General features: G+C 44.3%; 4 protein-coding genes and 1 long non-coding RNA gene across 8 annotated transcripts in view; 3 read left to right on the forward strand and 2 right to left on the reverse strand.

Moving 5' to 3' along the window:
• Window positions 1-14,446, forward strand: part of mamdc2a (MAM domain containing 2a) — a 107,716-nt gene extending 93,270 nt beyond the window's left edge. The window contains exons 8-14 of the mRNA XM_065026853.1: window positions 1,473-1,619; window positions 2,269-2,534; window positions 2,630-2,726; window positions 5,751-5,906; window positions 6,070-6,329; window positions 7,234-7,321; window positions 13,602-14,446. Of these exons, the coding sequence (XP_064882925.1) occupies window positions 1,473-1,619; window positions 2,269-2,534; window positions 2,630-2,726; window positions 5,751-5,906; window positions 6,070-6,329; window positions 7,234-7,321; window positions 13,602-13,663 (1,076 nt within the window). The 3' untranslated portion in view covers window positions 13,664-14,446. The remainder of the gene's footprint in view (window positions 1-1,472; window positions 1,620-2,268; window positions 2,535-2,629; window positions 2,727-5,750; window positions 5,907-6,069; window positions 6,330-7,233; window positions 7,322-13,601) is intronic.
• A 2,304-nt stretch (window positions 14,447-16,750) lies between these two features.
• Window positions 16,751-17,926, reverse strand: LOC115140616 (uncharacterized). Its single transcript, XR_003865264.2, has 2 exons — window positions 17,827-17,926; window positions 16,751-17,177 (listed from the first exon to the last, which is right to left on the reverse strand). It is a non-coding gene; the product is annotated as an uncharacterized LOC115140616 (long non-coding RNA).
• Window positions 17,927-20,510: 2,584 nt separating this feature from the next.
• Window positions 20,511-68,208, forward strand: slc39a14 (solute carrier family 39 member 14). 3 transcript variants are annotated; one of them, XM_029678689.2, is made up of 10 exons: window positions 20,511-20,712; window positions 43,169-43,300; window positions 43,991-44,303; window positions 45,308-45,485; window positions 53,034-53,203; window positions 54,489-54,611; window positions 60,261-60,410; window positions 63,188-63,410; window positions 65,088-65,272; window positions 65,473-68,208. In XM_029678689.2, exons 3-10 carry the CDS (start codon window positions 44,028-44,030, stop codon window positions 65,623-65,625), a joined length of 1,458 nt encoding a protein of 485 aa, XP_029534549.1. In that variant the 5' UTR covers window positions 20,511-20,712; window positions 43,169-43,300; window positions 43,991-44,027; the 3' UTR covers window positions 65,626-68,208. The 3 variants fall into 3 exon arrangements, with proteins under 3 accessions (XP_029534549.1, XP_029534550.1, XP_029534548.1); XM_029678690.2 differs by lacking the exon at window positions 53,034-53,203 and adding an exon at window positions 50,651-50,820 and having other exon boundaries at window positions 20,511-20,708; XM_029678688.2 differs by having other exon boundaries at window positions 20,511-20,708.
• Window positions 68,209-87,617: 19,409 nt separating this feature from the next.
• On the reverse strand, window positions 87,618-97,838 carry LOC135574747 (uncharacterized). Its single transcript, XM_065026854.1, has one exon. It carries the CDS (start codon window positions 90,018-90,020, stop codon window positions 87,618-87,620), a length of 2,403 nt encoding a protein of 800 aa, XP_064882926.1. The 5' UTR covers window positions 90,021-97,838.
• Window positions 97,839-108,247: 10,409 nt separating this feature from the next.
• On the forward strand, window positions 108,248-133,148 carry LOC115140348 (SEC14-like protein 2). Of its 2 annotated transcripts, XM_029678691.2 has the most exons (12): window positions 108,248-108,434; window positions 111,019-111,094; window positions 118,048-118,091; window positions 119,322-119,384; window positions 120,100-120,288; window positions 121,260-121,355; window positions 121,465-121,525; window positions 123,380-123,463; window positions 123,734-123,840; window positions 127,640-127,779; window positions 128,941-129,110; window positions 129,511-133,148. In XM_029678691.2, the coding sequence occupies exons 1-12, from the start codon at window positions 108,381-108,383 to the stop codon at window positions 129,801-129,803; spliced, it is 1,377 nt and encodes a 458-aa protein (XP_029534551.1). In that variant the 5' UTR covers window positions 108,248-108,380; the 3' UTR covers window positions 129,804-133,148. The 2 variants fall into 2 exon arrangements, with proteins under 2 accessions (XP_029534551.1, XP_029534552.1); XM_029678692.2 differs by lacking the exon at window positions 111,019-111,094.
• Window positions 133,149-144,179: the final 11,031 nt, after the last annotated feature.

A 144,179-nucleotide genomic window follows, 5' to 3' on the forward strand; every position in this document is an offset into this window, starting at 1 on the left:
TGGGCAGAACTGAAAATGTGTGTGCGAGCAAGGAGGCCTACAAACCTAATTCAATTACACCAGCTCTGTCAGGAGGAATGGGCCAAAGCTTGTGGAAGGCTACCCGAAACGTTTGACCCAAGTGAAACAATTTTAAGGCAATGCTACCAAATACTAATTGAGTGAATGTAAACTTCTGACCCACTGGTAATGTGATGAAAGAAATAAAAGCTGAAATAAATTATTCTCTCTACTATTATTCTGACATTTCACATTCTTTGTCACAATCGTCGTATTGCGAATGCATGATTTAATGAAAAGACTGAAAAAACAGAGTACACTAAAACAAACTAACTAACTAACTAACTAACTAACTAACTAACTAACTAACTAACTAACTAACTAACTAACTAACTAACTAACTAACAAGACGGCCGTGACTGCTAAAGAAACACTGTGCTAACAAGCAACATAACATAGACAATAACCCACGAACCACAATATAAAACAGGCTACCTAAATATGGTTCTCAATCAGAGACAACAACAAACACCTGCCACTGATTGAGAACCATATCAGGCCAAAACACAGAAATAGACAAACTAGACATACAACATAGAATGCCCACTCATATCACACCCTGACCAAGCAAAACATAGAAACAAACAACGCAAATAATGGTCAGAGTGTGACATTCTTAAAATAAAGTGGTGATCCTAACTTACCTAAGACAGGGAATTTTTGTGAAAAACTGTTTTTAAATGTATTTGGCTAAGGTGTATGTAAACTTCCGACTTCAACTGTATAGTATCATTTTCCAAAGCTCCCTAAGGTATAATTTTCTAAAGCTCCCTAAGGTATCGTTTCTAAAGCTTCCTAAGGTATCATTTCTAAAGCTCCCTAAGGTATAATTTCTAAAGCTTCCTAAGGTATCGTTTCTAAAGCTCCCTAAGGTATCGTTTCTAAAGCTCCCTAAGGTATCGTTTCTAAAGCTCCCTAAGGTATCGTTTCTAAAGCTCCCTAAGGTATCGTTTCCAAAGCTCCCTAAGGTGTCGTTTCTAAAGCTCCCTAAGGTATCATTTCTAAAGCTTCCTAAGGTGTAGTATCATTTTCTAAAGCGCCCTAAGGTATCGTTTCTAAAGCTCCCTAAGGTATTGTTTCTAAAGCTCCCTAAGGTATCGTTTCTAAAGCTCCCTAAGGTATTGTTTCTAAAGCTCCCTAAGGTATCGTTTCTAAAGCTCCCTAAGGTATCATTTCTAAAGCTCCCTCAGGTATCGTTTCTAAAGCTCCCTAAGGTATCGTTTCCAAAGCTCCCTAAGGTGTAGTATCATTTGCTAAAGTGACCGTAGCTGGCAACATTTATTCAATGGCCTGTTTTTGTCCTTGGTCTAGATCATTTGGAATGCTTCAAACCCATGGAATTACGTGGTACCATTGTTCACTTCAACCCTCATGGAATGACTACAGTGTGATAGCTGCTTGCTTTGTTTCAGAGCCTGTGGTTGACCCGTCCATAGCTAACTGTGACTTTGAGGAGGGTCTGTGTCAGTACTACCAGGAAAGAGTGGAGAGCAAGGTGTGGAACAGAGTATCAGTGAAGCCCAACGCCTACAGAATAGGAGATCACACCACAGGGACTGGTGAGTTATACAACTCTTATGGACGCGTCCCAAATTACACCCTATTCCCCATTATAGTAGACTACTTTTGACCAGTGTCCATAGGGCCTTGGCCAAAAGTTGTGCACTCTATAGGGAAAAGGTTGCTATTTGGGATGCATCCGATAACGCCTAACATAAAGCCTGTAAGACTTGTCACAAGCATTCATGAGCCCTTTATGTTTTATCGTAGGGCTGAATCCTAACATCCGCTGAAGTCGTATTTGAACTTAGGTTTCCCATTAACATCGATACATAACTAAGTTAAAAATGTACTTGGAAGTTATGTTTCGCCCCATAATGATTGTGACTAAATAACAGGTATTTAGAGTCAGTTGGAAATCAAATCTAATTTATTAATCGCATGCGCTGAATACAACAGGTGTAGACTTTACCATGAAATGCTTACAAACGAGACTGACTGAGTTAACAAGTAAGAAATTAGCAAATAAAAAAATTAAATAGTAACACAATAAAATAACAATATGGAGGCTATATACAAGGAGTAGCAGTACCGAGTCATTGTGTGGGGTTATGAGGTAGTTGAGATAATATGAACATGTAAGTAGGGGTTAAAGTGATGTCCTGTATCGAGAGACGTAACATATCAAATCCTAAATCTCCCCTCCAGGCTCGTTCCTCCTGGCGAACACACGATTCACGTCGCGGCCGGGTTACGTGGGTCGTCTCCACGGTCCTTTCCTCCCCGGCAACCATAAGTACTGTCTGCGTTTCCACTACGCCCTTCACGGCTTCAGGAAAGTGGAAAACGCTCTGGTTCTCTACATCTACGACCAGCACAACGTGGCTCAGGAGAAGGTCTGGAGCCTGGCTGATACCACCAGAGATGTCTGGACAGGGGTGGACATCACATATATGAAGCCCATGGTTACCAAGGTAACAACGCATGCGTACACAGAAGGGAGGGAGGGATAATAGTTGAGTTTTTTTCTCTCTACGATAGCCTGGTAATATCTGTGTCTTTCTCCCAGGTAGTGTTCGTCAGCATCTGTAAAAACTTCTGGGACTGTGGTCAAGTGGCTCTCGATGACATCACAGTGACCATTGGGGACTGTAGAATCACAGCAGGTAAGACAGCAGGGCCTGGGCGTGTATACGTCAGGTCTTTGATCTTGCCATTATGTCAAGGAGACTGCACATGGGATTGAATCCTGCCTTGTGGTATCCACTGCACATGGGATTGAATCCTGCCTTGTGATATCCACTGCACATGGGATTGAATGCTGCCTTGTGGTATCCACTGCACATAGGATTGAATCATGCCTTGTGATATCCACTGCACATGGGATTGAATCCTGCCTTGTGATATCCACTGCACATAGGATTGAATCCTGCCTTGTGATATCCACTGCACATAGGATTGAATCCTGCCTTGTGGTATTCACTGCACATGGGATTGAATCCTGCCTTGTGGTATCCACTGCACATGGGATTGAATCCTGCCTTGTGGTATCCACTGCACATGGGATTGAATCCTGCCTTGTGATATCCACTGCACATGGGATTGAATCATGCCTTGTGATATCCACTGCACATGGGATTGAATCCTGCCTTGTGATATCCACTGCACATGGGATTGAATCCTGCCTTGTGATATCCACTGCACATGCAACTGTGAACTATTTCTCCCATTGACATCAATACTTCTAAACAGAACTGAAACAGAGAGATACCCAGTGTCTAGGGTCATCTGATTAACAGATCTGGATGTTCTCCATTGTTGAGTTTTGTAGAAGTAAACAGTCTATTTCTAAGTTTAAGTTGGTGTTTTTCTCTAGCCGTGCTTGCCAAGCCCAAAGCTCTTTAGTTTCCATCCAAAGTGAAGTGTTTATTAAAACACTTGACTATTTGTGTTAGCTCCGCTGGCTCAGAGAGCTAGTTTGGCTAGGTTACATATCAAAAACATAGTTCTATTTATTTAACCTTTATTTACCTAGGCAAGTCAGTTAAGAACAAATTCTTATTTACAATGACGGCCTACCCCGGCCAAACTCTAACCTGGACGACGTTGGGTCCAATTGTGCGCCGCACTATGGGATTCCTAATCACGACCGGTTGTGATACAGCCTGGAATCGAACTGGGGTCTGTAGTGACGCCTTTAGCACTGAGATGTAATGCCTTAGACCGCTGCGCCACTCGGGAGCCACTCTAGGAGTGTGCTACTTAACAGTGGCATCCTGGTAGCAGTCCAGGACTTGATGTTGTAGTTTAGCCAGGTATCCCTCACTACATAACCTGATCTGAAGAAGTGTCACAGGCTGGATGTGATCGTGGGTCCCCCACTGGAGAAAACAACATCTTAACTTAAGGAAATCCTTAACTTAAGGAAATTCCCTCTTGGGCCAAGGGCTGACACTGATTATAAAGTCGCAGGCAGGTCTACCTTGCAAGCAGGGTTATCCTGGCCCTGGCCTTGCTCAAGCCAGAGTAGCTAGTAGCATGAGAAAATATTTCAAGCTGAAATAAAATCAACTACAACTCTCCTCTTTTCCTCCTACACAGGCCTCGGCTGTGGATATGTGGTTTTTGATGCCAGCTGCTGGGAGACTGGGCTGGGTCCTTCAGTTAAACTCTTACTATTTATAAGCTCTTAGGCTGCGTTTACACAGGCAGCCCAATTCGGATCTTTTACCACTAATTGGTCTTTTGACCAATCAGATCAGGTCCTTTGCCCATAACAGTAAACGCAGCCTTAGACGATCAGCCATTGTGGAAAACATCTGGTCTCGCCGTCTATGGTGGTATATGGTAATTACATGGGCAGTGACGACTTCTTTGCTTTGACAGCAGTTCCTCTGTGCCATTTGGGCTTTGTTCTCATGCCGTTGTGGTGAAAACTATGAGCCCTTCGGAACGGTTTAGATGGGATATGATAATATTACTGCCAACCTTTCAAAGACTATCACAAATCAATTGTCTTTGATTGTAATTCTAATTTATTTCACATATGCATAACAGAAATACATTTCAAAGCACTTGTAAAGGTTTTGTTGTAACGTTGTCATTCTTAAAACTATTAAGACAACAGTTATCTTCAAAGCGGCAATGTATTTAAACTCTTTTAGTCCCAAAGTAAACTGCCATTCAGCAGGGCTGCGATTATGTTGCTAATGACTTTCATAAAACTGCTGCCGCTGATTCTGCTGCTGATGACCCTGGTAGTGAAGAGCAATGGAGAAATACAGCCAACCCACTCAGACATCATTTCAACATCTAGTTTTGATTTACATTTGGTTGTGTAACGGTTTTCGTCGTCGGATGAGGAGGAGGAGTCGGACCAAAGCGCAGCGTGGGAAGTGTTCCTGTTTTTTTTTATTGAACTGAAATGAACACTAATACAAATAACAAGAGACTAAATGAAACCGAAACAGTCCTGTAAGGTGCAAACACTAAACAGAAAATAACTACCCACAAAAACCCATGTGGGGAAAAGCTACCTAAGTATGGTTCCCAATCAGAGACAACGATAGACAGCTGTCCCTGATTGAGAACCGCACCCGGACAAAACATAGAAATACAAAAACATAGAACATAGAATGCCCACCCCAAATCACACCGTGACCAAACCAAAATAGAGACATAAAAAGCTCTAAGGTCAGGGCAGGTTGAGATGTCGACTCACATGAATTCAACGTGAAATATATATATTTTTTACCATGTCATTGGATTTAGGTTAAAAGTTGGGTGAAAAAAATACTAAATTCCTTTACCTTGATGACTTTTTGCAAATCCAATTAGTTTTCCACGTTGATTCAATGTCATCAGATATAATTGTTGTTGTTGAAATTACGTGGAGACAATGTTGATGCAACCGGTTCTTGCCCAGTGGGAAAGGAGTTATTCTTTATCTCGTTATGAAATCACGTGTCATCATTCAAACATCACTGCCAACTGCCAACCTCCAGGGAGTCCGAACACTGTATCTACATTTAATCAAGCTTTGCTGTCAGATTCCTTAAAACAGCTGTGTGTGTGTGTGTGTGTGTGTGTGTGTGTGTGTGTGTGTGTGTGTGTGTGTGTGTGTGTGTGTGTGTGTGTGTGTGTGTGTGTGTGTGTGTGTGTGTGTGTGTGTGTGTGTGTGTGTGTTCCAGGGCCGCTGAGACCCCTGCCTGGCCAGTGTAACTTTGAGACAGGGGACTGCGGCTATAGCCAGGAGAAGGAGACAGACAAAGGGGATTGGCTCCGGGTGCGAGGGCAAACCCCCACCTCCTACACCGGGCCCCGAGGAGACCACACTACAGGGGTGGGTGAGTCACCAGTTTGTTCATTCATCCATTCACCCAGCATCAGTTATACACACACACGTAATGCTGATGATATGCTGTACTGTATGTCAGCAACGTGTTTGTATGACCCCTGATATCTTCCTCCTCCTGACACTAACCTGTCATATCTCATATCTCTCTTCAGGGTACTTCATGTATGTCGAGGCTTCTCTGATGCGTCCTGGTCACACAGCCCGTCTACTGTCTTCTGACCTGAGGGGCTCCGCGGGGCCACAGTGTCTGGTCTTCTACTACCACATGTACGGCTCTGGCACCGGCTTGCTGAGCGTACTCCTGCGCCGTGGCGATAGCGAGCAGGACACGTTGCTATGGAGACGTCGCGGCGAGCAGAGCATCTCCTGGATGAGGGCAACGGTGGACTATGAGTGTGACCGCAGACACCAGGTAGAGAGACACACAGAGACAGAGACACACACAGAGACAGAGACACACACAGAGACAGAGAGACGCACACAGAGAGACAGAGACAGAGACACACACAGAGACAGAGAGACACACAGAAACAGAGAGACACACAGAGACAGAGACACACACACAGAGAGACAGAGAGACACACAGAGACAGAGACACACAGAGACAGAGAGACACACAGAGACAGAGAGACACACAGAGACAGAGAGACACACAGAGACAGAGACACAGAGACAGAGACACACAGAGACAGAGACACACAGAGACAGAGACACACAGAGACAGAGACACACAGAGACAGAGACACACAGAGACAGAGAGACACACAGAGACAGAGAGACACACAGAGACAGAGAGACACACAGAGACAGAGAGACACACAGAGACAGAGAGACACACAGAGACAGAGAGACACACAGAGACAGAGAGACACACAGAGACAGAGAGACACACAGAGACAGAGAGACACACAGAGACAGAGAGACACACAGAGACAGAGAGACACACAGAGACAGAGAGACACACAGAGACAGAGAGACACACAGAGACAGAGAGACAGTGGATGGAAACGAGGTTTAAACTGGATGGAAACTGGGTTTAAACTGGATGGAAACAGGTTTTAAACTGTGGACAAAACAGGGTTTAAACTGGATGGAAACTGGGTTTAAACTGGATGGAAACTGGGTTTAAACTGGATGGAAACTGGGTTTAAACTGGATGGAAACTGGGTTTAAACTGGATGGAAACGAGGTTTAAACTGGATGGAAACGGGGTTTAAACTGGATGGAAACGGGGTTTAAACTGTGGACAAAACAGGGTTTAAACTGTGGATGGAAACAGGGTTTGTGATGATGATTTTCTTTGCCTTTCTTTCCAGATTATATTCGAAGCGATCCGAGGACCATCAATAAGAAGTGATATCGCTATTGATGACATTGTGTTTAAAAAAGGACCGTGCACAGCAGGTAGGTTCTCTGGCCAGGCCGTCATTGTAAATAAGAATTTGTTCTTAATGGACTCGCCTGAATAGATAAAGGGGGGAATCAGAACTTGAGAACACACATTACACAGTTAACACATTATACTCTATCTGGGGAAACTTCAACCAGTTTAGTATGACATCATAATGACAGGCTAAATCAGCAGCAAAGTTGTACTCTGATACTGTAATCACTGAGCTATTTCTGTTTTGTGATAGAATAGCTTAATGCTGTGTAGACAGGGGCTGGTGTGGTCAGTACAGCACGTGATAGAATAGCTTAATGCTGTGTAGACAGGGGCTGGTGTGGTCAGTACAGTACAGCACGTGATAGAATAGCTTAATGCTGTGTAGACAGGGGCTGGTGTGGTCAGTACAGTACAGCACGTGATAGAATAGCTTAATGCTGTGTAGACAGGGGCTGGTGTGGTCAGTACAGCACGTGATAGAATAGCTTAATGCTGTGTAGACAGGGGCTGGTGTGGTCAGTACAGTACAGCACGTGATAGAATAGCTTAATGGTGTGTAGACAGGGGCTGGTGTGGTCAGTACAGTACGTGATAGAATAGCTTAATGCTGTGTAGACAGGGGCTGGTGTGGTCAGTACAGCACGTGATAGAATAGCTTAATGCTGTGTAGACAGGGGCTGGTGTGGTCAGTACAGCACGTGATAGAATAGCTTAATGCTGTGTAGACAGGGGCTGGTGTGGTCAGTACAGCACGTGATAGAATAGCTTAATGCTGTGTAGACAGGGGCTGGTGTGGTCAGTACAGTACAGCACGTGATAGAATAGCTTAATGCTGTGTAGACAGGGGCTGGTGTGGTCTGTACAGCACGTGATAGAATAGCTTAATGCTGTGTAGACAGGGGCTGGTGTGGTCAGTACAGCACGTGATATAATAGCTTAATGCTGTGTAGACAGGGGCTGGTGTGGTCAGTACAGTACAGCACGTGATAGAATAGCTTAATGCTGTGTAGACAGGGGCTGGTGTGGTCAGTACAGTACAGTACGTGATAGAATAGCTTAATGCTGTGTAGACAGGGGCTGGTGTGGTCAGTACAGCACGTGATAGAATAGCTTAATGCTGTGTAGACAGGGGCTGGTGTGGTCAGTACAGTACAGCACGTGATAGAATAGCTTAATGCTGTGTAGACAGGGGCTGGTGTGGTCAGTACAGTACAGCACGTGATAGAATAGCTTAATGCTGTGTAGACAGGGGCTGGTGTGGTCAGTACAGCACGTGATAGAATAGCTTAATGCTGTGTAGACAGGGGCTGGTGTGGTCTGTACAGTACAGCACGTGATAGAATAGCTTAATGCTGTGTAGACAGGGGCTGGTGTGGTCAGTACAGTACAGCACGTGATAGAATAGCTTAATGCTGTGTAGACAGGGGCTGGTGTGGTCTGTACAGTACAGCACGTGATAGAATAGCTTAATGCTGTGTAGACAGGGGCTGGTGTGGTCTGTACAGTACAGCACGTGATAGAATAGCTTAATGCTGTGTAGACAGGGGCTGGTGTGGTCAGTACAGCACGTGATAGAATAGCTTAATGCTGTGTAGACAGGGGCTGGTGTGGTCAGTACAGTACAGCACGTGATAGAATAGCTTAATGCTGTGTAGACAGGGGCTGGTGTGGTCTGTACAGTACAGCACGTGATAGAATAGCTTAATGCTGTGTAGACAGGGGCTGGTGTGGTCAGTACAGTACAGCACGTGATAGAATAGCTTAATGCTGTGTAGACAGGGGCTGGTGTGGTCAGTACAGTACAGCACGTGATAGAATAGCTTAATGCTGTGTAGACAGGGGCTGGTGTGGTCAGTACAGTACAGCACGTGATAGAATAGCTTAATGCTGTGTAGACAGGGGCTGGTGTGGTCTGTACAGTACAGCACGTGATAGAATAGCTTAATGCTGTGTAGACAGGGGGCTGGTGTGGTCAGTACAGCACGTGATAGAATAGCTTAATGCTGTGTAGACAGGGGCTGGTGTGGTCAGTACAGTACAGCGTGATAGAATAGCTTAATGCTGTGTAGACAGGGGCTGGTGTGGTCAGTACAGTACACGTGATAGAATAGCTTAATGCTGTGTAGACAGGGGCTGGTGTGGTCAGTACAGCACGTGATAGAATAGCTTAATGCTGTGTAGACAGGGGCTGGTGTGGTCAGTACAGCACGTGATAGAATAGCTTAATGCTGTGTAGACAGGGGCTGGTGTGGTCAGTACAGTACAGCACGTGATAGAATAGCTTAATGCTGTGTAGACAGGGGCTGGTGTGGTCAGTACAGTACAGCACGTGATAGAATAGCTTAATGCTGTGTAGACAGGGGCTGGTGTGGTCAGTACAGTACGTGATAGAATAGCTTAATGCTGTGTAGACAGGGGCTGGTGTGGTCAGTACAGCACGTGATAGAATAGCTTAATGCTGTGTAGACAGGGGCTGGTGTGGTCAGTACAGTACAGCACGTGATAGAATAGCTTAATGCTGTGTAGACAGGGGCTGGTGTGGTCAGTACAGCACGTGATAGAATAGCTTAATGCTGTGTAGACAGGGGCTGGTGTGGTCAGTACAGTACAGCACGTGATAGAATAGCTTAATGCTGTGTAGACAGGGGCTGGTGTGGTCAGTACAGTACAGCACGTGATAGAATAGCTTAATGCTGTGTAGACAGGGGCTGGTGTGGTCAGTACAGCACGTGATAGAATAGCTTAATGCTGTGTAGACAGGGGCTGGTGTGGTCAGTACAGCACGTGATAGAATAGCTTAATGCTGTGTAGACAGGGGCTGGTGTGGTCAGTACAGTACGTGATAGAATAGCTTAATGCTGTGTAGACAGGGGCTGGTGTGGTCAGTACAGTACAGTGATAGAATAGCTTAATGCTGTGTAGACAGGGGCTGGTGTGGTCAGTACAGCACGTGATAGAATAGCTTAATGCTGTGTAGACAGGGGCTGGTGAGTACAGAATGATAGAATAGCTTAATGCTGTGTAGACAGGGGCTGGTGTGGTCAGTACAGTACAGCACGTGATAGAATAGCTTAATGCTGTGTAGACAGGGGCTGGTGTGGTCAGTACAGTACAGCACGTGATAGAATAGCTTAATGCTGTGTAGACAGGGGCTGGTGTGGTCAGTACAGTACAGCACGTGATAGAATAGCTTAATGCTGTGTAGACAGGGGCTGGTGTGGTCAGTACAGCACGTGATAGAATAGCTTAATGCTGTGTAGACAGGGGCTGGTGTGGTCAGTACAGCACGTGATAGAATAGCTTAATGCTGTGTAGACAGGGGCTGGTGTGGTCAGTACAGAATAGAATAGCTTAATGCTGTGTAGACAGGGGCTGGTGTGGTCAGTACAGTACAGCACGTGATAGAATAGCTTAATGCTGTGTAGACAGGGGCTGGTGTGGTCAGTACAGTACGTGATAGAATAGCTTAATGCTGTGTAGACAGGGGCTGGTGTGGTCAGTACAGCACGTGATAGAATAGCTTAATGCTGTGTAGACAGGGGCTGGTGTGGTCAGTACAGCACGTGATAGAATAGCTTAATGCTGTGTAGACAGGGGCTGGTGTGGTCAGTACAGTACAGCACGTGATAGAATAGCTTAATGCTGTGTAGACAGGGGCTGGTGTGGTCAGTACAGTACAGCACGTGATAGAATAGCTTAATGCTGTGTAGACAGGGGCTGGTGTGGTCAGTACAGCACGTGATAGAATAGCTTAATGCTGTGTAGACAGGGGCTGGTGTGGTCAGTACAGTACAGCACGTGATAGAATAGCTTAATGCTGTGTAGACAGGGGCTGGTGTGGTCTGTACAGTACAGCACGTGATAGAATAGCTTAATGCTGTGTAGACAGGGGCTGGTGTGGTCTGTACAGTACAGCACGTGATAGAATAGCTTAATGCTGTGTAGACAGGGGCTGGTGTGGTCAGTACAGCACACGTGATAGAATAGCTTAATGCTGTGTAGACAGGGGCTGGTGTGGTCTGTACAGTACAGCACGTGATAGAATAGCTTAATGCTGTGTAGACAGGGGCTGGTGTGGTCAGTACAGTACAGCACGTGATAGAATAGCTTAATGCTGTGTAGACAGGGGCTGGTGTGGTCTGTACAGTACAGCACGTGATAGAATAGCTTAATGCTGTGTAGACAGGGGCTGGTGTGGTCAGTACAGTACAGCACAGAATAGCTTAATGCTGTGTAGACAGGGGCTGGTGTGGTCAGTACAGTACAGCACGTGATAGAATAGCTTAATGCTGTGTAGACAGGGGCTGGTGTGGTACAGTACAGTACAATGCTGTGTAGACGGGGCTGGTGTGGTCATAGAATAGCTTAATGCTGTGTAGACAGGGGCTGGTGTGGTCAGTACAGCACGTGATAGAATAGCTTAATGCTGTGTAGACAGGGGCTGGTGTGGTCAGTACAGTACAGCACGTGATAGAATAGCTTAATGCTGTGTAGACAGGGGCTGGTGTGGTCAGTACAGCACGTGATAGAATAGCTTAATGCTGTGTAGACAGGGGCTGGTGTGGTCTGTACAGCACGTGATAGAATAGCTTAATGCTGTGTAGACAGGGGCTGGTGTGGTCAGTACAGCACGTGATAGAATAGCTTAATGCTGTGTAGACAGGGGCTGGTGTGGTCTGTACAGCACGTGATAGAATAGCTTAATGCTGTGTAGACAGGGGCTGGTGTGGTCTGTACAGTACAGCACGTGATAGAATAGCTTAATGCTGTGTAGACAGGGGCTGGTGTGGTACAGCACGTGATAGAATAGCTTAATGCTGTGTAGACAGGGGCTGGTGTGGTCATACAGCACGTGATAGAATAGCTTAATGCTGTGTAGACAGGGGCTGGTGTGGTCAGTACAGCACGTGATAGAATAGCTTAATGCTGTGTAGACAGGGGCTGGTGTGGTCTGTACAGTACAGCACGTGATAGAATAGCTTAATGCTGTGTAGACAGGGGCTGGTGTGGTCAGTACAGTACAGCACGTGATAGAATAGCTTAATGCTGTGTAGACAGGGGCTGGTGTGGTCTGTACAGCACGTGATAGAATAGCTTAATGCTGTGTAGACAGGGGCTGCTGTGTAGACAGGGGCTGGTGTGGTCTGTACAGTACAGCACGTGATAGAATAGCTTAATGCTGTGTAGACAGGGGCTGGTGTGGTCTGTACAGTACAGCACGTGATAGAATAGCTTAATGCTGTGTAGACAGGGGCTGGTGTGGTCAGTACAGCACGTGATAGAATAGCTTAATGCTGTGTAGACAGGGGCTGGTGTGGTCTGTACAGTACAGCACGTGATAGAATAGCTTAATGCTGTGTAGACAGGGGCTGGTGTGGTCAGTAAAGCACGTGATAGAATAGCTTAATGCTGTGTAGACAGGGGCTGGTGTGGTCAGTACAGCACGTGATAGAATAGCTTAATGCTTATCTTATCAGGTATAGAAAAGACCGTTCTTTATACATAGAAATATGAATAGAACCACCTCGTACCCAGGTTACTCCATGAGAGGCGGCTGGGGACCAGATATACAATAGATAAGACACCAGGGATCAATTCTAATTTCATTTGAAATTCCACTTTTTTTTTTTTCAGGAAGTGGAGAATTGACATGGAACTAAATTCAATATTTTTACATTTCTCCGTTAATGGAATTAATGAACATAGTATAAAAAATGTACTGTAAGATTGGTAAGATTGGTTTTGAATCATTGCAACGTGTATTGCTATATTTCCAGTATACTTAAGTTGTCTGAACAGTGGCATGATCCGCCTGAAAGCCTGATGGAATTGAATTCAAATTGGAATTTGCAGAATTGTTGGGGATAATATTGAATTGGGAATTGAATTCTTCGAATTGACCTTACATTGGAATTAAGAGGAATTTAATTATTTCTGAATTCAAAGAATGACCTAGAATTTTAATTGAAGTAAATTGAATACAGGGAGAGAGAGTTGAATTCGAATATAATTTGTGGAATTGACCCCAATCATGATAGACACTGTTTTAGATTCCCTTCCAACATGAGATTGTTTCACAGGTGAATTTACAGGAGGCTGCTGAGTGGAGGACGGCTCATAATAATATCCGGATCGGAGCAAATGGAATGGCATCAAACACATAGAAACCACTTGTTTGATGTATTTGATACCATTCCACAGATTCCGCTCCAGACATTACCACGAGCCCGTCCTCCCCAATTAAGGTGCCACCAACCTCCTGTGGATGCATGTTAATCATTCTAATTTCTCTTCTAGATCCTGGAGACACAATTCCATATTCCGGCTTTTCAGAAAACTTCAACGAGATTGAGTACTGAGGGAAACACTGGATTGTCTGTGTGTCTGTGTGTGATAGAAGACTGGGTGGGGACAATGGTGAGAGATTGTGTGTACTGGAGTAACTCCTGCAAGACCATTTACCTATAGAGTAGAGACATGCTAAGTGCCAGTCATTAGTTTTCCCACTGTTTCTTCTTCGTGTACAAGGTAGGACAAAATGTAGGCTGACAGACCTTTGTACAGTCAAAACTCTTTTTTTTTTTGTAGAAAATCATTCAATATGCTCAAACGTAATATTTTCTGGATTTATGTCAATTTATTTTTACTCCCCTCGATTTATGTATTGTCAGTGCAGAAATATGTTGTTGGATTGTTTTATAAACTCAAACGTTTTTACTGCACAGTTCATGTCTGACCCCTAGTGGTGTAAGATCATAACTGCAGAGAATTCACACGTCTCTATTCTGTCAAAAATAATACATGAATAGTCTGTATACAAATGCAATAGTAAATATTCGACTAAACTTGTAAAGCACTGACCCACCTGTATATCGAATGTGTATCTAACATTTACACTATGCATTGCAAATGATATCTAACTCCTCACTGTGACAAAGGATTTGTGTCCAGCTTTAGGTCTGAAGTCAGAAGATAACCAGCGATTCATATATCAAAGTCTACTGGGATAGGCTACTCTTCTCTTTCTCAGGTTTCTTACTTTTCTTTTCTTAAACGTGTTTTCCTACGTAGGGCTATGTTCTGCTGAAGTTTAGTATGTAAATGATGCTCTACAAATAAACAAATAAACATAAATGCAGACACATTATTTGTTTTAATAGAACCTAGAACACTTGTCAGGGAAATTGTGTGACCAAATCAGTATTACTGTCTGATTGACCGTCAAAGCAAATAGAAGCAGTTGATACCCTCACCTGGGAAGAACTAAGGCAGGAGTGACAAACTCATTCCATGGAGGGCCTAGTGTCTGCTGGATTTGAGTTTTCTTTCAATTAAGTGCTAGACAACCAGGTGAGGGGAGTTCCTTACTAATCTGTGAATTTAATTCATCAAACAGGTACGAGAGAAGATTGACTATCCTGTAGACATTCAGCCCTCTGTGGAATGAGTTTGACACGTGAACTAAGAAAACGTGGCTGATGTGCAAATCAATATTTAATTTCAGTAAAGGTTCAGGTCAGGGTTAAGGATTTGGTTAAGGTTAGGGTTAAGGTTAGGGTTAAGGATTTGGTTATGGTTAGGGTTAAGGTATGGGTCAGTTGTAGGTTTTGTCTAGTCGGGCTGTCAATGGGATGCTGGTCAGAAAACTCCCTTTTAACTCACCTACCTGCTGCTTTCAGTGTTGTGCCTTCTTATGATGTCACCAGTTTACAGCTTAAAAGTGAAGTCTGGTAAACAAGCACAGGGAACATGATTAAACAATCCGTCTGTTTACAGATGTATGTAGCAAAATATAGAGTACTGTTTTAATACAAATAAAAATGACAAGATGTTTAATATATATTTTTTTCAATTTTTGTTTTTGTAAAAGCATATTCCTAATGTAACAAATTATATAATCACAGTTTCTAGGAGAATCTATAGGGGGAAAAAACAAGCCAAGTGTATTAAATATTTCAGGTTTAGATTTGCTTGTTTGAAATAGTATTACAGTAAAACGTATTGGCAGGAGTACACAAATATCTCAGTTCCTTTCACTTGACGGCTCTGTCAAACGCTACAGACTAGTTAAGGCTACAGACTAGTTAAGGCTACTGGCTAGTTAAGGCTACTGACTAGTTAAGGCTACAGACTAGTTAAGGCTACTGACTAGTTAAGGCTACAGACTAGTTAAGGCTACAGACTAGTTAAGGCTACTGACTAGTTAAGGCTACTGACCAAGTTCACAACTGACCAGAAACATTGACAAATAAAACCAGGGAGCGCACTCTAAAAACCAGGGAGCGCACTCTAAAAACCAGGAACACACTCTAAAAACCAGGGAGCACACTCTAAAAACCAGGAACACACTCTAAAAACCAGGGAGCACACTCTAAAAACCAGGAACACACTCTAAAAACCAGGGAGCGCACTCTAAAAACCAGGGAGCGCACTCTAAAAACCAGGGAGCGCACTCTAAAAACCAGGGAGCACACTCTAAAAACCAGGGAGCGCACTCTAAAGACCAGGGAGCACACACTAAAGACCAGGGAGCGCACTCTAAAGACCAGGGAGCACACTCTAAAAACCAGGGAGCGCACTCTAAAGACCAGGGAGCGCACTCTAAAGACCAGGGAGCACACTCTAAAGACCAGGGAGCACACTCTAAAGACCAGGGAGCACACTCTAAAGACCAGGGAGCGCACTCTAAAAACCAGGGAGCGCACTCTAAAGACCAGGGAGCGCACTCTAAAGACCAGGGAGCGCACTCTAAAAACCAGGGAGCGCACTCTAAAAACCAGGGAGCGCACTCTAAAAACCAGGGAGCGCACTCTAAAAACCAGGGAGCGCACTCTAAAGACCAGGGAGCACACTCTAAAAAGAAAAGAACTCTGGAGTATCCTTTAGGCTTTAGGGGTTCTTCAAATTGAAACCGTGGGGGAAACCTGATAAGAACCTATTTTAATGGATCATCGAAAAACCTTTTGAAGAAACTTTAAGGTTGAATTTTTGAACTATCCTCCTATTATTAATAATAATCAGCATAACAATAAAACAATATTTTAGTTGTCGGTGTTTATTGTGATTTTAGTGACAAAGCAGAATTTTAAAAATCTAAATATGAGGTAAACTCCCAGCAGAGACCCAGCAGAGATCCAATGGGTTTATCCTCTGGTGTAGTAATGTTAATGTGCTGATGTTCTCCGTATCCACAGCCAGAATGTTTTTGCAGTGCATGGTGACCGAACATGTTTTCTGTTATATTTATCAGAGTTGTTGGAAGGGTGATGTCTGTGAATCCCCCAAAAATAGTCATTATATATTGGATTAACAGAACATGCATACAACAGTATTCATACCTTGGTTTGTGTGGAAAATGTAAATGATAAAAGCTGTTTGGGTAAGGGTCTCATACACATCCCTTGTCCATAATGTAGAGGCCTATGGGATATTCATTGAAGCAGAAGTGGGTTATTTCTAGCTTTATTGCTGGGGGAAAAATGTCCACGTCTATTACAGATTCTGTTAATTTTCTAAAGGTAAAAATACTTCTAACAATAAAACTCTCTGTTACAACATTAATACACAGTCTATGACATTCTTAAAATGACATATAGCCAATCATGACCAAATTGTAGATAAAAATACAACATGTTTATTTTCAGATATTAATTTCAGCTACAAAATGAAATCCTGCAAAAGAAACACAAATAAACAAAAACTTCCAGGTATCCTTGGTCAACGTGTGTAAAACAACCACAACAACGATGAAACATAATGTATTCTACTCCAGAAGCTGCCCATTCATGACGGTGAACGGCAGGGAGCCAAGCGATTGTCTCCGAGTCAGAACAAAGGATCCAGGCAGGGGTCTTCAGCCATATTAGTTCCAGCCTGGGGATTAGAGAATATGATTATAAAATGATGATCCAGCTCTGAAACACCCAAGTCTGCTTATCAAGGTCCTTTTGAGCAGCTGATTGCTACAACGTGGTTAGAGCAGGGCAGGAACAAAAACCTGCACTCTCAGTCGCTATCCTGGAGGATGGTTGGCCACCTTTGATATAAAATATTGCAACATTACAACCGAGTACTTTTGTCTTTGTGAAATGATTGTTGTTGTTGCCAACCTTGCACAAGCCTGCGCATCCACACACAAAGTGTGGCCTTTCCTATTGCTCAGAACATGTTATTCTTCAATACAGTCTATTGCTGTGTGTGGGATGTTAATCAGCATTGAGTTGAGTCCAGGCACTTTGTGCATGGTTTACAGCAGGGGTGGAAGCTGACAAGGTACAAATCTATCGTTCTGCCCCTGAACAGGCAGTTAACCCACTGTTCCTAGGCCGTCATTGAAAATAAGAATTTGTTCTTAACTGACTTGCCTAGTTAAAAAAAAGAAAAAAAAATGTTGCGCTCTCTCTCCTCCGGCGACGGCCCACTTGCTTTGACACAACACAAACAGACACGCACTGAAGGGTCATTATCATAATGGCTGATATGTACGTTTTTAAGTGATTGATGATATTTAAAGTTTCCTCACATTCAAAATGTGCCAAAAATAGTCCTCTATCCATCCTTTTTCAAATGTTTTGATCCTCGCTGACTGTCTTAGCGTAACGGATGTGAAACAGCTAGCTTAGTTAGCGGTGGTGCGCGCTAAACAGCGTTTCAATCGGTGACGTCACTTGCTCTGAGACCTTGAAGTAGTAGTTCCCCTTGCTATGCAAGGTCCGCGGCTTTTGTGGAGCGATGGGTAACGATGTTTCGTGGGTGACTGTTGTTGATGTGTGCAGAGGGTCCCTGGTTCGCGCCCGGGTATGGGCGAGGGAACGGTCTAAAGTTATACTGTTACATTAGCATTCTTCTCATTGATTATTAGCAAGCTGGACATAATCAATAAACTGTATGACTGTAGGTCCATGATCATTTATGCACAGCTACGATTGTCTGCACTAGACAAATAAACGGAATAGAAATACAAATGAGTTCACTAAGACAATTAATCACCTTATAAGAGAGGGTGCTTTTAACTGCTTGGAACGTAAAGCCTCTCCAAAAGGGCATTACTGCAGTGGCATAACTCTACACAATCACAATATTATTAAACATAAAGAATCAAAGGAACACTGATAAAACAAACATGCATTCTAGAACCCTAAACAATTAGGGCAGCATGGTTTTCAAATGGTTCTCAAAAGCCTCAAACAAATGACTAGGAGAACAATGACACCGCCACACACTATACACACACACCCTATATACACACACACAGCCTATACACACACAGCCTATATACACACACACAACACTATACGCACACACCCTATATACACACACACAACACTATACACACACACCCTATATACACACACTCTATACACACACAGCATATATACACACACCATATACACACACAGCCTATACACACACACCCTATACACACACAGCATATACACACACACACCCTATATACACCCTATACACACACACACAACACTATACACACACAGCCTATACACACACACCCTATACACACACACACCCTATACATACACACCCTATACACACACACCCTATATATACACACACACCCTACACACACCTATACACACACACCCTATACACACACACACAGCCTATACACACAGCCTATACACACACATCCTGTTATGCAGGTGAGTGAGGACCCAACAGCGATTCAACAGAAACAGAGTCTTTTAATGTCCAAACAGGGAAAACATAAATCCTCCATCTTTACAGGAGATGTCCAAACAGGGAAAACATAAATCCTCTATCTTTGCAGGAGAGTCCTCCTTCTAGTAGTAGAGGAGAATTGCAGGGCTAGCGGCAACAGACTGCAGGTCCCTCTGGGTAGGCGCGGGCCGTAGAGGACAGAGACACCTGCTCACACGCAGCATCTGATGAAGAGGCAGATTACGACAGGACGGGACAAGGGCAAAGCAAACAAGAATCCGACAAGGACAGAAGCAGAAACAGAGAGAGAAATAGAGACTTAATCAGAGGGCAAAAGAGGGGACAGGTGTGAGAGAGTAAACGAGGTCGTTAGGAGAATGAGGAACAGCTGGGAGCAGGAACGGAACGATAGAGAGAGAGAGAGTAACCTAATACGACCAGCAGGGGGAAACGAAGAGAAGGGAAAGCACAGGGACAAGACATAACATGACACATCCTATACACACACAGCCTATACACACACATCCTATACACACACACCCTATACACACACACACACACTATACACACACACCCTATACACACTATACACACACAGCCTATACACACACACCCTATATATACACACACACACACCCTACATACACACACCCTATACACACACACACCCTATATACACACACACACACAGCCTATACACACACACACCCTATACACACACACACACACACACACCCTATATACACACACACACTATACACACACACCCTACACACACACACACCCTATACACACACACCCTATACACACACAACCTATACACACACACACACCCTATACACACACAGCCTATACACAATTATTTGAATAATTTAATGGATGTTTTGTGCACAAAGGTGATGACTAAAGTGTCTTATTAGGAATTTTCTCATTTGATTTCTCTATGTGACCGTGTATGCAAATTCTCTTTCTGTGCCGGACGTCAGTTAAACTGCAGTACCGAAGCAAAACTGTAGGAGCAGTCGAAACCGTGCTTCAAGACCGGAACCCTGGCCCAAGTCAGCGGTACCTAACTATTACACATTACATTTACATTTAAGTCATTTAGCAGACGCTCTTATCCAGAGCGACTTACAAATTGGATTAATGTCCCCTGGGAACCACTGACCGAATTGGGTCCTGTCCTGTTATAAGTATATGTAGCATATCTGTTATATCCGCTTGAAGGCGCTAAATCCTAAGAAAAGACCTGTTAACGACATTCATGAATGGGATGTCATCATCAACATGTCATTCCAGAAAACCATTCAGTAGCTATATCAATGCAAAGCCTGCTAATAAGTCCTCATGTCTATTATGCCCTAATCAGAATAGTACATGAAAATCATATTTTAACTACAATATCAATTTTGACCATTTTAGAGGGGAGGAACATAAACATAAACACATTGAGTCCGATTTTAAACCGGGACAAAATGTAATGCGCCGTAAGGGGCGGTCTTTTAACGTCACTGCTTCTCATACAGCGAATGGGCCGAGAAACAAGATCATATCTGGTCCAGCGTTATCTTTGGCATGAGAGAGGGAGATTAGTAGCCTTTGTTGCATTTGTGATGCATTGAAAAGGGTGCCTTCTTTATGGACGATTGATTGCAATATATATATATGCAAAGTAAGGAAGACATCACACGTGCGGGAGTTAGTTAGCGAGCTGATCTTCCCCAGCGGGTAGGTGAGCATGCATCACATCATCCAATGATGCTTCTTGGTCTGTCGTCGTCGTAGCTTGCTAGCTAGTCCACGAATATACAATTGTGCTGACTATTATCAATGTTAACATGTCTCTTGTATGCATAGGCTTTGCGAAATGTGGGGTCTCATTGTGAATGGGCTAGCTGACAAGGCTAGCTAACAAAGCTAATTAGCTAACGTTAGCTGCTAGCTCAATAATGGACTAAATGAGCCTAACGTTACTCCTTATGAATGATCTTACATGATCTGTTTAGAAGCGAATTGGCTTTACCGGTAAAAAAAGAAATACTCAATTTAAACGTGAATCAATTCACAATTGCGGTACAGTTCAAGAAACATAACTTACTTTTATATCACATCAACATATTTGCGCGTATTTATTTTATTTTACTAGGCAAGTCAGTTAAGAACAAATGCTTATTTTCAATGACAGCCCAGGAACAGTGGGTTAACTGCCTGTTCAGGGGCAGAAGGAGAGATTTGTACCTTGTCAGCGCGGGGATTTGAACTTGCAACCTTCCGGTTACTAGTCCAACGCTCTAACCACTAGGCTACCCTGGAAATGTACACTTACTGTAGTGTTAAAGGAGCTACTGTAAATGTAATAATTATATATTGTAATTCCTTAAATTGTATTTAATATCTACAGTAATAGCGGAATGAGTGTTACAACAATACCGCCCCCCAAATTAAAAAAATAAATAATGTGTATTGGGCCCCCCCCCCACACGATTGCATTTATTAGCGCATGCTTTTTATTGGTCAACAAAACAAGGACCTGCTCTTGTTGTTACATTGTCTGGGTTTGAGCTGCACGCTAACTGATTGTTGTTACATTGACTGGGTTTGAGCTGCACGCTAACTGATTGTTGTTACATTGACTGGGTCTGAGCTGCACGCTAACTGGTTGTTGTTACATTGACTGGGTCTGAGCTGCACTGAACAGATTGTTGTTACATTGTCTGGGTCAGAGCTGCACGCTAACAGATTGTTGTTACATTGACTGGGTCTGAGCTGCACTGAACATATTGTTGTTACATTGACTGGGTCTGAGCTGCACTGAACAGATTGTTGTTACATTGACTGGGTCTGAGCTGCACGCTAACTGATTGTTGTTACATTGACTGGGTCTGAGCTGCACGCTAACTGGTTGTTGTTACATTGACTGGGTCTGAGCTGCACGCTAACAGATTGTTGTTACATTGTCTGGGTTTGAGCTGCACGCTAACTGATTGTTGTTACATTGACTGGGTTTGAGCTGCACGCTAACTGATTGTTGTTACATTGACTGGGTCTGAGCTGCACGCTAACTGGTTGTTGTTACATTGACTGGGTCTGAGCTGCACTGAACAGATTGTTGTTACATTGTCTGGGTCAGAGCTGCACGCTAACAGATTGTTGTTACATTGACTGGGTCTGAGCTGCACTGAACATATTGTTGTTACATTGACTGGGTCTGAGCTGCACTGAACAGATTGTTGTTACATTGACTGGGTCTGAGCTGCACGCTAACTGATTGTTGTTACATTGACAAGGTCTGAGCTGCACGCTAACTGGTTGTTGTTACATTGACTGGGTCTGAGCTGCACGCTAACAGATTGTTGTTACATTGACTGGGTCTGAGCTGCACGCTAACTGATTGTTGTTACATTGACTGGGTCTGAGCTGCACGCTAACTGATTGTTGTTACATTGACTGGGTCTGAGCTGCATGCTAACTGATTGTTGTTACATTGACTGGGTCTGAGCTGCACTGAACAGATTGTTGTTACATTGACTGGGTCTGAGCTGCACTGAACAGATTGTTGTTACATTGACTGGGTCTGAGCTGCACGCTAACTGATTGTTGTTACATTGACTGGGTCTGAGCTGCACGCTAACTGGTTGTTGTTACATTGTCTGGGTCTGAGTTGCACGCTAACTGGTTGTTGTTACATTGACTGGGTCTGAGCTGCACTGAACAGATTGTTGTTACATTGTCTGGGTCAGAGCTGCACGCTAACAGATTGTTGTTACATTGACTGGGTCTGAGCTGCACTGAACAGATTGTTGTTACATTGACTGGGTCTGAGCTGCACTGAACAGATTGTTGTTACATTGACTGGGTCTGAGCTGCACGCTAACAGATTGTTGTTACATTGACTGGGTCTGAGCTGCACACTAACTGGTTGTTGTTACATTGACTGGGTCTGAGCTGCACGCTAATTGGTTGTTGTTACATTGACTGGGTCTGAGCTGCACGCTAACTGGTTGTTGTTACATTGACTGGGTCTGAGCTGCACGCTAACTGGTTGTTGTTACATTGACTGGGTCTGAGCTGCACGCTAACTGATTGTGCCACTCACTGCCTGTAACAACAATCAGTTATTGTTGACATATTGTGCAATGCGTTTAGAAATTAAAAATACAAGCGATAGAACCAAAGGCTGCTGCAAAAAGTCGGGCAAGCCTCACCACCTACCATCAAAAGGACCAGCAGAATGTACAGGGCATTCGGAAACTATTCAGACCCCTTTACTTTTTCCACATTTTGATACGTTACAGCCTTATTCAAAAGTATATTACATTGTTCCCCCCCCCCCTCATCAATCTACACACAATACCCCATAATGACACAGCAAAAACAGTTTTTTTGAAATGTTAGCAAATGTATATATAAAATGTTTTAAAAAACTCATGACATTTACATAAGTATTCAGACCTGTTACTCAGTACTTTGATGAAGAACCTTTGGCAGCGATTACAGGGGTGGCTTTGGGACAAATATCTGAATGTCCTTGAGTGGCCCAGCCGGAGCCTGGACTTGAACCCGATCAAAGATCTTTGGAGACCTGAAAATACCTGTGCAGTGACGCTCCCCATCCAACCTGACAGAGCTTGAGAGGATCTGCAGAGAAGAATGGGAGAAACTCCCCACATAAAGATGTGCCAAGCTTGTAGCCTAGAAGACTCGAGTCTGTAATCTCTGCCAAAGGTGTGAAAACAAAGTACTGAGTAAAGTGTCTGAATACTTATGTAAATGTGATAATTCATTTTTTTGCTAACATTTAAAAAAACAAACATATTTTGTTTTTTTTATTGGTGTTGTGTGTAGATTGAGGGGGGGACATACAATTTAGAATACGGCTGTAGCGTAGCAATGTGGAAAAAGTCAAGGGGACTGAATACTTTCCAAATGCACTGTGCAACCGTGTGTCAATATTTTATTTAACATTCTGGGTTGTAGAGACTCTTGTGGTATTTATTTTTTAAGGCCGATTTATTTTCCGACTGAATATCCATGGGGTAACCATGGTAACGGTCTGATGTTTAGGCAAAGGTACACCGCTGTCTTTCATCTGTTTTCCATAAACAAGCACTGTAAAACATGGAAATATGGCCATGTGGGGGACCCTAACCCTTTAGGCAGGGCTCCCCAAAGCCACAGATTAGGGCCTCATTCATTTTTCAATTTACTGATATCCTTATATGAACTGTAACTCAGTAAAATTGTTCAAAATGCTGCTTGTTGCGTTTAAAAAATATTTTTTTATAAAAAGGTTTTATTTTATTTTCATTCTAGAATCAAGTGTATTATGTTTGGAGAGAGCCAATCCTAAAAGTAGGGGTGTGTCCTGGCCAAATTCCCAATCTCGCCCTCATACCATCATGGCCACCTAATCATCCCCAGCTTCCAGTTGGCTCATTCATCCCCTCTCCTCTCCCATGTAACTATTCAACAGGTAGTTGCTGTAAGATGAGAATGTGTTCTCAGTCAAGTTACCTGGTAAAATAAGGCTAAAATAAAGAATGTATAATACTGGGCATGTCTCTTGGTAGCTGTCACTCAAATGCAAGGGGCTGGAGCTCATTGGCTACAATCTGAATTGCTAGGCGGCTGGCCCATGTGGGGTGAAATGTAGGGGAAAAGGCACGGAGCAGCGTCCATACAAGTTGCTTTCAAATGAGGAATTTTGTGTGTAATTTAGCTAAAACAGTAATTATGCTCATAGATTATGCATGTACAGTACCTTCAGAAAGTATTCACACCCCTTGACTTTATGCACATTTTGTTGTGTTACAAGGTGGGATTAAAATGGATTCAATTGTATTACTCTTTTTGTCAACGATCTACATAATACTGTAATGTCAAAGTTAAAAAACGTTTTTTTATCTAACATTAGTGTTATTAGCAAGTTATTTGCACGTTATTCTTTAAAAAAAAATCTTCTAGCTCTGTCAAGTTGGTTGTTGATCATGGCTAGACAGCCATTTTCAATTCTTGCCATATGTTTTAAAGCAGATTTAAGTCAAAACTGTAACTAGGCCACTCAGGAACATTCAATGTCGTCTTGGTAAGCAACTCCAGTGTAGATTTGGCCTTGTGTTTTAGGTTATTGTCCCGCTGAAAGGTGAATTTGTTTTCCTCTAGCATTTTACCTGTGCTTAGCTCTATTCTGTTTCTTTTTATCCTGAAAAACTCCCTAGTTCTTGCCGATGACAAGCATACCCATAATAGATACAGCCACCATAATGCTTGAATTTATGAAGTGGTACTCAGTGATGTGGTGTTGGATTTTTCTAGAACATAACGCTTTTTATTCAGGACATTAAGTGAATTTCTTTGCCACATTTTTTTGCAGTTTTACTTTAGTTCCTCATTGCGAACAGGATGCATGTTTTGGAATATTTGTATTCTGTACAGGCTTCCTCCTTTTCACTCTGTGTCATTTAGGTTAGTATGGTGGAATAACTACAATGTTGTTGATCCATCCTCAGTTTTCTCCTATCACAGCCATTAAACTTTAACTGTTTTAAAGTCACCATTGGCTTCATGGTGAAATCCCTGAGCGGTTTACTTTCTCTTTGTCAACTGTGTTAGGAAGGATGCCGGGGTCTTTGCAGTGACTGGGTGTATTGATTCATCATGCAAAGTGTAATTAATAACTTCACCGTGCTCAAAGGGATATTTAATGACGGCTTCTACCAACCTCCCTGGTCTTTGTGATTGAGTCTGTTTTGAAAGTCACTGCTCAACCGAGTGACCAAAGATAATTGTATGTGTGGTGTACAGAGATGATGTAGTCATTCAAAAACCATTTTAAACACTATTATTGAGTCCATACAACATATTATGTTACTTGTCAACTGATAAGTCTAAGACCTGTCTAAGCCGGGGGAGGGGGGGTGGTTCTACTAAGCTACATGGATGTTTTTTTATTTTTATAAAGAAGTTCATACCAAGGATCATTTTGCTACTTGATATTGAATTTTAAGACTCCTTGAAGTATCAAAAAAATATATAAGATGTTTTTTTTAGTAACATTTATTTGGCCTTTCTGCTATTAGCCAATACAAACACATTGAATAACATATTTACTACATGGCACAACTGTTAAAGGAAGTTGATTCTGAACTGTCTATCCTATATCTGAGAGATCAGGAAACAAAAATAATATATATATATATATATATATATATATATATATATATTTGTATTTATCCTTCTATGTTTTGCACTAAACAGTCATATACTGAACAAAAATATAAACGCAACAAGTGTTGAAGTGTTGGTCCCATGTTTCTTGCGCTGAAATAAAAGATCCCAGAAATGTTCCATACGAACAAAAACCTTATTTCTCACAAATGTTGTCCACAAATGTGTTTACATCCCTGCTAGTGAGAAGTTCTGCTCTGCCAAGATCCACCTGACAGGTGTGGCATATCAAGAAGCTGATTTTAAACAGCATGATCATTAAACAGGTGCACTTTTGTACGGGGGACAAAAAGTTTCACAACACAATGCCACAGATTCCTCAAGTTTTGATGGAGCGTGCAATTGGTATGCTGACTGCAGGAATGTTCACCAGAGCTGTTGCCAGAAAATGTAATGTTAATTTCTCTACCACAAACCGCCTCCAACGTCGTTTTAGAGAATTTGGCAGTACTTCCAACCGGCCTCACAACCGCAGACAATGTATAACCACGCCAGCCCAGGACCTCCAATACAGGTTTCTAAACCTGCAGGATCGTCTTGAGACCAGCCACCCGGAAAGCTGGAGAAATTGAGGAGTTTTTCTGTCTGTAATAAAGCCCTTGTGTGGGGAAAAACTCATTCTGATTGGCTGGGCCTGGCTCCCCAGTGGGACCGCCTGGCTCCCAAGGCCTATTCTCACCCATGGCTGTGCCACGGCCCAGTCATGTGAAATCCATAGAGTAGGGCCTAATGAATTGATTTAAATTGACAAAGTTCCTTAAATGAACTGTAACTCAGTAAAATCGTTACTGCAATTATTACATGTTGTTTTTATATATATTTTTTCAGTATATTTCCATGAATTGTTTTTCCCGACTTGTACAGGGAGACCTTCAATAAGTCTATAAGCCTGTGGGGCGTCCCAGAGAAAAACACTGACATCGTAAGAGTCTCAGCTTTCCATAGACGGGTTGTAATAGTGTTTAGGGCAAACCGTTCGGACGCTACCGACGACTTTGTGAGAAGACAGATTTTCGTGGTGTCTTATGGTCTGACACATCTCTCTATGTCACCTTTCACTGCAGATGCTGAAGTGTAACATCGGTGAATGGAGACACATCCAATTCAACACATCTCGAACTTAAACTGACAGGTTAAAATTTGACAAGTGTCTATTTATATCGCCTTTTAAGGGTTTAACCACATTTTTGCTCCTGAAGTTATTTATGCTTGACATAACAAAAGGGTTGAATAATTATTGACTAAAGACATTTCAGCTTTTCATTTGTTAAAATGTATATAAACATAATTCCACTTTGTCATTTTAGGGTACTGTGTGTAGGCCATTGACAAAATCTCAATTAAATCCTTTTTAAATTTGGGCACAACAAAATGTAGAGAAAGTATCCGGGACTGAATACTTTTAAGGCACTGTATGTACTACACATGGACACTTCCAGCCCAAAGTGGGATGTTTTAAAGAATGCGTTCTTAGTCGCCAAAGTACCGCAGTATGTCTAACAAAACCTCCCCGGCCAGAAGATACTAGCATAATCCTCAACTAACCCTAACCTACCCTGCACATTTACTTGTTACCGGTACCCCCTCTATGTATCCTCGTTATTGTTATTTTTTAAACTTTATTTAGTAAATATTTTCTTAACCAACAATGCAGTTCAAGAAATAGAGTTAAGGGCTTGTAAGTTAGCATTTCACTGTAAGTTCTACTGCACCTGTTGTATTCAGCATTTCACTGTAAGGTCTACTACACCTGTTGTATTCAGCATTTCACTGTAAGGTCTACTACACCTGTTGTATTCAGCATTTCACTGTAAGGTCTACTACACCTGTTGTATTCGGTGCATGTGACGAATAAGATTGGATTTGATCTGACCTGTTTGATTAAGGATGAGGGAGAGGGAATGCAGTAGATGTCTATCTAGAACTAAAGAGGGTTGATTGTCGCTATCTCTGTCATTCATCAAACCATTTTTATTCTCTTCAATAGCTATTGTTTCAACATGATGAAATCAAATCAAACTTTATTTGTCACATGCGCCGAATACAACAAGTGTAGATTTTACCGTGAAATGTTGACTTACAAGCCCTTAACCAACAGTGCAGTTCAAGAAGAGTTAAGAAAATAGTTACCAAGTAGACTAAAATAAGAAGTAACACGATAAGAATAACAATAACGAGGCTATATTTCGGGTGCACCGAGTACAGAGTCACTGAGCGGGGGTACAGGTTAGTTGAGGTCATTTCTATATGTAGGTGGGGGTGAAATGTCTATGCACAGATAATAAATAGCGAGTAGCATCAGTGTACAAAAGGGGGGGGGGGTTCAATGTCGGTGGAAATTTTATTAATTGTTCAGCGGTCTTATGGCTTGGGGGCAGAAGCTGTTGAGGAGCCTTTTGGTCCTAGACTTGGTGCTCCGGTACCGCTTGCCGTGCGGTTGCAGAGAGAAGTCTATAACTTGGGTGACTGGAGTCTGACAATTTTATGGGCTTTCATCTGACGCCACCCACCTATTATATAGGTCCTGGATGGTAAGAAGCTTGGCCCCAGTGATGTACTGGGCCGTTTGCACTACCCTCTGTAGTGCCTTTTGGTCAGATGCCGAGCAGTTGCCATACCAGGTGGTAATGCATCCGGTCAGGATGCTCTCGATGGTGCAGCTGTAGAACCTTTTGGGGATCTGGGGACCAAAAGCAAATATTTTCAGTCTCCTGAGGGGGGAAAAGGTTTTGTTGTGCCCTCTTCACGAATGTCTTGGTATGTTTGGACCATGATAGTTCGTTGGTGATGTGGACACCAAGGAACTTGAAACTCTCGACCCGCTCCACTACAGCCCTGTCGATGTTAATGGGGGCCTGTTCGGCCCGCCTTTTCCTGTAGTCCACGATCAGTTCCTTTGTCTTGCTCACATTGAGGGAGAGGTTGTTGCCTGGCACCACACTGCCAGTTTTCTGACCACCTCCCTACAGGCTGTCTCATCGTTGTCGGTGATCAGGCATACCACTGTTGTGTCGTCAGCAAACTTAATGATGGTGTTGGAGTTGTGTTTGGCCACGCAGTCGTTGGTGAACAAGGAATACGGGAGAGGACTAAGTACACACCCCTGAGGGGCCCCAGTATTAAGGATCAGCGTGGCAGACGTGTTGTTGCCTACTCTTACCACCTGGGGGCGGCCCGTCAGGATGTCCAGGATCCAGTTGCAGAGGGAGGCGTTTAGTCCTAGAGTCCTTAGCTTAGTGTTGAGCTTCGTGGGCACTATGGTGTTGGACACTGAGCTGTTGTCAATGAACAGCATTCTCACATAGGTGTTCCTTTTGTCAAGGTGAGAAAGGGCAGTGTGGAGTGCGATTGAGATTGCGTCATCTGTGGATGTGTTGGGGGCGGTATGCGAATTGGAGTGGGCCTAGGGTGTCCGGGAGGATGTTGTTGATGTGAGCCATGACCAGCCTTTCAAAGCACTTTATGGCTACCGACGTGAGTGCCACGGGGCGGTAATCATTTAGTCAGGTTACCTTCACTTCCTTGGGCACAGGGACTATGGTGGTCTGCTTGAAACGTAGGTATTACAGACTCGGTCAGGGAGAGTTTGAAAATGTCAGCGAAGACACTTGACAGTTGGTGCGCGCATGCTTTGTATACACGTCCTGGTAAACCGTCTGGCCTTGCGGCTTTGTTAATGTTGACCTGTTTTAAAGGTTTTGTTCACATCGGCTACCGAGAGCGTGATCACACAGTCATCCAGAACAGCTGGTGATCTTGTGCATGCTTCAGTGTTGCATGCTTCTACGCAAGCATAAAAGGCATTTAGCTCGTCTGGTAGGCATGCGTAAATGGGCAGCTTGTGTCCGAGTTTCCCTTTTTGTAGTCCGTAATAGTTTTCAAGCCCTGCCACATCCGATGAACGTCAGAGCCGGTGTTGTAGGATTCAATCTTAATCCTGTATTGACGCTTTGCTTGTTTGATTGTTTGTCTGAGGGCATAGCGGGATTTCTTATAAGCGTCCGGATTACCGTCCCGCTCCTTGAAAGCGGCAGCACTAGCCTTTAGCTCAACGCGAATGTTGCCTGTAATTCATGGCTTCTGGTTGGGATATGTACGTACAGTCACTGTGGGGACGATGTCGTTGATGCACTTATTGATGAAGCCGATGATTGGGGTGGTGTACTCCTCAATGCCATTGGATGAATCCCGGAGCATATTCCAGTTTGTTCTAGCAAAACAGTCATGTAGTGTAGCATCCGCGTCATCTGACCACTTCCGTATTGAGCGAGTCACGGGTGCTTCCTGCTTTAGTTTTTACTTGTAAGCAGGAATCAGGAGGATAGAATTATGGTCAGATTTGCCAAATGGAGGGCGGGGGGAGAGTTTTGTATGCATAAAGGTGGTCTAGGATTTATTTAAAAAAAATCCTGGTTGCACATGTGACATGCTGGTAAAGATTTGGTCAAACTGATTTAAGTTTTCCTGCATTAATGTTCCCGGGCCGCTAGGAGTGTCTCTTCAGGGTGAGCATTTTCTTTGCTTATGGCCTTAGAGTTGGTTGAGAGCGGTCTTAGTGCCAGCTTCGTTCTGTGGTGGTAAATAGACGGCTACGAATAATATAGATGAGAACTCTCTTGGTAGATAGTGTGGTCTACAGCTTATCATAAGGTACTCTACCTCAGGCGAGCAATACCTCAAGACTTTAATATTAGACATTGCGCACAAGCTGTTATTGACAAATAGTCACACACCCCCACCCCTCGTTTTACCAGAGGTACATGGAAAATACCGCTCGCTCTATATTGTCCGGTTCGTCGTTCAGACACGTCTCGGTGAAACATAAAATGTTAGTTTTTGATGTCCCGTTGGTAGGATAATCTTAATTGTAGGTTATCAATTTAATTTTCCAATAATCAAATCAAATTAGTCACATTGCCGAATACAACCTTACAATGAAATGCTTACTTACGAGCCCCTAACCGATAGTGCAGTTTAAAAAATAAAATGATAAAAGTAACAAGTAATTAAAGAGCAGCAGTAAAGAAGAATAACAATATATACAGGGATGTTTGCACTTTAGCATGAAGAGTGGATGGCAGTAGGAGTTTACTTGCTCGCCTACGGATTCTCACAAGGCTGCCCTCGGCGAAGAAGCACACTGTATTTAAATAAATAAATAAAGACACCTTGCCAGAAACTGTTTTGGAAGGTTGCGTAATTTATTATTTCACTACTGTGAGGAATTCCATTAATGGAAGGGTGTGTGTGTGTGTGGTGTGTGTGTGTGTGTGTGTGTGTGTGCTTTCTGAGTGTCCCTGATCTATTAAATGCTTTGTCATCTAATGACAATGCCAGTGTTGGTTAATAACATCACCTGTCCTGAGATTTTACTGAACTCTGTAATTACGTTCTCACAGAATGTTAGGGTTGTGTTGTGGGCTTTTCTCCCCCATCTCCCCTCTACATAGTTTACACCCCCTCCCACCCCTCCCCCATCTCCCTGTACACTATAAGATACTCTTGTCAGTCAAAACCTCTTGAAGAAGACTCAAAGTGCAACCTGTTTCTGAGGCGAAAGCTTCAGCTTTTATCAACGTTTTTTTTTTGTCTGACGAGAAAGATCTTCTGAAGCGGGCAAGTTACTTTTTGATTTTCAACCTGTACATCGTTTGTTCCTTATTAGGCTATGTGGAGTTCGGGGGGAATTGTGGTTTTGTCGGATACAGAATATTACAAAGGTTTCTAAAGTGGGCTGAGAACTCTTAAGTGTGCTGGTGCTGGTGTATCATGTGTCTAGCCTACGTCTTCAGGATTTTGAGACAACTTTATAAACGAACTTTAAAATGTTCCTGTTCTTTTTAAATTTATTCATTAATATTTTTTTTTTTTTTACATTTGTCAAATTGCTTTGATCAACTTTTATAACTTTTGTTATCGAGGCCAGACGGCAACTTGTCACGGTAGCTGAATGTGGGTTTTCTGTGCCGGGCTGACTTCACAGTTGAGAGAAGATTTTGTTCAGTCAAAAGTAGCGCCTACATTTAATGATTGACTTTCTCTCATAAATATATGGTTTATGTCATGGCGTGTATATATATAGCCTTTATGGCACAACTTATTGCTGATTTTAGAGAAAGTCATCTGTGTGTGTATTGCATGCATAAACGCCAAGCTCATTTAAGTTACTGTAGTGTCTAACTGTAACGCCGTCTCAGTTCCTTCCATTGCCCCTCCCCTCCTAGATGTCCTGTCTGTGTGTTGTGATAGCCTACATTGAATAACCTCTAGCAGACCTGGGGCAGTGTGGTGTCAGGCAGACGGTGATGAAAGAGAACACCCGTCCTTTATTTGAGGTTGTTATAGTAATACTGCACAGTTTCCTGCTGATTGCCTTCCACTTTCCCTGAGTTCTGAGTTTCCTGCTGACTCTGCAGATAAAGGTCATTTAACCTGATCCCAGAGCTGTTTGTGCTGTCGCTAGTTAAAGGTACAATGCAGCATTTACATTTATTTTTATTTTTATGTCAATATCAAATCATTACTGGCTAACAAGAACCTTACTGTGGTTCATTTAAATTAAAATGGTAAAAAAAATAAACATCTTCTCAGCTCTTTTACCATCTCAAATTTTTTTTTTTAGGGTGATAGAAAGTTTTCATTTTTAAACTTTAAATGACTACAACCAGATATAAAGTACGTTGAAAATAGAGCTGTATATTTTTTAAATAATATCTTCTTTGAGAACTAACAACCACAAGATTAAAAAAAATAGAAATCTAAAATTCAAAAATTCAAAAATGTCCTTTCATGGCATCCACATTGATTTTGTTCTAGTGTTTAAGTCACTCAGAGGGCTTATGATATGGGAAAAAAAATGATCAAAACAGCAACATGTTTTCTGTGCGGCCAAGAGGGACCTCTAAAATGTTAGGTCAGACACTGTGCCACGCTAACTTAGCCACCACTGCTGGAGAAAACAAATCATTGGGGCAACACTGTTTTGATAGCACTGCTGATTGCACTGTTATGTAATCGATGACGAGCTCACTCGCTCTTTCACTCTTTGACAGATCAGGACTCGTCTCCGCAAGGAGTAGGAGTGCTGATCTAGGATCTGTCCATAAATCCATATCATCTGATTCCTTATGATTTAAAAGGCAAAACTGATCATAGATCAGTACTCCTGAGAGACTTTGTGGATTAGGGTCCAGGTTGCGATGTGGGAACAGTGATGGGGCACTGGTGACCATGTCTCTCCATCCATGTAGCCTATTGGTTCCCTGTCTCTTCTGTCTCTCCATCCATGTAGCCTATTGGTTCCCTGTCTCTTCTCTCTCCATCCATGTAGCCTATTGGTTCCCTGTCTCGTCTGTCTCTCCATCCATGTAGCCTATTGGTTCCCTGTCTCTTCTCTCTCCATCCATGTAACCTATTGGTTCCCTGTCTCTTCTCTCTCCATCCATGTAGCCTATTGGTTCCCTGTCTCTTCTCTCTCCATCCATGTAGCCTATTGGTTCCCTGTCTCTTCTCTCTCCATCCATGTAGCCTATTGGTTCCCTGTCTCTTCTCTCTCCATCCATGTAGCCTATTGGTTCCCTGTCTCGTCTGTCTCTCCATCCATGTAGCCTATTGGTTCCCTGTCTCTTCTCTCTCCATCCATGTAGCCTATTGGTTCTCCGTCTCTTCTGTCTCTCCATCCATGTAGCCTATTGGTTCCCCGTCTCTTCTCTCTCCATCCATGTAGTCTATTGGTTCCCCCTCCTCTTCTCTCTCCATCCATGTAGCCTATTGGTTCCCTGTCTCTTCTCTCTCCATCCATGTAGCCTATTGGTTCCCTGTCTCTTCTCTCTCCATCCATGTAGCCTATTGGTTCCCTGTCTCTTCTGTCTCTCCATCCATGTAGCCTATTGGTTCCCTGTCTCTTCTCTCTCCATCCATGTAGCCTATTGGTTCTCCGTCTCTTCTGTCTCTCCATCCATGTAGCCTATTGGTTCCCCGTCTCTTCTCTCTCCATCCATGTAGCCTCTTCTCTCTCCATCCATGTAGCCTGGTTCCCTGTCTCTTCTCTCTCCATCCATGTAGCCTATTGGTTCCCTGTCTCTTCTCTCTCCATCCATGTAGCCTATTGGTTCCCTGTCTCTTCTCTCTCCATCCATGTAGCCTATTGGTTCTCCGTCTCTTCTGTCTCTCCATCCATGTAGCCTATTGGTTCCCTGTCTCGTCTGTCTCTCCATCCATGTAGCCTATTGGTTCCCTGTCTCTTCTCTCTCCATCCATGTAGCCTATTGGTTCTCCGTCTCTTCTGTCTCTCCATCCATGTAGCCTATTGGTTCCCCGTCTCTTCTCTCTCCATCCATGTAGCCTATTGGTTCCCTGTCTCTTCTCTCTCCATCCATGTAGCATATTGGTTCCCTGTCTCTTCTCTCTCCATCCATGTAGCCTATTGGTTCCCTGTCTCTTCTCTCTCCATCCATGTAGCCTATTGGTTCCCTGTCTCTTCTCTCTCCATCCATGTAGCCTATTGTTTCCCTGTCTCTTCTCTCTCCATCCATGTAGCCTATTGGTTCCCTGTCTCTTCTCTCTCCATCCATGTCAAGTACTGTATGTTCCTTTTTAATAACCTAAAATAAGTGTGATCTTTTACATCATAGTCCCAAACCCCAGGTTTGTTATGCAGCAGTGTAGCCTACACACAGGTCAGAGACCAGGGTCCTGGCAGGTTGGCTGGTATGGACCGATCCTACCACCTTATCTATATGTGGTCTAAATATAACCTCTGGAGACATGCCTGGACATTGTAAACCTCTTCACTCCTATTACTTTACCTTGTCATCCTGAGAACTCTTGAGTCAGCCCTGCACAGTATTATGTAGTATTATGTAGTATTATGTAGTATTATGTAGTATTATTTTCGATCCATTCAGGACCACAGTATTTGAAAGGTCCAGTGCAACTGGTTTTTATCTCTATCAAATCATTTCTGGGTAACAATTGAAGTACCTTACTGTGATTTTTGTTTTCAATAAAATGGTCAAAAAGGAAGTGAAATATCTTCTTAGCAGAGAGGAATTTCTCAAGCAAGAATTTAGCTCGGACTGTCTGAGTGGTCTGGCTTGGGAAGGGAAAACTGAAAACCATCTGTTATTGGCAGAGAAGTTTTCTTCTTGGTCTAACTAATTTACTGGCTGGTGATGTCAGGCCAAAACTCCATCTCACCAAAACAGGCTGATATTTCAGGCGATCTTACACTAAAAGTGCATGATTTTTTAAAACAATTTCACAGTATAATTCCAATCTCATAGTTTAGAAATATACACAGAGTGTACAAAACATTAGGAACACTCTTTCCATGACAGTCTGACCAGGTGAATCCAGGTGAAAGCCATGATCCCTTGTTGATGTCACTTGTTCAATCCACTTCCATCAGTGTAATCAGTCAGAGGAAGAGGCCCTAGAAATGGTCAAAGACTCCAGCCACCCTAGTCATAGACTGTTCTGTTCTGGTACCGCATAACAAGTGGTACCGGGGCGCCAAGGCTAGATCCAAGAGGCTTCTAAACAGCTTCTACCCCCAAGCCAGACTCCTGAACAGCTAATAAAATGGCCACCCAGACTATTTGCATTTACACTGCTGCTACTCTCTGTTATTATCTATGCATAGTCACTTTAATAACTCTACCTACATGTACATATTACCTCAATTACCTTGACTAACCGGTTCCCCAGCACATTGACCCTACTGGTACCCCCTGTATATAGGCTCCACATTGACTCTACTGGTACCCCCCTGTATATAGGCTCCACATTGACTCTACTGGTGCCCCCCTGTATATAGGCTCCACATTGACTCTACTGGTACCCCCCTGTATATAGGCTCCACATTGACTCTACTGGTACCCCCCTGTATATAGGCTCCACATTGACTCTCTACTGGTACCCCCCTGTATATAGGCTGCACATTGACTCTCTACTGGTACCCCCCTGTATATAGGCTCCACATTGACTCTCTACTGGTACCCCCTGTATATAGCCTCCACATTGACTCTCTACTGGTACCCCCTGTATATAGCCTCCACATTGACTCTCTACTGGTACCCCCCTGTATATAGGCTCCACATTGACTCTCTACTGGTACCCCCTGTATATAGCCTCCACATTGACTCTACTGGTACCCCCTGTATATAGCCTCCACATTGACTCTCTACTGGTACCCCCTGTATATAGCCTCCACATTGACTCTACTGGTACCCCCTGTATATAGGCTGCACATTGACCCTACTGGTACCCCCCTGTATATAGGCTCCACATTGACTCTACTGGTACCCCCCTGTATATAGGCTGCACATTGACCCTACTGGTACCCCCCTGTATATAGGCTGCACATTGACCCTACTGGTACCCCCCTGTATATAGGCTCCACATTGACTCTACTGGTACCCCCTGTATATAGGCTCCACATTGACTCTGTACCGTAACACCCTGTATATAGCCTCCACATTGACTCTCTACTGGTACCCTCCTGTATATAGGCTCCACATTGACTCTCTACTGGTACCCCCCTGTATATAGGCTCCACATTGACTCTGTACCGTAACACCCTGTATATAGGCTCCACATTGACTCTCTACTGGTACCCCCCTGTATATAGGCTCCACATTGACTCTACTGGTACCCCCTGTATATAGCCTCCACATTGACTCTGTACCAGTACCCCCTGTATATAGGCTCCACATTGACCCTACTGGTACCCCCCTGTATATAGGCTCCACATTGACTCTACTGGTACCCCCTGTATATAGGCTCCACATTGACTCTACTGGTACCCCCTGTATATAGGCTCCACATTGACTCTACTGGTACCCCCCTGTATATAGGCTCCACATTGACTCTACTGGTACCCCCCTGTATATAGCCTCCACATTGACTCTACTGGTACCCCCTGTATATAGGCTCCACATTGACTCTACTGGTACCCCCCTGTATATAGCCTCCACATTGACTCTACTGGTACCCCCTGTATATAGGCTCCACATTGACTCTACTGGTACCCCCTGTATATAGGCTCCACATTGACTCTACTGGTACCCCTGTATATAGGCTCCACATTGACTCTACTGGTACCCCCTGTATATAGGCTCCACATTGACTCTACTGGTACCCCCTGTATATAGGCTCCACATTGACTCTACTGGTACCCCCTGTATATAGGCTCCACATTGACTCTACTGGTACCCCCATGTATATAGGCTCCACATTGACTCTACTGGTACCCCTGTATATAGGCTCCACATTGACTCTACTGGTACCCCCTGTATATAGGCTCCACATTGACTCTACTGGTACCCCCTGTATATAGGCTCCACATTGACTCTACTGGTACCCCCTGTATATAGGCTCCACATTGACTCTACTGGTACCCCCTGTATATAGGCTCCACATTGACTCTACTGGTACCCCCTGTATATAGGCTCCACATTGACTCTACTGGTACCCCCTGTATATAGGCTCCACATTGACTCTACTGGTACCCCCTGTATATAGCCTCCACATTGACTCTACTGGTACCCCCCCCCCTGTATATAGGCTCCACATTGACTCTACTGGTACCCCCTGTATATAGGCTCCACATTGACTCTACTGGTACCCCCTGTATATAGCCTCCACATTGACTCTACTGGTACCCCCTGTATATAGCCTCCACATTGACTCTACTGGTACCCCCCTGTATATAGGCTCCACATTGACTCTACTGGTACCCCCTGTATATAGGCTCCACATTGACTCTACTGGTACCCCCTGTATATAGGCTCCACATTGACTCTACTGGTACCCCCTGTATATAGGCTCCACATTGACTCTACTGGTACCCCTGTATATAGGCTCCACATTGACTCTACTGGTACCCCCTGTATATAGCCTCCACATTGACTCTACTGGTACCCCCTGTATATAGGCTCCACATTGACTCTACTGGTACCCCCCTGTATATAGGCTCCACATTGACTCTGTACTGGTACCCCCCTGTATATAGCCTCCACATTGACTCTACTGGTACCCCCTGTATATAGCCTCCACATTGACTCTCTACTGGTACCCCCTGTATATAGCCTCCACATTGACTCTCTACTGGTACCCCCTGTATATAGGCTCCACATTGACTCTGTACTGGTACCCCCCTGTATATAGCCTCCACATTGAGTCTGTACTGGTACCCCCCTGTATATAGGCTCCACATTGACTCTGTACTAGTACCCCCCTGTATATAGGCTCCACATTGACTCTCTACTGGTACCCCCTGTATATAGCCTCCACATTGACTCTCTACTGGTACCCCCTGTATATAGGCTCCACATTGACTCTGTACTGGTACCCCCTGTATATAGCCTCCACATTGACTCTACTGGTACCCCCTGTATATAGCCTCCACATTGACTCTACTGGTACCCCCCTGTATATAGGCTCCACATTGACTCTACTGGTACCCCCTGTATATAGCCTCCACATTGACTCTCTACTGGTACCCCCTGTATATAGGCTCCACATTGACTCTGTACTGGTACCCCCCTGTATATAGCCTCCACATTGACTCTCTACTGGTACCCCCTGTATATAGGCTCCACATTGACTCTGTACTGGTACCCCCTGTATATAGCCTCCACATTGACTCTACTGGTACCCCCTGTATATAGGCTCCACATTGACTCTGTACTGGTACCCCCTGTATATAGCCTCCACATTGACTCTACTGGTACCCCCCTGTATATAGCCTCCACATTGACTCTACTGGTACCCCCCTGTATATAGGCTCCACATTGACTCTACTGGTACCCCCTGTATATAGCCTCCACATTGACTCTACTGGTACCCCCCTGTATATAGCCTCCACGTTGACTTTACTGGTACCCCCCTGTATATAGGCTCCACATTGACTCTCTACTGGTACCCCCTGTATATAGGCTCCACATTGACTCTCTACTGGTACCCCCTGTATATAGGCTCCACATTGACTCTACTGGTACCCCCTGTATATAGGCTCCACATTGACTCTACTGGTACCCCTGTATATAGGCTCCACATTGACTCTACTGGTACCCCTGTATATAGGCTCCACATTGACTCTACTGGTACCCCTGTATATAGGCTCCACATTGACTCTCTACTGGTACCCCCTGTATATAGGCTCCACATTGACTCTACTGGTACCCCCTGTATATAGGCTCCACATTGACTCTCTACTGGTACCCCCTGTATATAGGCTCCACATTGACTCTACTGGTACCCCCCTGTATATAGGCTCGCTATTGTTATTTTACTGCTGCTTTAATTATTTGTTTACGTATCTATTTTTTTAAAACTCATTTTTCTAAACTGCATTGTTGGTTAAAGGCTTGTAAGCATTTCACTGTAAGGTTGTATTCGGCGCATGTGACAAATATAATTTTATTTTAAAGAAGGGTTTTCAAGCCTTGCTGCAATTGAGACATGTGTTGTGTCTATGTGCCATTCAGGGGGTGCTTTTGAACAGGGTATGGCACTAGGTGCCAGGCACACCGGTTTTAGTGTATCAAGAACAGCCACACTGCTGGGTTTTTCACCCTCAACAGTTTCCTGTGTGTGTCAAGAATAGTCCACCACCCAAAGGACATCCAGCCAACTTGACACGACTGTGGGAGTCATTGGAGTCAACATGGGCCAGTATCCCTGTGGAACCTTTTCGACACCTTGTAGAGTCCATGCGCCAACCAATTGAGGCGGTAGCCTACAAAACGGACCTCCATGCGCAGCCTCCCATTCGCTATTCGAGTACCTACAGATTACGTATTTGTTTCCCCATGCCCCTCTTCCCGCCCCTTTTGGGCCAATCTAAATCAACACTGATCTTACATATTAGTAAAGACCAGATTACGGTGAGAATAGTCTGATGGGTGAAAATGTGATCACTTGATGAGAGAACAGCTGTGCAGCCTGAGGCGAAGAACAGAGAGAAATATTTTTTTCCGCAACCTTCTAAAATCATCAATATCCTGTAGTCGCCATCATGCAGCCCATATATGCCTAGATTTCTTAGACATTCTAATGTTTGTATCATTCACAACTGAAGTTGCCAAATAAATAACTCTAAATATAGCATATAGGACCTGTTTCAAATGATCACTTTTACAACATACAGTAGCCTCTTCATATGTGCACTCGCTCCGGATGGGAAAAATATCCTTTCTATTTTATTCAGCTAAGTTCAGTTATATTCTTCTTACTGTAAAATCCTATAATATAAAATAATTGCCTGGGACTTATAAGCATATCTTGTCAGGTAAATGAATAATCCTACAGCCAAGGGCACGGAACATAGCCAGATAACATGCAGTAGGCAAACTCATATTCTGTTCTTCTCAAGTGCATTTTCTTCATATCATAATGTTTCTTTAGACCTGACTAAAATAAATCATGGATTCATTTATTTTATTTTTTATAATGTAGATGTTCCAAAGGTATCATTTTTAAAAATATTTTTTATTTACCTTTATTTTACTAGGCAAGTCAGTTAAGAACAAATTCTTATTTTCAATGACAGCCTAGGAACAGTGGGTTAACTGCCTGTTCAGGGGCAGAACGACAGATTTGTACCTTGTCAGCTTGGGGATTTGAACTTGCAACCTTTCGGTTACTAGTCCATCACTCTAACCACTAGGCTACCCTGCCGCCCCGTCATCAGAGTCTTGAATACAGCTGGAGACCTGGAAGTGCTAAACATGTTTATGTTAACAAACAGTCAAATACAGTGAGACCAGCAGTCTCTTACATGACAATAACCTGCTGACAAAATGTCATGACCACCACAGCCCTAACCACACTGTAACACTGTACTACACCACAGCCCTAACCACACTGTAACACTGTACTACACCACACCTCATGACCACCACAGCCCTAACCACACTGTAACACTGTACTACACCACACCTCATGACCACCACAGCCCTAACCACACTGTAACACTGTACTACACCACACCTCATGACCACCACAGCCCTAACCACACTGTAACACTGTACTACACCACAGCCCTAACCACACTGTAACACTGTACCACACCACACCTCATGACCACCACAGCCCTAACCACACTGTAACACTGTACTACACCACACCTCATGACCACCACAGCCCTAACCACACTGTAACACTGTACCACACCACACCTCATGACCACCACAGCCCTAACCACACTGTAACACTGTACTACACCACACCTCGTGACCACCACAGCCCTAACCACACTGTAACACTGTACTACACCACAGCCCTAACCACACTGTAACACTGTACTACACCACAGGCCTAACCACACTGTAACACTGTACCACACCACACCTCATGACCACCACAGCCCTAACCACACTGTAACACTGTACTACACCACACCTCATGACCACCACAGCCCTAACCACACTGTAACACTATACTACACCACAGCCCTAACCACACTGTAACACTATACACCTCATGACCACCACAGCCCACTAACCACACTGACCACCACAGCCCTAACCACACTGTAACACTGTACTACACCACACCTCATGACCACCACAGCCCTGGGTGCTGCTCAACAGTGGGAAGGTGTTTCCTAATGTTTTGTCCACTCAGTGTATATAAAACCCAGGAGAATCACATTGTCGACTGCACTATAGACCTCTTTTTGTAATGTGTTAACTCAGCAGTTCCTGATTAATCTGTTGGATGTGTTTTAAACGTGTACATCTCGTTCTAACTGGATGATTTAGTAGTCTGGGTTGTGTTCCATATGGTTACCACACCCACCCAGCTCCACACCTAGCTAGACTCTGGAGGTAGAGCCATGAAACATTGAGCCCCAGTAGCTGGGTTGTGTTCCATATGGTTACCACACCCACCCAGCTCCACACCTAGTGGGTATACAAGTTGTGTTTCCATTGTGTCTGGCTGCTCTAGTGTGAGGCTAGTGGGTATACAAGTTGTGTTTCCATTGTGGCTGGCTGCTCTACTGTGAGGCTAGTGGGTATACAAGTTGTGTTTCCATTGTGGCTGGCTGCTCTAGTGTGAGGCTAGTGGGTATACAAGTTGTGTTTCCATTGTGGCTGGCTGCTCTAGTGTGAGGCTAGTGGGTAGTGTGAGGCTAGTGGGTATACAAGTTGTGTTTCCATTGTTGTGTTTCCATTGTGGCTGGCTGCTCTAGTGTGAGGCTAGTGGGTATACAAGTTGTGTTTCCATTGTGTCTGGCTGCTCTAGTGTGAGGCTAGTGGGTATACAAGTTGTGTTTCCATTGTGTCTGGCTGCTCTAGTGTGGGTAGGCTGTTTCCATTGTGGGCTGCTCTAGTGTGAGGCAATACAAGTTGTGTTTCCATTGTGTTTGGCTGGCTGTGGGTATACTTGTGTTTCTTGTGTCTGGCTGTGAGGCTAGTGGGTATACAAGTTGTGTTTCCATTGTGGCTGGCTGCTCTACTGTGAGGCTAGTGGGTATACAAGTTGTGTTTCCATTGTGGCTGGCTGCTCTAGTGTGAGGCTAGTGGGTATACAAGTTGTGTTTCCATTGTGGCTGGCTGCTACACTGTGAGGCTAGTGGGTATACAAGTTGTGTTTCCATTGTGGCTGGCTGCTACACTGTGAGGCTAGTGGGTATACAAGTTGTGTTTCAATTGTGGCTGGCTGCTACACTGTGAGGCTAGTGGGTATACAAGTTGTGTTTCCATTGTGGCTGGCTGCTCTAGTGTGAGGCTAGTGGGTATACAAGTTGTGTTTCCATTGTGGCTGGCTGCTACACTGTGAGGCTAGTGGGTATACAAGTTGTGTTTCCATTGTGGCTGGCTGCTACACTGTGAGGCTAGTGGGTATACAAGTTGTGTTTCAATTGTGGCTGGCTGTTCTATGAGGTTTTGTTTGTACTTTTCCCTATTCCGCTTTAGCTCATATTTTCTCTCTCTCTCTCTCTCTCCCCACAGTTGACTGCCCTGCTCTTTCCATCTCTTCACTCTACTACCCAAGCCCGACTGAAGACCTAAAAGAGCTCTACTCTGTGCCGAGGGCTCTACATAAGAGCTCTAAGCCCCGTCACACTACTCCGGTTGGAAGAGGTAAGTCTTTCATACCTTAAGGCAATGAATGGAAACGTTGTTCTGAACCGTTTACTCTGCGTTTATTTAGCCTCCCCTCCCTCACCTCAGTTAGTCAACTGCCATGATGTAATATGGATTATTGATGTCAGGGCTGTTGACTGAATTGGACCTCTGTGTGTGGGTTTGACTCTGGACTGTTGACTGAATTGGTCCTCTGTGTGTGGGTTTAACTCTGGACTGTTGCGTCATTGTAGTTGCCCCATCTTCCTGTCGTGGAAGGGCTACTGTTATTATGTGAGATCAGGGTGCAATTGTGTTTTGGCTCGGGTTGCTGGGGATCGGGTTTTCCCTGCTCTCTCCTCTGTTCATTGTACCAGGTGTAAGACAATGAAACCAGCCAGAATCCACTGTGTTGGCCTACTGACCCCCCCTGTGACCTTTATGACCTCTCCCCAGCCAGAGTCCACTGTGTTGGCCTACTAACTAAGCCACTTTGGCTCTCCCATCTCCTCAGCCAGACCTACCTACCAATCAACCTCAGTGACCTCTCCTCTCCCCAGCCAGAATCCACTGTGTTGGCCTACTAACTAAGCCACCTTGGCTCTCCCATCTCCTCAGCCAGACCTACCTACCAATCCACCTCAGTGACCTCTCCTCAGCCAGTCAGAACTACTAACTAACCCATTTTGCTCTCTTCCTGTTCCCCAGCCGTAACCCAGCCAGTGGAGGGGTCATCATAATCATCATGACTCAGAGTCCCGTCCATGGCTGCTCGGTCTGTGTGGCCCAGCTGACAGTCTTCCTCGCCCTGCTGTTGTGTCCCCTGGGGAGAGCACTCGGCGAAGACCAGGCTTCTCCGGCCCAGGTGCTGCAGGGCCTGTTGGAGCGATATGGGGACAATGCCACCATCTCTGTTCCCCAGCTCCGCTCTTTGTTGGCACGACTCGGTGCACCCGGCCTGGTGGACAACGGCACCGCAGCAGAGGCTCCACCGGCGCCGCCCAGAGTCAACCTGTCCAAAGTAAATAGATTTATATTGACTTTATACTAAGCATTAGGAGCAGCTCTCTCCCTACATGTCCTTCCTTTCAGACCCTCTCCCTGAGATCTGTCCCTCACAAACCTTAATGACCTTAATGATTTGTGTTTTCAAAACATTTGTGACGGAGCATATTGATTTATTGCTGTTCATGTCAAAACAAAGGAAGTGACATCCCTATATCCAGTCTGTGTCCGGGGTTGTGGGGAGGGGGGTTGAATGGGGCATCCTCCCCCATTGTTTCGGAGGTTCAGAGGTCCCCCCCGGGTTATTTTATGTAGAAGGACTGAGAATCTCAGTTTTGGTGACTTTCTAAATGAATTTTCTACTCCAAAATGATTTAAAATAAATTATGCTGACACCGTCTAAAATATAATTTCCAACTCCAGAAATGAGCCCAATAACATGTTGGTACAATTATTTGTTAATTATTTGAACATATTGGACGATGCATTGAGCCTATGTATGCAGTGGAGGGGTCATCATAAGGTATTTCTTGTGTATTTTTCTTGGTATTTCTTTCTTATATTAAATTAATTTATTATACTTTTTAAATGTAGATGTTCCAAAGGCGTGCATCAGCGGCTTGTATACAGTGTAAATGACTACAACAGAAACACTGAGATGGGGTGGCTTTGCATTCTTACTCGGCTTAATGTCATGTAGGCTTGACTCACTAGCCACTACCGTGTTGATTTGAGAGCAGAGGAATAAGTTAACACAAAGTTGTCTTCTCTTCATGTTAGACGTGTGTTTCATGTGTCCCTGAACTAAGGGAATGAGTGTTGACTTTTGGTCCAGAGTTTGTGTGCTCAGGCATGGAACCTTCCAGTTCCATCATATCTACATGGATAAGTTAATCTCACTTTAGTTTTCCATGAAGGGAAAACAGCATGTCCTTTATCAGATAGGAAATGATTGAGGTTTCTTTTTGTGGTCAGTGTGTGTGTGTGTGTGTGTGACGGCTTGCCTGTTTCCCTCCACAGTGCTTACCTGGAGACACCCTGGCAGTTTACAGTATGGACGAGCAGTCTCGTCTGGATGGGCGTGGTCTACAGGAGCTCTGCCCCACCATGCTTCAGCAATTGGACTCTGGCGCATGTGGGGTGGAGAAAAAGGAGGAGCTTATCATAGACCCGCCTTCCAAACCCACTGCTGCTGAAGGTGAGCCTCTCAACTCCTATGGTCTTTCATAATACATTTGCAGTGTTTCCCCCTACGTAAAAGGGGGGCGGGCGGGCGTGGTAGTGTACGTAACCAATGGTTGAGACCGTCCTGTACATTTTAATTTTATTTTAAATAAACATTAATAAAGCTAGTTTCCTGCAACTCTACACATTTTGCTACTGTTTATGCCGTGTTGTGATGCTGTCTGACTCAAGCATCACCAAATCAATGGGGGACCCATGTAATGACGTTTTGGGAATTTTAGATTCTCCCCCACTCGTTTTTATTTATTTATTTTATTTATTTATTTAGCTTATCTTTTCTACATACTTTATAGACGTGTTTTATACATATTTTTTGTTGTTGTTGACAACTTTGGTTTGGCATACCAGTACTGCAGTTACAGTATACTGCTGACTGTTCACCTTCTGTTTATCTTTGTCTTATTTTAAACTTTCTCCCAACAAGTTTTCATTAGAACAACACAATTCCCTCTTCTCTAGAAGTCTACTGTGGGTTAGAATTGGTCTGCAGTATGAAGTTCAGAGGAAGGTTAAAAATCAAAGGCCCTTGGTTATGTTTCTCCTCTAGCTTTCAGCATCGTGTACTTCCTGGTCCACTTTAGCACAGAACAGCCATTATTAGAATGCCACTGTCAGCAGATACTAGGTACAGAATCCTCTTAGCGGGTACAGATGATGCGTAAAGGCACCTCCATCTTGGATCGATCTGGCTCACACTGCCCACAGCTTCTCAGCCTGCTGACATCAGAGGTTGGCAGGCCATGAAACTGGATGTCCTTGTTATTACTCTGGAAGCCATTTTAGTATCTGGTTCTAATCTAAGTGATTGTGTTGTGGATGTATGTAGGCTGCAGCCTAGGCTTTTGTACAGGCGCTTTTAGGGTATAGTTTAGTTTTATTACGTATAAATTGGCAATATTTAACATGCAAACAAGAACAGTAGCTACTAGCTAGCTCTCATCAGAGCCCAGTCTAAGTTGACCCAGTCTAAGTTGACCCAGTCTAAGTTGACCCAGTCTAAGTTGACCCAGTCTAAGTTGACCCAGTCTAAGTTGGCCCAGTCTAAGTTGGCCCAGTCTAAGTTGGCCCAGTCTAAGTTGGCCCAGTCTAAGTTGGCCCAGTCTAAGTTGGCCCAGTCTAAGTTGACCCAGTCTAAGTTGGCCCAGTCTAAGTTGACCCAGTCTAAGTTGGCCCAGTCTAAGTTGGCCCAGTCTAAGTTGGCCCAGTCTAAGTTGGCCCAGTCTAAGTTGGCCCAGTCTAAGTTGGCCCAGTCTAAGTTGGCCCAGTCTAAGTTGACCCAGTCTAAGTTGACCCAGTCTAAGTTGACCCAGTCTAAATTGACCCAGTCTAAGTAGACCCTGGTGTAGCTGGTAGGTATAAAAAGACTGTTAATGACAGGCTTTGAGAATGTAGTAAACTAGTGTGATCCTCCCACTGGGGCGCTGCACCTAGAATCACACTACATAGAAAGGACATTGTAACTCTATAGAAAGTCATGATGATTTTATAACTGTGTCAGGTACTACCTCTTCTGTTTTCTGTTTTCTGTGGTCTAACAGCACTTGTGGTGTGTTTTTAGAAACCAAACTCAAGAATGTTGATATGCCTTGCCCTGCCATCTCTATACCAGCTAACAGTTCTAGTTGCAATTTGCAAAGATTCTAACCCATGAACTGACACTGCTGGAAGAGAGCTCTGCACTGGGATTGTGTCAGTGAATGTTATCTGGATGTTCTTCAAGAAGATGTTTAAAAACTTCACTCTTTATGGTGTTTGTCCCTTTTCTGTGTCCTAATTTCTGTCAAGAGAAGCATTGATACAGGATGTGTTTTGGCCAGCGATACATTTTCACTCATCTTCCGCTAATGTCTAGAGCGCTCTCCCCAGTGCAGTCCTGGTTTCAAATAGTATTTGAAATCTATTGTGTTTGCTTAAGCCAAACCTGGAGTGGTAGATGTCATGGTTTATACTTTGAAACTATTTCATTGGCCCTATTGCGCCAGGCAAGCTCAATCACAGCTTAAGTACATTTAAAGATTTTGAATACTATTTGAACCCAGGTCTGGGACAGGGTATTTGGCCAGCTGTGACTCGGGCTGAGGTGCTACTAGCTGCTGCTGTGGGGGCAGAGTGACGTCGGTTCAATGCGTCCTATTGCCCTCCTTTTAAAAGTCTGTTCATGAAATGGCCGTCTCTGTTTTGCTCCAAGATCTGTGCTTGTCCCATTTGGTTTAGGATTTCAAGCACTGTATTTGAAGATGACTGCTTCCTATTGAGACCATGTGTGTTCATTATGCACAAGTTAACTACACATGGTTGATGATATTACTAGATATTATCTAGCGTGTCCTGCGTTGCATATAATCTGACTGAGCGGTGGTAGGCAGAAGCAGGCGCGTACACATCCATTCAAACAGCACTTTCGTGCGTTTTGCCAGCAGCTCTTTGTTGTGCGTCAAGCATTATGACTTCAAGCCTATCAACTCCCGAGATGAGGCTGGTGTAACCGAAGTGAAATGGCTAGCTAGTTAGCGCGCGCTAATAGCGTTTCAAAAGTCACTCGCTCTGAGCCTTGGAGTAGTTGTTTCCCTTGCTCTGCATGGGTAATGCTGCTTCGAGGATGACTGTTGTCATTGTGTTCCTGGTTCGAGCCCAGGGAGGAGCGAGGAGAGGGAAGGAAGCTATACTGTTACACTGGCAATACTAAAGTGCCTATAAGAACATCCAATAGTCAAAGGTTGATGAAATACACATGGTGTAGAAATAGTCCTATAATTCCTATAATAACTACAACCTAAAACTTCTTACCTGGGAATATTGAAGACTCATGTTAAAAGGAACCACCAGCTTTCATATGTTCTCATGTTCTGAGCAAGGAACTGAAACGTTAGCTTTCTTACATGGCACATATTGCACTTTTACTTTCTTCTCCAACACTTTGTTTTTGCATTATTTAAACCAAATTGAACATGTTTCATTATTTATTTGAGGCTAAATTGATTTTATTTATGTATTATATTAAGTGAAAATAAGTGTTCATTCAAGTATTGTTGTAATTGTCATTATTACAAATACATTTGAATTTTTTTTGGGGCCGATTAATCGGTATCCGCTTTTTTGGTCCTCCAATATTCGGTGTCGGCGTTGAAAAATCATAATCGGTCGACCTCTTAATTTCCACCGTAGTAGTCTAGTCCTGTTTGAATAACATAGGAATGAGTTTCCTCCGCCCATAAACACTACATCCTCTCTGCCCTGCTTTAAACAATTAAGTTAAAAAAAAAACAGTTTGTCTTTTGTGTCCATTTGAATGTACCTTATGATGTCACTGCAATGATGAGATAATGTTCTTCTTTGTTTTATTATTATCGCTGTCATACTGTGTTGGATCTTATTTTTCTTTGTTTTATTATCTCTCTGTCATACTGTGTTTAACAGTGTTGGATCTTGCCTAGTCATCTGGTTTTAAGAGGACCACAATGGAAATAAGTCCCGGACTTTGTTATCCTCCATGATTTTACTGATGTGCGTGTATATGGCTTTTTCAAGTTTTATGTGTGCTTGTTTTTTTGAAATGGTCGAATTAATAAACTAAATTCTTCTTACAGACCTTGTCACTTCTGCAATCCACACCACAATCAAAGTTAACCAATCTTCCTCTCCCACAGGATACAGGTGTTTTATGTGTGCTGAAAGGAAACCCGTAACTCTTAACTCTTCATTTACATTACAGGAGTTTTATGCTCAAAACCATCGCAATGTGGTCTACATGTCGACCGCGCCTTTCCACAGTGTGACTCCTCCCCTCCTCCTTCCCTTTCCACAGTGTGACTCCTCCCCTCCTCCTTCCCTTTCCACAGTGTGACTCCTCCCCTCCGCCTTCCCTTTCCACAGTGTGACTCCTCCCCTCCTCCTTCCCTTTCCACAGTGTGACTCCTCCCCTCCTCCTTCCCTTTCCACAGTGTGATTTCCACACTGCTCCTGTAGTCACTTCCTCTGTGATCATTACTGCTCCTGTAGTCACAATCCTCTGTGATCATTACTGCTCCTGTAGTCACAGTCCTCTGTGATCAATACTGCTCCTGTAGTCACAGTCCTCTGTGATCATTACTGCTCCTGTAGTCACAGTCCTCTGTGATCATTACTGCTCCTGTAGTCACAGTCCTCTGTGATCATTACTGCTCCTGTAGTCACAGTCCTCTGATCATCACTGCTCCTGTAGTCAGTCCTCTGTGATCATTACTGCTCCTGTAGTCACAGTCCTCTGATCATTACTGCTCCTGTAGTCACAGTCCTCTGTGATCATTACTGCTCCTGTAGTCACAGCCCTCTGTGATCAATACTGCTCCTGTAGTCACAGTCCTCTGTGATCATTACTGCTCCTGTAGTCACAGTCCTCTGTGATCATTACTGCTCCTGTAGTCACAGTCCTCTGTGATCATTACTGCTCCTGTAGTCACAGTCCTCTGTGATCATTACTGCTCCTGTAGTCTCAGTCCTCTGATCATCACTGCTCCTGTAGTCACAGTCCTCTGTGATCATTACTGCTCCTGTAGTCACAGTCCTCTGTGATCATTACTGCTCCTGTAGTCACAGTCCTCTGTGATCATTACTGCTCCTGTAGTCACAGTCCTCTGTGATCATTACTGCTCCTGTAGTCACAGTCCTCTGTGATCATTACTGCTCCTGTAGTCTCAGTCCTCTGATCATCACTGCTCCTGTAGTCACAGTCCTCTGTGATCATTACTGCTCCTGTAGTCACAGTCCTCTGTGATCATTACTGCTCCTGTAGTCACAGTCCTCTGTCATCATTACTGCTCCTGTAGTCACAGTCCTCTGTCATCATTACTGCTCCTGTAGTCACAGTCCTCTGTGATCATTACTGCTCCTGTAGTCACAGTCCTCTGTGATCATTACTGCTCCTGTAGTCACAGTCCTCTGTGATCATTACTGCTCCTGTAGTCACAGTCCTCTGTGATCATTACTGCTCCTGTAGTCACAGTCCTCTGTGATCGATCATTGTCACAGCACACAGAGTAATTCTCATATTAAACAAATGGCATGTGTGCTTCAGTGTTCACTTCAAACCCTCTCTTTGGTGTGTCGTGTGCCTCCTCTTCTCCCTCCTTCTCCCATCAGTGTGGGGTTTCTCTATTCTGAGTGTGACCCTGGTCAGTGCCTTCTCTCTCACCGGCGTGTTCCTGGTTCCCCTCATGAGGACGAGTCACATGCGCCGGGCGCTCGTCTTTTTCATCGCCCTGTCCATCGGGACGCTCTACTCCACAGCTGTGTTCCAGCTCTTGCCAGAGGTGCGGTATCCATCAATCCCCTGTTGGGGGAAAAAGTCACCCCCCCAAAAAAATATTTTTCCCCCATCCCCCCTCTCTATATACTCCCTTAACAACAATGCCCCACCGACCACAGCACTCTTCTCTATTCTTCACCTCTTCCTGGGCATTTCCTTCTCTTTCTTCCTGGGGGTGTAATTAGCAGCTTGGGAATTGTCTTGTTCAACCAACCAGTGGTCATCAATGAGCTACTGTGATTCTACAGTTGCTTCAGTGATTATTTTTTCCTACCACTGGAATTGTGGACTGATTGTTCTCTCTCTCTCTTATCTGTGTGTGAGTCTACACGGGCTGGTCTGGCTACTCTGCACTCTTCGCTGGCTGGTCTGGCTACTCTGCACTCCTCGCTGGCTGGTCTGGCTACTCTGCACTCCTCGCTGGCTGGTCTGGCTACTCTGCACTCCTCGCTGGCTGGTCTGGCTACTCTGCACTCCTCGCTGGCTGGTCTGGCTACTCTGCACTCCTCGCTGGCTGGTCTGGCTACTCTGCACTCCTCGCTGGCTGGTCTGGCTACTCTGCACTCCTCGCTGGCTGGTCTGGCTACTCTGCACTCCTCGCTGGCTGGTCTGGCTACTCTGCACTCCTCGCTGGCTGGTCTGGCTACTCTGCACTCCTCGCTGGCTGGTCTGGCTACTCTGCACTCCTCGCTGGCTGGTCTGGCTACTCTGCACTCCTCGCTGGCTGGTCTGGCTACTCTGCACTCCTCGCTGGCTGGTCTGGCTACTCTGCACTCCTCGCTGGCTGGTCTGGCTACTCTGCACTCCTCGCTGGCTGGTCTGGCTACTCTGCACTCTTCGCTGGCTGTGGAATATATATGCCATCTGTGAGACTGATTCTCCTTTGAGAGAGGCTGGCTGGCTGGCCTGCTGGTTGGCTGGCTGACCTGCTGGCTGGCTGGCTGACCTGCTGGCTGGCTGGCTGACCTGCTGGCTGACCTGCTGGCTGGCCTGCTGGTTGGCTGGCTGACCTGCTGGCTGGCTGGCTGACCTGCTGGCTGGCTGGCTGACCTGGCTGGCTGGCTGGCTGACCTGCTGGCTGGCTGGTTGACCTGCTGGTTGGCTGGCTGACCTGCTGGTTGGCTGGCTGACCTGCTGGTTGGCTGGCTGACCTGCTGGCTGGCTGGCTGACCTGCTGGTTGGCTGGCTGACCTGCTGGCTGGCTGACCTGCTGACCTGCTGGCTGGCTGACCTGCTGGCTGGCTGGCTGACCTGCTGGTTGGCTGGCTGACCTGCGCTGGCTGACCTGCTGGTTGGCTGGCTGACCTGCGCTGGCTGGCTGGCTGACCTGCTGGTTGGCTGGCTGACCTGCGCTGGCTGACCTGCTGGTTGGCTGGCTGCACAGTGCATCATACCCCTCTAAGCTCACCTCAGGGGAAACCAGGCCAAGTGGGTATTTGCTGCTCCCAGTGTTCCACAACTTTACCCCCTTTCTCAAAATACGACTGGTGAATTTGGTGTAAAGAATAAAATGACGCTCTCAGTCAGTGGGACTGTTTAGTCTGTCTGCAGTGAGACAGCAGGAGCTCAGACCATGCCCTGGGGGCAGCTGGCAGCTAGCTAGTGGAGTGGTGCAGAGCAGACACGCACCTGGCCCGAAAGACAATGGTGTGTGTGTTCCTAGCTATCTTTCTCTGGTTTCATCTGATCGGTCGTGCGTTGCGTACTCCCTAATACCCACCTGTATCGTGTGACCGCTCCAGTGTAAGCACCAGTGGTTCCAGGTTGCATCATGAAGGCCTGGGGATTCTGCTTCCTCTGATCTGCGATGACATAATTACTCCCTCATCTCTTAATCACAGGCTGTTTTGGGTTGGAACACTGGTCTAATGGGAAACAAATCATGGTGTCTCGTCGTCATACAGTGATCACACACACACACACACACACACACACACACACAGGTCTGTGAATGGACATTGATTGTGAATAGACAGTCAGTGTCCATTGATTGGGCATTTCCTGTTCTCTGGGAACAGAACTGTTGGGGGTGATGTGATTTATTTTCTTCAGGGCTGACATTAACTGGTGTTCTCAGGTTAATCCTTCTACTGCGAAAAATTAATATCTTTAATGATTTCATGATGTTAATTTAACTAATTTTCCCCTTTCCTTTTTTCCTCTCCTCTTTGGTCCCCCTTCTCTCCCCTCTCTCTTCCCCCCCCCGGTCGTGGTCAGTTTGGGGTTATGGCTTCCTGTGTGTGACCTTCATTTCTCTGTGTTCGCTGGTTGGGGCCAGTGTGGTCCCCTTCATGAGGAAAACCTTTTACAAGCGTCTGCTGCTCTACTTCATAGCCCTGGCCATTGGCACCCTCTACTCCAACGCCCTGTTTCAGCTCATCCCAGAGGTAGTGTGAAGGGCACTCTATTCCCTACGTAGTGCACTCCTTTAGGCACTCTATTCCCTACGTAGTGCACTCCTTTAGGCACCCTATTCCCTACGTAGTGCACTCCCTTATTTATTGAACAACTTCAGAAACCTATTCCCTACGTAGTGCACTCCTTTAGGTACCCTATTCCCTACATAGTGCACTCCTTTAGGCACCCTATTCCCTACATAGGAAATAGGATGTGCTCCTCTACCTCAGATGTTCCCTCCCTTCAAGCAGCCCCCAGCCCAAATGAAACCAGACTTAACTACGGTCATGCCGGGCCCATAGATTAATTAGGAGAACCACACACTTAATTACCAGTGTCACTTTATTGCCCCCTTATGTGATTCTGAAAAGCAGATCCGTTGAGCTGCTGGTGGGCCTTCCTGGAAAGGGGGAAACACTGAGGAAAAATAGTATCTGTAGGTTTAGTCTGTTCTTAGATGAAATACAAAATTCACCTCCTCCACCTGGGTCCATTTTGCACCAGAAAACCCATCACATATCAGTTGTCACATGATCCCAAACCAACATGGCAGAGAAGAGTCATATTTGGAACCAGACAGTAGATGACCTTAGCAGACAAACAGCCCAAGGTGTTAGCGAATGTGCTGATTACAGTGAAATACAGATACGTCTGTTTTTTTTAAACGCTTGAAGCAGTATTTTGCCATTTGATAGCGCTCTAAACATCATTTTTATTGGGCATGTTTATAACAGTAGGCTATCTCTTAGCCTGGTACTGTGTCCTTGAGGAGAGAAACTGGCTAGCGTTTGTAATATCCTGTCCCTGCAGCCCGCCAGGGGCTGTTGTGTCTTTCCCCCATAGTCTCAATAAGATATCAGGGAGAATTTACTTAACATTTGACTTCCTGAGATTAGTTGTCACCTAGTATTGTTCACATACCATTTTATAAAAGAACACTGACAAGTGTGAAGTTAGGGATTGGTATTACCAATCTTTAAAAAAATTAAATGTATGTACTGAAAATCCTTCTCAATGACACATATAAACACATACAGTAGGTCAGAGACCTCGATTTAAAAGTGAGAAAATGGCCGTAACTGACATGTTCAGCTTCAATTGTGCTGAATCATGACGCAGCCACAATTTGGTTCTTTTCCCATGTCAGAGTCCCTAGCTAGTTCAATCAAGCCAATTACATATTTACACACATCTTTTCACAGTGTGATGTAATACCCTGCTATTAACCAATTTGACTGATGCATTATAGATAACTATGTATATTATCCTCCCTAGGCATTTGGTTTTAACCCTATGGTGGACAACTATGTGTCTAAGTCCACGGTGGTGTTCGGAGGGTTCTACCTCTTCTTCTTCACTGAGAAGGTCCTCAAGATGCTGCTCAAACCCAAGGATAAGGTGAGTCTGCGTTCAATAACATTTGCTTTGGTTTAACGGTGAGGTAAATGACTGAAAAATGCACAAGGATGACAAACATGAGATATGTCATTGCTTTCACCCTGTCTGTTTTTGTATGGTTTAAAGGTTCAAGGGGTCTTTGTTTGCCTGGTGCAAATGTGTGACTGTGTGAACCTATTGGGATTGGTCAGAAACCAGAGAAGTGTTATGTACTGCACATGCATTATAAACTCAGCAAAAAAAACGAAACGTCCTCTCACTGTCAACTGTGTTTATTTTCAGCAAACTTAACATGTGTAAATATTGGTATGAACATAAGATTCAACAACTGAGACATAAACTGAACAAGTTCCACAGACATGTTACTAACAAATGGATTAATGTGTCCCTGAACAAAGAGGGAGTCAAAATCAAAAGTAACAGTCAGTATCTGGTGTGGCCACCAGCTGCAATTAAGTATTGCAGTGCATCTCCTCCTCATGGACTGCACCAGATGTGCCAGTTCTTGCTGTGACATGTTACCCCACTCTTCCACCAAAGCACCTGCAAGTTCCCAGACATTTCTGGGGGGAATGGCCTTAGCCCTCACCCTCCGATCCAATATGTCCCAGACGTGCTCAATGGGATTGAGATCCAGGGTCTTCGTGGACATGGCAGAACACTGACATTCCTGTCTTGCAGGAAATCACACACAGAACGAGCAGTATGTCTGGTGGCATTGTCATGTCAGGATGAGCCTGCAGGAAGGGTACCACATGAGGGAGGAGGATGTCTTCCCTGTAACGCAAAGTGTTGAGATTGCCTGCAATGACAACAAGCTCAGTCCGATGATGCTGTGACACACCGCCCCAGACCATGACGGACCCTCCACCTCCAAATCGATCCCGCTCCAGAGTACAGGCCCCGGTGAGACAGAACCACGACTCGTCAGTGAAAAACACTTTTTGCCAGTACTGTCTGGTCCAGCGACGGTGGGTCTGTGCCCATAGGCGACGTTGTTGCAGGTGATGTCTGGTGAGGACCTGCCTTACAACAGGCCTACAAGCCCTCAGTCCAGCCTCTCTCCGCCTATTGCGGACAGTCTGAACACTGATGGAGGGATTGTGCATTCCTGCTGTAACTCGGGCAGTTGTTGGTGCCATCCTGTATTTGTCCCGCAGGTGTGGTGTTCGGATGTACCGATCCTGTGCAGGTGTTGTTACACGTGGTCTGCCACTGCGAGGACGATCAGCTGTCCATCCTGTCTCCCTGTAGCGCTGTCTTAGGTGTCTCACAGTACGGACATTGCAATTTATTACCCTGTTAACATCTGCAGTCCTCATGCCTCCTTTCAGCATGCCTAAGGCACGTGAGCAGAGACCTTGGGCATCTTTCTTTTGGTGTTTTCCAGTGTCCGTAGAAAGGCCTCTTTAGTGTCCTAAGTTTTCATAACTGTGACCTTAATTGCCTATCATCTGTAAGCTGTTAGTGTTTTAATGTTCATTAATTGTTTATGGTTCATTGAACAAGCATGGGAAACCCTTTACAATTTAAACCCTTTACAATGAAGATCTGTGAAGTTATTTGGACTTTTATGAATTATCTTTTGAAAGAGGCATGTTTATTTTTTTGGTGAGTTCATATATAGACGTGACCCAATACACCTGACCATATTGTAGCGTTTATCAGCCCAATGAACCCAGGCTTCGGGACCAACAGTCATCTAGTATATTTGTGCCAACACGAGATCACCTGATTTCAAATCGTCAACTAATTTATCGTAAAACCTTTTGGCTAGTTCAATCAGGTGTGCTGGTGTTGGAATTGAACAAATGTGAAAAGACTGGTATTCCAACTTCCAAGAAGACTAGGTTGAGAAATCTTGTTCTGTAGCGGGGCTCTGTAGTGCTCATAAACATAGTCTCGACCAGGGCTTTTCACACACACCGATAAGCATCCGCTCTTTAGATGGATCGGAGAGATATTACGGTTTGCATTGTCACCATGTGGATAAAATCACACGAGTCAAAGGGCTGGTTTAGCTTGTTTATCAGGGCGTTGGTTTTATGAACAGTAACCGTTGCCTCTGCTTAATGCATCTGGGATGATGACGTCAGACGGTTGTTGTTGGGTCTGTTTGCTTTGTGTGGCGGAGCCTGGAGGAGACCTTACTTGGACGTGAGTCAATGACACATTCATAATTACACGTGTACTTAAGACAGACTGAAGTGAAGTAGACACCTGCAACACAAGTTCACATGCAGAGTCTTCAGAAAATGATTCACCTCCTTGGACTTTTAACCCGTTTTGTTACAGCCTGAATTATTATTTTAACAAATTAATAAAACACAAGTATTCAACCCCTTTGTTATGGGAAGACTTAGGAGTACAAATTTGCTTAATAAGTTGCAAGGGCTCTCTCTGTGCTATAATAGTGTTTTAATGTGATTTTTGAATGACTACCTCATCTCTGTACCTCACACATCTGTAAGATCCCTCAATCGAGCAGTGAATTTCAAACACAGGTTCAACCACAAAGACGAGAGAGGTTTTTACCAATGCCTTGCAAAGAAGGGCACCTATTGGTAGATGGGTAAAACATTTAAAAAGCAGACATTGAATTAGGCTGGGTCGGTATTCCGGGGTATTTGGAAAAAGCCATGGGATGGTTAATACAGTCTATAGCGTCACAACTATTTATTTTAATATTTCTTTTTTAAGTTAATACCTGCAGTCAACTTGTGCAAAACGTTAGATTAAGCAGATTATGTTCTTCATTTCACCTGTCACATTATGAAGCACTTCGTAGTTCCCCAGAACAGCCGAGCCACCAGTCACGTGTTCATTGTAAAGAGCACAACAAGAGAAAGCGGTGAGTCTGTAGCGTTCTGTCGGGGAGTCTGTAGCGTTCTGTCGGGGAGTCTGTAGCGTTCTGTCGGGGAGTCTGTAGCGTTCTGTCGGGGAGTCTGTAGCGTTCTGTCGGGGAGTCTGTAGCGTTCTGTCGGGGAGTCTGTAGCGTTCTGTCGGGGTCTGTAGTCTGTAGCGTTCTGTCGGGAGTCTGTGAGTCGTTCTGTCGGGAGTCTGTCGGGGAGTCTGTAGCGTTCTGTCGGGTCGGGGGAGTCTGTAGCGTTCTGTCGGGGAGTCTGTAGCGTTCTGTCGGTGAGTCTGAAGCGTTCTGTCGGTGAGTCTGCCGGTGAGTCTGAAGCGTTCTGTCGGTGAGTCTGTCGGGGAGTCTGTAGCGTTCTGTCGGGGAGTCTGTAGCGTTCTGTCGGGGAGTCTGTAGCGTTCTGTCGGGGAGTCTGTAGCGTTCTGTCGGGGAGTCTGTAGCGTTCTGTCGGTGAGTCTGAAGCGTTCTGTCGGTGAGTCTGTCGGGGAGTCTGTAGCGTTCTGTCGGTGAGTCTGTAGCGTTCTGTCGGTGAGTCTGTAGCGTTCTGTCGGTGAGTCTGTAGCGTTCTGTCGGTGAGTCTGTAGCGTTCTGTCTGTGAGTCTGTAGCGTTCTGTCGGGGAGTCTGTCGGGTTCTGTCGGTGAGTCTGTAGCGTTCTGTCGGTGAGTCTGTAGCGTTCTGTCGGTGAGTCTGTAGCGTTCTGTCGGTGAGTCTGAAGCGTTCTGTCGGTGAGTCTGAAGCGTTCTGTCGGTGAGTCTGTAGCGTTCTGTCGGTGAGTCTGTAGCGTTCTGTCGGTGAGTCTGTAGCGTTCTGTCGGGGAGTCTGTAGCGTTCTGTCGGGGAGTCTGTAGCGTTCTGTCGGTGAGTCTGTAGCGTTCTGTCGGTGAGTCTGTAGCGTTCTGTCGGTGAGTCTGTAATGTAGTTAGTCCCGAAATACTAATCTAAATGACAGAGTGAAAAGAAAGAAGCCTGTACAGAATATAAATTTTCCAAAACAAGCATCCTGTTTTGCATCAAGGCTCTAAAGTAATACTGAGAAAAATACAGAAGGACGCTAAATGAAGCTAAGCACAGGCAAAATCCTAGAGGAAAACCTGGTGGAAAGTAGACAACCAAACACTGAATTCACCTTTCAGCAGGACAATAACCTAAAACAGCAGGACAATAACCTAAAACACAAGGCCAAATCTACAGAATTTGCTTAATAGACAGGGAATTTACCTGAATGGCCGACCTAATCTTTTTTTTTACCCCTTATTTCTCCCCAATTTCGTGGTATCGAATTGGTAGTAGTTACAGTCTTGTCTCATCGCTGAAACTCCCGTTTGGACTCGGGAGACGCGAAGGTCGAGAGCCATGCGTCCTCCGAAACACAACCCAACCAAGCCGCACTGCTTCTTGACACAATGCACATCCAACCCGGAAGCCAGCCGCACCAATGTGTCGGAGGAAACACCGTACACCTGGCGACCTGGTCAGCGTGTTTTTTAGGAGCATATACCCACTTGGGTGATTGAAAGATTAACGCTCCTGTCCGGTTGGTGGTGGTAATGCACCTTAAAGTTGGTTGTCAATCGCCATATAAAGTCCACAGAAGAAGAAGCCTGAAGGAGGAGAGAAACTACTAGAAACAAACTTTTACCCTTTTATCAGTGGATTAATTGTCAGAGTAAAGGACCTTGTGCATTTCAGGTAAAATAACAACCCAATGTTTATATCCCAGAACAGATTAGCGCCATAATCGATATCCACGTCTTCGGCGCCCGGGGAACAGTGGGTTAACTGCCGTCACTATACTTTCCTCTGAATATATTCTACTGTACGTGTCAGACCAACCAGCTAGACGCCCGGGGAACAGTGGGTTAACTGCCGTCACTATACTTTCCTCTGAATATATTCTACTGTACGTGTCAGACCAACCAGCTAGACGCCCGGGGAACAGTGGGTTAACTGCCGTCACTATACTTTCCTCTGAATATATTCAGAGAGATGCGTCACATCGTTTAGGGTGAGACGATGATAAATCCACTGATGATAAATGAGAATGACCTTCCTGGAAAGAAACCAGTTTGATTTGGAGCGACGGTGTGAACGGTCTTAAAAAGATGCTTCACATTGGTGCCATTTTTCCACAGTAAACAATCAAGCCATGAAAATGAGAATGTAGAATAGAGACATGAAAGAACGCTGTACCACCATCACTGAACCCGTCTCTGTAGCCCAGGGAAAGTCCCGGGAAGGTTGCTTAGCGATGCTAGTATCGGTGGATAGTTTTAATCTGGTCAGTAGTGGTTGATGAGATGTTTATTTGATGCGTTGCTATGACCCAGAGTAACCCCTGTATGTAGTAGTGTAGTAGAGACACACACACTCATGCCATCTGCCTTACGGGTCTGTTGTTGACATTGTTTGAGGTGATGCTTCCTCCTATTGGACCTTCAGCATAGTGCAGCTTTGAGCCATATGATTAAGACCTGAACTGCCAAGCCAATGTAATACCTTAACAAACACGGGTCAGGTGTGGCCTCTTAAACCAATTATATGGTCTACTTGACCCATATACTGTACAGGGGCCGACTGAAAGCTGTGCTTTAACGTGGTGTCGTTAAAATACTTTTCATGTGACTGGTATGGACTTCTGATTCCCTTGCTAATGGTCCTCTCTCTCGCTCTCTCGCTCTCGCGCTCTCTCTCTCGCTCTCGCTCTCTCTCTTTCTCTCTCTCTCTCTCCCTCTCTCTCCCTCTCGCTCGCTCTCGCGCTCTCTCTCGCGCTTCCCCCCCTCCAGGGCCATGACCACAGTCATTTCCCAGCCAACGGAGACATGGAAGAGGGTGTGACAGAGAAGCTGCAGCAGAGTGGAGAGGCGGGGCTTAACCTGCCCAAAGTGGACGGAGGAGAGGGGGACCGCATGCTCACCCCTGCACTGACCCCACCGGTGAGAGTGACAGACACACTCACCCCCTACTGACACCACCGGTGAGAGAGACACTCACCTCCACACTGACCCCACCGGTGAGAGAGACACTCACCTCCACACTGACCCCACCGGTGAGAGAGACACTCACACTCACCTCCACACTGACCCCACCGGTGAGAGTGACACTCACCTCCGCACTGACACCACCGGTGAGAGAGACACTCACCTCCGCACTGACACCACCGGTGAGAGAGACACTCACCTCCACACTGACACCACCGGTGAGAGAGACACTCACCTCCACTCTGACCCCACCGGTGAGAGAGACACACACACTCACCTCCACACTGACACCACCGGTGAGAGAGACACTCACACTCACCTCCACACCGACACCACCGGTGAGAGAGACACTCACCTCCACACTGACACCACCGGTGAGAGAGACACTCACCTCCACACTGACCCCACCGGTGAGAGAGACACACTCACCTACATCTTAAGATACTTTTGGTCATGTAGTGTATGTGGACACCTGCTCGTCGAAGAGAATTAGTGAGGTCTGGCTCGCAGTTGGCTTTCCAATTCATCCCAAAGGTGTTCAATGGGGTTGAGGTCAAGGCTCTGTCCAGGCCAGTCAAGGTGTTCCACAGTGGTCTCAACAAAAAAATTTTTATGGACATCGCTTTGTGCACGAGGGCACTCCACAAAGTTGGAAGCACAGAATCGTCTAGAATGTCTATACTGTAGCGTTCAGATTTCCCTTCACTGGAACTAAGGAGCCTGAACCATGAAAAACAGCCCCAGACCATTATTCTCCTCCACCAAACTTTACAGTTGTCTCTATGTGTTGGGGCAGGTAGCCTCTCTGTAACTAGAACAACAGTAGTTTGTGCCCTCCTCTCGGCTAGTGGTGCCCTGAGCTCAATGTTGAGAGGTGAGAGATAAGTTATATACTCCTAGAAAGCTGTGACTCTCCTCTCTGTAACTAGAACAACAGTAGTTGCTTTGAAATTGCGTTTTTCAGCAACAGTTATATGCTTTGCTTATCAAAATGCACCTCTTTCTCCTCTGTGCGCACAGTGGCGAGAGGGAGTGAAAGTGGCTCGCTCATTGAGCATCCGACAGAGAAACAGGGACAGGCTGATACTTTCATAGCAGGAATTAACATAATGGATAGGAGATTACTGTTGGCCAAATAATGGTTTTAGAACTAAACTATCTGCAGGAATCAACATAATGGATAGGAGATTACTGTTGGCCAAATAATGGTTTTAGAACTAAACTATCTGCTGGAATTAACATAATGGATAGGAGATTGTCTGTTGAGCAAATTGTCTTAGAACAAATTGTCTGTGGAATTGTCTGTAAGAGGGGGGATTGTCTGTAAGAGCAGGGGATTGTCTGTAAATAATGGATTGTTAGAAGGGGATTGTCTGTAAACTATTGTCGGTAATTAACATAATTGTCTGTAAGAGCAGGGGATTGTCTGTTGGCCAAATAATGGTTTGTCTGTAGAGCGGGGGATTGTCTGTAAGAGCAGGGGATTGTCTGTAAGATAGGGGATTGTCTGTTGGCGGGGATTGTCTTAGAACGGGGGATTGTCTGTAAGAGCAGGAATTGTCTGTAAGAAAATTGTCGGAGAGCGGGGATTGTCTGTAAGAGCAAAATTGTCTGTAAGAGCGGGGGATTGTCTGTAAGAGCGGGGATTGTCTGTAAGAGCGGGGATTGTCTGTAGAGCGGGGATTGTCTGTAAGAGCGGGGATTGTCTGTAAGAGCGGGGGATTGTCTGTAAGAGCGGGGGATTGTCTGTAAGAGCGGGGGATTGTCTGTAAGAGCGGGGGATTGTCTGTAAGAGCAGGGGATTGTCTGTAAGAGCAGGGGATTGTCTGTAAGAGCAGGGGATTGTCTGTAAGAGCAGGGGATTGTCTGTAAGAGCGGGGGATTGTCTGTAAGAGCAGGGGATTGTCTGTAAGAGCAGGGGATTGTCTGTAAGAGCAGGGGATTGTCTGTAAGAGCAGGGATTGTCTGTAAGAGCAGGGGATTGTCTGTAAGAGCAGGGGATTGTCTGTAAGAGCAGGGGATTGTCTGTAAGAGCAGGGGATTGTCTGTAAGAGCAGGGGATTGTCTGTAAGAGCAGGGGATTGTCTGTAAGAGCGGGGATTGTCTGTAAGAGCGGGGATTGTCTGTAAGAGCGGGGGATTGTCTGTAAGAGCGGGGGATTGTCTGTAAGAGCAGGGGATTGTCTGTAAGAGCAGGGGATTGTCTGTAAGAGCGGGGGATTGTCTGTAAGAGCAGGGGATTGTCGGTAAGAGCAGGGGATTGTCTGTAAGAGCGGGGGAACGTCGGTAATTGTCACAGCTCTAAAACACACATACTCACCCAGCACGTACCCCGCCGGTGTGAGAGCGCGAGCGCACGCCGTCACACATACTCACTCACACGCCGTCACACATACTCGCTCACACGCCGTCACACATACTCGCTCACACGCCGTCACACATACTCGCTCACACGCCGTCACACATACTCGCTCACACGCCGTCACACATACTCGCTCACACGCCGTCACACATACTCGCTCACACGCCGTCACACATACTCGCTCACACGCCGTCACACATACTCGCTCACACGCCGTCACACATACTCGCTCACACGCCGTCACACATACTCGCTCACACGCCGTCACACATACTCACTCACACGCCGTCACACATACTCACTCACACGCCCGCACCGAACCTACCGGTGAGAGAGACACTCTCCCTCACACCTCTCCTCCTCTCCAACAGGACTCTCAGAGCCTGGGTGGAGGGAACAGCAGAGGAGGCTGCTATTGGCTGAAGGGTACAGCATACTCTGACATCGGCACTCTGGCCTGGATGATCACGTTGAGCGACGGGCTCCATAACTTCATCGACGGCCTGGCCATCGGAGCCTCCTTCACTGCCTCGACCTTCCAGGGCATCAGCACCTCCGTGGCTATACTCTGTGAGGAGTTTCCCCATGAACTGGGTGAGTGTTACAGTCTAATGAATGGGCCCAGCACCCCAAAAACAAAAGACCTCTAGAAAGTAAATGTAATGATTTATAATGTTTGGGCTTACAGTGCATTCGGAAAGTATTCAGACCCCTTGACTTTTACCACATTTTGTAACGTTACGGTCTTATTCTAAAATGGAATTTTTTACTCATCAATCTACGCACAGTACCCCATAATGACATCACAGTACCCCATAATGAAATCACAATACCCCATAATGACAAAGCGAAAACTGGTTTTTAGACCCTTTGCTATGAGAGTTGAAATTGAGCTTAGGTCCATCCTGTTTCCTTTGATCATCCGTGAGATGTTTCTACAACTTGATTGGAGTCCACCTGCGGTAAATTAAATTGATTGGACATGATTTGGAAATGCACACACCTGTCTATATAAGGTCCCACAGTTGACAGTGCATGTCAGAGCACTCACAGGATTGTGTCCAAGGCACAGATCTGGGGAAGGGTACAAAAAAAAAATTCTGCAACATTGAAGTTTCCCAAGAACACAGTGGCCTCCATCGTTGTTAAATGGAAGAAGTTTGGAACCAGCAAGCCTCTGGCCGCCATGCCAAACTGAGCATTCGGGGGAGAAGGGCCTTGGTCAGGGAGGTGACCAAGACCCCAATGGTCACTCTGACAGAGCTCCAGAGTTCCTCTGTGGAGATGGAAGAACCTTCCAGAAGGACAACCATCTCTGCAGCAGTCCACCAATCAGGCCTTTATGGTAGAGTGGCCAGACAAAAGCCACTCCTCAGTAAAAGGCACAAGACAGACCACTTGGAGTTTGCCAAAAGGCACCTAAAGGACTCTGACAGTGAGAAAGAAGTTTCTCTGGTCTGATGAAACCAAGGTTTAACTCTTTTGCCTGAATGCCAAGCGTCATATCTGGAGAAAATCTGGCACCATCCTTACGGTGAAGCGTGGTGGTGGCGGCGGCATGCTGTGGAGATGCTTTTCAGCTGCAGGGACTGGGAGACTAGTCAGAATCAAGGGAAAGATGAACGGAACAATGTACAAAGAGGTCCTTGATGAAAACCTGCTCCAGAGCACTCAGAACCTCAGACTGGGGCAAAGGTTCGTCTTCCAACAGGACAACGACCCTAATCACACAGCCAAGACAACACAGGAGTGGCTTCGGGACAAGCCTCAGCAGAGACCTGAAAATAGCTGTGCAGCGACGCTCCCCATCCAACCTGACAGAGCTTGAGAGGATCTGTAGAGAAGAATGGGAGAAACTCTCCAAATACAGGTGTTCCAAGCTTGTAGCGTCAAACCCAAGAAGACTTGAGGCTGTAATCACTGCCAAAGGCACTTCAACAAAGTACTGAGTAAAGGGTCTGAATACTTATGTAAATGTGATATTTCAGTTTTTAATACATTAGCAAAAATGTCTACACCTATTTTTGCTTTGTTATTATGGGGTATTGTGTGTAGATTGATGAAGGGTAAAAAAAACAATTTAATACATTTTAGAATAAGCCTGTAACGTAACAAAATGTGGAATAAGTCAAGGGGTCTGAATACTTTCCCAAGTGCACTGTATAAGTAGGCTTATGTGAATCCAGCACTCTTCCACCTATCCAAGCAATATATGTCTGGCTGTGCTGATATTGTCCTCTTCTCTCTCACCATCTCCTTCTTTCCCTCCAGGAGACTTTGTGATCTTGTTGAATGCTGGGATGAGCATCCAGCAGGCTCTGTTCTTTAACTTCCTGTCTGCCTGCTGCTGCTACCTGGGCATGGGTTTTGGCATCCTGGCAGGAAACAGCTTCTCACCTCAATGGATCTTTGCCCTGGCAGGGGGCATGTTCCTCTACATCGCCCTGGCAGACATGGTGAGAGAGGGGATGGGCGTAGGGGGGTGGACACGGTCTGTGATGGTCCGGTGGAGTGAGGGGGTGTCTGTTTGTGTGTCCACTGATAATAGATATGGAGCACAACATACTGTTTGCCCATCCAGTGTTATGTCTAAGGATAACTCTGTGTGTGGGCAATAAGTAACTGACCTGCCCCCCCTCCCCCCTTCTATCCGTAGTTCCCGGAGATGAACGAGGTGAGTCGTGAGGAGGAGGAGGCGGGTGGAAGCAGCTTCCTTGTGACCTTCATCATCCAGAACGCGGGCCTCCTAACCGGCTTTGCCATCATGCTGCTACTGACCACCTACTCTGGAGCCATCACTATAGACTAGCATTATTATACACACAACTACACCCTGTCGGTTTTAACCAGATCCAACCGCTTTCAACTGTAATGATTCCTTTTGGAGCTGAATGGAAATGCCCGCCCCTCCCTCCCCAGGCTCCCTCCCCAGGCCCCATTTTGCCCCGATTCTCCCTCAGGACTTTAGAGACCCGGGGCTTCGGTACTAGTACGGCAGGAACGCACCCTATAAGACTTAAGCAGTTCCCAAATGCAGTAGCTACTAGTACACTGGCAGGGGAACAGGCCTCCCTCATCTCTCTTGGGCCTTCTCTGACCTCCCTAGTATACTGGCAGGGGAACCGCCCTCCCTCATCTCTCTTGGGCCTTCTCTGACCCCCCTAGTATACTGGCAGGGGAACAGCCCTCCCTCATCTCTCTTGGGCCTTCTCTGACCCCCCTAGTATACTGGCAGGGGAACAGGCCTCCCTCATCTCTCTTGGGCCTTCCTCTGACCCCCTAGTACACTGACAGGGGTACCGCCCTCCCTCATCTCTCTTGGGCCTTCTCTGACCCCCCTAGTGCACTGACAGGGGTACCACCCTCCATCTATCTCTCTTGGGCTTTATCTGACCCCCCTAGTATACTGGCAGGGGTACCACCCTCCCTCATCTCCCTTGGGCCTTTTCTGACCCCCTTAGTACACTGACAGGGGTACCACCATCCCTCATCTCTCTTGGGCCTTCTCTGACCCCCCTAGTACACTGACAGGGGTACCACCCTCCCTCATCTCTCTTGGGCCTTTTCTGACCCCCCTAGTACACTGACAGGGGTACCACCCTCACTCATCTCTCTTGGGCCTTCTCTGACCAGCCCCCTCTTGCCAGCTAGGTGACTAGCCTAGAGATCCCTTTCCCCTCTGTTCTATGCCACCTGCAGGGACAGGAACGGGTCATAGGCAGGGGGGTAGGACCACCATATTATCTCCTATGCTGATGACCAACAGACATGCAATATCTACAAACCATTTATACAAACACAGTTCATATATAAACTATAACTAGGTATAAATAAAGTTATTTAATCAAACACTTCCTTGTTCCCCAGACTACTGAGAGACCATTTCGGCTCTACAAAGACTCTTGCTGTTGTCATGGAGATCATTCTGTCATTGGTTAGTTTGGACATGCATGATGAGCGTCGAGTTGGACATTTTGAGCAACCAGGGGTGTATTCATTACGGAAACCGTTTGAGAACCAAACAGTAGCAAACAGAGCAAATGGAACGAAATGGTAAGGAACCTACCAGAATTTGTCCAATAGAAACGGTTGTTTGGTTTCTGTTGCAAAACATTTTTGCAACCGAATCAGCGTAATGATTACACCCCAGGGTCCAGTGACTTGGAAATAGTGTATTTATGTTACCCATATGCCTCTGAGTGCCCACGGGCCAAACTACGGTGGCCTGCACAGCACAATCAGGTAATAGCAGTTGTATTGTAGACATCCTTGGACCTTTTTTCATTGTCAGAGTGCAAACCCTTTTTTCATTACATACCAAAAAGAAAGTGTTCCATATATATATGACGCACAGATCAACTGGAAAGTTGAGCAAGCCGCCGTGAAGAAGATCAAATCCTTTCCCCAACATAGGACTGATGTGTCTGTGTTATGTTTTACTTCAGGAGGAACCAGACAAATGCAACACGTGTGAATTTTAACCACAACATGTGGACAGACCGTTTATGATGGACTCCGCTGGGACTTGTTTTTCCTCCAAAGTGTGAAGAACAAGAACCTCCTCTGATTTGTAGCTTTCTGTCCTGGTTTCCTCGGTTGACATTGTTCTCTACTAAGATCTCAGCAAATAGCTCCCTATTATAGTACACTTCCTAAAATAAGGTTTTCTGTAGGGAATAGAGTGCCATTTTGGACAAAGCCTATGTTTGATGGAAGGACGTTGGCACCTGAAGCCACGGTCTATTTCTCCCAATCAGTTCCCCTATCTAGCTAACCATCTGTGCCCTTCATATGTTGTTGACCTGATTTTTCTAAGACTCTATTCTCTATGAATGCAATCCTCCATTCCTTATCCATACCGTTGTCATTTTGAGATAACGTCTATTGTTGTATTATTTGTATGTAATGAATGAATGTTTGGAAACAAAGACCGTACACCCAGAATCATAGTCACACTTAAAGGAGGAGTTCACTATTTTACAAGATAATGTTGAGATGGTTCCTCACCCTGAACATAGTCAATGGGCCAGGAGAAACTGTAATCCATGGTTTAGTTTTCTTTAAACAGCCACAACAAACTTCAAACTTTTTAAAAATCTATGGAAGTGATGGGCAGCTATTAAAAAGTAATATGTCCAAATCGCCCAAAATCAATTCTATATTTTGTTTGCTGTAACTATAAAGTGATTTGGCCTTTAAAAAGAAAAAACATGCTCACAGCCCCAATCACTTCCATAGATGTTTAGCTAGCGGTGGCCAACGTTGGTAATGGCTGTTTAATGATTTAACTAGGCAAGTCAGTTAAGAACAAATTATTGGGCCTCCCGAGTGGCGCATCGCTGTGCCACTAGAGATTCTGGGTTCGAGGCCAGGCTCTGTCGCAGCCGGCCGCGACAGGCCTGGCCTGGTGCTGTGCACAATTGCCCCAGCGCTGTTAGGGTGAAGGTTTGGCCGGCAGGGATGTCCTTGTCACATTGCGCACTAGCGACCCAGGCACAGTGCACCCTGACACATTAATTTGTATTTATTTCTTTATTTTATCTTTATTTTACTAGGCAAGTCAGTTAAGAACAAATTCTTATTTTCAATGACAGCCTAGGAACAGTGGGTTAACTGCCTGTTCAGGGGCAGAACGACAGATTTGTACCTTGTCATCTCGGGGGTTTGAACTTGCAACCTTCCGGTTACTAGTCCAACGCTCTAACCACTAGGCTACCCTGCCGCCCCTAATGCGGCTGGCTTCCTCGTTAAATTGGCATTGTGTCAAGAAGCAGTGCAGGTTGTGTTGGGAGAGGCGGTCAAGAGCTGTGCGTTCTCCGAAACACAACCAAGCCGCACTGCTTCTTGACAACAATGCCCATTTAACGAGGAAGCCAGCCGCATTAGGGGTGACAGGGTAGCCTAGTGGTTAGAGCGTTGGACTAGTAACCGGAAGGTTGCAAAACACCGTGTCCGGGTGCACTCCTGCGCCATAGACTACTTTCAGGGTGAGGAACCATCTTAACATAAAGTTGTAAAATACTACTACTCCATTTTTAAGATGTTTTTGTCCTTATCCAACACCCTATAGAAACCATCTCACTCCTTCAGTGACGTGAGGGTGTCATTCATGTAGCAATGCCCAAACCACATGGTTGAATCTGTAAGGCTTGCCATGTTTTAGCCTGTAATGAATATTCAGCTTATACAATGTCAATGGTTGATTAGATCAGTGAGTTATGAAGTACGTATTATATTAGTGATGTGGTCATGACAGTGCTATAGGGTTATATGACAGTTGATACGAAGAGAAGTTATAAGTTACAGTTGTTATAGCTTTGCCACCACAGGGACCGGTGTGGTAGTAACAAAAATGTGCTGTGACATGAGGTCAACAAAACTGTAAGACCGTGATGATGCAGGACGAGTGGGCTTCCTCAGTCTCGACAGAATTTATTTGGAGAGAAGGAATTGTACCATTTAGCAGATGCAATTGTGTGTAATATTATAAGTGACCCCTAGAGGGAGACACCGCCTCTGAAATGAATCAGCATAAAGCGGTGGAGGATATTTCCCCTTCATTGAATATTTGCTCAGAGCTGTACTATAGTTGCTATGCATTGACTTCAATGTCGGTCTACAATTTATCTTGTTTTTATTGGCATAGAATAGATTAAAGTCCTAAAGATTAGGTGAGTAATTGCTCTTTCCCTTTTCTGAGGTAATCTATATGAAATAAACCATCTCATGAATTGTACAATGGCAACCATAATGTATTGGAACGTTTTGAAACGGTTAGTTGTATGGATAATCAGCGTTATTGTTTAAGCCATAATGTTTTGAAATGCATTTTACATTTTGAGTTTATGCACATTACACACTTCTTTTGTTTTAGAAATACAAGCCATGTGAAACTAGACAATGCTGCACTATTTTTGTTGTATTTATTCATTTTCTTCTTAGCGATCATTTTACATTTTTTGCACATGTAAAACAGATTTGTTAGTCATAATGGATACAAAAATACAACACGTATGAAATCAGAGTACATACACAGTCAACACACATTTCCACCTCGACGTCTTCAGTCTCCATTTCGACAAGTCCATACCTCCATGCAGGATTTTGCTGTCTGAAACACTTAATTGTGTGTGACTAACCAGGGTTGGTGTCAATTCAGAACGTAAACCAAATTCCAATTCTGAATGTTGTTAATTGAGAATTTGATTTGGAATTTCGGTGTGCTTCCTGAATTCAAATGGAATTGACCCCAACTCCGATTCAAACTGACTTTAGACTTTTTAAATAAGTTATTTATTGGTGACGTAAAGATGTCAGACTCCTGTGAATAGTGGTGTCAAGGAAGTGTTGTACTTTTTGCAGTGTGTTGTGGGAGCAGGGAACATGTATTTTTTTTTATAAACAATTTTCCTAAATTAACTCGTGTCTCATTACTTTGTTACACAATATACAAGGTATAACGTTAAAAGTACTTCATAAAGTCATTTTTTAGAACTAATACATATATTCTAAACAGATATGTATTATGAACTTATAAAGTAACGTTTTAAAGCTTGTGCTTTTCCAAATGTGGCTTTTTTTTACCACCTTTTCATAATACATGATATTTGCTTATGAATGATTTCTGAAGTACTATAGGCACTAAGAGGTTTTGTAATAATGGGTGTTTATAAACGCTTCAACGTAATTCACTTCATCCCGAACATGGAGCTGCGTACGTGTGATGTAAACATGCTTGGACACTTCCGGCTAGCACCGAACAGTGGCACAGTTCATAATGGCCATAGATTACAAAAGAGGTGAGTTTATCATTGTGCTTGTGGACAATGACATGGTTTAATGGGGTTAACCAATGCTTTGTAGCTAAGCTTGCTAGTACGTACAAACCAACTCGTTTTGAGCTGAATGATTAGCCAGCTCACTATGTGTAGCTTCACTGAACAAAAATATGAATGTAACAATTTCAAAGTTCAAAAGGAAATCAGTCTATTTGAAATACATTCATAAGGCTCTAATATGGATTTCACATGACTGGGAATACAGATATGCATCTGTTGGTCACAGATATCTTTTAAAGAAAAGAAGTAGGGTTGTGGATCAGAAAACCAGTCAGTATCTGGTGTGACCACCATTTGTCTCATGCAGCACATCTCCTTCACATAGTGTTGATCAGGTTGTTGATTTTTACCTGTGGAATGTTGTCCCACTCCTCTTCAATGGCTGTGCGAAGTTGCTGGATATTGGCGGGAACTGGAACATGCTGTTGTACATGTCGATCCAGAGCATCCCAAACATGCTCAGTGGGTGTTGACATGTCTGGTGAGTATGCAGGCCATGGAAGAACTGGCACATTTTAAGCTTCCTGGAATTGTGTACAGATCCTTGTGACATGGGGCATTGCATTATCATAATGAAACATGAGATGATGGCGGCAGATGAATGGCACGAGTCGAGTGACAATGGGCCTCAGGATCTCGTCACGGTATCTCTGCGTTCTAATTGCTGTTGATAAAATGCAATTGTGTTTGTTATCCGTGGCTTATGCCTGCTCATACCATAACCCCACTGCCACCATGGGGCACTCTGTTCACAACGTGGACATGAGCAAACCGCTCGCCCACATCTGCCCGGTACAGTTGAAACCGGGATTCATCTATGAAGAGCACACTTCTCCAGCGTACCAGGAAGGAAGTCGGTTACGACTCCGAACTGCAGTCAGGTCAAGACCCTGGTGAGAACGACGAGCATGCAGATGAGCTTCCCTGAGATGGTTCCTGACAGTTTGTGCAGAAATTCTTCAGTTGTGCAAATCCACAGGTTCATCAGCTCTCCGGGTGTCTGGTCTCAGATGATCCTGCAGGGGAAGAAGCCGGATGAGGATGGTCCTGGGCTGGAGTGGTTACATGTGGTCTGCGGTTGTGGAGGTCCTGGGCTGGCATGGTTACATGTGGTCTGTGGTTGTGGAGGTCCTGGGTTGGCGTGGTTACATGTGGTCTGTGGTTGTGGAGGTCCTGGGTTGGCGTGGTTACATGTGGTCTGCGGTTGTGGAGGTCCTGGGCTGGCGTGGTTACATGTGGTCTGTGGTTGTGGAGGTCCTGGGTTGGCGTGGTTACATGTGGTCTGTGGTTGTGGAGGTCCTGGGTTGGCGTGGTTACATGTGGTCTGCGGTTGTGAGGACAGTTGCAAGTACTGCCAAATTCTCTAAAATGACATTAGAGGTGGCTTATGGTAGAAAAATGAACATTCAATTCTCGGGCAACAGCTCTGGGGGACATTCCTGCAGTCAGCATGCCAATAGCACACTCAATTAAAAATGTAGACATCTATGGCATTGTGTTGTGACAAAACTGCCATTTTTTGAGTGGCCTTTTATTGTCCCCAGCACCTAGCCACTTTAAACTATGCCACTTCATATAATGTTTACATACCCTACATTACTCATCTCATATGTATATTCTGTACTCTATACCATCCACTGCATCTTGCCTATGTCGTTCAGCCATCGCTCATCCATATATATACTGTACTCTATACCATCCACTGCATCTTGCCTATGCCGCTCGGCCATCTCTCATCCATATATATACTGTACTCTATACTATCCACTGCATCTTGCCTATGCCGCTCGGCCATCTCTCATCCATATATATACTGTACTCTATACCATCCACTGCATCTTGCCTATGCCGCTCGGCCATCTCTCATCCATATATATACTGTACTCTATACCATCCACTGCATCTTGCCTATGCCGCTCGGCCATCTCTCATCCATATATATACTGTACTCTATACCATCCACTGCATCTTGCCTATGCCGCTCGGCCATCTCTCATCCATATATATACTGTACTCTATACCATCCACTGCATCTTGCCTATGCCGCTCGGCCATCTCTCATCCATATATATACTGTACTCTATACCATCCACTGCATCTTGCCTATGCCGCTCGGCCATCTCTCATCCATATACACGGCTCCAAAAAATAAAGGGAACACTAAAATAACACATCCTAGATCTGAATGAATGAAATATTCTTATTAAATACTTTCTCTGAGGTATTGGTTTCTCATTAGATTAGTGAGAGGCTGCTACTCTGAGGTATTGGTTTCTCATTAGATTAGTGAGAGGCTGCTACTCTGAGGTATTGGTTTCTCATTAGATTAGTGAGAGGCTGCTACTCTGAGGTATTGGTTTCTCATTAGATTAGATTTTCTTTACATAGTTGAATGTGCTGGCAAATGCCAAACGTCCTGCACTGTGTTGGGCTGTAAGCACAACCCCCACCTGTGGACGTCGGGCCCTCATACCACCCTCATGGAGTCTGTTTCTGACCGTTTGAGCAGACACATGCACATTTGTGGCCTGCTGGAGGTCATTTTGCAGGGCTCTGGCAGTGCTCCTCCTTGCACAAAGGCGAAGGTAGCGGTCCTGCTGCTGGGTTGTTGCCCTCCTACGGCCTCCTCCACGTCTCCTGATGTACTGGCCTGTCTCCTGGTAGCGCCTCCATGCTCTGGACACTACGCTGACAGACACAGCAAACCTTTTTGCCACAGCTCGCATTGATGTACCATCCTGGATGAGCTGCACTACTTGAGCCACTTGTGTGGGTTGTGGACTCCGTCTCATGCTACCACTAGAGTGAAAGCACCGCCAGCATTCAAAAGTGACCAAAACATCAGCCAGGAAGCATAGGAACTGAGAAGTGCTCTGTGGTCACCACCTGCAGAACCACTCCTTTATTGGGGGTGTCTTGCTAAATGCCTATACATTCCACCTGGTGTCTATTCCATTTGCACAACAGCATGTGAAATTTATTGTCAATCAGTGTTGCTTCCTAAGTGGACAGTTTGATTTCACAGAAGTGTGATTGACTTGGAGTTACATTGTGTTGTTTAAGTGTTCCCTTTATTTTTTTGAGCAGTGTATATTTTTATGTACATACTCTTATTCATTCCTTTACACTTGTGTATAAGGTAGTTTTTATGAAATTGTTAGATTACTTGTTATGACTGCATGGTCGGAACTAGAAGCACAAGCATTTCGCTACACTTGCATTAAAATCTGCTAACCATGTGTATGTGACCAATACAATTTGATTTGATTTGAAGATGCACCTGTGTAATGATCATGCTATTTAAATCAGCTTCTTGATATGCCACACCTGTCAGGTGGATGGATTATTCTGGCAAATGAGAACTACTCACTAACAGGGATGTAAACACATTTGTGGACAAAATCTGAGAGAAATAAGATTTTTGTTTGTATGGAACATTTCTGGGATCTTTTATTTCAGCTCATGCAATATGGGACCAACACTTTACATATTTTTGTTCTGTATAGTTAACTAGCTAACTATCTGTAGCTAACTAGATTGCTAACTAGCTAGGTCTTCCTTTGCCAGTGCCACATTGATTTGGTGTATCCACTTCCTAGATTATGCACAACCTGTCATGTAAACGACAGTATTTATGCCAGCTACAGAAACCGTTGCCGATCTTACAAGCTAGTTAGTTAGCTACTACTACTCTAACCCCTAATGATTGTAGCTAGCTAGCTTCATCATCCACATTTTTTATTTACTCAGCTGTTAGCCAAACTGGGAATCGGCTAACTTAATCTGCAGGCTAACTAACTAGTTCGATGTGTGTCTCATCCATTTAGCTAATACAGCTAGCTATCCATCACTATATTAGAATAATCAACTTGAACTTGAGAGAAGCAATGGTGTGTGCCATGATACTGCTTGATGAGCAAAAGGTGACAGAGGTTAGCTAATGTTATTTGCCTCCTGGGAAAGGAGCGCAACCAGTCCTTCCTGGTAAGACTATTCCCTCAGGTACATGATGTTATGTCCATAGCTGTGGTTGTCACATCACAAACCAACTGCCTGGTGTCTGATTGGCTTCTCGTTAGTGAGAGGCTGCTACTCTGAATTATTGGTTTCTCATTAGATTAGTGAGAGGCTGCTACTCTGAGGTATTGGTTTCTCATTAGTGAGAGGCTGCTACTCTGAGGTATTGGTTTCTCATTAGTGAGAGGCTGCTACTCTGAGGTATTGGTTTCTCGTTAGTGAGAGGCTGCTACTCTGAGGTATTGGTTTCTCGTTAGTGAGAGGCTGCTACTCTGAGGTATTGGTTTCTCATTAGATTAGTGAGAGGCTGCTACTCTGAGGTATTGGCTTCTCGTTAGTGAGAGGCTGCTACTCTGAGCTATTGGTTTCTCGTTAGTGAGAGGCTGCTACTCTGAGGTATTGGTTTCTCATTAGATTAGTGAGAGGCTGCTACTCTGAAGTATTGGTTTCTCGTTAGTGAGAGGCTGCTACTCTGAAGTATTGGCTTCTCGTTAGTGAGAGGCTGCTACTCTGAGGTATTGGCTTCTCGTTAGTGAGAGGCTGCTACTCTGAGGTATTGGTTTCTCGTTAGTGAGAGGCTGCTACTCTGAGGTATTGGTTTCTCATTAGATTAGTGAGAGGCTGCTACTCTGAGGTATTGGTTTCTCATTAGTGAGAGGCTGCTACTCTGAGGTATTCAGTATTTCCTCTAGGATCTTTGTTTGTTAGTGGTGGCAGAATGATGACATGCTAGCTGTTCCCATAGACTTCCAGTCATAGAGCCAACTACTATCCAGGAGCACAACACCCTGCGTCCCACTGCTGGCTCAGAACCGGCTCAATTCGTCGGGGCTCTGCAAGATGTCAAAAACGTTCCACAGGCATGCTGACCCATGTTGACTCCAATGCTTCCCACAGTTGTGTAAAGAAGGCTGGATGTGCTTTGGTTGGTGGACGATTCTTTATACACACAGGAAACTGTTGAGCATGAAAAACCCAGCAACGTTGCAGTTCTTGACACAAACCGGTGCACCCACCCAGTCATACCCCCCCCCCCACACACACACACACAAGCAAAGAAATACACTACAGGCACTCCTCTCATCACCATACTGAGCAGCACCAACCCAAACCTTTACCCTGAACTGGGTTCGTATCCTAATCCCATTCCTCCCCATATACTGATACATCAGTCTTTCTTCTCTTGTTTGAACCCACCCGTCTTTTATTCATGTTTTGTTTAGTCTGATATTTTGACTCCTGTTTTTTGATAGTTTTTTCAAATGTAAAGCGACTTCATGGTCTTTAAAAAGCGCTACATAAGTCCCATTTATTATGTAATGATTATTATGTAATGGAAAGAGCAGCAGCAAACTATTGTTATACTGTACTTAATGTCATTTCACCACGTGGTGAACCCTGGGCCCTTCCCCATAAACTATTGTTATACTATACTTAATATGTTATTTCACCACGTGGTGAACCCTGGGCCCTTCCCCATATATTACAGTTATACTGTACTTAATATGTCATTTCACCACGTGGTGTACCCTGGGCCCTTCCCCATATATTACAGTTATACTGTACTTAATATGTCATTTCACCACGTGGTGAACCCTGGGCCCTTCCCCATATATTACAGTTATACTATACTTAATATGTCATTTCACCACGTGGTGAACCCTGGGCCCCTTCCCCTAATTACAGTTATACTATACTTAATATGTTATTTCACATCAGTGTTTCCTGGGCCCCTCCCCATAAACTATTGTTATACTATACTTAATATGTCATTTCACCACGTGGTGAACCCTGGGCCCTTCCCCATAAACTATTGTTATACTATACTTAATATGTTATTTCACCACGTGGTGAACCCTGGGCCCTTCCCCATATATTACAGTTATACTGTACTTAATATGTCATTTCACCACGTGGTGAACCCTGGGCCCTTCCCCATATAACAGTTATACTGTACTTAATATGTCATTTCACCACGTGGTGAACCCTGGGCCCTTCCCCATATATTACAGTTATACTGTACTTAATATGTCATTTCACCACGTGGTGAACCCTGGGCCCTTCCCCATATATTACAGTTATACTGTACTTAATATGTCATTTCACCACGTGGTGAACCCTGGGCCCTTCCCCATATATTACAGTTATACTGTACTTAATATGTCATTTCACCACTTGGTGTACCCTGGGCCCCTCCCCATAAACTATTGTTATACTATACTTAATATGTTATTTCACCACGTGGTGAACCCTGGGCCCCTCCCCATAAACTATTGTTATACTATACTTAATATGTCATTTCACCACGTGGTGAACCCTGGGCCCTTCCCCATATATTACAGTTATACTGTACTTAATATGTTATTTCACCACGTGGTGAACCCTGGGCCCTTCCCCATATATTACAGTTATACTGTACTTAATATGTCATTTCACCACGTGGTGAACCCTGGGCCCTTCCCCATATATTACAGTTATACTGTACTTAATATGTTATTTCACCACGTGGTGAACCCTGGGCCCCTCCCCATAAACTATTGTTATACTATACTTAATATGTTATTTCACCACGTGGTGTACCCTGGGCCCCTCCCCATAAACTATTGTTATACTATACTTAATATGTTATTTCACCACGTGGTGAACCCTGGGCCCCTCCCCATAAACTATTGTTATACTATACTTAATATGTTATTTCACCACGTGGTGTACCCTGGGCCCCTCCCCATAAACTATTGTTATACTATACTTAATATGTTATTTCACCGCGTGGTGTACTCTGGGCCCCTCCCCATAAACTATTGTTATACTATACTTAATATGTTATTTCACCACGTGGTGAACCCTGGGCCCCTCCCCATAAACTATTGTTATACTATACTTAATATGTTATTTCACCGCGTGGTGAACCCTGGGCCCTTCCCCATATATTACAGTTATACTGTACTTAATATGTTATTTCACCACGTGGTGAACCCTGGGCCCTTAAAGAAGGACAAACAAACATTGTTTCCTGACTGACTGACGGACAAACACACTTTGTTTACTGATTGACTGACTGGGTGAAATTTTCTTTCATGCACTCCTCGATCTTAGTTCCATTCATTTAAAATTAATACGAACTTGAAAATTGTACCCAATAGTCTGCCTCAAATTAGCCCCCAGCTATAAAAACGTAAATTAATTCGTGAGATGATTCTGTCCAGTGTGTAGATGGACACAGCCAGTTAACAACACAGCGTTGTACCATAAAGGATAAACATCATTTTAAATGTATTTTCTAAAGACTGTTAGCTAGGTTTCACATGTATTCAAATATCTTTGACTTAACATTTCTCTGTAAAGAAACGCATGGAATTCCAGGACAGATTCAAAGAACATTAGAATGCACTTCTAGAATGTTCTCTCTTCCTCAGGTCTTGACATGTACACAGACACTCCCTATCACACATACACATAACATACCAGCCAGTGAGAGAGGGGGGGTGGAGGGCGGCAGAGAACACAGTAACATCATTGTACAATAATACTACTTTCACACAGGATTTACGGTATTTTACCACACAATTTTTTTAAATATGTGCAATGTTTATATGACCCATTTAGAAACAGGAACATTTTTACCACATTCTTGCCTGTATAGCCTTTTGTACCTTCCGTGCGCATGCCGATGACGACTGGTGGTAGTGGTGTGCAGATGTGGGTGAGGTTTATTTGAATAAATCCATTGAATATACACCATCAAAAATAAATCCATTATTAATTTGTTTAGGCATGTCCTAAGAAACATAAGATTAATAAAATATATTTATAAAACAATAGAATGTCAAATGAATGAAATCAATAGTTCACTATGTTGTTAATTAAAACAGATAAACACACCTACCCTGATCACAGTCAACGTATAGTTCACTATGTTGTTAATTAAAACAGATAAACACACCTACCCTGATCACAGTCAACGTATAGTTCACTATGTTGTTAATTAAAACAGATAAAACACACCTACCCTGATCACAATCAACACATATTTTACATTAAGAATATAACATATTTTCCTTGTCATGGGAACTTAACACTGTCATGTAAAAATGTTTTGAAACAGCCTTCATCTCTTTCCTAGCCTCTGCTTTGTTAGGGAGCAGGGTTAGGTTCTTCATCTCTTTCCTAGCCTCTGCTTTGTTAGGGAGCAGGGTTAGGTTCTTCATCTCTTTCCTAGCCTCTGCTTTGTTAGGGAGCAGGGGTTAGGTTCTTCATCTCTTTCCTAGCCTCTGCTTTGTTAGGGAGCAGGGTTAGGTTCTTCATCTCTTTCCTAGCCTCTGCTTTGTTAGGGAGCAGGGTTAGGTTCTTCATCTCTTTCCTAGCCTCTGCTTTGTTAGGGAGCAGGGTTAGGTTCTTCATCTCTTTCCTAGCCTCTGCTTTGTTAGGGAGCAGGGGTAGGTTCTTCATCTCTTTCCTAGCCTCTGCTTTGTTAGGGAGCAGGGGTTAGGTTCTTCATCTCTTTCCTAGCCTCTGCTTTGTTAGGGAGCAGGGGTAGGTTCTTCATCTCTTTCCTAGCCTCTGCTTTGTTAGGGAGCAGGGGTAGGAAAAATGTATAAGAATGTGCCAAGATTGGAAAGTTAGTTGTTTTTCATGAACCAAGGTCGGCTTTTGTTATATTATAATAAAAGTCTATTTGAACTCACAGGCTCTGGTATTTGAGAAATATGATTGACTGAATATTTCTTCATCACTTTCTAGCCTTTTTGTTGCGAGCTTTGTGGTCACATCTCTTTCCTAGGCTCTGCTTTGTTAACTCCTTTATATCTTTACTGACTAGTTTGTTATGCCCAGTTCATCATCTATCAACTTTAGTTAAGCAGGGTTTCTTCACTTACCATTCCCTGCTTTGTTAGAGTAAAGCCTAGATCTGCTTTGTTAGGTTTCTTCATTTACATTTAAGTCTGCTTTAGCAGACGCTCTTATCCAGAGCGACTGCTTTGTTACAAATTGGTTCTTCATCTCTTAAGACATCCAGTGGAACAGCCACTTTACAATAGTGCATCTAAATCTTTTTTCCTAGCCTCTGGTTAGGGAGAAGGGTTACTTTATCCTATCCTAGGTATTCCTGAAAGAGGGTGGGGTTTCAGGTGTCTCCGGAAGGTGGTGATTGACTTCATCTCTGTCCTGGCGTCTGCTTTGTTAGGGAGCAGGGTGTTCCACCATTGGGGGCCAGAGGTTAGCTTCACAGTTTTGACTGGGCTTTGTTAGGGAACTGGGTACTTCCTCAGTGGTAGGGAGGCGAGCAGGCCAGAGGTGGATGAACGCAGTGCCCTTGTTTGGGTGTAGGGCCTGATCAGAGCCTGGAGGTACTGAGGTGCTTCATCTCTTTCTCCTAGTTCCTCACAGCTTGGAAAGTTAGGTTTTTCAAGCACCATGGTCTTGTATATTATAATAAAAGTCCATTTGAACTGGAAGCCAGTGGAGAGAGCGGAGGAGCGGGGTGACGTTCTCCTTTGAGAACTTGGGAAGGTTGAACACCAGACGGGCTTTATATCTTTACTGGATGAGTTGTAGGGGTTTAATGGCACAGGCAGGGACTTCTACACTTACCATTCCCCGTTAGAGTAAAGCCTAGATCGTCGGTTTCTACACTTACCATTCCCCGTTAGAGTAAAGCCTAGATCGTCGGTTTCTACACTTACCATTCCCCGTTAGAGTAAAGCCTAGATCGTCGGTTTCTACACTTACCATTCCCCGTTAGAGTAAAGCCTAGATCGTCGGTTTCTACACTTACCATTCCCCGTTAGAGTAAAGCCTAGATCGTCGGTTTCTACACTTACCATTCCCCGTTAGAGTAAAGCCTAGATCGTCGGTTTCTACACTTACCATTCCCCGTTAGAGTAAAGCCTAGATCGTCGGTTTCTACACTTACCATTCCCCGTTAGAGTAAAGCCTAGATCGTCGGTTTCTACACTTACCCCTCCCCGTTAGAGTAAAGCCTAGATCGTCCATGTCCATCGAGGAGTCTCGTTTTCTTTCGGGGTTTGGTTCTCCATGCTTACTCTCTGACGTGTTTTGGGGTTTGGTTCTCCATGCTTACTCTCTGACGTGTTTTGGGGTTTGGTTCTCCATGCTTACTCTCTGACGTGTTTTGGGGTTTGGTTCTCCATGCTTACTTCTCTGACGTGTTTTGGGGTTTGGTTCTCCATGCTTACTCCTCTGACGTGTTTTGGGGTTTGGTTCTCCATGCTTACTCCTGACGTGTTTTGGGGTTTGGTTCTCCATGCTTACTCTCTGACGTGTTTTGGGGTTTGGTTCTCCATGCTTACTCTCTGACGTGTTTTGGGGTTTGGTTCTCCATGCTTACTCTCTGACGTGTTTTGGGGTTTGGTTCTCCATGCTTACTCTCTGACGTGTTTTGGGGTTTGGTTCTCCATGCTTACTCTCTGACGTGTTTTGGGGTTTGGTTCTCCATGCTTACTCTCTGACGTGTTTTGGGGTTGACTGTGTTGGTATTATTGGTCGATACATTTCTCTAGCCTTATAATTTGTGTTGTTTTGTTTTCCCAGATTGAAGGTTATTTCCCATGAGAACAGTATGTGGAGTGAAGTGCTAATATTTTGTCGAATTTACAGATTTTGAATATTACCTTTTTATCTTGAGGCATTCTGCACCACTGTCTTAAGTCCGCCATGACTGCAGGTACAATATCAATGTTATAAGAAAGGAGTGTATATACTGTATTTGGCCTGGGGAAGCGTTTTTATGTGCTGACTGAATGGAAGCTGATAATTCTGACTGAATGGAAGCTGATAGTTATTTACTCTGTTGGTCTCAGGAAGAAATTATGAGTCATCAATGTCCGATGAGCACAAATGTATCCAATACCGAGACAAGACCGAGAAGGAGAAGAGGAATTTTGATAGCATCCACTTCATCGGCAATAACCCGAAGGTGAATGTCTGCCATTGTTGTGTTTTCTAGAAACAGTAGAAGTTCTCTCCAGAAGTCTGCTACTTTTGGCTTACCACTCAAATGCGCCCAATAGCAACTCTACAGCGCGTCCATGGCAACAATGTCTAAATGACGTCCGGACCCTGTGAAGCTCAGTTCTGACTGGAGTGCAAGTACTCCTTTTAGTAGCAGGTTAGGAGAGCATTTTAGCTAACCCTAACCTTTCCTAACCTTAAGCCACGTCTCTTAACCTGCCACGTTAACTATCCTAACCTGCTGGGTAAATTCTCCTAACCTGCCACGTTAACTATCCTAACCTGCTGGGTAAATTCTCCTAACCTGTTATGTTAACTATCCTAACCTGCTGGGTAAATTCTCCTAACCTGTTATGTTAACTATCCTAACCTGCTGGGTAAATTCTCCTAACCTGTTATGTTAACTATCCTAACCTGCTGGGTAAATTCTCCTAACCTGTTATGTTAACTATCCTAACCTGCTGGGTAAATTCTCCTAACCTGCCACATTAACTATCCTAACCTGCTGGGTAAATTCTCCTAAACCTTTTACGCAAAAGTAACTTCCGATCAGCTGTACTCCCTCTAGTCAGAACCGTGGAGCAGACGTCTACTGACACCGGCCATATTCAACGGGTGTTGAGCGTTTGTAAATTCATCAGTTATTCTGCACACTGGCACACTCAGACGAGTGCTCTGAAATTCGGAGTAGCCAGAGTGAATTTACGAACGCACCCATAGTTGGGTTTTTTTAGACCCTCAAACACCAAGTTAGGCTATTTTGAGATTAGGTATGTCTATGGCATCATCGCTGTCAATCGTGAATAACAATTCTTCACGTTCTATCAGAGAAATGTACTAACTGCGTCTGCATGGCCATCGATTGATGTCAATCAGTTTCATGGTAATATGCATGTAGATCTTCTTGAATGTCTGTTTTGTGAGCCAATAAGAGCTGATGGGTTTAATAAACTGTTTTGTCTAAATTACACTATAGTGTCTGGAAATATGACATCACTAAAGTAGTCAAATGTTTAGAAGGAAACTACTTTGCCAGCATTATCACATTGTCAAATGTACTTTAGACAGATGGCAATGTTGTCATTAGCTAGAAAAGTTAGTCTCAAATTGCTACCAATGCTAATGGGATCAGTCCAAAACGAACGTTTTAAAATGAAGGCTTAACGTCGTGGCACAGACAGAGATCTAATGAGGGATGTGTTAGAGAAATGGGAGGAATGAGACATAACAGACGACTCCAGGAAGTGTCTGTCTGTAGACTCAAAAATAACGCTTGTAAAAATAAAAGCTCACCCTGCTTTTTTTCTTGTGTTTTTCGAGTGATGTGAGAGAGTTTCTTACTGTGGTATCTTATCACCACACACAGCTGCTTCTTGGTTGTGACGTCATTCCCAGTGTCCTTTCATTAGTTATTCATGCACTGCATGCCCTTCACGAGCGCTGTGCATGTCGTTCTGTGGATATTGATTCCTTTCTTTGCAATGTCATCAACAACACATCCCAGGCGATCTACAGTTGCAATGCTGGAGTTTGTGCATGAGAAATAAGATCGGCGTGGTGAGCTCGCATTTCTGATTTGCAATACCTTAACAGTACGTTTTTCTGTCATCTCCTGGGATGCTCTTAATCCCTTCCTTTTATACCCCTTTCTCTTTACCAGTCTTTGTAATATTTTGTCAATTTACCTGGCATTCTGACAGTAGAATCGTGTCTAAATCAAATCCATTTTTATTGGTCACATACACATGGTTAGCAGATGTTATTGGTCACATGCACACGGTTAGCAGATGTTATTGGTCACATACACACGGTTAGCAGATGTTATTGGTCACATACACATGGTTAGCAGATGTTATTGGTCACATACACACGGTTAGCAGATGTTATTGGTCACATACACATGGTTAGCAGATGTTATTGGTCACATACACACGGTTAGCAGATGTTATTGGTCACATACACAAGGTTAGCAGATGTTATTGGTCACATACACACGGTTAGCAGATGTTATTGGTCACATACACACGGTTAGCAGATGTTATTGGTCACATACACATGGTTAGCAGATGTTATTGGTCACATACACATGGTTAGCAGATGTTATTGGTCACATACACATGGTTAGCAGATGTTATTGGTCACAGACACACGGTTAGCAGATGTTATTGGTCACAGACACACGGTTACCAGATGTTATTGGTCACAGACACATGGTTAGCAGATGTTATTGGTCACAGACACATGGTTAACAGATGTTATTGGTCACATACACATGGTTAGCAGATGTTATTGGTCACAGACACATGGTTAGCAGATGTTATTGGTCACAGACACACGGTTAGCAGATGTTATTGGTCACAGACACACGGTTAGCAGATGTTATTGGTCACATGGTTAGCAGATGTTATTGGTCACATACACATGGTTAGCAGATGTTATTGGCCACATACACATGGTTAGCAGATGTTATTGGCCACATACACATGGTTAGCTGATGTTATTGGTCACATAGACATGGTTAACAGATGTTATTTGTCACATACACATGGTTAGCAGATGTTATTGGCCACATACACATGGTTAGCTGATGTTATTGGTCACATAGACATGGTTAGCAGATGTTATTGGTCACATACACATGGTTAGCAGATGTTATTGGTCACATGGTTAGCAGATGTTATTGGTCACACATGGTTAGCAGATGTTATTGGTCACATACATATGGTTAGCAGGTGTTATTGGTCACATACACATGGTTAGCAGGTGTTATTGGTCACATACACATGGTTAGCAGATGTTATTGGTCACATACACATGGTTAGCAGATGTTATTGTGAGTGTAGCGAAATGCTTGTGCTTCTAGTTCCAACAGTGCAGCAATATCTAACAAGTAATCTAACAATTCCACAACAACTACCTAATACGCACACATCTAAGTGAAGGGATGGGATATGAATATATACATATAAATATATGGATGAGCTATGACAGAGTGGCATAGGCAAGATGCAATAGATGGTATAAAATACAGTATACATATGAGGTGAGTAATGCAAGATATGTAAACATGATTAAAGTGGCATTATTAAAGTGAATAGTGATCCATGTATTAAAGTGGCCAATGATATCAAGTCTGTATGTAGACAGCAGCCTCTCTGTGCTAGTGATGGCTGTTTAACAGCCTGATGGCCAGTAAACTAGCCTGTCAAATCGGTTCATTGATCTGTCCTCACCTCTGCACGTTGCTCTCTCTCTCCTCTAACTTCTAGCACGCTACATACCCAGAGAGAAAGCACATTGTTCGATCCTCTCTCTGAAGCTGTTGGATAATTATTTCTCAATTTCTCTGCCTTGCTGTGCTGCCTGTAATAATTGTTAAGACTGGGGGCGGTCAGGATGCGAAACCTATTGCGTGATAGTGAGAAGGAGAGATGTCTTGAGGGTAAGTGAAACCTATTACGTGATAGTGAGAAGGAGAGATGTCATGTGAGGAAACCTATTGCGTGATAGTGAGAAGGAGAGATGTCATGTGGGGAAACGACTTTTTTCACCCGATCTGTCCAACTTATTACCTCTGTCACGTAGAGTAGGCCAGAAGGCTAAACTGGATAACCGAACCTCTATCAAAATAAAAAGATGGCGGAGCCGCAAAAGTTATTCTGTGCAAAGGTGTTTATTTACAAGTGATTCCGGAACAAAAAACAACAGTACTGCCATCAACGTCTACCTTATGGGACAGCTTAAACACAATGCTGCCCCATCCACAGCTCAATCCAAAATGCCTCTCCATGACTGAAAGAGAGGCTCCTTTTGTAGGGCTAGCCCCTGCCCTCAGAACAATTAACCCTAATTAATTAATCAATTAACAATACAAACCTACATTTTCCATGAACTAAACATACTAAAGGATATACATTGCAACACGGTTTTAAACAATATCACAACATAACATTTACAACATTACATCACTACTGACAATATCTTTCAATATGCCCATATGCATTAATGAGCCATTTGGGACAGGCACTATAAAGCCAACCCAATTCCCTTAGCTCGGGTCCTTTTCCAGCATACCCGGAAGCTACAGAGATGGAGAGAGAGGAACAGAACAAACAAACAATGCGCTCATCCACAACATTGATAAGTATAATAATTATTGTATCTCTCTAATATGAACATTGACAAGTGTGAAATGCATGCACCAAGACAGAAGTTAATTTGTGTGTCGACCCACATTGTTAACTTATGGTATAATGGCGCAGGGAGGAGTGATGAATATGTGTGTGCGTTAAAGAACCAAATGCTGCCCGCGGCCAGTGACGGACTTCTACGTCACATTACCTTCCTCCTCTCCTGAAGCGACCATGTTCGGGAGCCTTGATAGGTAGTCCGCAGTGACGTTCTCTTTTCCTGCCTTGTGACGGACACAGAACCTGAAGGGCTGGAGCTCCAGATACCACCTGGTCACACGAGAATTCCGGTCCTTCATGGTCTGGATCCAGGTCTGTGGTCTGTGTGCAGGTCAAATTCCCTCCCAAGAAGGTAGTAACTAACGGAGGCTATCTAGGGCCCACTTTATAGCCAGGCACTCCTTTTCGATTGTAGAATACCTGGTTTCCCTGGGCAACAGCTTCCGACTCAGGTACAGCACAGGAAGCTCTTCTCTTGGCTCCCCTTGGGCCAGTACAGCTCCAATTCCTACAGCCGAAGCATCCACCTGCACGAGAAATCTCTTCTTAAAATCAGGGGTCTGGAGAACAGGGAATGAGCACAGTCGTTTTTTCAGTGTCATGAAGGCTTCCTCACACTCCTCAGTCCACTTCACCGGGTTGCTGGCCCCCTTCGAAGTGAGGTTGGTCAGAGGGACAGCGATGGTCGAAAACTGTGGAATGAATCTTCGGTACCACCCTGCCAGACCTAGGAAGGACTTCACCTGTTTCTTGGTTCTGGGTTGAGGGCTATTCCTGATGGACTCCACTTTCTCCACCTGAGGCCGAACTTCACCCTTACCCAGCTGGTAACCCAGGTACTTTGTCTCCTGTTTCGCCCACTCACACTTCAGGAGGTTAAGCGTGAGGCCTGCTTCATGGATCTTCCCCAGGACTCTGCTAAGATGCTGTATGTGCTCCTCCCAGGAGTGGCTGTAGATCACCACGTCGTCCAAGTAAGCAGCACAGTAATCGTCACAGTCCTGGAGGACCTTGTCCATCAGCCTCTGGAAAGTCGCAGGGGCCCCATGAAGGACAAACGGCATGACCTTGAACTGGAACAGGCCCATTGGCGTCCGGAATGCAGTGTAGGCCTTGGATTGTTCATCCAGGGGCACCTGCCAGTACCCTTTGCAGAGATCCAATGTGGTGATGTAATGAGCTCTACCTATTCTCTCCAGTAAGTCGTCAATGCGGGGCATGGGATAGGCATCAAACTGGGAGATGGCATTCACCTTACGGAAGTCCATGCAGACGCGCAAAGAGCCATCCTTCTTTGGGACAATGACAATAGGGCTGCTCCATTCACTTGAAGATGGCTCGACAACATCCATCTCTATCATGGTGTGGACCTCTTCCTTGAGGGCTACCACCAGCCTCTCAGGCACACGGTAAGGATGCTGGCGGACAGGGTTCTGGCCAGGTTTCAAACGAATGACGTGTTCTAGGACTTTGGTTCTTCCTGGTCTCTGACTGAAGAGGGCCGGATACTTGCCAAACAGCTGCTTCAGCTCATCTTTCTTGTCTTCTTCCAGGTGAGCCAGTATGACTTCTGCTCGTTCTTTCCATGCCTCTGTGACCCCATCCGACTCATCCTCTTCTACTCTGCGGACCAGAAAGGACTTTCCTTTGGAGAGTTCCTCTCTCTCCTCCCAGGCCTTGAGAAGGTTCACATGGTAGGTTTGCTTCTCTTTACCCTTGTCCGGGTGCAGTACCTCGTAGGTCACTGGGCCCATCTTCCTCCCGATTAGGTACGGTCCTTGCCATTACGCAAGGAGCTTGCTGGTAGACGAGGGAAGGAGGAGCAGGACTTTCTGTCCTGCCTCAAACTCTCTGTGGCGAGCGTGCTGGTCATAGCCTCTCTTCTGGGCCTTCTGGGCTTGCTGAAGGTTTGCTCTAGCTTCCTCTCGGTACCGTTCCAACCTGTCTCGCATCTGGAGGACATACTGGACAATCCCCTGTCCTGAGGTAGCTACTGGGGAACCTTCCCAGCACTTCTTCAGCAGGTCCAGTGGTCCTTGCACTGGCCATCCATAGAGGAGTTCGAATGGCGAGAAACCTGTCGATGCCTGAGGCACCTCCCTGTAAGCAAAAAGCAGAAAGGGTAACCACTTATCCCAGTCTTTACCAGTGTCAGCCACAAACTTCCTCAGCATGTTCTTGAGCGTTTGATTGAATCTCTCTACGAGCCCATCCGTTTGGGGATGGTAGGGAGTAGTCCTCAAGCCTTTAATGCCCAGCTGTCGGTGGAGTTGAACCATCAGTCGCGAGGTGAAGTTTGTCCCTTGGTCCGTCAGGATTTCATCTGGGATTCCTACACGAGAGAAGAGCTGAACAAGAGCACTGATTATTTTTGGAGTGGTTATGGAACGGAGTGGGAAGGCTTCTGGGAACCGGGTGGCATAGTCACAGATCACCAATATATACTTGTAACCTGCACTACTCTTCTCCAAGGGTCCAACAATGTCCATTGCAATTCTCTTGAATGGGGTAGAGATAACTGGCAGTGAACATAGAGGAGCCCGTTCAGACCTACGGACAGCACTGGTTTTCTGGCACGTGGGGCATGATTTGCAGTATTTTTGTACATCAGTATACATGGAGGGCCAAAAGAAACGGGAGCCTAGCCTAAGATAGGTCTTATGTTGCCCTAGATGGCCTGCCCATGGAACTGTATGTGCAAGGTTGAGAACAAGTGGTCTACAGGTAGATGGCACCACCAACTTCCTGCTATCTGCCTCTGACCCAAGGTAGAGTATGTGGTTGTCTACTGTGTAAATCCCCCCACATGAAGATTGACTGTCCCCAGCTAAGGCCTTGTCAAACAAACATTTCAAGGTTGCGTCAGACTTCTGCAGTGAGGCAAAATTTTGTGGAACATCCCATTGCACCTCTAACCCAGACACATCAGCAACAGGTACAGGGGATCCCACATACTTCTCAAGACGCCGCTGGCGGCGTGACTTTCTGGGCCCTTTGGTTCCCCCCTCGCACAGACTATCACACAAGTCAGGCAGAGGTTGTAAACCAGCTTTGGCCTGGGCACGAGTGACAACTGAACATGCCATCTGAACATCAGACTGGCAAACTGACTGCTCATATAGCTGACCCCCCACACTTCCCAACAGATCAGAGAGTACAGGCACATCCCTCCCCAAAATCATCTCAAAAGGTAGCTTCTCCATTACCCCAACTTTGAGGAGGTATTTCTGACCCTGAATCTCAACTGTGAGCTCAGCTGTGGGCTGCTGTGACTGGTCACCATGGACACATTGGATCAGTGTCTGATGACCATAATCAATGTCATTAACAGGTACATTACCTTTTCTGATCAATGACAGGGAACTGCCGGTGTCAATCATTGCAGTAAGACTTTTACCATTCACTTTTACAGGTACCAAGCATGACCCTTCCCGAGTCTGTCTACTCTGAACACCATCCCCCTCTCTGGGTACATAACAGTAACCTGAGAGCTTGGATTTACGTAGCGGACACATTGAAGCTTTGTGCCCCTGCTGCCGGCAGTAAAAACAGGTCAGACCCCTCCCATCAGAGCGAACTGCATGATCCCTTACCTCCCTCCCAGATACATAACCCCCAGAGTTACCTCCACCATCTCTGGCGTTTCTTATGTCCCTTGTGTCTCTGAGAATCCTTGGAGCGGGTGCTGCAGGTTGTGGTGGGCCCCCTTTACGTGCATTAAGATACTGCAGTGCAAGCTTGGCCGCCATAAGCCCGTCCTTGGGCTCGTGCTCTCGGACCCAGGTTCGAATGTCGTGTGGTAGAACTTGTAGAAGTTGCTCGAGGATGATGACCTCCCCGATTTCGTCCTGTGTCTTCTCCCCCGGTCGAACCCATCGTCGGTAGAGACCCTTGAGGCGGTGGTACGTCTCTGTCGGCGACTCACCCGATGGCGTTGATGCAGCTCTGAAGCGTTGACGGTAGGTTTCCGGTGAGATGTCAAACTTCACCAGCAGCGCTTCCTTCAAGCCCTTGTAGACATTGGCCAGCCCCTCATCCATTGCTGTGTAAGCCTCTAAGGCCTTGCCCGTGAGCAATGGGACAAGCCTGCAGGCCCACTCTACCTCAGGCCACTGCCACGTCTTAGCCATGCGCTCAAACCTCAGCAGGTAGTTTTCAATGTCCTCCCCCTGCTGGTATGAGGGCATCTTTGGCTCCTTCCTCAGGAATGCTGGAAGATGGACGTTAACACTGCTGGACTGGTTACTGCTTGGGGTGCCTGCTGTGGAGTTGAAGTCCCTGCTGCATCGAGCCTTTGTCGTCCTGGTGTTGGAAGACCCAATCTTGGGCTCTCACTGACGAGTTCCACCTGGTGGGGAGCTGTGAGGATAGATTGGCGTAGGCCACGTAACTCCTGCTTGAGGTCTTCGTCCCTCCTCTCAAGGCAGGTGAAAAGTTGCTGAAAAAGGGTTACCATGGTTGGGTGTGGTTCTGGTCCCCCAACTGCTCCTTCAGTCAGCAGCTCACCCAGTTCTGGTTGTCTTTGGCCCCGCGGTCGGGCCCCTAGTTTCTCATACTTGACCTCTTCTTCACCAGACGACTCCATGGTACTCCACCCCGGTTCAACTTCAGGTACCTTTTCTGACAGTTGATGCTGTTGCTGAGAACGCAATCCTGTACGCATTCCTTTACCTCTCTTGTTGGAATTCACTGATTTGCGGTACGCCATCCCACCACTGCCACCATATCTCACGTAGAGTAGGCCAGAAGGCTAAACTGGATAACCTAACCTCTATCAAAATAAAAAGATGGCGGAGCCGCAAAAGTTCTTCTGTGCAAAGGTGTTTATTTACAAGTGATTCCGGAACAAAAAACAACAGTACTGCCATCAACGTCTACCTTATGGGACAGCTTAAACACAATGCTGCCCCATCCACAGCTCAATCCAAAATGCCTCTCCATGACTGAAAGAGAGGCTCCTTTTGTAGGGCTAGCCCCTCCCCTCAGAACAATTAACCCTAATTAATTAATCAATTAACAATACAAACCTACATTTTCCATGAACTAAACATACTAAAGGATATACATTGCAACACGGTTTTAAACAATATCACAACATAACATTTACAACATTACATCACTACTGACAATATCTTTCAATATGCCCATATGCATTAATGAGCCATTTGGGACAGGCACTATAAAGCCAACCCAATTCCCTTAGCTCGGGTCCTTTTCCAGCATACCAGGAAGCTACAGAGATGGAGAGAGAGGAACAGAACAAACAAACAATGCGCTCATCCACAACATTGATAAGTATAATAATTATTGTATCTCTCAAATATGAACATTGACAAGTGTGAAATGCATGCACCAAGACAGAAGTTAATTTGTGTGTCGACCCACATTGTTAACTTATGGTATAATGGCGCAGGGAGGAGTGATGAATATGTGTGTGCGTTAAAGAACCAAATGCTGCCCGCGGCCAGTGACGGACTTCTACGTCACAACCTCTAAAATGTAAATAAAACACTATAAAGAGTTTATATAATGTGTCATTACATACCTATTTGAAGGTTTGTGTTGAATTTGAATCGTGTTTTGAGGGCGGTGCTAAAGTGATCTTCAGAAGTAAACAAGCGGCTTTTGAGAGTCATGATAGCTTGCAGTGATGACGCAAAAAATGACTAGGTATCCCCCCCTATTACCCTGTCCCTGTCCCTTACCCTGTCCCTGTCTCATTCCCCATCGCTGTCCCTTACCCTGTCCCCATCCCTTATCCTGTCCCTTACCCTGTCCCATTCCCCATCCCTTACCCTGTCCCCATCGCTGTCCCTTACCCTGTCCCTTACCCTGTCCCTTTCTTGTTTTTAATCGGTGAGAGAAGTGCTCCACCTGGTGGAGAGAGGCTGTAAGACAGAATTAGTTGCTTTATGCGTGCTGTACGTTACGCCATGACACGTCACGATGTAACGTACAGCGTCGGAGGGGTCCGTTTTTTCAACTTTTCTCCAATTGTATAGAGCCATTACCATGTCAATCAAAGCTTGAATAGAAACCTAGTTCACACCCCATATTTTGATGTCAACACAGTTGCTACAGTCCCATTAGTTTTCTTTGAATAGAAACCTAGTTCACACCCCAGATATTGATGTCAACACAGTTGCTACAGTCCCATTAGTTTTCTTTGAATAGAAACCTAGTTCACACCCCAGATTTTGATGTCAACACAGTTGTTACAGTCCCATTAGTTTTCTTTGAATAGAAACCTAGTTCACACCCCAGATATTGATGTCAACACAGTTGCTACAGTCCCATTAGTTTTCTTTGCAGCCTCCTTTGAACGTCGTGGTTGCGCACATTTGTATGGAATGGGGTTAGTGTACTGTAGTTAGTGCTTCTGTTCGTTGTTGAACCTCACATGACTTCATGATGTGAGCGCGTGCTGCTCTCTCACTGACATGACTCAGCTGAGCTGCCTGCAGCAGCAAAAGCTCTCTGTCTCAACCATATGAGGGGTGATAAGTGCCAGAATTAAGCCTAGGCAACCGTACTACCGTGTGGCTGTCGCCTACCATTGAACGTCTGACTGACATGACACGATATTAACGTCTGCGTGTAACTACCATGACGTCATACCAATTTCCTGTTATCGCTAATGGCCTAGAAAAGATGATGTCCAATCTATAGGTAATCTGTCTTTCCATCAACACCTCATGGTATGTTATCTTATCTCACTGTATACAGATCTAAATGTTGTTAGCCAATCACAGACTGTGTTGTTACCAGTTCCCAGTAGCCTACATCAGACAACCAATAAGAGTTGTGTCCGTGGCGTTCAGTCGAATGGAGTTCATATGCCTTCCCAGCGGGTCCGTGCTATTCGGGACCCTTGGGATGTCCCTACCTCTATCAAGTATGTAAAATGGTTAAGTTTAGTGTTAAGGGTTATAATTTAGGGTTCAGGGTAGGGATGTCCCAAGGAATCCGGATAGCAGTGACCGTTCATACAAGTGAGAGATGGACTTGGTATTTGAGAGCTCGGCGGTGACACAGACGGTCATTTTTTATTTTATTTTTTACAAGCAGCAGACGTGAGTTAATGACCCAGATAGTTTCCTTCGAGACGATGAAAATAATTACCAAGATGTCCTTGATCTGATTGAGGAGTAAGCAGGCTATATTTAAGTTGTGATATCGTTAGGAAATATTTAGGCCTACTGTGTCGAAAAGGGAAATCCTTTTGGTTGATAATGAGTTGATAACGTATTGTCGAAAGCACCTAGGTAATATTATTTACTGTGTCGATAGGGGAGTGGGATAGTGTATAATAATAACGTAATTTTATGTTAGTATTGTTTATTTCATGGATTAAATTGTAAATGAAAAGATGCATATGTGATGCTATAGGATATACGTATACATATTTGACATTGTAATAGACTACTCCTACTTGCCATTGTGTGCTGGAGCTATGGGTTTATTTTTCCACTGTCACTAGACCTACACATTTTACACTCGAACTGAATTGAATGGGGGATGCATAAGTACTTTTTACTGAAGGGAAACGTAGTACAACATACGACTTTGATCGAAGACCTAAATTCATGCCTGACAAGACCAATGCAATCATAACGCTATCCTGATATAGTGTGGATACAGGAGTAGCTTAATCTACAATAATGTAACTATGTGCTAGTATTATTTATCTAATTGATAGATGAAATGGTAAATGTGGATGGGTACGCTACTTCATTCAATGATTACGGTATTGTACAAGGTAGATACAGGAGTGGTCTATAGTCTACAATAATGATGTCATTGAATGTGCTATACTATTAAGTTATTTAATTGATGAATGACATTGTAAATGGAGATGGGTAGGTCACTTCATTCAGTGAATAATGAATGTCTTGCTATCTCTGGGAGTATGTTAATGAAGGCTTTTCAGCTGTTGAACTATGTCAAAGTCGAACTAATTTCTAAATCTATCTTTTAGTCAAGAAGTGATGAGTCAGAGCAACCAATCAGCTTCACTGCAGATGTTCTACCCCCCCCACACTGCTCTCCCTCCACAAGCAACCACATCCTCTTCTCCTGTTCAACTCATTTGCCACCACACTGAAAAGGTCTGTGCCCATCTCATTGCAACATGATCAATCCATGGCCTCAACTGGACGCCTAAAATGTGAGAAATGTAAACGAGATGCTACAGTTGTGTGTGTGTGTGGGGGGGGTCAGCAGAATAATCCTTTTAGGTTGTAGATAGCATCTTACTCATGTCGGCTACGGAGAGCGTGATCACACAGTCGTCCAGAACAGCCTCATGACTGATTTGCTCATCTCAAAACTACTGAAACATGGCATCGCCATCATGGACATGAGAGGGCAAGGTTATGACAACGGGGTGAATTTGCGTGGGAGGCACAGCAGAGTTCAAAAGAGAGTGTAGGATATCAATCCGAGGGCCTTTTTTGTGCCAAGCAGCGCTGAACCTGGTTCTCTCTGAAGCAGCATCGTGTTGCTTCGAGGCGGCTGAGTTTTTTTTAACACCATCCAAGAGATTTATACATTTTTATGCGGATCTACACACCACTGGGGCCTTGCTGAAAGAGCACGTAGAAGATGGACTCGCAGTGAAACCCCTCATCACCACGAGATGGGAGAGCCGTGTGTGGAGGCTGTGAAACCACTCATCACCACGAGATGGGAGAGCCGTGTGTGGAGGCTGTGAAACCACTCATCACCACGAGATGGGAGAGCCGTGTGCGGAGGCTGTGAAACCACTCATCACCACGAGATGGGAGAGCCGTGTGTGGAGGCTGTGAAACCACTCATCACCACGAGATGGGAGAGCCGTGTGGAGGCTGTGAAACCATTCATCACCACGAGATGGGAGAGCCGGGTGGAGGCTGTGAAACCACTCATCACCACGAGATGGGAGAGCCGTGTGGAGGCTGTGAAACCACTCATCACCACGAGATGGGAGAGCCGGGTGGAGGCTGTGAAACCACTCATCACCACGAGATGGGAGAGCCGGGTGGAGGCTGTGAAACCACTCATCACCACGAGATGGGAGAGCCGGGTGGAGGTTTCGAGGTGGGAGAGCCGGGTGGAGGTTTCGAGGTGGGAGAGCCGGGTGGAGGCTGTGAAACCCGTGCGTTGCCAACTTCTGGGAGATTTATGATGCCCTGTTGTCGATCGCCACCGACGCCAAGCTCACAGGCAGCTGTGGTGCTAAAACAAGGTTGGGGGCAAACAGCATTGCTGCCAAGATGAACAACTTTGGGCTTCATGTGCGCAGTGGTCGTTTGGTATGACATCTTGTTCGAAGTGAACATCACCAGTAAGAGTTTGCAGGCAGTGAGTTTTAACCTTTCACTAGCAGTGGCTCAATATAACTCAACCAGGGTATTCCGCCAAGACTACCGCTCCGATGCAGCTTTCGCTGGCGCATTAGCAAGCGCAGAAGAGTTGGCAGAGGAGATGGGTATTGAGCCCTGTTTCCCAGGGCAGCCAACGGTCCGTCCCAGGAAGAAAAGGAATCTGTTTTGTTTGGCTACGAGGGAGAGGATGAGCCTGTGACTGACCCTCAGCAGAAATCCAAAGTAGTTTTCTTTAATCAGATTCTGGATTCTGCTATCCAGTCCGTCAACGAACGCTTTACGCAGCTTGAAGAGCACGGCAGTGTTTTTACCATCCTGTACAACATCCCCACCATCAAGGACATGGACACTGCAGCACTTACCAGGGACTGCGCAACACTGGAGACATATGGGGATTCTAGGGACATCGACGCAAAAGATCTGTGTAATGAGCTCAAAGTCTTGAGCAAGAGACTGGACTGTGAGGCAAAACCACTGGACGCACTCGAGTACATATCCAGACACCATATGGCCTCCTTGTATCCCAATGCCTTTGTTGCCCTGAGAGTTCTTCTCCCACTCCCGGTGACAGTGGAGAGAGCACATTCTCCAAGCTCAAACTCATCAAAAACTACCTGCGCTCTACTATGAGTCAAGAGAGACTCACCATATCAATTGAGCACAAGTTTTCTTACAAAATTCAACCTCCAAGAAGCAGTGCATGCTTTTGCTGCCTGGAAGGCCAGGCGAGTCAACTTGTCTGAATAGAAGGTAAGCGTTGATCATACACTCGCATTCATTTGTAAGATTACTCAATTATCTATTATCTATTATATTATCAATTACTCAATTATCTATCACCTGATTACTTTTTTATTTATTTATTAGATTGAAATAGACTACATCCTAATCTCGCTCTCTCACTCTTTCTCTCTCTCCCCTCTCTCTCTCTCCCCTCTCTCCTCTCTCCCCTCTCTCTCTCTCTCAGATGCTATGATTTCAGGACCATGGACAGCTAACGAGAGAAAACATCGCTGACTTGCAATGCAGCGCCAAAGAAGAGGAAAGAGGCCAACTTTAGGCGCAGACAAAATAAATAAATGGTGAAACTGATGTTGGTCAATCAAATTCGATATGTAAATAAACTAAATTCGTTGAAGCTGGGTCATTGACATAAAGCTTATTTTACACAGCTCCAGTGAAACGAGGCCCGCCATGCATTTATTAAAGCACTCGTTTCTAAAGCTACAATTATCTCACTTTTAAAAAAAATTTTTTTTACAGTTCTACTCTAATATTAAAAACATTTGTTAAAATATAAAAGTGTTATTTTATTGTAACAATTGTGGGGTTGTGCCATGTGTGATAACGGGTGTCATATTATTAGTAAGAAACTCTGTTTCCTACTATAGGCAACTGGCTGCATAGTGATAGCAACAATGTAACTCTCCGATGCAGTGGTTAAAGTCAAATTCCCTTCTGCCTGGGACCTCCTATAGGTGCACATGTGCACCAACTTTTGTTATGGGCATAATCATTGAATTACATATATAATTGGAGCCTATTTTGTCCTATTCCAAAAAAACAAGTGGTAAGCCTACCTGTTTGACAGACACAATTATGCTATCCATAGATGTCGGTATAGTATATGCCTTGTCCATTACTGTCCTGGTTAGTGATTACTGTCTTATTTCACTGTAGAGCTTCTGGCCTGCTCAATATTCCTTAACCAACCATGTTGTTCCACCTCCTACATATGCGATGGCATCACCTGGTTTAAACGTCTCTAGGGACTATATCTCTCTCATCATTACTCAATGCCTAGGTTTACCTCCAATGTACTCACATCCTACCTTACCTTTGTCTGTACACTATGCCTTGAGTCTACGCTATCATGCCCAGAAACCTGCTCTTTTTACTCTCTGTTCCGAACGTGCTATACGGCCAGTTCGTATAGCATTTAGCCGTACCCTTATCCTACTTCTCCTCTGTTCTTCTGGTGATGTAGAGGTTAATCCAGGTCCTGCAGTGCCTAGCTCCACTTCTATTCCCCAGGTGCTCTCATTTGTTGACTTCTGTAACCTTAATAGCCTTGATTTCATGCATGTTAACATTAGAAGCCTCCTCCCTAAGTTTGTTTTACTCACTGCTTTAGCACAATGCCAACCCGGATGTCTTAGCCGTGTCTGAATCCTGGCTTAGGAAAACCCTGAAATCTCCATCACTAACTATAAAATTTTCAGCCAAGATAGAACTACCAAAGGGGGCGGTGTTGTGTGTGTGTGTATATATATATATATATACACCCACATACCTGAGCCCTAGGACCATGCCTCAGAACTACCTGGTTGATGACTATTTTCCAGGGACCATCCCTCACCTCTCTCATCTTTTCCAGGGACCATCCCTTACCTCTCTCATCTTTTCCAGGGACCATCCCTCACCTCTCTCATCTTTTCCAGGGACCATCCCTCATCTTTTCCAGGGACCATACCTCACCTCTCATCTTTTCCAGGGACCATCCCTTACCCCTCTCATCTTTTCCAGGGACCATCCCTCACTCCCTCATCTTTTCCAGGGACCATCCCTCACCTCTCATCTTTTCCAGGGACCATCCCTCACCTCTCTCATCTTTTCCAGGGACCATCCCTCATCTTTTCCAGGGACCATACCTCACCTCTCATCTTTTCCAGGGACCATCCCTCATCTTTTCCACCCCTCTCATCTTTTCCAGGGACCATCCCTCACTCCCTCATCTTTTCCAGGGACCATCCCTCACCTCTCATCTTTTCCAGGGACCATCCCTCACCTCTCTCATCTTTTCCAGGGACCATCCCTCACCTCTCTCATCTTTTCCAGGGACCATCCCTCACCTCTCTCATCTTTTCCAGGGACCATCCCTCACCTCTCTCATCTTTTCCAGGGACCATCCCTTACCTCTCATCTTTTCCAGGGACCATCCCTTACCTCTCATCTTTTCCAGGGACCATCCCTTACCTCTCTCATCTTTTCCAGGGACCATCCCTCACCTCTCATCTTTTCCAGGGACCATCCCTCACCGGTGTGTTTGCTTGTTTACGTCTGTCTCCTACCCTGTTCTCTTTAACTCTGCTCCTGTTCTCCAGGACCTAGGGGTTCTGTCCAACACCCAGACATGGATCCACCTGATGTCCTCCATTACCTGTTCTCCAGGACCTAGGGGTTCTGTCCAACACCCAGACATGGATCCACCTGATGTCCTCCATTACATGTTCTCCAGGATCTAGGGGTTCTGTCCAACACCCAGACATGGATCCACCTGATGTCCTCCATTACATGTTCTCCAGGATCTAGGGGTTCTGCCCAACACCCACGCATGGATCCACCGGATGTCCTCCATTACATGTTCTCCAGGATCTAGGGGTTCTGCCCAACACCCAGACATGGATCCACCTGATGTCCTCCATTACATGTTCTCCAGGATCTAGGGGTTCTGCCCAACACCCAGACATGGATCCACCTGATATCCTCCATTACCTGTTCTCCAGGACCTAGGGGTTCTGCCCAACACCCAGACATGGGTCCACCTGATCATTACATCATCTACATTGTTATTGTCATGTTGTCATTATCTGCTCAGAAAGTTTTCTTGCTCCATCATACTGGGCACATAATATGTGAGATACACATATTAAATAAAAACACTAGCACTGCAAACACTCAGAACAAAGAGAGCAGCAGTGCCTGGACTTTGCACTCTCCCTTTTTAAGTCCCCCTTCTGAGACTGACTGGCTGCCTGTTGAGAACAGGTGACGGGCAGAACCTCCAACCCACACAGCACCCACCACCTCTCTATTCCACCCACCTCCTCTCTATTCCACCCACACAGCACCCTCCTCTCTATTCCACCCACACAGCACCACCTCTCTATTCCACCCACCTAGAACCCACCTCTCTATTCCACCCACCTCCTCTCTATTCCACCCACCTCCTCTCTATTCCACCCACACAGCACCCACCTCTCTATTCCACCCACCTCCTCTCTATTCCACCCACACAGCACCCACCTCTCTATTCCACCCACCTCCTCTCTATTCCACCCACACAGCACCCACCTCTCTATTCCACCCACACAGCACCCTCCTCTCTATTCCACCCACACAGCACCCACCTCTCTATTCCACCCACACAGCACCCACCTCTCTATTCCACCCACACAGCACCCTCCTCTCTATTCCACCAACACAGCACCCACCTCTCTATTCCACCCACACAGCACCCTCCTCTCTATTCCACCAACACAGCACCCACCTCTCTATTCCACCCACACAGCACCCACCTCTCTATTCCACCCACCTCCTGTCTATTCCACCTCCTCTCTATCCCACCCACACAGCACCCTCCTCTCTATTCCACCCACCAAAATGCAGTATTTCAGGCTATGATTGTCATGTGAGTATACAGGAAATCTTTGAAAGTAAATTGACACACATCCGTACCCCAAAAAATAACTAAGTTTATATATTTAAATCTTAAATATTGCCAGGTTGGTGACAGCCAGAAAAGCCAGTGTATGAATCACTTGTATTTGCATATGGATGGAGTGGAAATTAGCTGGTTTTGTAATCTAAGGTAAGTAACATTAATATGTGTGAACGGGGGCATCGAAACAATATATTTTTAGTTTTTACCCCGAGATTATAGTAAATATCATTAATCACAATAGGACTACATGTAGCCTAATTGGGAACAAATATGTGGGGAAAAGTCAAAGGATCCTAGTCAATCTATTGTTTGTCAAATCCAGAGTAAATATAGGCCTTCGTGTGTATCAAATCTGTAGGCGATTGTGGGCTAAATCAATGACAAATATAGATTAAATGTTCAGGCTTTATCCTGATCTGTGATCTAAACAGGCTGTTTTTCAGTTCCATTTAGACTACGGTTATGCGTAAGAAGGCAACTGCACTGAAATTGAATAGCCTGATTCAATGCTATTCTCCTGAATAAAAAAAATGTTTATCTGTTAAACTTTGTGGTCTATGGACAGACCCATAACGATCCTATCTTTTTGGTATTTTGCCTTTAGGCATAGCCTTCCACTAATATGCTAGCCTTCCACTAATATGCTAGCCTACCACTAATAAACTAGCCTTCCACTAATATGCTAGCCTACCACTAATAAACTAGCCTTCCACTAATATGCTAGCCTTCCACTAATAAACTAGCCTTCCACTAATATGCTAGCCTACCACTAATAAACTAGCCTTCCACTAATATGCTAGCCTACCACTAATAAACTAGCCTTCCACTAATATGCTAGCCTACCACTAATAAACTAGCCTTCCATTAATATGCTAGCCTACCACTAATAAACTAGCCTTCCACTAATATGCTAGCCTACCACTAATAAACTAGCCTTCCATTAATATGCTAGCCTACCACTAATAAACTAGCCTTCCATTAATATGCTAGCCTACCACTAATAAACTAGCCTTCCATTAATATGCTAGCCTACCACTAATAAACTAGCCTTCCACTAATATGCTAGCCTTCCACTAATAAACTAGCCTTCCACTAATATGCTAGCCTACCACTAATAAACTAGCCTTCCACTAATATGCTAGCCTACCACTAATAAACTAGCCTTCCACTAATATGCTAGCCTACCACTAATAAACTAGCCTTCCATTAATATGCTAGCCTACCACTAATAAACTAGCCTTCCACTAATATGCTAGCCTACCACTAATAAACTAGCCTTCCATTAATATGCTAGCCTACCACTAATAAACTAGCCTTCCATTAATATGCTAGCCTACCACTAATATGCTAGCCTACCACTAATAAACTAGCCTTCCATTAATATGCTAGCCTACCACTAATAAACTAGCCTTCCATTAATATGCTAGCCTACCACTAATAAACTAGCCTTCCACTAATATGCTAGCCTACCACTAATAAACTAGCCTTCCACTAATATGCTAGCCTACCACTAATAAACTAGCCTTCCAGCTAGCCTTCCACTAATATGCTAGCCTACCACTAATAAACTAGCCTTCCATTAATATGCTAGCCTACCACTAATAAACTAGCCTTCCACTAATATGCTAGCCTACCACTAATAAACTAGCCTTCCATTAATATGCTAGCCTACCACTAATAAACTAGCCTTCCATTAATATGCTAGCCTACCACTAATAAACTAGCCTTCCACTAATATGCTAGCCTACCACTAATAAACTAGCCTTCCATTAATATGCTAGCCTACCACTAATAAACTAGCCTTCCATTAATATGCTAGCCTACCACTAATAAACTAGCCTTCCACTAATATGCTAGCCTACCACTAATTGTGGCGTATTTAATTAAACAACCATATTTCCCTGTGTCAGTGACACTTGCTTTTCATTTAAAAGTGAGTGTTGTCATAAATAGGTCTAGCAAGAAACCATGTTGAGTCAGAGCAAGACCTTCGATAGGCTAGTAGACTATGTGGATATAATCGTAGAGTTAATCATTGTTTTTGCCTAGATTGCTTTGTATAATCTGGACCAGTGTTTTTTCTAAGGCTAAACCAACAAGGGGTAGCCTATGCTTTTTATCTGTCTCTATAACCCGGGTTAGGCCTCTATCCTCACACACCCCCTCAAATCGAGCCCTGCTTTTAACCACATCTCTACAGAAATATGCTGAGCCTAAGGATTGAATGGTGACAATGATTGTGTCCGTTAATCCACTAAACTGGAAACTCTGAGGGGGGTCAAATCATGATATCAGTGATGTTCAGGTCAGGCAAAGATGCCAGGGTGTCAGAATTGAAATTCCGAGTACCGTAGAATACCGTTAAAAAAGAAATCTCAGTCTGAGATCTTCTTTTTCTGTTTTCCCGGTTGTCTTGAACGCACTGAAGTCAGAGATTGATTTGAGTTGTTTTGAATGCTAGAGACCTAGGATCTTATTTCTGAATAGGGCTAAAAAGCCCTTCTGTCTGTATTGATGTGAGAAATAGGCACAGTAAAGGTGGCTGGCTGTGATAACAACTAACCTAATAATTTTTGTATTGATGTGATATGGCTATTTTAGCTAAATTGACAAATTGAATTGATTAGATTACTCTGGACATCGTGTAAACATTTGTAAGGTGTTCATGGTGAGAGCTTTAATAATAAACTAAACTAACTAACCCGTGACGCATAACACATGTAGACATTTTTAAGGCATTCATAGTAAGATCTTCCATAATAAACATACAAACTGACACGTGATGTGTCACATGACATGAACGCGTTGGCAATTTGACACCACAGGAAAAAAACATCTCCATTGACAGTCCATGTTAATCCATGGTGGTATTTTATGGCGATAGGAAGACGTTTGGTGACTTGGTGAGAGGTATTTGTAGCTTCACGAGGCTTAATTCTGGCACTTATCACCCCCCATACAACCACCCAATGAATGGTTAACACAGGGTGCATGCACCAGTAAGTGTGAGGTACCACATTCACCATATGAATGGTGGGATTGGTATGACGATTTCCACCTTCTAATGGGGTGATCGTAGTCTAATCGGGTGCTCAACAGTACTACACACACACCCGTCCAGCCCGCCCCTCTTCTTCCATGAGGTTTAACGGCGGTTGGCAGTCAATAAATGTTGCATTAACGCCAACCTACTAGACTGGAGTATTACTCCCTTATACTTTGCTTGAAATAAATAAACAAATACCATCTAACATTACACTTTAAAAAAAATGATACTAATAAACAAACAATTTCAAATGAAATACACAAAAAATAAACACCACCCTACTCCACCTTTTAAATAGATTTAGTCGTACCTCAGGCCAACAGCCTGACCGGATGGGACACCACCACTTACTACACTCTGTAACTCTGATGACAGGTCTCGCAGACATCACAACCTCCATTTTCTGCCACTTACGTTCTGCCCCTGCAGTACAGTTGATAACCATTTCTATAAATGCTATAAATCCAATCTTACTGAAACATATTTCACTTGTTGGCCTCTTCCTCTGTACTGGTATATACTATACTCTCTCTGTACTGGTACAGATCTACTACTGACACCACCTCTCAGGATCCCTCCCTCTGTACTGGTACAGATCTACTACTGACACCAGTCCTCTCAGGATCCCTCCCTCTGTACTGGTACAGATCTACTACTGACACCAGTCCTCTCAGGATCCCTCCCTCTGTACTGGTACAGATCTACTACTGACACCACCTCTCAGGATCCCTCCCTCTGTACTGGTACAGATCTACTACTGACACCACCTCTCAGGATCCCTCCCTCTGTACTGGTACAGATCTACTACTGACACCACCTCTCAGGATCCCTCCCTCTGTACTGGTACAGATCTACTACTGACACCAGTCCTCTCAGGTCCCTTCCTCTGTACTGGTACAGATCTACTACTGACACCAGTCCTCCCTCTGTAGGATCCCTCCCTCAGGGATCCCTCCCTCTGTACTGGTACAGATCTACTACTGACACCAGTCCTCTCAGGATCCCTCCCTCTGTACTGGTACAGATCTACTACTGACACCAGTCCTCTCAGGATCCCTCCCTCTGTACTGGTACAGATCTACTACTGACACCAGTCCTCTCAGGTCCCTCCCTCTGTACTGGTACAGATCTACTACTGACACCAGTCCTCTCAGGATCCCTCCCTCTGTACTGGTACAGATCTACTACTGACACCAGTCCTCTCAGGATCCCTCCCTCTGTACTGGTACAGATCTACTACTGACACCAGTCCTCTCAGGATCCCTCCTCTGTACTGGTACAGATCTACTACTGACACCAGTCCTCTCAGGTCCTACTCCACCAGTCCTCTGTCCCTCCTCTGTACTGGTACTGGTACAGATCTACTACTGACACCAGTCCTCTCAGGATCCCTCCTCTGTACTGGTACAGATCTACTACTGACACCAGTCCTCTCAGGATCCCTCCCTCTGTACTGGTACAGATCTACTACTGACACCAGTCCTCTCAGGATCCCTTCCTCTGTACTGGTACAGATCTACTACTGACACCAGTCCTCTCAGGATCCCTCCCTCTGTACTGGTACAGATCTACTACTGACACCAGTCCTCTCAGGATCCCTCCCTCTGTACTGGTACAGATCTACTACTGACACCAGTCCTCTCCCTCCTCTGTACTGGTATCCCTCCCAGTCTGTACCCTCCTCTGTACTGGTACAGATCTACTACTGTCCTCTCACAGATCTACTACTGACACCAGTCTCTCAGGATCCCTCCTCTGTACTGGTACAGATCTACTACTGACACCACCTCTCAGGATCCCTCCCTCTGTACTGGTACAGATCTACTACTGACACCAGTCCTCTCAGGATCCCTTCCTCTGTACTGGTACAGATCTACTACTGACACCAGTCCTCTCAGGATCCCTTCCTCTGTACTGGTACAGATCTACTACTGACACCAGTCCTCTCAGGATCCCTCCTCTGTACTGGTACAGATCTACTACTGACACCAGTCCTCTCAGGTCCCTCCCTCTGTACTGGTACAGATCTACTACTGACACCAGTCCTCTCAGGATCCCTCCCTCTGTACTGGTACAGATCTACTACTGACACCAGTCCTCTCAGGATCCCTCCCTCTGTACTGGTACATATCTACTACTGACACCAGTCCTCTCAGGATCCCTCCCTCTGTACTGGTACAGATCTACTACTGACACCAGTCCTCCCTCCCTCTGTAGGTACAGATCACTGGTATCCCTGACACCAGTCCTCTGTCCCTCCCTCTGTACTGGTACAGATCTACTACTGACACCAGTCCTCTCAGGTCCCTCCCTCTGTACTGGTACAGATCTACTACTGACACCAGTCCTCTCAGGATCCCTCCCTCTGTACTGGTACAGATCTACTACTGACACCAGTCCTCTCAGGATCCCTTCCTCTGTACTGGTACAGATCTACTACTGACACCAGTCCTCTCAGGATCCCTCCTCTGTACTGGTACAGATCTACTACTGACACCAGTCCTCTCAGGATCCCTTCCTCTGTACTGGTACAGATCTACTACTGACACCAGTCCTCTCAGGATCCCTTCCTCTGTACTGGTACAGATCTACTACTGACACCAGTCCTCTCAGGTCCCTCCCTCTGTACTGGTACAGATCTACTACTGACACCAGTCCTCTCAGGATCCCTCCTCTGTACTGGATCCCTCCCACCTCTCAGGATCTGTACTGGTACAGATCTACTACTGACACCAGTCCTCTCAGGATCCCTTCCTCTGTACTGGTACAGATCTACTACTGACACCACCTCTCAGTCCCTCCCTCTGTACAGATCTACTACTGACACCAGTCCTCTCCCTTGACCCATCTTCCTCTACTTTCTTCATTGCCTCAGCATACGACTTCTGCACTACTCTGACCCTGGAAAGCTCAACCTGCCTCCCTCGCACAGGACGTCTCTGATCCCCAGCTCCATGGGCACACCTATAATTACCACATACCACTCATTTCCCCAATGCTACACATTCCTTTGTCTCATGCCCTTCCTTCTGCACACTTCTCACACCTAGGAACCTCCCTCCTACACAATGCTGCCACATAGGAACCTCCCTCCTACACAATGCTGCCACATAGGAACCTCCCTCCTACACAATGCTGCCACATAGGAACCTCCCTCCTACACAATGCTGCCACATAGGAACCTCCCTCCTACACAATGCTGCCACATAGGAACCTCCCTCCCACACACAATGCTGCCACATAGGAACCTCCCTCCTACACAATGCTGCCACATAGGAACCTCCCTCCTACACAATGCTGCCACATAGGAACCTCCCTCCTACACAATGCTGCCACATAGGAACCTCCCTCCTACACAATGCTGCCACATAGGAACCTCCCTCCTACACAATGCTGCCACATGCACATCAACTTGACACCTGTAACAACGCAATGTATTCAGCTTACAATCTCGTACAGGATAATTTATATATCCTAACATTTTGTCAGGCAAAGACTCAACATCAAAACTCAAAAGAACAGACAACGACTCTTCTGTTTCACAGCTGGCATACCCCTCCCTTTCAATGACTGTATACGAAGCTATTCGCCGACACTCACTCACTCACTCAGCAACAGCAGCCTGCTTCACTACCCGATAGTCAACAGCAGCCCAGTGAAATGAATTGATAATAAAAAAGAGAAATGCCATTGCAGCCGCGGTGCAATTTAGTAGTCCAAAAAACGTACAATCCGCGAACAATACATTTTCAAAGTAGCCTAATTTTGGGAAAAACCGCGAACATGGCAACCCTGTCTGTGCTGCTGATACTGCAGCTCGAGCCAGACTGTAAACACTGCCGCTATTCTCCTGAATAATATATTAGGGGGCGTGTACTTCCAGGTATGAACTAAAAGAAAAAATAAACATTTGATACATTTTGTTGTTACTTGTTTTCTGTTACTCAATTTGACAACCATAGACAAGAAAACGAGTCGGTATTCAATTTCCGTTTTGGGTACTAGAAAAATTATACAACAATTAATTGACTCGTTTGGCCTTGCCTAAGATGAAAGGAAAGAGGAATTATCCATAAGCATACAGACCCTTCTTGTCTTGCGTTTGATGTTTCTGTTGCAAAGCTTAGACCCTTTTCCGGTACGCGACACATTGACCTCAGGCACAGACTCGTAAGAAAGCAACAGCCGTCTGCGCCCATTCAACATAGCCTATATTACTTCTTAACAAAATAACCTCTTTGGGTGCTCATATGCTTACAATGATGTTTTGATTCTTGCTTGAAAAGCGCTAAGATTATATTTGGATGTGTTCTTTGCAAAATAACTATTTTGTGCTGCAGTTGTTAGCTAGAACGTTCAGTGATATAGCCTAATTGAGATTGCCTGTTAGCTAGAACGTTCAGTGATATAGCCTAATTGAGATTGCCTGTTAGCTAGAATGGTAACGCTGATTGATGTGGCCGGTTCCCATCTCTCCACTGAGATTCTCTGCCTCTAACCCTATTACAGGGGCTGAGTCACTGGCTTACTGGTGCTCTGCCATGCCGTCCCTAGGAGGGGTGCGTCACTTGAGTGGGTTGAGTCACTGATGTGATCTTCCTGTCTGGGTTGGCGCCCCCCTCGGGTTCGTGCCATGGGGGAGGTCTTCGTGTCTCATGGTAGTAGGTTGGTGGTTGAAGATATCCCTCTAGTGGTGTGGGGGCTGTGCGTTGGCAAAGTGGGTGGGGTTATATCCTGCCTGTTTGGCCCTGTCCCGGGGTATCTTTATGAACATTTGAACATCTTGGCCATGTTCTGTTATAATCTCCCCCCGGCAGAGCCAGAAGAGGACTGGCCACCCCTCAGAGGCTGGTTCCTCTCTAGGTTTCTTTTTAGGTTTTGGCCTTTCTGGGGAGTTTTTTTTATAGCCACTGTGCTTCTACACCTGCATTGCTTGCTGTTTGGGGTTATAGGCTGGGTTTCTGTACAGCACTTTGTGACATTTGATTGATTGTAGCAAAAGATAGCCTTAGAGCCATTTTACTGGTTGAAGTAGAAGTGTTTTTTAACTGTAATGCAGTTGATTTGCAATGATGACAAACATTGTATTAAGCAGGACATTCATATGAGCCTTAAAATCCAAAAGTAGTGTGAAATGCACTCATAAGCAATATGTAAATAGAGGCTTCTTTTTCTGGCGTTCTATAAGAACTCCACTATTGTTCTGCCACCAACTTGAAAGGGATCTACATTAATTGCTTTTGATAAGTTTAAACTTGTGATGGCATGTTTCATTCTTATTTTGCCCAATGTAAATGTTGGTTTTAGCCTGGCGGTCAAGAGCGTTGGGTTAGTAACTGTAAACGTTGCTGGTTCGAATCCCGAGCTGACTATGTGAAAAATCTACAAATGTGTCCTTGTGTGAAGAGCGTCTGCTAAGTCACGTAAAATGTTTGGCTTTCTCTCCTATGTGTAACCTTTAATTAACTTGGCAAGTCAGGGTGTGGGTGTTTCCTCTGGAATTTACACATTTACGACTTGACAGACAGGGATGGAGAAGAGAACAGCGCCCCCGTCGAGCGTCACCATACAGTACGATACCGTGACAGACCGACTGCAGTCAGTCCAGCAACTGGGACAGCAGTGTGTCGTTCTTAAACTTCCATTGACGGCAGAAAAACAGCTTTTTTTGTGTGTGCTTTGACGTGACGTGATGAGCGGCAGGGTTGGCGACCTCAGCCCGAAGCAGGCAGGGGCATTGGAAGAGGTAAATACCTGTATTGTAGGCTACATTTCTGTTTTTGTGTAGCAATTATTTATGTTTGTCGAAGTGACAATCGCCGGTACTGTTGAGAACGGTAACACCTGGAACCTAGAAAACATATGGCTACAGTTAATTGTAACTACCAATAGAATATTATTGCATCATGTCGTTCTCCCTGAAGTTTCTCTATAAGGGCGTTTTCACACAGTTCTGAGCTGTATGCCTAGTTCGATTCAGAGTTTAATCTGATCAAGTTGGTTTCACACTGGCAAATATCAAACTAAAATGCCTAAACAAAACCACGTGTTAATGCAAGTCATTTGTTTATTGGAGAAAAATACTCACGTTAAGTCAATATATGATTATCAAAAAGCATAACTGGTGTGTCCCAAACGTCGTATTACTTTTGCCTTGGTCTTCCAACAACATGCAGGAGAAACAGCGCAATAGCTGCACCGATATTCAGTAGCCTATATCCCCTACCCTAATCTGTATCGGTTGCGTTCGTAAATGCGCTGATACTCACAGATATCAAATTACCGTTGGTGTGTAGGCGAGAGCACCGAGGTCAAATTAGTTTCATATTGGATATTCGGTATTCTGCCGTCAATAGCTATTGAGCTAAGCATGCCATGAGTATGAACATGATGTATTCTGAATCAGGGGAGGATAGAACAATCCACACTTTTTTGTTCTTCCTGATTTCAATCTTCAATAGCACTTTAACAAATATGCCATGACTATGAAAATGATATATTCTGAATCATGGGGGGGATGGCAAATGAGAGAGAAAGTTTGTGGTGATATTGTTCCATATTAATGGATTGAAGATGTTTTGTTGATGCGAGTTGGGTGCCTATTGGATGACATCTAGTTGACATCAGAATTAACGAATACAATTCTACCCATTAAAGGGGGAATCTGGGATTGGTACATCCATTTTTCGACATTTAAATTATTACTATATAGCCATTGATTCAGGAAGAATGTAACTTAAAAATGCCTCATGAGCAACGGTCTTACCCCATCAGAACCCCAAATCTATGCTTGTTTACTCAACTGTTTGTAAACAATGTAATTGTAAACAAACACTGTATAGCTTCCAAACATGTTTAAAACTATCATTTTGATGTCATGTATGGTTAGTCCTGGCATCCATATTTTAGATGCCTTGTGTCTATTTATTTGAGAGCGGTTACATCTCTCATGCGACATTCCCTCAGCAGTTTACCAAAATAAAGTGGCGGGGTAAATGCTTTGTTATTGTTTGAAACCCAGATTGCCCGTTTAGAATAATCCAGCTGCAGGACTATTCAATGTCCATGATCCAGACTTACTATCTCATAATTCTGATTTAAACCTAACCTAACTGGATTTGACATCAACCTCCTGAAGGCCTATTATTCCATGAATGAATTCTCAAGATATTATGTAACATTATTTATAGCTTATGGAATTGAGTTTCTCCGGTCTTGGTTCGTTACTGTGCTTTTATGTCAACTTTCTAATATTGTCTTGTGTTTATGTTTATATCACGCAAAGCTCAAACATACAAGCAGCTTTCTGATTGTTTATGTTTATATCACACAAAGCTCAAACATACAAGCAGCTATCTGATTGTTTATGTTTATATCACACAAAGCTCAAACATACAAGCAGCTATCTGATTGTTTATGTTTATATCACACAAAGCTCAAACATACAAGCAGCTATCTGATTGTTTATGTTTATATCACACAAAGCTCAAACATACAAGCAGCTATCTGATTGTTTATGTTTATATCACAAAACATACAAATCTGATTGTTTGTGTTTATATCAGCTATCTGATTGTTTATGTTATATCACATCTCAAACATACAAGCAGCTATCTGATTGTTAACATGCTCAAACATACAAGCAGCTATCTGATTGTTTGTGTTATCTACGTATCTCTACATAACACATTTTAACATGCCAGAATCAACAGACGTGTGACAGTAGTGTCACAGATTGAGGCAGTGTGTATGATTATGGTTTCATCGGTCTTATTTTATGATATTAAACTTGATGTCTGAGTGTGCTCTCTAGTGGACTTATTTTTGTGATTGTTAACTTATGATTGAAAATAGGAATTTCCCTCAAAGTCACACTATTGAATTTATTTTGACATATGCGCTTTGATTAACTTCCACATTTTGAGGTGGATTGCATGTGATTTTAGACAAGTGTCTGTGATTTTCATATAACAATTAATTTCATATCATGTGCTTTCATTCATGTTTACATGGGGCGGCAGGGTAGCCTAGTGGTTAGAGCGTTGGACTAGTAACCGGAAGGTTGTGAGTTCAAACCCCCGAGCTGACAAGGTACAAATCTGTCGTTCTGCCCCTGAACAGGCAGTTAACCCACTGTTCCCAGGCCGTGATTGAAAATAAGAATTTGTTCTTTAACTGACTTGACTGGTTAAATAAAGGTAAAATAAAAACAACTAAACCCTTGTCTATCACTAACACACCTTTGGCCTCTCTCTCTGTCTCTCTCTCTCTGTCTCTCTCTCTCTCTGTCTCTCTCGCTATCACTGCCACCCCGTTTCATCCTTGGGCAGTTTCGAGAGAGGATTCAGGACGTTCTTCCACTACTTCCTGCTCATCATGACCACTTCCTGTTGCGCTGGCTCAGAGGTAAAGTTGGTGGGAGACTGAGGCTAACTACAGCTGTTGCTTCATCACGGCATGGTGGTGGGCTTGGAGTTGGACTAGTATAATATTCTGTTAGGAGAGCTGTAAGGCTGTTAATAAGACCATGCTTGTGTATGGACAAACTCTCAGGTCTAGCTGGGTTACTGGGATACTCTATGGAAGAAGTCACATTGAACACGCAGAAAAAGCAGGCGCAGATATTGTGGTTTGACCAGAACAATTTCAGCAGTTGAAACTTGTATTTCTCAATAGTTTTTCAACACATAGAAGTAACCAACAGCTTTTCAAATAGAAAGCGACCTTTAGGGAACTTACAAAACCTGCTTACAGTAAATGCCTTCAGTTGAGTGTTATGGGGGAAGAGTTTGAGAAAGAGAGAACATTTAGAAACCAAGTTGTTTAGCTTGGACATGGATATTGTTAGTGTCTGTGGTCTAGAGTTGATTGGTCGAGTGAGAGGTTGCAGGAACACAGAGAGTGAGAGGTTGCAGGAACACAGAGAGTGAGAGGTTGCAGGAACACAGAGAGTGAGAGGTTGCAGGAACACAGAAAGTGAGAAGTTGCAGGAACACAGAGAGTGAGAGTATTGTTTGTTTTCTTTAGTATTTTAAATGTGTCTGTCCTTGTCTGTTAGTGTACCAGTGTTTTGTTACTTGTCATGTTTAGTGTTTGTGGACCCCAGGAAGTGTAGCTCCTGCTTGTTCTAGATGGGACTGGGCTGAACTCACACTGGCTCTCTGTGCATCATTGTTATTTAGGGCAATGCACATTAAACCTGTAAAACAGGTTTCAAGGGAGAGAGAGCAATTATCATGGTTCACAAAGGTTTCTTTAAAAGCTGAGAGATCCCATGGCACTTATCATAAGATTAGGGGTGTTAACCTTGGTGTCCTGGCTAAATTCCCAATCTGGCCCTCATACTGTATCTTCATGGCTACTTAATCATTGCCAACTTATAATTGGCTCATTCACCCCCCCTCCTCTCCCCTGTAACTATTCCCCAGGTTGTTGCTGTAAATGGGAACGTGTTTTTAAAAAGTGGAAAGACATTTGAATCCAAGGCAAATTATTGCACCAGTCGCATGCTGCTGTGTGGAAGAGCCATGACATGGGAAATCACTGTGCCATTTTGTTTAGAGAATAAAGATCTGTAGCTGTGTTACTGTAGACATCATCCAACAGATTTCAGGGGACGTACACTATCGTGACCCACGTGACAGGAAGACTGGGTGAACCCAGAGGTTGTTGACCTTTTTTTCTTCTTCTTTTTTTTCATGCAAACATTGAACAAGTCTGGTGTTGCATAGCAACATCACTCAGAGGTAAAATGGTCTGGTCTGTCTAGACCAGGGATGGGAAACTTGACCACGGCCCCCATTTTGTATGCCCGTGGATCTAAATGTAATTCATTACAGTTACTAGTGCTGAACGATTAGTGCTTTTTGAGGTCCGTTGGGTTTCGTTTTGATTATAAAAAAAAAATATTCACGGTTTTCAATTTAGTTTTCGAGGATTTTTTATTGTTGTTGCGCTATGCATTATGTGGGTTGAATACTGTAACAACACTGAATAAAACAATCAATAAAAGTCCCATGATGGTAGGGACGGCCTATTACTGCTGATCACTTAACAACCTTCATTTACACACGCGACTTTACTGTAATAAAACATTACAGTTGTGTTTATTACACTACTTTTATTTGATGACTTTATTATTTCATTCCAAGTCATAATCTCATCTCTATAGAGCTGCTGTCTGACAAAAATCACTATTTTTAGTAGTTCTTCAAAGTAAATAAGGCATACTTGTATGACTGCTGAACACCAACTGTCAATGGGGGATCACTTCTGTCAAGTCGCCTTTCAAAGTGTTTTGCATTACGAGGGATACAACTTGTCTCACTTGCGCCTCCATGTCAACTGCAGGAACAAAAATAATGTGACCAAAGGGAAATGTAGTTTTTGACTCCAAGTTTCAAAAGTTGCTCTTCACCGACTTCAACCTGCATAGTGGGAGGCTCTATCGTCAACCAATCACAAGGTTTTTTTGTTTGTTTGACCCACAGGAACGTGACCAATGACGTGACTGAAACAGGAAACAACTTTTTTTTTTTTTACCTTTATTTTACTAGGCAAGTCAGTTAAGAACACCTTCAATGACAGCCTAGGAACAGTGGGTTAACTGCCTGTTCAGGGGCAGAACGACAGATTTTGTACCTTGTCAGCTTGGGGATTTGAACTTGCAACCTTTCGGTTACTAGTCCAATGCTCTAACCACTAGGCTACCCTGCCGCCCCAACTTTGCCTCAGTTCATGTATACAGTGGATATGAATGTGATATTTGAGGCTCTCGCTCTCACCAAATGATTGTACAATGTACAAACATATTTTCAGGTTGTGAGTGTTTGATTTGGGGCTGGAGACATGTTTATTTCGACATTAAAGAAAGAAAGAAAAAATATTTGATGAAGAATGTCAGTCATTGCCATGTTGCACTGAGCCTTGCTGTTGGAAACACCACATCAGTGTCCGCTTTTGGTGTGTCACAGATGCACCTCTCCTGACTTCACTCCTAGACTTTCCCCTTACCACTCAAACAAGTTATTTACTTACTTGCCTAGTTAAATAAAAATGTTTGTTTGCTATGAAGATACAATATCACTTAGGCCTATTATTGATACAGTATCGCCTTTAGGCTACACCACCGCTGTCATCCTTACCTCCAAGCCTTGATTCAAGTTGGATGTATAGGCTAATCTATTGCAGGACTCTGAAGCCAGTTTGAAATGAGCCACATTAGCCCGCCAGTCAACGACTACGGCTGCGTTTAGACAGGCAGCCCAATTCTTTTGACCAATCAGATCAGCTCTGAGAAAGATCTGACGTGAAAATATCTGATATGATTGGTCAAAAGTCCAATTAGTGGGGAAAAAAATATCAGAATTAGGCAGCCTGTCTAGATGCATCTCTTGTGTATTGACCATTCAGAGCTAATTGTGCTCTGTGGGTGTTACTGAGTAGGCCGATATCCCATTTAATGACCGCACAGTCCATAGGTTAGGCTGTGAAGTGCGATTAGACTATTCAATATGCTGACGGGGAAGGTGATTTCCCACAGTCAAAGTCCTGCTCCAACAGCAGGGCTCCAACAGCAGGGCTCTACAGTGCAACCATTTTACTCACATATTGAGCCTGAGTATTTTGTTGTGTGACCTGGAATTTTAATTTAGGACCACCAGTGCACTCGAAAAAATGGAAGGTCACCATACACGTGTTTAGCAATGTTATTGCGGGTGTAGCAAAATGCTTGTGTTCTTAGCTCCAACCGTGCAGTAATATCTAACAAGTAATATCTAACAGTTTCACAACATAACCCAAAATACACGTAAATCTAAATAAGGAATGCATTAAGAATATATATATATATATGTATGTATGTGTGTGTGTGTGTCAGAGAGGCCTTGGACTAAGATACAGTGGTATAGAATACAGTATATACAGTATAGAATACAGTATATACAGTATATACACATGAGATGGGTGATGCAGTATTTATAACCTGAAATATGGTGCCCTCTGCACACATCAACAACAGTCAGCCACGAAGCATCGTTACCCATCGCTCCACAAAAGCCGCAAAGGTCTCAAAGCAAGTGACGTCACCGATTGAAACGCCACTTGCGCGCACCGCTGACTAGCTAGCCATTTCACATCCGTTACACCTACATTTTAAAAACTTTAAGCGCACGTGTGCTCCTTGTAACGAAGGTCCGCTTTAGAACCCTGAAGAGCTAAGAACTGGTGTTGGAACCTAAATTATTTTCCAATCGTTTCATTCTGAATGAAACCGTAATTTTGTTTGTTCTATTCCACTGTTCCGACCTGCAAAATAAAGTTTTGACCCCCCAAAAGTACAGGTTTATATAATTCCTTGAAGTTCCTTTTTAAACCTCTGAAATCACATTACTACCAATCAGTTGGGATAAAGCATCTTGCTATGGAGCGGGAAAGCTGTAGCCTAGTTGTTTACATGCGAGATGGACAGAGTGTAGGGTGCGAGATGGACAGAGTGTAGGGTGCGAGATGTGACTGACATTTTTTCCTGTTGGTGAGAAAAATAAATCCAATGTGAAACATGATAATTACATTGCCTTCAGAAAATATTCGTACCCCTTGACCTTTTCCATGTTTTGCTGTGTTACAGCCTCAATTCAAAATGGATTAAAAAATATATATATTCACCCATCTACACACAATACCACATAATGACAAAGTGAAAACAAAATGTTTTTAGAAATTCTTGCAGATTTATTGAAAATGAAATACATAAATATCTAATTTACATACACTACCGTTCAAAAGTTTAGGGTCACTTAGAAATGTCCTTGTTTTTGAAAGAAAAACACGTTTTTTGTCCATTTAAAATAACATAAAATTGATCAGAAATACAGCACTTTCTTCTCGTCGGTGTGTTCTTGTTCTGAGAAATGAAGGCTATTCCATGCGAGAAATTTTCAAGAAACTGAAGATCACCTACAACACTGTGTACTACTCCCTTCACAGAACAGCGCAAACTGTCTCTAACCAGAATAGAAAGAGGAGTGGGAGGCCCCGGTGCACAACTGAGCAAGAGGACAAGTACATTAGAGTGTCTAGTTTGAGAAACAGATGCTTCACAAGTCCTCAACTGGCAACTCCATTAAATAGTACCCTCAAAGCACCAGTCTCAACGTCAACAATGAAGAGGCGACTCTGGAATGCTGGCCTTCTAGGCAGAGTTCCTCTGTCCGGTGTCTGTGTGCTTTTGCCCATCTTAATCTTTTATTGGCCAGTCTGAGATATGTCTTTTTCTTTGCAACTCTGCCTAGAAGGCCAGCATTCCGGAGTCCCCTCTTCACTGTTGACGTTGAGACTGGTGTTTTGCGGGTACTATTTAATGAAGCTGCCAGTCTGAAATCCCTGAGTGGTTTCCTTCCTCTCCGGCAACTGAGTTAGGAAGGACGTCTGTATCTTTGTACTGACTGGCTGTATTGATACACCATCCAAAGTGTAATAATAACGTCACCAGGCTCAAAGGGTTAGTCAATGTCTGCTTTTTTATTTGAACCCATCTACCAATAGGTGCCCTTATTTGCGAGGCATTTGAAAACCTCCCTGGTCATTGTGGTTGAATCTGTGTTTGAAATTCACTGCTCGACTGAGGGACCTTTACAGGTAATTGTATGTGTGGGGTACAGAGATGAGGTAGTCATTAAAAAAATAATGTTAAACAATATTAAGCAATATAGGTAGTAGCATGCCGTTTGGGAAACAGCCACTGACTGACCCCTGCTGTCAGCTGGCCACTTAATCACCTTAGCTAGAGTATTAGCATCCTCTCCTATCCCTTCTGGGTCAGTACTTCTGGGTCAGTACTGAACAGTGCTGCTACTGTAAGCGGGAGGTCTGATATAAGGTTTTGGCACACAGTGGAAGGAAGCCTCAGGCAGGCGACCGGATGCTTTAAATCTCTTAAAGGACCCTTCAAGCTGGAATTTTTCATGGTGAAGCAGCCACGTCTGTTTGCAATTTTACAACAAAGAAGTTACTGCAAACAAACAACCAACAGTTTTTCCTGCTCTGACATCATTGCACGAGCGATAGAAGAGCACCTGTGCTGCAATTTTTTTCTCCCACACTGCTGCTCAGTTTGGCAACAAAAACAATAACAATGGTGGTGGGGCGGCCAGTGGCGCAGATTCCCATCTTTAATGGAACCTAGCGATAGTCTGTTGTCATGGTGACACAACCAGCTCTGCCCTGCTCATTGGCTGAAACCCAGAGTGAGGAATAAATGCAATGTCTGGGTATATAATGAGAGATGGAAACCAGGGTTTCAGCCAATTATAATTGAAGGCAGTCAATTCAGGAAGTACATTAAAATCACAATTCAATAATAGAAAAAAAGGACGTTCATTTTCAATGACTTCTCAATAAAGTGAAAAGTAGAAGCTATTTATTTTAAAAGTTTGTAAATTTCTGAATGTAAAATTCAAATCACATGCCTTCGATTTGAATTAGGCCCAACCCTGATGGAAACTAATTCTTCACAGCCATGGCTGACCGAGTCACTGTGCGTTTCAAATGGAACCCTGTTCCCTCTCTAGTGAACTCAAATGGCACCCTATTCCCCCTAGTGTACTCAAATGGCACCCTATTCCCCCTAGCGTACTCAAATGGCACCCTATTCCCCCTAGTGTACTCAAATGGCACCCTATTCCCCCTCAGTGTACTTCTTTTGACCAGGACCCATAAGTAGTGCACTAAATATGGAAAAGGGAGCTATTTTGGACGCAACCAGTGCCTCTCATCGTCTTCTCATGAACGAAAAGGGGACTTGGGGTCATTTCCTGTTTTGTTTGCTAGTAGTTGTCTGTTGTGTAATGTTTTAGTTGTGGAGGACAAAAATGCTCTGTGTTTCTCAAATAGACATAATACATGTTGAATAACCGCACACACACACACACACACACATATATACATATACACACACACACATATATACATATACACACACACATACATACATATATACACACACACACACACACACACACACATATATACATATACACACACACACACACACACACACACACATATATACATATACACACACACACACACACACATATACATATACACACACACACACACACACACACACATACATATACACACACACACACACACACACACACACACATATATACACACACACACACACACACACACATATATACATATACACACACATACACACATACACACATATACACACACACATACATTCCCAATCACCATCAGCTGTTATCTACAACCATAGCTATTATTCACCCCTCCCCCCTCCTCTTCTCTCTCCCCCTTTCTCCCTGGCCCCTTCTTTCTCCTCTCAGCCAGGAACTTCAATGTCAACAAATCAGAGGCCATGCTGAGAAAGGTAACTCTCCCAGTCCACCCCTCTCCTATGTTGTTCTTATTGAAACATGTAGCTATATGGCTATTGTCTATCTGTTGTATATTGTCAATGCTACCATTAGACTAGCCCTAGTGTGACCAGTGGTTTGTCCAGCCAGCCTTACACAAGCCATCTGAAATAATGCTACCATTAGACTAGCCCTAGAGTGACCAGTGGTTTGTCCAGCCAGCCTTACACAAGCCATCTGAAATAATGCTACCATTAGACTAGCCCTAGAGTGACCAGTGGTTTGTCCAGCCAGCCTTACTTACACAAGCCATCTGAAATAATGCTACCATTAGACTAGCCCTAGTGTGACCAGTGGTCTGTCCAGCCAGCCTTACACAAGCCATCTGAAATAATGCTACCATTAGACTAGCCCTAGAGTGACCAGTGGTTTGTCCAGCCAGCCTTACTTACACAAGCCATCTGAAATAATGCTACCATTAGACTAGCCCTAGTGTGACCAGTGGTTTGTCCAGCCAGCCTTACACAAGCCATCTGAAATAATGCTACCATTAGACTAGCCCTAGAGTGACCAGTGGTCTGTCCAGCCAGCCTTACACAAGCCATCTGAAATAATGCTACCATTAGACTAGCCCTAGAGTGACCAGTGGTTTGTCCAGCCAGCCTTACACAAGCCATCTGAAATAATGCTACCATTAGACTAGCCCTAGAGTGACCAGTGGTTTGTCCAGCCAGCCTTACACAAGCCATCTGAAATAATGCTACCATTAGACTAGCCCTAGAGTGACCAGTGGTTTGTCCAGCCAGCCTTACACAAGCCATCTGAAATAATGCTACCATTAGACTAGCCCTAGAGTGACTAGTGGTCTGTCCAGCCAGCCTTACACAAGCCATCTGAAATAATGTGGGGAAAACCCATGGAAAATAGCAGGGATTGTGTCACATAAAAGTGCTGCTCACAAAACAGTATTTAGTCTAATGCGGAACATTAATCTCATTAAACAATTTAGCCAAGCCTACTGTACCTTTATGTCATGTGATATTTGATATCCCTTTCATGCTGAGGGGGTATTTATGCAGGTATTAGTCACTCTGACTGATCCACTTAACTCACTATACTCACTGTTCTCCTGTCTGTGTGAGCGTGTGTGCGGTCTTGCATGCCTGTGTAAGAGCGAGGGGGGGGGAAGGGTGCAAAGAACATGCTATTACATGTAAAAACTGTTCTATCATGTTTTATTTCAGCACCTTGACTTCAGGAAACACATGAACGCAGACACAATCACCACAGAATGGCAGCCTCCAGAGGTACCGATCTGTTGTATTAATAGTGTGTTACCATGGTATCAATAATGTGTTCTCATGGTATTTATAGTGTGTTACCGTGGTATCAATAATGTGTTCTCATGGTAGTAATAGTGTGTTACCATGGTATCAATAATGTGTTCTCATGGTATTTATAGTGTGTTACCGTGGTATCAATAATGTGTTCTCATGGTATTAATAGTGTGTTACCGTGGTATCAATAGTGTGTTCTCATGGTATTTATAGTGTGTTACCGTGGTATCAATAATGTGTTCTCATGGTATTTATAGTGTGTTACCGTGGTATCAATAATGTGTTCTCATGGTATTAATAGTGTGTTACCGTGGTATTAATAGTGTGTTACCGTGATATTTTTTATTTTACCTTTATTTAACTAGGCAAGTCAGTTAAGAACAAATTCTTATTTTCAATGACGGCCTAGGAACAGTTGGTTAACTGCCTGTTCAGGGGCAGAACGACAGATTTGTACCTTGTCAGCTCGGGGGTTTGAACTTGAAACCTTCCGGTTACTAGTCCAACGCTCTAACCACTAGGCTACCCTGCCGCGTTACCGTGGTATTCATAGTGTTATCATGGCAATTGCAGTGCGTTACCATGGTGTTAATAGTGCGTTACCGTGGTATTCATAGTGTTATCATGGCAATTGCAGTGCGTTACCATGGTATTAATAGTGTGTTACCATTGTATTTGTGTCCAGGTGATAGAGAAGTACCTGTCAGGTGGGATGTGTGGGTACGACCGTGAGGGAAGCCCCATCTGGTGGGATGTCATCGGCCCCATGGACCCCAAGGGCCTCTTCCTGTCAGCGTCTAAACAGGACTTCATCAAGTCTAAGATCAGAGACTGTGAGATTCTGCAGAAGGAGTGTGAGCTGCAGTCTGAGAGGGTATGAGAGGGTTTTATTCATATGTGGAGGGCCTGGAATTGTTCCTGAACATACAGTATGACCTGACCAGGACAAACTCCTGGCACTAAACTTACTGAGATTAGATACAAACTCCTGGCACTAACCTTACTGAGATTAGATACAAACTCCTGGCACTAACCTTACTGAGATTAGATACAAACTCCTGGCACTAACCTTACTGAGATTAGATACAAACTCCTGGCACTAACCTTACTGAGATTAGATACAAACTCCTGGCACTAACCTTACTGAGATTAGATACAAACTCCTGGCACTAACCTTACTGAGATTAGATACAAACTCCTGGCACTAACCTTACTGAGATTAGATACAAACTCCTGGCACTAACCTTACTGAGATTAGATACAAACTCCTGGCACTGACCTTACTGAGATTAGATACAAACTCCTGGCACTGACCTTACTGAGATTAGATACAAACTCCTGGCAAACTCCTGGCACTAACCTTACTGAGATTAGATACAAACTCCTGGCACTAACCTTACTGAGATTAGATACAAACTCCTGGCACTAACCTTACTGAGATTAGATACAAACTCCTGGCACTAACCTTACTGAGATTAGATACTAACCTTACAAACTCCTTACTGAGATTAGATACAAACTCCTGGCACTAACCTTACTGAGATTAGATACAAACTCCTGGCACTGACCTTACTGAGATTAGATACCGCTAATGAAGTGGTCCTGTCTAGAATCTTTGTCATCTGTTAAAACCTCTGGGTTACAGATCTGAGATTATACTTTGATACTCTCTCCATCATTCTCACTCTCTCTCTCTCCGTCTCTCTGTCTCTCTCTCTGAGATTAGATACAAACTCCTGTCTCTCTCCTGTCTCTTAGATACAAACTCTCTCCTTACTGAGATTAGATACAAACTCCTCTGTCTCTCAAACTCCTCTCCTCCCTCCCTCTGTCTCTCTGCTGTAGTTGGGGAGACATGTTGAAGCCATCACTATGATCTATGACTGTGATGGTCTGGGTCTCAAACATTTATGGAAGCCTGCCATCGAGACTTACGGAGAGGTACACACACACACACACACACACACACACACACACACTGTTCTGTAGAATCCAGAGTGTGAATGTGATGATACTGTGTGATCGTTGTGTTGTTGTTGTACCTCTACAGATCCTGACCATGTTTGAAGACAATTACCCAGAGGGCCTCAAGAGACTCTTTGTCATCAAAGGTAAGTTTCATCACCACTAGCACAGGGGGTAGGGACCCCCTACCGTTCCAGGTATTTGAACTATTCCACAGCTAGCACACCTGAATCAACTTGTCAACAAATCATCAAACCCTTGATTATGTGAATCAGGTGCGCAAGTTTAGGGCTACAACAAAATTGTGAAATGTCTTAGTATCACCGTGGTAAGCCTACCTGTGTAGTGTGTCTCACATATCTTTATTTAAAATATACAGTTGATGTCGATTAGTAGCATTGCCTTTTAAATTGTTTAACTTGGGTCAAATGTTTCGGGTAGCCTTCCACAAGCTTCCCACAATAAGTTGGGTGAATTTTGGCCCATTTCTCCTGACAGAGCTGGTGTAACTGAGTCAGGTTTGTAGGCCTCCTTGCTCGTACATGCTTTTTCAGTTCTGCCCACACATTTTCTATAGGATTTAGGTCAGGGCTTTGTTATGGCCACTCCAATACCTTGACTTTGTTGTACTTAAGCCATTTTGCCACAACTTTGGAAGTATGCTTGGGGTCATTGTCCATTTGGAAGACCCATTTGCGACCAAGCTTTAACTTCCTGACTAATGTCTTGAAATGTTGCTTTAAAATATCCACATAATTGTCCTACCTCATGATGCCATCTATTTGGGAAGTGCACCAGTCCATCCTGCAGAAAAGCACCCCCACAAGATGATGCTTCCACCCCCATGCTTCACGGTTGGGATGGTGTTCTTTGGCTTGCAAGCCTCTCCCTTTTTCCTCCAAACATAACGATGGTCATTATGGCCAAACAGTTCTATTTTTGTTTCATCAGACCAGAGGACATTTCTCCAAAAAGTACGATCTTTGTCCCCATGTGCAGTTGCAAACCGTAGTCTGGCTTTTTTATGGCGGTTTTGGAGCAGTGGCTTCTTCCTTGCTGAGTGGCCTTTCAGGTTATGTTGATATAGGACTCGTTTTACTGTGGATATAGATACTTTTGTACCTGTCTCCTCCAGCATCTTCACAAGGTCCTTTGTGTAGTTCTGGGATTGGTTTGCACTTTTCGCACCAAAGTACGTTCATCTCTAGGAGACAGAATGCGTCTCCTTCCTGAGCAGTATGACGGCTGCGTGGTCCCACGGTATTTATACTTGTGTACTATTGTTTGTACATTTGAACGTGGTACCTTCAGGCGTTTGGAAAATGCTCCCAAGGATGAATCAGACTTGTGAAGGTCTACCATTTTTTCTCTGAGGTCTTGGCGGATTTCTTTTGATTTTTCCATGATGTCAAGCAAAGAGGCACTGAGTTTGAAGGTATTCCTTGAAACACATCCACAGGTACACCTCCAATTGACTCAAATGATGTCAATTAGCCAATCGGAAGCCTCTAAAGCCATGACATCATTTTCTGGAATTTTCCAAGCTGTTTAAAAGGCACAGTGAACTTAGTGTGTGTAAACTTCTGACCCACTGGAATTGTGATACAGTGAAATAATCTGTCTGTAAACAATTGTTGGAAAAATTACTTATGTCAAGCACAAAGTAGATGTCCTAACCGACTTGCCAAAACTATAGTTTGTTAACAAGAAATTTGTGGAGTGGTTGAAAAAAAAAGTTTCAATGACTCCAAACTAAGTGCATGTAAACTTCCGACTTCAACTGTATATATTTTGTGGTACTTTTTACCCCTTTTTCTCCCCAATTTCGTGGAATCCAATTGGTAGTTACAGTCTTGTCCCATTGCTGCAACTCCCGTACGGACTCGGGAGAGGCGAAGCTGCGCAACTGTGTCTCACATCTCTTAAACCTGTATGAGACACCAGTGTATCTCACCATACTGTCGTTTACATGGTCCTTTCTCCCCTCCACCTCTCCTCAGCCCCTAAGCTTTTCCCTGTGGCTTACAACCTCATCAAGCACTTCCTGAGTGAGATCACCCGCAACAAGATCATCATCCTGGGGGGTGAGACTCTTCCTTATCGACATCGGAATGTTCCCATAAAGATGTACTGTTCTAGAATGCTGAGTAAAGAATTGTCAGCTCTATGGATGCCATTTCTATTAGTCTCACACTAGGTTGTGAATACATACAGTTTGTATACCCATCTTAACCCTACATGTAGATGAAGGTTATGAATGTACTAACTGTTATCCGCTCTGAATAAGCTTCTGCTAAATGACTGAAATGTAACATGGTAACATCAGTCTTTCTCCTCACCTGTGTGTTGTGCAGCTAACTGGCAGGAGGTCTTGTTGAACTACATAGACCCAGAGCAGCTTCCTGCCGCGTACGGAGGGAAACTCACCGACCCGGACGGGGACCCTCGCTGTAGGAACAAGGTGAGCTCGCACCACCAGGAAGTGGGATGCTTTTTTTCATGGGGGGGGGCAGTGTTTTCATGACCCCATTCTCATGTTGCTACAGCTGGAATGATAGGCTGGAGAGTTCAATTCTGCACTCATTACTGCTCTTAAGTAGTTTTTTTTGCGCTTTTTGTTGTACATGGTGACTACATTTCTGACTTTCATTTTCAGCATTTAGTAGTTTCTCCATACCTGCCTTAGTGGTTTTGCAGTAGGATGCTGCATACTAGATATTAGGCTGTGAGATGAGAGCAGCTTTGCTTTGCTGCCTGTAAAGATGCAGTAGGTAGGACTAGTGAATCATAAGCTGCATCCTGCTGTCAGTGGGGCTAGATAAGGAGTCTGTCGGGACAATTGAATTCCTATGGGTGATCTGTTGAGATTGTGGACTGTACAGCATCAAGAAAGGATTCACAACCAGTCTTGACAGGCTCTTCATTCCTTCTGGTCACTGAGATGTTATAGGCTATACTCCAGGTGGTTTCCTTTGGGTCTGCTTCCACAGGATACAGTCTGATGGCGATTGGGTATTTTATGTTAGACAATGTTGCTGTCATGGATCTGCTTCTTCTTGCTCTACAGTTCAGTCCTACCTTTTCACCTTGGACCTCGCTGCTAGCCAACACCGCCAATGGCCCTTTTAGTCATCCTCATGCCATTAAATGCAGTTGTTAGTTGTTGTCTAGATGCAGGCTTGGGCAGACACATGCTGACTGATAAATTGGTAATTTCATTTCCCAGAAAAACTGATCTTATGTCTGATGTTTCTGTAGATATATAGGTAGAGATGTCTTCCTAACCGGAGATGAGGAGCAGGAGGACAGGTCTTTGTCATTCCAAATGAAGCCCAGGAAAATCTCATAGAACTCTTGGAATCTTTGAGTATTTTTGGAATGACTTTGGAATCTTCAGGAAGACTAAGATATTCTAAGGACTGAAACTCTCTACTTCCATTCCATTTTTGAGTCATTTAGCCATTTTCAACATGTGAACAGGAATTTAGTTTGCTTTTTATCATTGGTAGTCATCTAGCCCCATACTTTCTAGCTATCCCACTACTTTATTTGTAGTGCTTCGGTCAGGTACTTGGTGGAGCATTTCTTACTTGTTGACTTCTCTGTGAACGTAAAGAACTGAGAGGCATGTAGAGACATGACAAAGCAATTCAAATGTGTCTGATGAGACTTCGGTCTGAACTGGTTTAACGCCTTGTTGACCTAGTTCAGACCAAAGTCTCATCAGATAGATTTTATTAGTATTATCATATCAAGGGTCAAGACTTCCACAGGTCCTAGTAGTTCTACATTCTATGTGTGGAATGTTGCAACTTCTGCTGTGACTGTGAGGCGCTGGAAGGTCGTGCAGACATCATAACCCATTAACTGTATAGACAGATTAGATTAGGGGGTCTGTTTGTACAGTACAGTGTACAAGGTAGATTATGCAAACAGTCAGTCAAAGTTGAAAGGTAATTTGTAACACGTTTACCGTTGGCAGTGCCACATGCGTTTGGGCCTGTTTGTGTCTGCACCCGTGCTCAGTAGTGATGCGCGGGTCAGCAGTTTGTTCACCTGCAATTGCTAATAATCCATCCGCAACCGCACGACTATATGTGATCAAGTGAAAATGTCAGACCCTCACCTGACCCTAAACCACTAATATAGAAAATACACTGTACACTGTACAGTATACACCATTTTTTAGAAAGGCCTATGTTACTGTTTATAATTTCAAACATTTTGTTAGGCTATTTTCAACTTGTCTATAATTAGACGCATGCAGCTTCTCTTCGGTCATTATACTGTATGTTGCCCTAGAAGACTAAATAAACTCACCAGAATAATAACATACATCGATAGAATTAACCCTTCAATCTAGTTCGCATCGGTCAAGCTTGTTTTCTTTCCTAAAAAAGCCACTTGCCCCGTGGATATAACCGTCCTGTGTCCTGTGTGATCCCAGGCATGTCATGGTCCTGTGTGGTCCCAGGCATGTCATGGTCCTGTGTGATCCCAGGCATGTAATGGTCCTGTGTGATCCCAGGCATGTAATGGTCCTGTGTGATCCCAGGCATGTAATGGTCCTGTGTGATCCCAGGCATGTAATGGTCCTGTGTGATCCCAGGCATGTCATGGTCCTGTGTGATCCCAGGCATGTCATGGTCCTGTGTGATCCCAGGCATGTCATGGTCCTGTGTGATCCCAGACATGTAATGGTCCTGTGTGATCCCAGGCATGTCATGGTCCTGTGTGACCCCAGGCATGTCATGGTCCTGTGTGACCCCAGGCATGTCATGGTCCTGTGTGATCCCAGGCATGTAATGGTCCTGTGTGATCCCAGGCATGTAATGGTCCTGTGTGATCCCAGGCATATAATGGTCCTGTGTGATCCCAGGCATGTAATGGTCCTGTGTGATCCCAGGCATGTAATGGTCCTGTGTGATCCCAGGTATGTAATGGTCCTGTGTGATCCCAGGTATGTAATGGTCCTGTGTGATCCCAGGCATGTAATGGTCCTGTGTGATCCCAGGTATGCCATGGTCCTGTGTGATCCCAGGTATGCCATGGTCCTGTGTGATCCCAGGCATGTAATGGTCCTGTGTGATCCCAGGCATGTAATGGTCCTGTGTGATCCCAGGCATGTAATGGTCCTGTGTGATCCCAGGCATGTAATGGTCCTGTGTGATCCCAGGCATGTAATGGTCCTGTGTGATCCCAGGCATGTAATGGTCCTGTGTGATCCCAGGCATGTAATGGTCCTGTGTGATCCCAGGCATGTAATGGTCCTGTGTGATCCCAGGTATGTAATGGTCCTGTGTGATCCCAGGCATGTAATGGTCCTGTGTGATCCCAGGTATGTAATGGTCCTGTGTGATCCCAGGTATGTAATGGTCCTGTGTGAATTAACTGTGGACTGATGTTAATCGCAACCTTCTCATGGTCCTGAGTGAACCGTCATTCTCCATCTTTCTCTCCCTCCACTCACATGGAATATACCACTCTCCTTACTGCCCCCTGTTGGTAGCTTGCAGTTACTGCTGGAACTAAAATATTTTACTCTTCCGTCTGTTTGGCAGGGCTGAGGGCTTCCTCTCATGTGTTCGGTAGGGCTGAGGGCTCCCTCTCATGTGTTTGGTAGGGCTGAGGGCTCCCTCTCATGTGTTTGGTAGGGCTGAGGGCTCCCTCTCATGTGTTTGGTAGGGCTGAGGGCTCCCTCTCATGTGTTTGGTAGGGCTGAGGGCTCCCTCTCATGTGTTTGGTAGGGCTGAGGGCTCCCTCTCATGTGTTTGGTAGGGCTGAGGGCTCCCTCTCATGTGTTTGGTAGGGCTGAGGGCTCCCTCTCATGTGTTTGGTAGGGCTGAGGGCTCCCTCTCATGTGTTCGGTAGGGCTGAGGGCTCCCTCATATTTTTGGTTGCACTGAAGGCTGAGGGCTCCCTCTCATGTCTGTTGAGGGTTACTACAGAGGAAGATTAACCAGTAGAATGAGGACAGTCAGTGTGGTCAAATAAAATTGGCTGTTCTTGTTTTTATGCAAATAAATAAACACTGGACCTCAGAAGCGTATACTCTGGACTCTCATTTCGAAACTATGAAACCTCAGAAATGTGTTCATAGTAGTAAGTACGCCTTTCTTTTTTATATCCTCTTATTTCCTTCCCTCAAAATAAAAAAAACGTGTTTACTCCCCTAACATTTTTCCTGCTGACTTTCATAGTATTTTTATCAGCTAGACCCACACCATCCATCCTCTAAACACTGTATAAATGTGTTCCAGATCCACTACGCAGGGCCGGTACCTGCTTCCTACTTCGTGAGGGAGTCCGTGAAGGTGGATTATGAACAGTGTCTGACAGTCAGCCGAGGCTCCTCACAGCAACTGGAGTATGAGATACTCTTCCCTGGCTGTGTGCTCCGGTGAGTGGGAACCTGTTAACTTCTTGACGCTACCCATCCCTTAAGCAGGATAATTGTCATCAGCAACCGCTGAATAGCATAGCGCCACAGTCAAATAATATTACTAAAATCACAAGTGCAAAACACAGTTTAGCCTTTTGTTAATCCACCTGTCGTCTCAGATTTTGAAATGATGCTTTACAGCGAAAGCAATCCAAGCGTTTGTGTAAGTTTATCGATCGCATGACAAAACATTAAGTACACTTAGCATCAGGTAGCTTGGTCACGAAAATCAGAAAAGCAATCAAATTAATCGTTTACCTTTGATGATCTTCAGATGTTTTCACTCACGAGACTCCCAGTTACACAACAAATGTTCCTTTTGTTCCATAAAGATGATTTTTATATGCAAAATAACCGAGGTATGTTCAGAAATCCACAGGAAAGAGCGGTCATGACAACGCAGACGAAAATTCCAAATAATATCCATAATGTCCACAGAAACATGTCAAACATTTTTTATAATCAATCCTCAGGTTGTTTTTAAAATATATATTCGATAATATATCAACCGGGAGTGTAGGTTTTTCAATAGGACAGGGAGAAACAATGGCCGCTTTACTCTGTTGCGCAAAACTCACTCTGAGAGCCCCCACCTATCCACTTACGCAATGTGATCTTTCTCGCTCATTTTTCAAAATAAAAGCCTGAAACTAAGTCTAAAGACTGACACCTTAGGGAAGCCATAGAAAAGGGAATCTGGTTGATATCCCTTTAAATGGAGGATAGGCATGCATAGGAACAGAGAGATTTCAAAATAAGAGGCACTTCCTGATTGGATTTTCCTCAGGTTTTCGCCTGCAATATCAGTTCTGTTATACTCACAGACAATATTTGGACTGTTTTGGAGACTTTAGAGTGTTTTCTATCCTATGCTGACAATTATATGCATATTCTAGTTTCTGGGGCTGAGAAATAGGCAGTTTCAAATGGGTACGTTTTTTAGCCAAAAACTAAAATACTGCCCCCTACACGCAAAAGGTTAACCTCTATCCCCCTCTCACCATCTCTGTTCCTCATTCTGTTTCTTTTACTGTATGTGTGTTGTGTATAGTGTAAGCCGAAAGGAAAATGAATCCATTAATATTTCTTCCTGTTGTTTCCTGTGTGTATCCTATGCAGGTGGCAGTTTTCCAGTGATGGGGCAGACATCGGCTTTGGGGTGTTTATGAAGGGTAAGATGGGGCAGAGGCAGAACGCATCGCAGATGCAGGAGGTGGTTCCCAGCCAGAGATACAATACCCACCTGGTGCCTGAGGACGGCTCTCTCACCTGCAGCGAGCCTGGCATCTGTGAGTACAGGACAGCCAGACAGGGCGACATAAGGGACTACATGTAAACCCTCCTCCCAATAACATGCTGATCCAAACCATACTGTGCTTAGCTTGGGTATTTTTGGTTCCAGACACTATACAGCTTGGTTTGGCTCGGTAAGGTTACAGGGGCACATGACAACCAGGCCTGGCATACAGGGATACAAACACTGCATTTACACAGGCAGCCCAAATCTGAACTTTTTCCACTAATTGGTCTTTTGACAAATCAGATCAGCTTTTTTTGCCATAATTTGGCAAAATATCAGAAATGGGCTGCTTGTGTAAACACTGACAAAGAGGACAAGGGCAATAGGTCAAGGTGTAGAAGGACCTGACTGAGGAGAGACATCTAAGTTGTTTTCTTTTGCTTCTCCAGATGTGCTGCGGTTTGACAACACCTACAGTATCTTCCAGTCCAAACGCATTTGCTTTACGGTCGAGGTCCTGCTCCCCGGCCAATCGCAATCTCTGAAGAAAATGATTGGGATGGAATCTGGGGCCAGCAACCAATCACAGTCCCTGAAGAACAGGAGTCTGTCAGAATCTGGGGCTGGCAGCCAATCACAGTCTTTGAAAAATAGGGGTGGGTCAGAAAGGGGGGCTAGTAGCCAATCGCAGTCTCTGAAAAACAGGGGTGGGCCGGAATCTGGGGCCAGCAGCCAATCGTGACAGACGTTACTGAGTTGCTAATCTCTTGTGGACAGATGAAACGGGCGAGAATCTGTCAAGGCTCACGTAGAATTATGTGATTACAAGCAGAAGTAGCTCCTCGTTTTGGGTTTACATCATTGATTATTTGGACAAATCAGGATTGGGTGAAGGCGGGGTTTAAACTGGTGCCGTGATTTTCAAGCCTGTGTGCAGATGATAAACGGTTTCCACTAGATTCCACAGCCACAAAGTCTAAATCTATTTTTTGTTTTTTGCCATGATTAACACTGGTGAAATTAGGTTTGGCTGAGAGTTTCCGTTTGGGAAGGAGGAGACTTCGTTTCCTTTGCACATAATTAATCAGAATTGTTAACGGCAATCCCCCCCAGAAGTAAAATATATTAGATAATTTTACTTCTAAGTAACCGCGATTACTGAGTTGCTAGCCTGTCCTAGATTATAGTGTGTCCCAAATGCCACCCTATTCCATATATAGTGCACTTTGCGACACAGGCCTGAGTCTTACCCCCCAACCATGGTCAGTGTAAACTTGAAAGCACTGAAACAGACCCCACTGGTCCGCACTGAGGGATTTCATCTGACCATGGACCGTTCCATATGCTGCTCAAACAAACAAATGTATGTAGCTCTGATCCAGGGGGTTACATGTGGCTTGCTGATGCTGAGACTTCAACATCAGCAAGCTGCATGTAACGCCCTGGAACAGAGCTAGGACGTACACTGAAGAGAAACCAAGAGTTCCACAACTCAGGGTCCCTAGAATGTAGATGTTATTGACATTTGTGTTTGGGAATACAACTGGCTTACTTGAACAGTATGTTTATGGAAGAGATATTTTATCTCATAGCCCGGGGATATCTACGATAGATGAATGTCATTGCAGGTTATTGTTCAGGGTGTATTATTTTGCAGTGCTGAACAGGGCACATAGCCACAGAGCAGGGCGTATTATTTTGCAGTGCTGAACAGAGCACATAGCCACAGAGCAGGGCGTATTATTTTGCAGTGCTGAACAGGGCACATTGCCACAGAGCAGGGTGTATTATTTTGCAGTGCTGAACAGAGCACATAGCCACAGAGCAGGGCGTATTATTTTGCAGTGCTGAACAGAGCACATAGCCACAGAGCAGGGCGTATTATTTTGCAGTGCTGAACAGGGCACATAGCCACAGAGCAGGGCGTATTATTTTGCAGTGCTGAACAGGGCACATAGCCACAGAGCAGGGCGTATTATTTTGCAGTGCTGAACAGGGCACATAGCCACAGAGCAGGGCGTATTATTTTGCAGTGCTGAACAGGGCACATAGCCACAGAGCAGGGCGTATTATTTTGCAGTGCTGAACAACCTTCTCAAAATTCAAGGAATAAGGAAAGACTTCAGAGATTCATTCTCTCTGTCTCTCTCTCTGTGTCTGTGTCTGTCTCTGTGTCTGTCTCTCTCTCTGTCTCTCTCTGTGTGTCTGTCTCTGTGTCTGTCTCTCTGTCTCTCTCTGTCTCTGTCTCTCTCTGTCTCTCTCTCTAATTCAAATAATAATAATCAAGATTCTGCCCTGCATGCATTGTTTGTAGTTTTCCTCTGACAATGTAGGATAATGGTACAGAACTCTGCATGCAGGGTTTCAATTAGGTGTTTGTCCCATTGGGTAAAATCTTTGCAAGTGGACCCCACACCTCGCTGCCATAAATTGCAATTGGTTCAATGACACCCAATTAGTTTTAGCTAATTGGTATTTCAATTTGAATTGTTTTTTTAATGGCGTAGAATGCCCTGCATGCTTTCTCTCTCAGTTCATTCACTGACCCGCTTAGGTGTCCAGTTGAGCTTATTTTTAAACGTAAGTAATTGTAACCTAAACCTAAGTAATCTCTCTCTCCCTCTCCTCCTCGGTCTTCTTCTCCCTCTCCTCCTCGGTCTTCTTCTCCCTCTCCTCCTCGGTCTTCTTCTCCCTCTCCTCCTCGGTCTTCTTCTCCCTCTCCTCCTCGGTCTTCTTCTCCCTCTCCTCCTCGGTCTTCTTCTCCCTCTCCTCCTCGGTCTTCTTCTCCCTCCTCCTCCTCGGTCTTCTTCTCCCTCCTCCTCCTCGGTCTTCTTCTCCCTCCTCCTCCTCGGTCTTCTTCTCCCTCCTCCTCCTCGGTCTTCTTCTCCCTCTCCTCCTCCTCGGTCTTCTTCTCCCTCTCCTCCTCCTCGGTCTTCTTCTCCCTCTCCTCCTCCTCGGTCTTCTTCTCCTCCTCCTCCTCGGTCTTCTTCTCCCTCTCCTCCTCCTCGGTCTTCTTCTCCCTCTCCTCCTCCTCGGTCTTCTTCTCCCTCTCCTCCTCCTCTGTCTTCGTCTCCCTCTCCTCCTCCGTCTTCTTCTCCCTCTCCTCCTCCTCTGTCTTCTTCTCCCTCTCCTCCTCCTCTGTCTTCTTCTCCCTCTCCTCCTCCTCTGTCTTCTTCTCCCTCTCCTCCGTCTTCTTCTCCCTCCTCCTCCTCCTCCTCTGTCTTCTTCTCCCTCTCCTCCTCCTCTGTCTTCTTCTCCCTCTCCTCCTCCTCTGTCTTCTTCTCCCTCTCCTCCTCCGTCTTCTTCTCCCTCTCCTCCTCCTCTGTCTTCTTCTCCCTCTCCTCCTCCTCTGTCTTCTTCTCCCTCTCCTCCTCCTCTGTCTTCTTCTCCCTCTCCTCCTCCGTCTTCTTCTCCCTCCTCCTCCTCTGTCTTCTTCTCCCTCCTCCTCCTCTGTCTTCTTCTCCCTCTCCTCCTCCTCTGTCTTCTTCTCCCTCTCCTCCTCCTCTGTCTTCTTCTCCCTCTCCTCCTCCTCAGGCCATTTTGAGTGTGTATTTTCTTTTTGTCATCAAACATTTCTGTTGAACATTTTAAATCCATACATTGACATACCAGTAGTTTTATTTTCAGGGAAAACAAATATATATATATATATATATATATATATATATATATATATTTAGTATTGTTAAAGCAAGACCTGTGAGAAAGCTAATATCCACTGTACAAGGTATTGTCTCATTAAGCATCAATACGCTACAACGGGTTTCTTTTCACGTGTATTACTGTTTACAGAGAACCCAATCTATTTTAAATATACCATCAGCTTGACTTTTTTTATTTGAGGGACCTGGGAAAATGTTGTTTTGAAGCTCATTTCCTGAAATTCAATGTAGTTTAACAAGACTCATGACATCTTTCAGATAGGCTATTTACATATGAATAAGAAGAATAGATAAGGAAGATAAAGTCTAGACCCAAGTTCCCCAAATGTTTCCAAATATGCTTTATGATAATTTATATGAACCCTCAATGTAATTATACATATTCTCTTTTACAGAAAGTGAATAGATCAATTGATAGTGTGTGACTCTGTTGCTGTGTCAAATTTCTATGCCTCCTCGGCATTAGAATGTCGTAGCTTAGCTTCTCAATGTTATAGAGACAAACCAAAGATATTAATTCCCATGTGCATCAGAGTCGTGTCTTCCTCTGGCATTTTACCGCTTGTTGCTAGTTTAAAACATTTTTTTTACCACTCAAATCAAGGAAGGTCCTGTGCCACCCTCCCACGAAACGTTGGCCCCTATAGGGGGCGTGCCCCCTAGGTTGGGAACCCCTGCACTAGAATGACATTCCATGTTGTTGTGTAATTTGAAGCGGCTTGTTGCTGTATATGGGCTATTCTGCAACTACAAGCCTTTCGGTGTCCATGGGGTATCTTGTTAATTTACATATGTTAAGTTTACACTCAAATAATCTTAAACTTTTGTCATCATTATTACGTTTTTTTTTGCTGGGGGTCACTGTTTCGCATTTAGTTTAATTTTAGCTTAATTTATTTGCACCAAAGAAGACAAGTGATAAACTGTTACGATAAACTATGAGTGGTGGGTAGAATCAGGCGCAGAGAGCAGGGTTCCTTCGTTTATCACAAATTTATTCACCGGTGCAACCAAAAATGAATGACGCCAACACACAAGGCGTAAATAGTTGCCAGTCCAAAAACAACAGGACAAAAATAGACCGGATAAATAAAGAACACGAAAAGCAATAACCCATCAAACACAGAGTAACAATAAACAAGCCCGCACAAAAACCCAGCAGGCCTAGTGCCCTTAAATACCCTACAAACAAACCCTAATACAAAACAGGTGTACCCAATTAACCAATAACAAACACAAACGGAAAAAGAATCGATGGCAGCTAATAGGCCGGTGACGACGACCGCCGAGCCCCGCCCGAACAGGAAGAGGCACCCTCTTCAGCGAGTTTCGTGACATAAACACCCATCCAGATAACAATGAAGCAGTGTACAGGTGTGGTTGTCGTCAGCCCAAGGACTGATATACAAATCACCTAAATGGATCAGATTACTGAGTAGTTTGGTTCATCAGGCTGACCTCCAGTCTTCATGGATCAGATTACTGAGTAGTTTGGTTGATCAGGCTGACCTCCAGTCTTCATGGATCAGATTACTGAGTAGTTTGGTTCATCAGGCTGACCCCCAGTCTTCATGGATCAGATTACTGAGTAGTTTGGTTGATCAGGCTGACCTCCAGTCTTCATGGATCAGATTACTGAGTAGTTTGGTTCATCAGGCTGACCTCCAGTCTTCATGGATCAGATTACTGAGTAGTTTGGTTGATCAGGCTGACCTCCAGTCTTCATGGATCAGATTACTGAGTAGTTTGGTTCATCAGGCTGACCCCCAGTCTTCATGGATCAGATTACTGAGTAGTTTGGTTGATCAGGCTGACCTCCAGTCTTCATGGATCAGATTACTGAGTAGTTTGGTTCATCAGGCTGACCTCCAGTCTTCATGGATCAGATTACTGAGTAGTTTGGTTGATCAGGCTGACCTCCAGTCTTCATGGATCAGATTACTGAGTAGTTTGGTTCATCAGGCTGACCTCCAGTCTTCATGGATCAGATTACTGAGTAGTTTGGTTGATCAGGCTGACCCCCAGTCTTCATGGATCAGATTACTGAGTAGTTTGGTTGATCAGGCTGACCTCCAGTCTTCATGGATCAGATTACTGAGTAGTTTGGTTCATCAGGCTGACCCCCAGTCTTCATGGATCAGATTACTGAGTAGTTTGGTTGATCAGGCTGACCCCCAGTCTTCATGGATCAGATTACTGAGTAGTTTGGTTGATCAGGCTGACCTCCAGTCTTCATGGATCAGATTACTGAGTAGTTTGGTTGATCAGGCTGACCTCCAGTCTTCATGGATCAGATTACTGAGTAGTTTGGTTCATCAGGCTGACCCCCAGTCTTCATGGATCAGATTACTGAGTAGTTTGGTTGATCAGGCTGACCTCCAGTCTTCATGGATCAGATTACTGAGTAGTTTGGTTCATCAGGCTGACCTCCAGTCTTCATGGATCAGATTACTGAGTAGTTTGGTTGATCAGGCTGACCTCCAGTCTTCATGGATCAGATTACTGAGTAGTTTGGTTCATCAGGCTGACCCCCAGTCTTCATGGATCAGATTACTGAGTAGTTTGGTTGATCAGGCTGACCTCCAGTCTTCATGGATCAGATTACTGAGTAGTTTGGTTCATCAGGCTGACCTCCAGTCTTCATGGATCAGATTACTGAGTAGTTTGGTTCATCAGGCTGACCTCCAGTCTTCATGGATCAGATTACTGAGTAGTTTGGTTCATCAGGCTGACCTCCAGTCTTCATGGATCAGATTACTGAGTAGTTTGGTTCATCAGGCTGACCTCCAGTCTTCATGGATCAGATTACTGAGTAGTTTGGTTCATCAGGCTGACCTCCAGTCTTCATGGATCAGATTACTGAGTAGTTTGGTTCATCAGGCTGACCTCCAGTCTTCATGGATCAGATTACTGAGTAGTTTGGTTCATCAGGCTGACCTCCAGTCTTCATGGATCAGATTACTGAGTAGTTTGGTTGATCAGGCTGACCTCCAGTCTTCATGGATCAGATTACTGAGTAGTTTGGTTCATCAGGCTGACCTCCAGTCTTCATGGATCAGATTACTGAGTAGTTTGGTTCATCAGGCTGACCTCCAGTCTTCATGGATCAGATTACTGAGTAGTTTGGTTCATCAGGCTGACCTCCAGTCTTCATGGATCAGATTACTGAGTAGTTTGGTTCATCAGGCTGACCTCCAGTCTTCATGGATCAGATTACTGAGTAGTTTGGTTCATCAGGCTGACCCCAGTCTTCATGGATCAGATTACTGAGTAGTTTGGTTCATCAGGCTGACCTCCAGTCTTCATGGATCAGATTACTGAGTAGTTTGGTTCATCAGGCTGACCTCCAGTCTTCATGGATCAGATTACTGAGTAGTTTGGTTGATCAGGCTGACCTCCAGTCTTCATGGATCAGATTACTGAGTAGTTTGGTTCATCAGGCTGACCTCCAGTCTTCATGGATCAGATTACTGAGTAGTTTGGTTGATCAGGCTGACCTCCAGTCTTCATGGATCAGATTACTGAGTAGTTTGGTTGATCAGGCTGACCTCCAGTCTTCATGGATCAGATTACTGAGTAGTTTGGTTCATCAGGCTGACCTCCAGTCTTCATGGATCAGATTACTGAGTAGTTTGGTTCATCAGGCTGACCCCAGTCTTCATGGATCAGATTACTGAGTAGTTTGGTTCATCAGGCTGACCCCAGTCTTCATGGATCAGATTACTGAGTAGTTTGGTTCATCAGGCTGACCCCCAGTCTTCATGGATCAGATTACTGAGTAGTTTGGTTCATCAGGCTGACCCCCAGTCTTCATGGATCAGATTACTGAGTAGTTTGGTTCATCAGGCTGACCCCCAGTCTTCATGGATCAGATTACTGAGTAGTTTGGTTCATCAGGCTGACCTCCAGTCTTCATGGATCAGATTACTGAGTAGTTTGGTTGATCAGGCTGACCCCCAGTCTTCATGGATCAGATTACTGAGTAGTTTGGTTGATCAGGCTGACCCCCAGTCTTCATGGATCAGATTACTGAGTAGTTTGGTTGATCAGGCTGACCTCCAGTCTTCATGGATCAGATTACTGAGTAGTGTGGTTCATCAGGCTGACCTACAGTCTTCTCTTGAAGTTATTGAGGGATGATGAGGTTTTGGCAATGTGAAGATAAGAATTCCAGAGTATGGTACCTCTGTATCTGATAGAGAATTGACTATGTGAGGTGCGGCAGTGGGGAGGGTGAAGGTTATCACAGTGTCTTGTGTTATAAAGATGGATTTCAGAATGAACCTGGAAGAATCCATTGAAGGGTTTAGGTAAACTGTCTGGGAGGTAGGAGTATTTGTAGATGAAAGTGCATAATTGGCGTACATTAATGTCGTAAATAGACAAGATATTGAGTTTCTTAAACAAAGGTGCAGATGGGGCCAGGTAATTAGAGGAAGTGGCTAGTCTTGCAAATGTATTTTGTATGAGGAGTCATTTTTGTAGGAAGGAGGCATATGTACTGGGCCAGACAATATTCCAGTAAATGAGATGTGGGTAAATGAAGCTGTAGTATAGAGTTAGGAAGCCTGATGAACCAAGCCTCTAATCTTTCTGATGATACCAACACATTTCATCACTTTGCTGCAGATAAACTGAATATGATCTTTCCAGGACACCTTTTCATTAATTAGAACACAGTAGATATGACTTGTTCCATTTTATTCCCACCAATTGAGATTCTGGCTCTTTTTTGAAATATTTTTTAACAATATTTCTTATTCTTACTGGTGAATACAATAAAGTTAGAATTTTTTTTAAAGATCATTTGTTTATCTTGGACCATTCAGAACATATGACCATGTCTGAAGTAGCTTAGTTAATTAGTGAAGGAAAATGATTGTGTGATAAAATCAAATGTATCCTCAGCAAAGAGAAGGGGAAGAAGTACGGTAGAAGACCCAGCAACAAGGTCATTGATATAGATTAGGAATAGATGTACAGCCGTCTCCATTAAACAGATTGATGGTGATATCTTCAAATTACCAATGGCCTTCATCACCCCCATTACATCATCAGCCCCACTACATCATCACCCCCACTACATCATCACCCCCACTACATCATCACCCCCACTACATCATCACCCCCATTACATCATCACCCCCACTACATCATCACCCCCATTACATCATCACCCCCATTACATCAGGAGGCTCAAACTGAAGCAGAGAAGGGAAATGTCCCTTAATGTAGTCCAAGGGATTTCCAATCAGTTTTCTCAATTTCCTTTGACAGAGAGGAACCCACACTCACAAAAAAAGGTTATTAAATTCACATGAAATAACATCAGGATCACTATAGGTTTTATTTTCCAACAATACATTGAGATGGGTCAGTTGTAGATGCCTTTTTCTTATTCATTGAGAAGGCAGTTGTCCCACACCCTGACTTTTGATAATTGGAAAATATTTTATGCAAAAGATGCAGAACAAAACCACAAAACTGGCTACTTTGGCAACGACCCTAGGACTTAACATGAGCACATCAAACCCCAAGGTAATGAGCATCAACCAGACAACACCATAAACCTGGACAGGAGATATACTGGAAGAAGTAGCATATATTCACTGACCTGGGAAGTGTAATCGAGAAAGACGGAGGAAGTGACGGACTGACAAACAAGAATAGGGAAGTCAAGAACAGCTTTTTAAATGTCAAGACCAATATGGACCTCCAAGATCATTTCAACAAGACATCAAATATGCATCTTCAACTCCAATATCAAATCAGTTCTACGGGGAAGAAACGTGGAGAAACACAAACGTAACAAGCAATAGACTTCAAACTTTCATAAACAAATGCCTAAGACACATCCTGTCAATATACTTGTCAAACACCCATAAGAAACAAAGAACTCTAGGAAGTCGCATAACAACTACATGAAATCCAAATAAAATGCAGGAAATGGGGCTGGATTGGGCCGTGGAGAAAACTGCGAACGGCATAGGGGACGTTTGTGAATCACCTATGCTCCCCTAAAAGCAAAAGGTTTTAAGTCAAGTAAGAAATCTTATGGCCTGGCAGTTCAATCACAAAAATTAACAAATTGTCATTTCCAACACAAAATGTGTCGGTATTGATAATTTCCGGTTATTACCATTACAAAGTAGTGACTTTTTGTATAACTTCTGTATAGAATGTATACCTCCGCTCATTACTGCTTACTACATGATATTATACTGTCTTTATAGCAATCGATTATGTGTAGATATCCATTTCCTCCCACTTATTTTCAACAACTATCCTAATGTGATACACCATTACCCCGTCATTACTGCCACAATGTAATCAATACAATGTATTTATAAAGCACTTTTTACATTAGCAGATGTCCCAAAGTGCTGTACAGAAGCCCAGCCTAAAGCCCCAAACAGCAAACAATGCAGGTGTAGAAGGAAAAGCTAGGAAAAACTCCCTAGAAAGAGGAACCAGGCTCTGAGGGGTGGCAAGTCCTCTTCTGGCTGTGTCAGGTGGACACATAGCATTCTAAAGAAAAACATATATTTACACATGAAATAGCACACTTCTGTCTATGTCAAGTGTAAAGCACTTGTTCCCAATATAACTATTGTAGAAATGATAAATATATAACAATTTCAACAATAAATTGCATTGTCGATGGTAGCCTCCGTGCCGGTATAGAAGCTCAGCCAGCAAAAGGCACATATTTATGGATTAATGAATTAAAATATATATTTCTGATTGTGGTAGCACCAAATCATATAGACAGATTAAATAAAACCATTGTTTGTCATAAAGTTTTAAAATCAAATATAATGTTTTATGATGTGATGCTAATGACATCTGCAGAAGGTTCTGGAAAAACAGTCAAATCTATTGTATTGTTGAATAAAATAGTCACATCCAATACCAGTTAATGATTCCTGACAAAATGAGAAAAGTTTTCAAGAAACAACTTTTTAAATTTTCATAAGAAATGCCAAAAGTGTCTGTAGTTCCAAAATCACACATATGTAAAATATAGTTTCCAAAATGTCCATGTTTTCCAGAAATCCTAGTTGGAGGATTCCGGATTTTGTGCTTATTCCTGATTCCGGGAATCTGACAACTAGATTTCTGGAAAACGTGGACATTTTGTGAAAGTTATTGGGATTTTGCAACTATTAGATCCTTCATTCCCAGTAAATACTGTATGTAAAAACAAGAGACATGTCCTGCTGTATGCTTACCTATGTCAGGTGTGATTGAAAAACGTGCTGCAACAAAACCAATGAACCTTATGGACAGTTGAAACACTTCAAACACTGGTATATGTCATCTGTCTGTAAACTGTACTATATATCGATTGAAGTCGTCTTCTGCCGGCATCTTGACAAAGTATTTTGCACTTACAGTGAAAATCATGGACTGTAGCTAGCCATTATAGCCTTAATGTTGGTTTGTGCTCACTGTTCAATGGATCATAGTTTAGTGCCTTGTGTATTTTAGTGATGAGTATGGGGAACAGTACCTCCAACTCCAAAACATGCCAATATTTACATTTATGTGAACATATGTCTTTAGTTGAAAGTGGAAACGTCATTTATTTTTAACGGTTGAATGAATGTAAAGTCAGTGCACATCTACAGTACTGAGACAGAAGTTTAAGCTAGCCTGAGTACCAGTTTCTTTAGCTAACATTTGACTCCTTGACACTCCTTGTCATTGCCTTTGGCGTGGAATGTTAGCTAAAGAGACTGGAACCCAGACTAAGTCTAAGGTATCAATCTATTGGGGAACATGACTGAATCAAGTTGAACAAATGTTCCGATCATTGTCACTGCTACTCTAATCACACCACTCATCTCTCTGTCTCTCTCTGTCTCCCTCTCTCTCTCTCTGTCTGTGTCTCTGTCTCTCTCTGTCTCCCTCTCTCTCTGTCTGTGTCTCTGTCTCTCTCTGTCTCCCTCTCTCTCTCTCTGTCTGTGTCTCTGTCTCTCTCTCACCTGGGGATTACTCCATGCCCGAGGGTTTAATTTGATGTCCAGTATTACTGTCTGTACTTGAAATGTTAATGTGCTTTTCATGAATGTGTATCTGAATATACAGTATACTAACTAAAAAGGTACTTGGACGTACAGTACTGGAGTTTACCAAAGCAAAGGTGTGTCTGTATTTCTCCAGTAGTTGTATTTATTGTCAAATAGTTTTCTATGCATTTATTAGGTACAGATACAATTAAGAGATTAATATGTAGTTAATTAGTATTTTATTTGTCAGGGACCATGCCAACCAAGTACAAATATACTCCCTTAAATATTTATGAAAGAAGCTAAAACTTTTAATTTGGCATTTTGGAATTGATTAAATGTTTCATATGAGGCGACAGTACAGAATGTAACCTTTTATTTGAGGTTATATTCATACATATGTGTTTTACCTTTTTATAAATGAAATATCTGTATGTATCTAGTCTCCCCATTTGAAGGTGTCATACGTATTTGGACAAATTCACTTAAGTGTATTAAAGTGGTCTGGATGCTACCATGATTACGGATAATCATGAATTAATCGTAAATAATGATTATTGAGACAGTTACAGAGGCACAAAGATCATACCCTAACCTCTCACCATTACCAATAGGACAGTATTCATGCAGAACTTGTGCGATTGGTTCTAAAAAATAAAATCACTCGGGGGTTGAGACCTCTCGTTGTTTGTTTGGGGCAGCAGGTAGCCTAGTGGTTAGAGCATAGAATACGCCAGTAGTGATGGGTCGTTCGCGAACGAGTCGGCTCTTGTAGGTGAACGTTGGGAGCCGGCTCACATCAGAAGAGCCAAATCTATTTATAAAAATATTTTTTAAATTAAGAAATTAATAATTAAAATATTTAAATTAATATAATAAACTAATTCAAATAACTAACAAATGAATCAATAATATAGGACTAAATGCTCAAGCGCACATACATTCGTTCTGACTAACAGCCTCACTTGTTGTTCCTGTCAATCAGACACGCAGTGTCAACCAGTGAACCAAAGAAGCGTGAGGGAGGGAGGGCCGAGCCAACTCACGCACAGTCACACACTTAGCAGCCGAGGGGAGAGAGGATCCTTGAAAACAACAGATGGAAAATGAGTCGGAAGCACAGTAGCATTTGGATGCATTTTAATAATGTAGACAATGTTAGAGCACAGTGTAGAATTAGCCAAAACAAGGTCTCATATAAAGTCGGTTCTATGCACAACCTACACCGGCATATGTGAACTGTCCACCCAACTGTGAAGCTAGCTGTAGCGGAGCTTCGAGAAACTAGCGGGCCTGCTAGTGGTAGTGGTGGAGCCAGCACCTCCACACGTGGAGATGTATCCACTCAGTCAAGTAGGCCTGCTAGTGGTAGTGGTGGAGCCAGCACCTCCACACGTGGAGATGTATCCACTCAGTCAAGTAGGCCTACTAGTGGTAGTGGTGGAGCCAGCACCTCCACACGTGGAGATGTATCCACTCAGTCAAGTAGGCCTGCTAGTGATAGTGGTGGAGATGTATCCACTCAGTCAAGTAGGCCTACTAGTGGTAGTGGTGGAGATGTATCCACTCAGTCAAGTAGGCCTACTAGTGGTAGTGGTGGAGATGTATCCACTCAATCAAGTAGGCATGCTAGTGATAGTGGTGATGTATCCACTCAGTCAAGTAGGCCTACTAGTGGTAGTGGTGGAGATGTATCCACTCAGTCAAGTAGGCCTACTAGTGGTGGAGCCAGCACCTCCACACGTGGAGATGTATCCACTCAGTCAAGTAGGCCTGCTAGTGATAGTGGTGGAGATGTATCCACTCAGTCAAGTAGGCCTACTAGTGGTAGTGGTGGAGATGTATCCACTCAGTCAAGTAGGCCTACTAGTGGTAGTGGTGGAGATGTATCCACTCAATCAAGTAGGCCTTCTAGTGATAGTGGTGGAGATGTATCCACTCAGTCAAGTAGGCCTACTAGTGGTAGTGGTGGAGATGTATCCACTCAGTCAAGTAGGCCTACTAGTGGTAGTGGTGGAGATGTATCCACTCAGTCAAGTAGGCCTACTAGTGATAGTGGTGGAGATGTATCCACTCAGTCAAGTAGGCCTACTAGTGGTAGTGGTGGAGATGTATCCACTCAGTCAAGTAGGCCTACTAGTGGTAGTGGTGGAGATGTATCCACTCAGTCAAGTAGGCCTACTAGTGGTAGTGGTGGAGATGTATACACTCAGTCAAGTAGGCCTGCTAGTGGTAGTGGTGGAGATGTATCCACTCAGTCAAGTAGGCCTGCTAGTGATAGTGGTGGAGATGTATCCACTCAGTCAAGTAGGCCTGCTAGTGATAGTGGTGGAGATGTATCCACTCAGTCAAGTAGGCCTGCTAGTGATAGTGGTGGAGATGTATCCACTCAGTCAAGTAGGCCTGCTAGTGATAGTGGTGGAGATGTATCCACTCAGTCAAGTAGGCCTACTCCGCGAACAACAGCAACACAGTTCTCTATGGACCAGTTTATGCCAAAGTCTATGTCTGTAGCAAAACAAGGCCATATTGATATTGCATTGGCTAAAATGATTGCCACAATTTTCCAGCCATGGGCTTCATAATAATTAAAATATTTAAATTAATATAATAAACTAATTCAAATAACTAAAAAATGAATCAATAATATAGGACTAAATGCTCAAGCGCACATACATTCGTTCTGACTAACAGCCTCACTTGTTGTTCCTGTCAATCAGACACGCAGTGTCAACCAGTGAACCAAAGAAGCGTGAGGGAGGGAGGGCCGAGCCAACTCACGCACAGTCACACACTTAGCAGCCGAGGGGAGAGAGGATCCTTGAAAACAACAGATGGAAAATGAGTCGGAAGCACAGTAGCATTTGGATGCATTTTAATAATGTAGACAATGTTAGAGCACAGTGTAGAATTAGCCAAAACAAGGTCTCATATAAAGTCGGTTCTATGCACAACCTACACCGGCATATGTGAACTGTCCAACCAACTGTGAAGCTAGCTGTAGCGGAGCTTGAGAAACTAGCGGGCCTGCTAGTGGTAGAGGTGGAGCCAGCACCTCCACACGTGGAGATGTATCCACTCAGTCAAGTAGGCCTGCTAGTGGTAGTGGTGGAGCCAGCACCTCCACACGTGGAGATGTATCCACTCAGTCAAGTAGGCCTACTAGTGGTAGTGGTGGAGCCAGCACCTCCACACGTGGAGATGTATCCACTCAGTCAAGTAGGCCTACTAGTGGTAGTGGTGGAGCCAGCACCTCCACACGTGGAGATGTATCCACTCAGTCAAGTAGGCCTGCTAGTGGTAGTGGTGGAGATGTATCCACTCAGTCAAGTAGGCCTGCTAGTGATAGTGGTGGAGATGTATCCACTCAGTCAAGTAAGCCTGCTAGTGATAGTGGTGGAGATGTATCCAGTCAGTCAAGTAGGCCTACTAGTGGTAGTGGTG

Source organism: Oncorhynchus nerka, linkage group LG13, assembly GCF_034236695.1.
Source record: "Oncorhynchus nerka isolate Pitt River linkage group LG13, Oner_Uvic_2.0, whole genome shotgun sequence".
NCBI lineage: Eukaryota > Metazoa > Chordata > Actinopteri > Salmoniformes > Salmonidae > Oncorhynchus > Oncorhynchus nerka.

Bases quoted from the DNA above. Each gene is read 5' to 3' on its own strand.
- LOC135574747 (XM_065026854.1), bottom strand. From the start codon at position 90,020: ATGCCCTCATACCAGCAGGGGGAGGACATTGAAAACTACCTGCTGAGG.
- LOC115140348 (XM_029678691.2), top strand. From the start codon at position 108,381: ATGAGCGGCAGGGTTGGCGACCTCAGCCCGAAGCAGGCAGGGGCATTG. The intron at 123,841-127,639 runs GTGAGCTCGCAC...AATGTGTTCCAG, and splicing joins ACCCTCGCTGTAGGAACAAG to ATCCACTACGCAGGGCCGGT. The intron at 127,780-128,940 runs GTGAGTGGGAAC...TATCCTATGCAG, and splicing joins TTCCCTGGCTGTGTGCTCCG to GTGGCAGTTTTCCAGTGATG.
- slc39a14 (XM_029678689.2), top strand. From the start codon at position 44,028: ATGACTCAGAGTCCCGTCCATGGCTGCTCGGTCTGTGTGGCCCAGCTG. The intron at 44,304-45,307 runs GTAAATAGATTT...TTCCCTCCACAG, and splicing joins CCAGAGTCAACCTGTCCAAA to TGCTTACCTGGAGACACCCT. The intron at 63,411-65,087 runs GTGAGTGTTACA...CTTTCCCTCCAG, and splicing joins GGAGTTTCCCCATGAACTGG to GAGACTTTGTGATCTTGTTG.